We start from the raw sequence: 144,179 nt of genomic DNA, 5'->3' as shown, positions 1-144,179 counted from the left end.
AAAACATAATAATAAGCCAATTGATTTATACTTAATTATTTCAGTAAAGTTTAGAAACAGTTAAGGTTCCAGGGTAGATTTTCTTAATTCCATTGCAAATTTGATAAATCTTACAGTATTAAGTAACTTACTAGTTGATTTGTTTAGTAAAACAGATTTTAACATATTTATAGAAGGCCAGGTGTTGCCTAAGTAAGTTTGTCTCAATCTATTGTATAGTGAACAACATAACATAAAATGATACTCGTCTTCTATCATATTTGAAGAACAACATTTACATTTTCTGTCAGCTCTGGCAGTACCAATATATCTACCAGTTTCAATTTCAAGATTATTTGCTGATAATCTAAAACACGTCATATATTTTCTTAGTCTATCATTTTTAATTTGTACAAGATAATTTTCAAAAGAAAAGTTTTCTTTAAGTTTACAATACAATGAAAGTTTTGGCATACTATTTATAGAAGCATTCCATTCTTGAATAAACTGATCACGAATTCTACATTTAAGTAAAGGAAGATAATTTATGTTTACATCGAAGTTTATCCATATAACCAAGATGATCAATAATGGAATATATTCTCTTTGCCCAAGAAGAATTATTTATATTAGCATTCAAATCATTATATACCATATGTATTCGTGAATTTACATTTTTCTTTACTTTTAACCAAAATTTAACAGATCGTTCCTTGCATAAAATGGATAAAGGAAATCTGCCAAGCTCACCATATACAGCAGCGTTAGGGGTTTGTTGCTTTACACCTAAAATATACTTAAGAAATCTAATGTGTAGCTTGTCAACTTCCTTAAAGTTATATACCCCCATACCTCTGAACCGTACAGTAAAATTGGAACAACCATAGCGTCAAACAAAGACAATTTGGTTTTAACATCGAGATGAATTTTGTCAAACAATGACAAGAGACTATGGTAGGCCTTTAGCGATTGATCATTTAGCATTTTTACTGCATGTGACATATTGCTTGTATAATGAAAGTTAACACCTAAATAAGTTAAGTTATCTACTATATTTACCAATTCATTGTTCATATAGAACGGTACATTTCTAGCTTGCTTCCGTTTTTCAAAAACACAAATTTTAGTTTTATTTACATTGATTTTTAAACCCCATTTAACAGAATAATGGTAATTAGCATCCATCTGGGCTTGTAAACTTGCTGAATCTGTGGTAAATAATACAATATCATCAGCGAATAAAATCATATACATTGATAAAAGTTCTAAATCCTTAGTAGTAAATGCTTGAAAATTTAAATTCTCAAAGATATCATTTATAAACAATATAAATAAAAGAGGAGAAAGAGGTTCTCCTTGTTTCAGACAGACTGTTACGTCGAAAAATTGGGAAAATTCCAAATCGCCAGCAGAGCATAGTTTAACACATGACTGTACGTCATTATAAATACAGTTGATCATTTTACAGCTAATTCCTGTTTGAATTAACTTGATCCATAACGCATCTCTATTTATCGTATCAAAGGCTCTCTGGTAATCAATAAATACACACCAAAGCTTTGACTTGTTGTTTAATACGTTTTGGATAATAGCGTGTAAAAGAAAAATGGCATCAGCTGTAGAATGCTTATCACGAAAACCAAACTGGCAATCACTAAACTTATTGTTCAGTTCACACCAACTATTTATTCTATTCCTCAAAATTAAAGAAAATATTTTAGAAGTAACATTAACTAATGTAATACCTCTGTAATTAGCAGGATCCGATTTATCCCCCTTCTTTAGTATTGGGACAATAGCTCCCTTAGACCAAGATATAGGGTAAACACAATTGTCATATATATAATAAAAGATATTGCATAAATATGGTGAAATAAAATCATTCGCATCTATGAAAAAGTCCGCTACATTATTATCGTAGTCACATGACTTGTAACGGGACATCAGTTGTATAGTTTTACTAATCTCCTCAATGGTAATAGCGCAGTCGAGTTGATCAATATTCAGAGTATCGTTTCTAACGTAATTGTGATCATCCCTATTAAATGGCCCTTCGGTACAATTTGATACTTTAGAAAAATGTTTTAAAAGTCATCAGCATCAACAGAATTATTGCTGCTTGAGGTACTTCTGAATTTTTTAATATATTTCCAAAATTTGCGTGGAGAAGATTTACTCATTTGAGACAACTTTGATTTTTCCTGGCTATAAAACAATCCTTTTTATTTTTGATTTTCTCTAAGCTGCAGCAAAATTACGTCGTGCAGTAAGAAATGCAATCTTATTTATATCACTGTTATTTAAAGACAATACTCGCTTGGCTTTTAAAAATAAATCCTTGCTCTTTTTACAATTTTCATCAAACCAATGACATTTGTATGGGGATTTTGAAACCTTCGTAACATATGTTTTACCAAAGCATTTAAACGATATATCGTAAACAGTATTTGAAAATGTTTCCATACATTCATCAAGAGACATATAACAATGTCAGAAAATCTCGAAATGCCTGAATATGACACCCAAGCAGGAGTTCATTCCCATCAAATGACTGTGAGAATAACCGACCGCTGAATTAAGATATTATTTGTTTTCAATCATGGATTTAATAAAGTTTGTCAAACAGGAATGACCTTTGTTCTGTTGCTGTCTGGCTAAATTGTTGAATTAAGAACACTAATTGGTTATGTTCCATTAAAAATTACTGACGCTATTCCGAATACTACCTGGGTCAAGGTCCAACAGATAAATTAAAGAGCGTCATTCATTTTATGTTATACATGTTTTTTTAGAATACAATGATGTTCTTCTTCAAATAATTTGATATCAAAAGGTGTACACAGTCTCCGTGTTTACATTGGTCAAATAAAATAACTGACTTATGCTTTGCAGTATCCGCTGAAGGGCCCTTAAAATAAAAGGATCGGAGGTAGCATATTTTGGTTAATCTTAAAGGACTTCAGTAAGACATAACTGTCACAACGTCCAAGCAAAGACGTTTTGAAATATTGATGTCGTGTCTTGATATTCCAGACAGACTCATAAGTCACAATTATGAATAGCGCAAATGTCGGTTACATCGTAGTTAACTTGGAGGTAAATCACGGTAACCGCTCGCTGATTTCGAAATGGCTGCATATACTGTAAGCTGTTATCCTCTCAACAAGAACTACGTAATTTAACTCTATATGTATAAGTTCAAGTGGTTTCTTATTTGGACCAAGGCACAAATCCAGAACTAACAATGGTCCAATTTGCTCTTTAACGACTATACTGTATCAGTTAAATTTCACTGGTATACAGTGCTCTGATCTCGTATTCTCCACTCGAAGCGAAAAACCTTTGATAATTAACCGGATTTTCAAAACGAAATTCTTTAAAATTATTGGACTGGGGTTAAAACAGTTTATTCCTGGAAAACACATGGCACTTAAAATGTAGAAGTTCTTGTTTTTTCTTCTTTTAATTTTCGCGAAGCATTCATTTGTTAAGAGTTTATTCTAAACAATTAAGTGTTATTGCCTAAGCTCTACCGATTTCCTCAGAAACATTAGTCCTTGAACATTGTTTTATGTTTTAACAATACATGCCATGATTATTGCTGAGGCGCATTGCGTTATTATCACTGAAGAGATGGATGTCAAAACATGTTATCAAAGGACTCCATGGGAATTATTTGATACAATATTTTGAAAGTTTGTTGATTATGAATGAGAAATTCAAAATAATTTGTAACGATGTAAACGAAAAGATCACGGTAATGGCAAATTATACCAAAATATTTATTTAACTATACCGATAACAATAGCATATATGTTTTATTTATTCAATAGCATTTCGTGTCGCATTTCCCATCTATAGTAACGGAACCTTTGTAACAGTATATCAAAAGACATGACACGCTGTACAACGAGTCCATACTTTGGTTATTTGATACATTGTACGTTCTTGTCAGTTTTAAAAGGCCAGTAAAGATTCTGTGGATTTAAACGTTATTTAATTTGTAGATATTTTGAAGCCAAATGTTATGTTTATGGGTCAAATTTACCCATCAAATTACAGGGCAAGTTTTAAATCGTTTTGTAAAATTTGACTTAACTGTTTAGTAAAACATGTCGTGTCCCTTTGTCAACTCTAATATCAATGATTTTTAATTCAATTTTAGACCCGAAAAATTTCGAACATTTTCATATGTTTGAATAAAAACATAGACCGAAACCACAATAAAACATACTTAAGCACTGCCATTGTTGAGCAATAGCTTCTAATAGTTTGGTTGACATTGGTTAACAAATTGAAATACAGAAGCCTGTTGTGATTCACTGGGTCCCTTGTGCCATTATTGAATTTATTCTGATACAAAATTTAAAACAATTTGACTGATTTACAGTTATGCTTGATTACCTGAATTATTAATGTACAGGGAAAACAAATCAAGTGTGTAACATTTTAATTGCTGCCGAAGCAAGTCGCTGTCAAATACCTTTTTAATTTAAACTACCGCCCTGTTTGAATGAAATGAAAGAGCATAACGTTTCAGACATTTTACAAACGTCATCGCTTGTTTGCATTTTACATTTTTTTAATGTAGTTGCAATAAATTTAATACCATCAAGGTAAATTGTTCCGTTCACAATCTATTGTTTGACTCTTACAGAATGACTGCATTTCATCCTTCAACGGTATCAACATTTGAGGCCCTGATAGTTGATTTATACAGATATGTTTTCACAATCCATGGTACAATTGTAATGCCAAATAGAGGTACAATTTCATTTCTAAGAAAGCATTAAAGTTAAATGCAAACTATTTGTTGTTTTTGAAGAGCAGCACTATTTTTACTGCTTTATACAGCAGGATTCCGCCCAAATTATTCAACCTGCGACCATATTCTTACATTGTACTTCGTTATATTTAAATCTAGAGCCCAGAAAAAGAATTATTTTGCTAATGTTTAGACTTTTCGGCCGCATTAGATCTGTTTGGCGAGCTCGTTTGTGGCATAAGGTAAAACAATCTGGTTAACAGGGTTAAATTCTTACAGTCATAAAACATGTACAATGATATTAAACCATGCGTTTCTTTCAATGGGCAACTGTCTCCCATGTTTTTATGGGGTCCACTAGGGAGAAATTTTTATCCGATTTAATTTTCCATTTACCTTTAGACGAATTCTTTAAAAGAACATGTTCAGGTGTTAGAAATAAATGCAAATGGGATAATGCATGATGTACATTCATTTACTAATTCTCCTGTACGCTGACGACACTGTACTCTTTGCATACAATGAACATGGTTTTCAACAAAGTTTAATTTGTTTTCAAAATGACAGTTTGCAATAAAAATTAAATATTAACCTCTCAAAGACTAAACTAATTATTTTTGGTGCCAGAAATCTGAAGAAATTAAATTTTTGCGTTGACAACCAGGTTATATAGATAGTTAAGTGGATACAACTATCTAGACGTCCACTGGTGGCTTTTTAAACTGCCGACACTATTTAATTAGCCAAGATAACAACGCAATGTATGCTGTTTTTCTTAGATTTAATAACATAGACCTGCCTTTGTATTACAATTAAAGCTTTTTGATGCTTGTATTGTTCATAATTTAACGTGCGGAAGTTTGGGGCTTTGAAAACCTTGATCTGTGGGAGCACTGAAAACAATAAAAAAAATCGAACAGCATGGGCTTTTACTCTAAGTTACCCAGTTTTTTCATAGTTTGCCAACGATCCTAAGTTACTCAGTTTTGGCAATTAATTTAAACCGGAAAACATTGTTTGGTATATTATAAAATTGTTGTTAATCTTATTGGGAGTAAATGTGCATCTTTAATTTTGCCACCACACATATATCGAATGATGGCAATGAAAATATTCATAACAGTTCTTTTTCGAGTACTTTTTTATTGATACCGTAATTGAAGAAAACGCGGAAATCTAAAGTTCTGTTGACAGTTTTACTGCAAAAACTAAGCATATAGCAACATTCGAGGAGCACGACACTACATTTAAGGAGCAAAGCTAGTATGTTCAGAGTTACCAGGGTATGCCCCTTTGTGAGATATTGCTGACATGCAATCACATCGATTTGATGAACATCATTAATTTTTGTAAGTCGGTACATGGTAGACAAATTTTGCCTTAAATTCATTTTATTTGACGTAAAACAAGCATTGTCTTCATTAAACCGACGGAGCCTATTGCCGGCTGTCAAGTGCCGACCCTAAAATTGTTTGATTTTATAATTTTCTTTAAACATATTATAAAATTATTATATTGTATCTGGAACAAATTTTTAATACTGTTGAGAAGAATTTTCCAGAAAAAAAGATCAAATGCATGTCATAGTAGAAAACAAGTAAAGCTACCTTTAAATGAACAAAGGACATGTTAATCCCCAGTTGACTCCTGTTTCGCTGATGTTCCAAGGCGGGGACCCCACTACTTTTTGATACAGATATTTCAATGTATACACGCACTCTGTGTTTGTTCTATTATGACACCTTATATCTCGTTTAGTGACTGCTAGGCCTTAAGGCAGGATGATCCTTTCAGTGTTGGCTTGCTACTGGTCTTGACTCTTAAGTTGCAAGTAGTATTTTGTCAGTTATTTGCAGTGGCACGCCCATAACCAAATTATGCAGCACTATTATCTTGTTAATTAGCGCATGGTTGAAAATCACCTTTTTGTACTTTGATAGTATCAACAATGTGTTTTGTCACCTTTTATGTGCATTTTATTTGTACCATTCAGGCCTAATGAACAACAGTTGGTATTAACCCATATGTACAACATTTATGTCTGAACTTATTCTTCCTTTTCCAGGCTCGGAGATAAACATAGCATAGTTTGTCTTTCAATCGTTAAAGTCACCATGGACATTGATCAAAGAGTTAAAACCCTCGTGTTACAAATGAAGCACTTATTTTTTTATTGTGTTTTCACGCAAACTAGACAGAACTGTCGGAATCATGACCTCCTTCCCAATGATACAAACATGTTTTGCAAATTAAGTCGTTATTACATTGGAAAGCATCAAGTTCTTTTCCAGGATATTAAATAAATAGCGGCATTAAAACTCTCCGGAATCTATGACAAACAAAAGTGCCGTGACACGTTGCGTATACCTAATTACAATACTACAAACTACTGTATAATCTTGTCATAATGTTTATAACCTTGTAATAACCATGCATAGCATTCTCATGTTTTTCTAAATGAGTGAATGCTTTTAGAACAATTGAATAACTTTAAGCCAATTTCCCTTTCCTCTTTCTACAAAAATGCATCGGTCTCTTTCCATTAAGGTTCTGTGTTCTATTTAGTACATACTAGTTTATGACCCGAATCTCATCGCATAAAGAAGTGGATGTGACCCATGAATGCTGGTCATCGTATTTGTTCTGTGCTAGAATTGTGATTTTCTCAATTGCCATAGGGTGTAGCACCACAGACCAAGTATAATCACTCTGAGATTCTCACATGTTCACTGCTCAACAATTGTTACTGCAACGTAAGCAATAACTTTCTTTTCATTCGTAAACGTTTACTTCACATTTACTCTGTCTGTCTTTGACAAACTTTGATCGGACTTTTGAAGATACTGACTATTCAGTATAAGGCCCATTTATACATAATATTGTAAAACCAGTATTAAGTAAAACGATGTTGATTGTTTGTTGAACCGAATAGTAATGAGTTAAATGCAGAAAGGCTTAATGCAGTCATGCATACTACAGGAACGAGGCGGGCTCTTTTGCGTATTGCTTTCAAGCAAAGTTGGCAATTGTGTTTGAGTTCTGACGCTTAACCCGTTTTGAAAATGTGCTTAAAAATTTACATACTATAGATTGAATGGTTAATGTACAAAATTGAGTGGGGTTCTTTGCTATCAGATATTAACATATTTAAAAAAATCCGATTATTATAAAACTGTAGAGAAAGATGTAATTTAAACACATAGATGTGTATATTGTTTTATCATTTGCAATGGACATATTTTGAGACTGATATGGTCCTTCAAGCATTTTGAAGATACACGTAGTAGCACATAGAACAAAAAAAATAGATACCGTGTTTGGATATAAATGACGTATTTTAAATGCGTTTTATATATATAAAACTTTATTTTGAATTTTATTACATTGTAGACTGTATACACTTAAAAGAAACTTGTTATTTTGATAATTTTAATATGTAAGTATAAGCGCCCACTCCTACCTGCTACAAAATATCGAGATATAAGTCGGCGCAATATTGTTTGTTTCTCGAAAAACAATTGCTAGTTCATCACGCTTCCCTGCAATGATGTTAGCATAATGAACATAGCTTTCCTTCATGCGGTAACATTAGTAACATTTAATGTGTTGTATGGACGAACAAGCTCACCGCATAATCCCACGCGGTTTGTAATTCAATATATCGCGACATTAATATAATTCATAAAACATCCCTACGCGACGTAATTTGTTGACTGATGTGTTGGAAATAAAATCGTGTTCTTTATTATCACTAGACTTGTTTCTCCTAACTTGAGCGCCTGTCGCTTCATTGAACTATCGATGCACATGTGAGTTTGGTTTGTAGTCACCAAGCCGGACAAGTGAGTTTTCCCCGGTGTACTCCGGTTTCACCCACAACACAAGACCACACTCTCTCGTACAATGTGCCAAATGATTATTGTATTGTTTTAAAAACTTGTTTCACAATAAAATAGATCAGTTTGAACTAACTATCGATGCCCTTTTGAATTGAACAAAAATCTGATCAGCCAATTCTGTAAAAAATCATCCGCCTATGATCCACCCAAACGCAATACATAATTCATCTCGGAGGAGGTTCTTGTGAACTTAGTTCTCCCACGCCACAATATATGACAAGAGAGAAATAATTACATTGGATTGGAGTCTTTTTCTGGCGGAGAGAATTACATTATTTCGACGGATTAACAATTATGATTTTTTGTATCCGATGGCGACTAGACGACATGTCCATTATTACTCTTTGGTATACACGCAGTACAGCCACTGGCTACTTGGTTCTTACCATTCTATTAGTCATATTGTTAGATGTAAACGCATTGTGTAATACTTCTTTAACAGTTTGTTGGTAATCACACCATTCGAAGATTATACTGACCAATACAAAACCTTTAATTTGGCACCATTTTGAAGCCTGCTTTTGTGAAAAAAAACTGGGTGATGTCTACTTGGGGTTATTTGCTTAGCTTATATGATGTTTTGACTTATTTATTTTCAGGATAAAACATTATGGCTTTTAAACCCAAAGTGAACTCATGTTTCGCTGACCATTCTAAGGGAAGATAATTCTTATGGTCGTTTGGTCCGCCTGTGTAGGATCGTGTGGTCCGTCTGTGTTGTTTATTCGTATGAACGTGTGGTCCGTCTGTGTTGTTTATTCTGATGATCGTGTGGTCCGTCTGTGTTGTTTATTCTGATGCTCGTGTAGTCCGTCTGTGTTGTTTATTCTGATGATCGTGTGGTCCATCTGTGTTGTTTATTCTTATGATCGTGTGGTCCGTCTGTGTTGTTTATTCTTATGATTGTGTAGTCAGTCTGTGTTGTTTATTCTTATGATCGTGTGGTCCGTCTGTGTTGTTTATTCCTGCGATCGTGTGGTCCGTCTGTGTTGTTTCTTCTTATGATCGTGTGGTCCGTCTGTGTTGTTTATTCCTGCGATCGTGTCATCCGTCTGTGTTTTTTATTCTTATGATCATGTGGTCCGTCTGTGTTGTTTATTCCTATGATCGTGTGATCCGTCTGTGTTGTTTATTCTGATGATCGTATGGTCCGTCTGTGTTGTTTATTCTTATGATCGTATGGTCCGTCTGTGTTGTTTATTCTTATGATCGAGTAGTCCGTCTCTGTTGTTCATTCTTATGATCGTGTGGTCCGTGTGTGTTGTTTATTCTTATGATCGTGTGGTCCGTCTGTGTTGTTTATTCTGACGATCGTGTGGTCCGTCTGTGTTGTTTATTCTTATGATCGTGTGGTCCGTCTGTGTTGTTTATTCTGATGATCGTGTGGTACGTCTGTGTTGTTTATCCTGATGATCGTGTGATCCGTCTTTGTTGTTTATTCTTATGATCATCTGGTCCGTCTGTGTTGTTTATTCATGTGCTCGTGTGGTCCGTCTGTTGTGTTTATTCTTATGATCGTGTGATCCGTCTGTGTTGTTAATTCCTGTGATCATGCGGTCCGTCTGTGTTGTTTATTCTGATGACCGTGTGATCCGTCTGTGTTGTTTATTCTTATGATCGTGTGGTCCGTCTGTGTTGTTTATTCTGATGATCTTGTGGTCCGTCTATGTTGTTTATTCTTATGAAAGTGTGGTCCGTCTGTGTTGTTTTTTTCTTATGATCGTGTAGTCTGTCTATGTTGTTCATTCTTATGATCGTGTGGTCCGTCTCTGTTGTTTATTCTTATGATCGTGTGGTCCGTGTGTGTTGTTTATTCTGATGAACGTGTGGTCCCTCTGTGTTGTTTATCCTTATGATCGTGTGGTCCGTCTGTGTTGTTTATTCTTATGATCGTGTGGTCCGTCTGTCTTGTTTATTCTTATGATCGTGTGGTCCGTCTATGTTGTTTATTCTGATGATCGTGTGGTCCGTCTGTGTTGTTTATTCTTATGATCGTGTGGTCCGTCTGTCTTGTTTATTCTTATGATCGTGTGGTCCGTCTGTGTTGTTTATTCTGATGATCGTGTGGTCCGTCTGTGTTGTTTATTCTTATGATCGTGTGGTCCGTTTGTGTTGCTTATTCTTATGATCGTGTGATCCGTTTGTGTTGCTTATTCTTATGATCGTGTGGTCCGTCTGTGTTGTTTATTCCTGCGATCGTGTGGTCCGTCTGTGTTGTTTATTCTTATGATCGTGTGATCCGTCTGTGTTGTTTATTCCTATGATCGTGTGATCCGTCTGTGTTGTTTATTCTTATGATCGAGTAGTCCGTCTATGTTGTTCATTCTTATGATCGTGTGGTCCGTGTGTGTTGTTTATTCTTATGATCGTGTGGTCCGTCTGTGTTGTTTATTCTAAGGATCGTGTGGTCCGTCGGTGTTGTTTATTCTGATGATCGTGTGGTCCGTCTGTGTTGTTTATTCTTATGATCGTGTGGTCCGTCTGTTTTGTTTATTCCTGTGATCGTGTGATCCGTCTGTGTTGTTTATTCTTATGATCGTGTGATCCGTCTGTGTTTTTTATTCTTATGATCATGTGGTCCGTCTGTGTTGTTTATTCCTGTGCTCGTGTGGTCCGTCTGTGTTGTTTATTCTTATGATCGTGTGATCCGTCTGTGTTGTTTATTCCTGTGATCATGCGGTCCGTCTGTGTTGTTTATTCTGATGACCTTGTGATCCGTCTGTGTTGTTTATTCTTATGATCGTTTAGTCTGTCTATGTTGTTTATTCTTATGATCGTGTAGTCCGTGTGTGTTGTTTATTCTTATGAAAGTGTGGTCCGTCTGTGTTGTTTTTTCTTATAATCGTGTAGTCTGTCTATGTTGTTTATTCCTATGATCGTGTGGTCCGTGTGTGTTGTTTTTTCTTATGATCGTGTGGTCCGTGTGTGTTGTTTATTTTGATGAACGTGTGGTCCGTCTGTGTTGTTTATCCTTATGATAGTGTGGTCCGTCTTTGTTGTTTATTCCTGCGATCGTGTGGTCCGTCTGTGTTGTTTATTCTTATGATCGTGTGATCCGTCTGTGTTGTTTATTCCTATGATCGTGTGATCCGTCTGTGTTGTTTATTCTTATGATCGAGTAGTCCGTCTATGTTGTTCATTCTTATGATCGTGTAGTCCGTGTGTGTTGTTTATTCTTATGATCGTGTGGTCCGTCTGTGTTGTTTATTCTAAGGATCGTGTGGTCCGTCGGTGTTGTTTATTCTGATGATCGTGTGGTCCGTCTGTGTTGTTTACTCTTATGATCGTGTGGTCCGTCTGTCTTGTTTATTCCTGTGATCGTGTGATCCGTCTGTGTTGTTTATTCTTATGATCGTGTGATCCGTCTGTGTTTTTTATTTTTATGATCATGTGGTCCGTCTGTGTTGTTTATTCCTGTGCTCGTGTGGTCCGTCTGTGTTGTTTATTCTTATGATCGTGTGATCCGTCTGTGTTGTTTATTCCTGTGATCATGCGGTCCGTCTGTGTTGTTTATTCTGATGACCTTGTGATCCGTCTGTGTTGTTTATTCTTATGATCGTTTAGTCTGTCTATGTTGTTTATTCTTATGATCGTGTAGTCCGTGTGTGTTGTTTATTCTTATGAAAGTGTGGTCCGTCTGTGTTGTTTTTTCTTATAATCGTGTAGTCTGTCTATGTTGTTTATTCCTATGATCGTGTGGTCCGTGTGTGTTGTTTTTTCTTATGATCGTGTGGTCCGTGTGTGTTGTTTATTTTGATGAACGTGTGGTCCGTCTGTGTTGTTTATCCTTATGATAGTGTGGTCCGTCTTTGTTGTTTATTCTTATGATCGTGTGGTCCGTCTGTGTTGTTTATTGTGATGTTCGTCTGGTCCGTCTGTGTCGTTTATTCCAAGGATAGTGTGGTCCGTCTGTGTTGTTTATTCTGATGTTCGTGTGATCCGTCTGTGTTGTTTATTCTTATAATCGTGTGGTCAGTCTGTGTTGTTTTTACGTTATGTCTCTCCCGCTCAGTGCTTGTTGGCGTTTGTTGGTGTTTTTGTGTAAGCGATTAGGCATGCTCTTTTAAACAAAGGTCTTAGTTCAATGTTTGGTTTCTTGGCTTGTCCCTAAAGTTACATGTACCTTCGCCGATATTTTGATAATTATGTTTGACGCCTTAAAGCATCGTGTGTCACTTGTTCGATGTTGATTCGGCCTTGATCTATTGTACTTTTAGAGGATCTTGGTTATAATTTGCGTTACTGCACGCATACTAAACGACAGCTTTACCATTTGTCGGTATTACAAAGGAAATGAGTTGTTGACTCTTCCGTGGTACATCTGTGCCTATTGTTAATTTTGACAAACGTTAGTATGATTTATTGTTCATCTGATATTTTAATTACATTGACATATTTCGAAAATCGATTGGCTGCGATTTTGTTTCAATATAATACGGATTGCGGAGCCAGTCGCATTTCATTGGACTTGAGCATATTAAATGAGTTAGTTGAAATTCAATGATGCTTTTTTAAAACAAGAGGGCCATAATGGCCCTAAATCGCTCACCTGAGTAAAAGAGTTTATCCTTTGTTATCAATATAGCTTGATATTTGTTCTCAAAGAATATTGAAAAACATACTGGTCAAACATGTTGCCTGGATAATCACTGAGGACTTGGTGATTGACTGCACACTGACAGAATTTGAATCAAATTTGTCTTTATATACATTAAGGCTTAATAATAAGAATTATGTACATGAAGTTTACAATAATGTACATGAAGTTCAATGGAAAAGTCTGATTATTAAATTTAACATTAAGTGAAAATGAAATTTCTTCTGAATAATAAAGTGTATAATCATTATTTGAATCTATGAACCTAAAAAAGAACAATAATTACCTAAAAAGTGACCATGTTGAAGACTTAATAAAATTTAAAATCTATTCCCTTGTTACTGAAAATGGAAAGTAGTGGAATCTCCAACAAAAAGGGAGATCATATAGCAAGACTTGCTGCCCTTGCTTCAAGAGTAAACTTTACATAACGATCATATTTTAGCATTTTGTTGTTGTTGTTGTTGATCAATTATGACCCCTTGTTGTATTTTTGTAGAGGTCACCCAAGGAAGCTTTCTGTAAAGTTTAATTGAATTTGGACCGGTAGTTTTAGAGGAGATGTTTTTAAAGCAAAATAGGAAGCTGATCATTTTGTTCTTGTTGCTGTTGTTGTAATTGTTGATCAATCGTGACACCTTGTTGTATTTTTGTAGAGGGTCACTCAAGGAAGCTTCCGGTAAAGTTTCATTGAATTTGGAGCGGTAGTTTCAGAGAAGATGTTTTTTAAACCAAAACAGAAAGTCAGTCATTTTGTTGTTGTTGTTGTTGTTGATCAATCGTGATTTCTTGTTGTATTTTTGTAGAGGGTCACCCATTGAAGCTTCCTGTAAAGTTTCATTGAATTTGGATCGGTAGTTTCAGAGGAGATGTTATTTAAAGCAAAACAGGAAGTCGGCCATTTTGTTATTGTTGTTGTTGATCAATCGTGACCCCCTGTTGTATTTTTTCGTAGATGGTCACCCAAGGAAGCTTCCTGTGAAGTTTCATTTAATTTGGCCAGGTTGTTTCAGAGGAGAAGTTTTTTAAGCAATTGTTGACGGACGGACGGACAGACTGACTGACTGACTGACGGACGGACGGATTGACGGACGGACGCCGGACAAAAACCGATCACAATAGCTCACCTTGAGCACTTCGTGCTCTGGTGAGCTAAAAATCGACTATTTAAACGTATTCAAAACAGTCTTTTTTTCGATTTTCAAAAAGGTTTTCAGACAGTGCAGAATTCGGGATTAAAAGCGTAGATGTCATAGGAGGTTCCTGGCTATGCTAACAAAACTATTCTGGAAGCCTATCTAAAACTTTATTTTAAAGAAATCATAGGGTTTCAAACAAAATCATAGAAGCAACTGACATATGACAAAATAACGTTTTGAATACAAACACAAAAACCTGAACTATTCTAAACAACATGAAGGAATAAACCAAAACCGCTTATTCTGTTCTTATAAAAGCTACTTTTTAAACACCCGAATATTAATTTGTTTGAAAATATTTATATTTTTTTATTAATTTAATGTGTCAATTGTCAAAACCTCTCACTGCCTCAATATTATAAAGTAATTACGATATTCGTCACACCGAAATACACATCTAAAGAAGTTAAATCTAAACATAGCAAGCGCTTTTAATAAGAAAAACAAATATGAAAGTACATTTGAACGGAACATTGCTTTTAAAAATAGTACTTTTACTGAATTAAGATTCCAAAATTGTTTCTTTGAAGAGTGCCACAGTTAACGCTGGAAATTGGCCATAAAAAAACTGACGTTTAAATGATACGGACGCTAGCATAAATTATTAAACGTTTGCGTGTAGGAAATCTAGACAAGACCAGCGATACATTGCTCCACAGTGACGACTCTGACGTTGTATTGGCAGCAATGATTGGTACACCAAAACAGCACGTGACTACAACAGTATTCGCCGAAGCAGCCAGTTTGAATGACTGGATGGTCGAGACAGACTTCTAGGATGCCACCTCTGTTCTTGACAGCAGGTCCTGAATACAATAAGCCATATATAGTAGTATTTGAACATTATATATATCTGAAAAGAAAATGAATGGGGCCGTTATGTCTTCATTAATGCGCTTTTGTATTTTACCCACCTGAATCTCCAGTTTTAGTTGGGCAGGCTGAAGGCTTGAGGATGTAACGCTCACGTCCGCGACAAACCTCAGCCATGGCTTCGGGAAGATTGTCAGTCACGGGGGTTTGCAGATAGCACGTGCTGTCATCATCAGAGGACTAGAATTCAAATACAACGCTGACAGTAGTTTTTCAAAGTCAAAAGATAATTTCTCTCATAGCGAAACACTATTTTAATCGCGACCTAAATCTGCTTGACGCGGGTCATTCTTTTGTAGCTTAGTTGATTAACTCACATATAAGTAGATGCTATATTTATCCACCATCCACTCGGAGTCGTAAAATAGACGAACATTAAACATTTTGTTAAAGGCGACCGTCTAGACATACTAATACACACAAAGTCTCCTGGCATTGACATATCCGTATACTAGCATACAGAACTTTACAAAAAATGAACAAGCTTAGGCTTGGACTGCCTCATTAACTTAAAATGTTTTAAATGATCGTATTTATAAAACACTGTGTTTGTTTATTTTGTCTGAAAAAGTCATTGGTAGTTTTACCAGCACCATTTATTGCATGAACCTGCATGCAGACAGGAACTTTCATATGACACTACACAATTAAGCGTGTAATGTATCGGAATCATTTCTCCCTCTAAATACACACCTCTTCGATCAAGCACACGTTCTGGTTTTCCGGTTTAAAAACTAAATAACCCTGCAAATAAAGAAGATATACATTTACCTATTGCAATAAAGATAAAACGAACACTATTTTTGTAAATTTCAATGGTTCCTCTTAATCTAAGTGCTTAATAGTTTAAGTTACAAAGTTCTTTATATTTTGGATGTTTGAACGCATTCATAAATGAGTATAAACCAGTCAACAAGTAAGATTTTTATTTTAACATCTGAGAAATTTGGCGAATGTATTTCATTCGTTTGCAGGTCATGTTTGAATCCGGTCGTTTGCAGGGGATGTTTGTATCCGGTCGTTTGCAGGTGATGTTTGTATCCGGTCGTGACGTACGCGAAATGACTTTATAAATTTAAATTTAATATTTAACTGTATTCTTTATGGGTTTTATATTGAATCTGGCTCTGATGAGTATTTTCTAAGTTTTTAGTTATTGATTTATGTTGAGTCAAGTGTGAGGTTATGACTAAACAAAATAGTTTAAGCCCTCAGTGGACTGACGGATGAAGGCGGTAATCCCATCGTTTATCGGTAAACATATTTTAACGCGTGTGTAGTCTGTGGTGTTTATACGTTTGTATCTGTAGTTCGTTATCGTTTTTGGCCCTTGCCCTGTGCCCATTACAAGGGTTTAATTTGGATTATTAACCTTTTGACTCGTTCCTGTAGTTTTTGTTGTATTACTGAATTACCAAAATCATTGCATTTTACATTTTAATAAAAAAAAATAATTAGGTACCTGTGGAACCTAATTAAGAAGCAATATTGGTTGCAAGTAACTATCATACGATATTAAGACGGCAGAAAAGCAAAACAAAAACAATATTTTAGTAATTTGCTCACCTCAAGCTTGTAGTTATGGACGGAAGTAAGAATGTTTCCCTCACTGTCCTCAATCCGAACCTCCTCCTTGTTACCAGTCGGGGTGACCTTCAGATGATAAACCGTTCCATCTTCGCCGTTCACCACCTGGGTAGTGTTCGTGACCACATCGGTATTCTGAAATGTGGTCAATTAATTTTAAGTTTCAATCTTATATGTTCACTTCGTTAGTTCGGAACAGTTTTGATGATCTGCTGCAGCTCAGTTTATGCACGCATAAAATTCTATCTTACAACTCATTTTACACTCATTTGACTGTGTTTACTAATATTGTATAAAGTTATGACGGTAAATCAACGTATGACTTAAACTTGCTAGAATTATTTAACTAAAGTAGAGCAAAAAAAGCTTACATCAATAACAGTGCCTGCCACTACACCAAATATAACCAGGAACGCCCAAATGTAGATGGTATTCATCTTCGTGCAAAGAACTGCCAGGTATCAAAACACAAATATATTTCGCCGGTGTGTTGTTATATTATCTTATTCACCGTAACATTGTTTTTGGAAATTAGATACACCATCATTTGTATTTCTGTGCATTTGAAATATACCGATCATTATTGATTGCTTTTGGTTAAAATGAGATATATATTTTTGTGGAAACAAAAAGTTTGATTGGTATATGCTAGGCAGAAGTTGTATGCATATTTAACGTTTTCCAATATACCTTAAAGTTTGAACTTTACGTTGAGTTTTTCGTTCTTTAAAGATGCACTCTTACTCCCAAATCAGATTTTTCACAATTAATACAATTGTTTTAATATATAAAAATGATGAATAAATGTCGAAAACAACGGTTCTGATAAAGGATACCGAGTTTAATTTGAAAGAAAGGTGCAGTTAACACGGTATTTCTACCTTATGAGATGATAGTAAATCACAATAAATCTGTGAGCATTCATCAATCATTTTATATTTTTGCGTGTTCTGCTGTTGAATACACGGTTACAATCTTGTTATCAGTAATTAATATTTCCATAAATGCATTGATTAGTAAAATGTTAAAGATCACTCAAAATTGATGTTTGTTATACATGTGTATATATTGATTTTGAATAAGAGTGTCACTTAAATAATTTATCAAAGTGGATAAAGTTATTTAGAAATAACATATTAGTGTAAATACAATTTACGCATATCTTTATAATGAAATGTACGTACTCATAACGGACAAGTATTTCAAATCAAGAACTATCAAACTAAAAAACCTATCAAACTCTTAATTGAGTTTTTATTAGAATTTTTCTTTTTTTCATTTTGACTGCAGAATAAAACATAAACAGATATGAAAAGTCCCCTTAAAATCATGCTTTAGAATTTCTTATATGCAATTATATTTTTTCAAGTAATTCTTGTGTTCCATGTTCATGTATTGAAAGTAAAAGGGTTGTTCACTTTCTTGGCGCTTATCAAGAAAATGATGAAGCCTTACCTAGTAAAACTAACCTAGTAAAACGTTTATTATTCCTCCAAAATTTTATTCTAATAATGTTTTTATTAATATAAAATTTGAATTCCTCTTCCACAAGTATAATCCTATCTAGAAAGATACCTGATGTTAATATTATATCAACTACTAGTATAATGTTATCACTTTAACACCAAATGTCAACTTACTCTAGCAGATGCCTGATGTCTTGGACTGAGAGTCCTTGGAAAAGGTCTGGGTAGGCAATGAATCTGGTCCTTTTTATACATACTGGGAAAGAACAAAATTCATAAAAAAAGCTGATAAAGACATTCAGTCTCCTTAATCAAAACTATTTTTAAATCTACGGAATTATTAACAATACCCATATCTTGATAAAATGTTAATTGATACTCGGTAATATTCAAAAAGAAAAGCATGCTTAACATTTTGTATATAAATTTAAGACCAAAGAAGCTATAAATATAGAATTCCTTGTCTAATCTCTAAACAAATTACTTGTATCTGTCAACCACAACCTTTTCTTTTATTTGTGCCGTTGCCAGACCTCCTGGTGAACATCGAGGGTGTGAGGTTTTTGTTTAAGTATTGAGTTTATTGCAGACAGGCTTTGTACTCGGGTCCTCTTTGTCCTTCAGTTTCAAATGGGGACTGGTGATAAAGTTCCTTCACGAGTGTAAATTCGATAAGACCATGCATATCTATTAATTAATTATTTTTACAACTTACATTGGGTTGCCTCTCGCTGTTTGTACCATAAATGGACCCAGATAAAAATAAACTCAGCTGAAATTTTCTGTTAATTCAGTAAAAAAAAATTCTCAGTAGAATAGACATTTGAAGATAATGAGAGTGACTTATTGATATTTGTATTTATTTTGCAAGCATAAACAAGTAATCATTACTGGAAGAATTACGAATTAATACCATTATGGTATAATAACCCGCTGGAATATTAGGGAACAAGTTTTTTAATTCATATTCAATGATTGTAAAAGGGTTTCAACTTACATATAACGAGTAAACTATTTTGAAATCGATCTGTGAATATTAGCATTTTTTGAAATAGTTTTGGACGTACGATTGTCATTTATAACGCTTAGAAATAAACTATTGCAGAAACATTTTAAATAAGTATGTTAGATGACCACGATGAATCCTAACCACTATCGTTTATGTAATCTCAGGGCATTCAAAAACGCCACGTCTAGAGTCCTAATATTATTTTGTATTTTTAAATATTATGTTAACACACATGTTCTGTATTAACAGTGGAAGATGACAACATAAACAGACGTCAATTCGTTTCGGTTATAAAACTAATTTAGAATAATGTGAATTATGGCTTTAAAGAGAGACGAAGTCTGTATTTCAGTCAAAATAGATTTCGGCATTATCAACTATGAGGAGAGGCGAAGACGACACAACACCCTGTCTATGATTTAAAGGAATATCAAATCGAATGCTCGGAAAGAATATCCGACCGCTGAATCACGATTTTGTTGTCAGTCATGGATTTAATAAATATTGTCAAACAAGAGTGACCTTTGATACCCGCAAATCGAAAACTCGGAATGAAAAACAGACAGCTTAAACAGGATTTTGTTTTTTCAATCATGGAATTAATAAATATTTTAAGCAAGAATGACCTTTGGTACCAGAAAAGATAGACACGTGATTCCCAAACGACGCTTTAATAATACTACGAGAGAAACAGAATAATATTGTTAGAAGGATAAAAAAAATCTCAAAATTGATTGCAGTTTTGTTGCAGTCTGTTGAAGTGAGAAAATTAGTGGGTTATGATACCCTAAATATCACTGACGCTATTTCAAATTCTACATGGGTCAAGGTTCAACAGATAAAAGAAAGATCATCAGTCATTTATGCATGTTATCATAGATTACAATGCTCAGTATGTGTATACCACGTGATGAATTACGTCATATATGCGGAAAGCAACAGACTGCGCTATGTATCATTTTAAATGGTGAAGAAATAGTAAAGTTATCTTTGTTTAAAGTCTTCGTTCAAAGCAAAATATTGCCTTCCGATGTAGCATTGATCACGTAATTTATCACGTGGTATACATTCACTGCTAAAGTTCTTACTAAAATAATCTAATGTCACAAGAAAAACACAGTCTCCATGTTTACATTGGTCAAATGACTTATGCTTTGCAGTATCCGCTGAAACTCCCTTAAAATATTAGAATCGGAGGTAGCATATTTTGGTTAATCTTAAAGGACTTCAGTAAGACATAACTGTCACAACGTCCAAGCAAAGACGCTTTGAAATATTGATGTCTTGACTAAATATTCAAGACAGACTCATAAGTCACAAGTATGAATAGCGCAAATGTCGGTTACATCGCAGTTAACTTGGAGGTAAATTACGGTAACGTGAGCTTTTATCCGCTCGCCGAATTCGAAATGACCAAGCGGCAAATCCAGAACTTAAATGGTCCGATTTGCTCTTAACGACTTGATCAGTTAAATTTCACTGGTAAAGTGCTCTGGTCTCGTATTCTTCACTTTAAACGAAACCATTTATAAATAACCGGACTTTCAAAACGAATTATTCAAAATTATTGGACTGAGAATTATACAGTTTATTCCTGGAAAACACATGGCACTTAAAATGTAGAAGTGCTTGTTTTGTTTTCTTTTAATTTTCGTGAAGCATCCATTTGTTAAGAGTTTATTCTAAACAATTAAGTGTTATTGCCTAAGCTCTACCGATTTCGTCAGAAACATTAGTCCTTGAACATTGTTTTATGTCTTAACAATACATGCCATGATTATTGCTGAGGCGCAATGCGTTATTATCACTGAAGAGCTGGATGTCAAAACATGTTATCAAAGGACTCCATGGGATTTGCGTGATACCATATTTTGAAAGTTTGTTTATTATCAATGAGAAATTCAAAATAGCATGTAACGATGTATACGAGTAGAACGCGGTATTGGCAAACTATACCAGAATATTTATTGAACTATACCGATAACAATAACATATATGTTTTATTTATTCAAAAGCGTTTCGTGCCGCATTTTCCATCTATAGTAAGGGAACCTTTGTAACAGTATAGCCAAAGATAAGATACGCTGTAAAACGAGTCCATACTTTTGTTATTTGATAAGTTGTACTTTCTTGTCAGTTTTAAAAGGCCAGCAAAAATTCTGTTGATTTAAACGTTCTTTAATTCGTAGATATTTTGAAGTTATATGTTATGTTTATGGGTCAAATTTACCCATCCAGTTACAGGGCAAGTCTTAAATCGTTTTGTAAAATTTGACTTAACATGTCGTGTCCCTTTGTCAACTATAATATCAATGATTTTTAATTTCAATTTTGGACCCGAAAAATTTCGAACATTTTCATATGTATGAATAAAAACATAGACCCGAAACCACAATAAAAACATATATTAGCCCTGCCATTGTTGAGCAATAGCTTCTAAATAGTTTGGTTGACATTGATAAACGAATTGAAATACAGAAGCCTGTTGTGATTCACACGGTCCCTTGTGTGCCATTTTTGGATTTATTCTGACACAAAATTTAAAACAATTAGAATGATAGTAATTTTTGCTTGATTACCTGAATTATTAATGTACAGGGAAAACAAATCAAGTGTGTAACATTTTAATTGCAGCCGAAGCAAGTGGCTGTCAAATACCTTTTGAATTTAAAATACCGCCCTGTTTGAATAGAATGAATTTGCAAATGTCATCAGTTTTTTGCATTTTGAATTTTGCAACAAAATACTATCAAGATAAATGATTTCGTTCAAAAACTATTGTTTGACTCTTAAAGAATGACTGCATTTCATCTTTCACTGGTATCAACATTTGAGGCCCTGATAGTTGATTTATACAGATATGTTTTCATAAACCATGGTACACATGTTATGCCAAATGGAGGTACCATTTCATTTCTGAAGAAAGCATAAATCCTAACGTTTTGATGTGTTTGAAGAGCAGCACTATTTTTACCGCTTTAAACAGCAGGATTCCGCGCAAATTATTCAACCGGCGACCATATTCTTACATTACATTTCGTAATTAAACCTAGATAGATGGATGGATGGATGGATGGATGGATGGATGATGGATGGATGGATGGATGATGGATGGATGGATGGATGGATGGATGGATGGATAGATAGATTTATTCGTGCATATATATATATATGTCATAGTAACAAACCAAATATCTCATAAAGTTATAACACAGACTGATAAACAAAGTATTAGTGATGATATCTATACTAAAGCACAACATCATTAGAATACTTTGGATACATACGTGCGTTAATAAAGATTTAATTCAATGTGACAAATATATAACACAGGATAACCCATTAAAGTTATTTAACTTATTTCCAATGGGGTCCTTATGACAAATATAATTGTTTGCCAAGATCTCAGTTGTAAGCTGTTCAAATTAGGTTTTCTTATACAAAAATAACATGTACTCTTGACCAGTTAAAGAATGATTAAACGTTTGTGATCGAACTTCTTTTACAGTTATAATGCAACCGACTGTTAAAACCATATGACACTTAAGCATAATATGACAAAAATCTTAGAACTGATATGCAAGATTAAATGAATAACAATTAATAAAATAGGAAATCTTCCATTTCTGCACATTTCATACCAACAATGAGATGTGATTTCACTTCTTTTTTTAAAAGTATTCTTATTTTTCAATTCTTTTAACTTTATTAGAAGACTGTTCCAGTCCTGGATTGCTTGATAAAAGAAAGTATTTAATATAAATCTGTCAGCCTGTGGCACTTTGAAATTTACAGCACTATGTCTACTGTTGTAAGAATGTGTGGATGAGACTAAAGTAAAATGTTCATGTAAGTATGATGGGCATTTGCTATTAAAGATTTTATGTACATGGTTTAGTCGTAGTTGCTTTATCCTATTTTCTATATTAAGCTATCCAATGTCACTGAAAGCCGAGGCTTTCAGGGAAGTTCTACAATCATAGCCATGAATAAATCTGACAACTTTGTTCTGAGTGACCAGTAATCTGTTCTTGAATTGTTTAGATATACCACTGTACCAAGATGTTGATGCATAGTCAAAATGACATTGTATTAAGGAGTTACATAACAATCTTATAGATTCATATCTATAAAACGATTTTGTCTATATATTTTTTTAACCTAGTATTAACTTTACTGACAATATTGTTAACAATAGAATCACTGAGATCATTGTCCAGTGTACTTCCAAGATATTTAACAGATTGTTTAGGTTTTATTATATGGCCATTGCAGTTTACATTGAAGCTATCAACTTTTGTTAGTTTCCTTTTAGACCTAAATAAAATACATTATGTGTTTCCAAGATGCAAAGACAGTTTGTTTTCAACTAGCCACTTACTACAGTTTTCAAGTTCATTGCCGAGTACATTACTAATAACAGACGGATCTTTGTGTGAGAAAAGGATAGCACTATCATCTGCATATAATATTAATTTACATTTTTCACTTATGCTTATACTCATATCATTGACATAGCATAAAAACAGCAACGGTCCAAGTATGCTTCCTTGAGGAACACCACAAGAGATGTTCATGAATTCAGACGTTGTATTATTAACATTGACAACTTGTTTACGTCCAGATAAATATGATTGAAACCACTCAATTGATTCCACACCAAATCTTTTAACTTCTGACATAGAATTTTGTAATCTACGGTATCAAACGCCTTTTGAATATCCAGCATAATAATTCCTACCTTTGGAATTTTGTTGTTTTATATGGTCAGTCAAATGAATTAGGCAGGAGTCAGTCGAATAGTTACATCTAAAACCACTCTGAAGTTCGTATAATAATCCATGTTAAACAAAAAAAATTCTAGTTGGTTGTATACAACTCTTTCTAAGATTTTTGAAACTATACATAGTATGCTTACAGGTCGATAGTTTGAAACATCAGATCTGTTGTGTTTCTTAAACAATGGTTGAACTTTAGCATTTTTGAGTTCAGATGGTACAATGTTACTTGTGATAGAGCTGTTTATCAGAAATGTTACTGGTATCTTTAAAAATAGTGCAGCATCTTTTAAATATCTTGCAGGAATGTTATCTAACCTAGAGCCCAGAAAAAGAAATGTTTTGCTAATGTTTAGACTTTTCTGTTTCGCGAGCTCATTTGTGGCATAAGGTTATTCATCTGGTTTTCAGGGTAAAATTGTTAACAGTCATATAAACATGTACAATGAAAGAGTATATCATGCGTTTCTTGCAATGGGCAACATTTTCCTATGTGTTTGTAGAGTCCGTTTGGGAGAATTTCTTTAAACAATGTTTTCAGGTGTTTCTATACTAATAAATTCAAATGGGACAATGTTGTACCTTTAATTACTAATCCTCCTGTACGCTGACGACATGATTTTCAACAAAGTCTAAATTGTTTTCAAGATGACTGTTTGCAATGGAATTTAAAAATTAACCTCTCAAATACTAAAATAATTGTTTTGTGGACCAGAAATCTAACGAAATTAGATCTTTGCGTTGACAACCAAGTAAAAGAGATAGTTAAGGGGATACAACTACACATGTATATAGGCGTCTATTTCTCGTCCACTGGTGTCTTTTTAAACTGCCGACAATATTTAATTAGCAAGGATAACAACGCAATGTAAGGTCTATTTCTTAGTTTTAATAACATAGACCTGCAATTGTAATTCAACTTATCCAAATCAATATCATATGGCATTGGTTACGTTGCAGATATCAGCGTTGTACAAAGCCTTAAAGTGACTCTCCTATTCAAAATCAATGCATACACATGTATAACATACATAAATTTTGAGTCATAAACCTTTAACTACTTCCAAAACAATGCATTCATGGCAAATTTACTTACTGAAAACAAGATTGTTACCGTGTATCTAATACCCGAACTGATTGGCGAATGCTAAAAGATGTACAGCGATCTACTTTTGTCTCATAAGTTAGAGTTGCACCTTTCTTTCAAATTAAACTCGGTATCGTTCATGAAAACCATTGTTTTTGACATTTATTCATTTAAATCTTATCGGGGGTACGTGTGTATCTTTAATTTTGCCACCACACTAATACCGTTCCAGGCATTCAATTGGAATTTGCTATTCAGGCTGACGGTGACAATATGTCAATATCAAGCAAAACCCAAGACATTGGCTGTAATAATTGTTTAAGCATGACCCTTTTTCTGACTGAAAACAATAAAAAAAATGAACAGCATGAGCTTGCCAACGATCCTAAGTTACTCAGTTTGGGCAATTAATTTAAACCGGAAAACATTGTTTGGTATATTAAAACAATTGTTGTAAATCTTATTGGGAGTAAGAGTGCATCTTTAAACTCACTTATATCGAATGATGGCAGTGGAAAAATTAATAACAGTTCTTTTGTGAGTATTTATTTTTTTCTAGTGTAACCGTAATTGAAATAGAAATTTAAAGTTGTGTGGAATGTTTTAGTGCAAAAACTAAGCATGTTGCAACATTCGAGGAGCACGACACTACATTTAAGGAGCAAAGCTAGTATGTTCAGAGTTACCAGGGTATGCCCCTTTGTGAAATATTGCTGACATGCAATCACATCGAGTTGATGAAAATCATTCATTTTTGTAAGTCGGTACATGGTAGACAAACTTTGCCTTTAATTCTGTTGTTTTGGCGTACAACAAGCATTGTCTTCATTAAACCGACGAAGCCTATTGCCGGCTGTCAAGTGCCGATCCTTAAATTGTTTGATTTTATAATTGTCTTTAAAACATCCGTTTAAAGTTCTTTAAACATATTATAAAATTATTATATTGTATCTGGAACAAATTTTCAATGCTATTAGAAATAAAAAAAGAAGATCAAATGAATGTCATAGTAGAAAACAAGTAAAACTACCTACATACCCTAGACACGTTTGTGGTAAAATTAAAGTTGCATAAAGAAAGCACTTTTAACTTACAAGTCATATTTACGTGTATTGAAAAAAAACCCGTTCATTATAGCAAGGCTTATGTAAGGTCGAGAACTCGAAAACCAACCCTAGGCCTGTACCTGGTTTACAACATAATACTGAGATATAACAATCGTTGAAGCATGTTTTTTTTAAACATGAATACGTTCTAATTATCAATGATCACTACGACTTTTTCCGAGAATATTTCGTGCAAGGTTTGCATTTATACTAGGAAACGTGATTAAAATAAAAGCATTATTTAACTCATTATGTCAAATGACACCTTAATTATAGTCATGTCATTTCTACCAGTTTGGAATGAATATCGGAAATGATTGAAACCTATATTCGTGTAACAGGATATCACTCTGTTCACCCACCTCGGTAGGCCATATAAAGAATCAGCCACATTTTCACACAATTAACACAGATGTTAATGTTTTAATGCATGTTTAATGCATACCACGATTACATACACGTATCTTGAGGTAAATCTTCGCAAAAGAATATCTATGTTGTCACTTTCAACAATTAACGTCGATAATTAAAGTGTCAGAATTATATCTTAAAATACTTATCACTTGCCACGTCTGCGTGGTAATTTAGCTTTATATCAGTTTTTATTTTTTTATTTGTCTGAACAAATACATAGTACTTGTCTTTGCTGTTTAGATGTTTGGTAAAAAAGTTATGTTAGACTAGATTAAGTTTTTATCACAGTCAATTGATAGTAATAAATTGATTTTAAATTTAATTGGAAATTATTAAAAGTTGATGGTTGATTTGAATGTAACTATGATTCTGGTAATGAACTCTTTTTAATAATTCGATGTGTTGATAGCATTATTTCGACTGAATTGAAACAACACAATATACGAGGGCATAGCCAGAAGTTCGTGGAAAAGCTTGATAAAATGAAAACAAACTACGGAGAGTGACGTCGACGTAACCCATGACAATATCTTGTTTTGTTGACCACTCACATTGAAACCATTAAAACGGCGCGAAAGTTTGCACATTTGACGTGACGTCAATAACGTGTGATGACGTGAAGTTTTAAGTCAATGCGTTTGTTTGTTTATTTCAAAGGAAGCATTTTAGACAGAACGGTATAGTTAAATTTTGTTTAAAATGACGCCAGAAGACGGATTGAAAAAACGGGCAGTGATACAGTTCTGTGTGAACCTAAGAAAAACTCCATCACAAACACTTAAACTGATGAATGAAGCGTCGAGTGAAACTCCAGAGAAGCGAATGCTCGTGTACAAGTGGCACAAGCGGTTCAGAGCAAAAGAGTACGGGAATCACGCTGATTCTTAGCTCGGTACGAAAAGGAAGGAAACCGTTTTCTTGAGAAGATAGTCACTTGCGATGAAACCTGGCTGTTTTATTACGACCCTGAGACAAAACAGCAAAGCAGTCAATGGAAGACTACCGGTTCCCCGCCTCCGAAGAAGGCACGATCATCCCGCTCGATAGGAAAGCATATGTCCATTGTCTTCTTTGGTGTGCACGCTGTTATTCTACTCCATGCAGTTCCGCAGGGCCAATATATGACGGGTGCTTACTATTCTAAGGTAAAGTGATAAATAACAAAATGCATTTTAATCAATATTAAGTTCTTGATCAAATTTGTTTAAAACAATGTTTAAAAGTTTATGATTAAAAATATGGGATTGAATAAGTGTTAGTTTTAATTATGATATTTGATGAAGTACGCAAAACGCGACAAATGCATTATGTTATAAGCCTCAGTTATGTTCTCCATTTAAGGTTTTGATGCGTGACTGGTACAGGGCGATGGCATTAAAGTGATCACAGGCTTTGCATGATGGGTGGATTCTTCACCAGGATAATGCACCAGCGCATAGATTGGAGGAGGCCCAGACTACCGCCACAATCCAGCTTGAAGCCCCACCCCCTTATTCACCGGACCTAGCACCATGCGATTTTGCCCTATTTCCGAAACTTAAATGTGAACTGAAAGGTAAACGCTTCAATGACTTTCAGGAACTACAGAATGAAGCTCAGACACGCCTGTCAGAGTGGTTCAGTGACATTTACCGGCAGTGGGTAGCGAGACATCGACGTTGTATTGCGGCAACGGCTCTTACTTTGAGAAGTTATGACGTTGACGTCGGATTCTGACGTTTGAACTTCGGGGGCTATACTGACCTCATGTTAATGAAAAAGCTGAAGTTTCCTTTATATCTTATGTATCAGTTTGAAATTTTATATGTCATTTACAGCTGAAATAAATTTTATAGCGAGCTGACGTTCGTTGAAAAATGTTAAAATGTGTTGATTTTATTAAGCAATTCCACGAACTTCTGGCTATACCCTCGTGCATGTACAATAATGATTTTGAGATATATTCAAGTGAATTAGAGAGGTCTTTGATTGACTTGGAAATAACTCAAATGCAATAGAACAGTTATCAGTTAAGGTATAAGCCATGGAACACAACTCGGGAAACATCGGGTAACATCGACATATATCGCAACTCGCCTTAACAGATCGCGACGAACATCGGGCGTATTCGGCCTGTACCGGATGTTGCTATTTTAAGAAAACAGGTATTTCCCCGCATATGATTGATTTCCTGTCATGTACAGCGATAATCAAAGCAGAAATCGTCGTATCGGGAAGTTTTTAATCCTCAACTTACGTAATTTCCGGTAAGGGGCGCAACTCTTATGTGTCAATTTGATTGTGCGGTTAATAACGTACTTTTCATTCAGATTGGTAGTATCTTGAAAAATACCATTTACATCAACCAATTGGTCTTGAATACTAGTATGCTGATGGAAAATTTTGTAGTTGTGGTGCAAGTCTAACTAAAAATATTTCACAAATAGTGCCAAAAATGTTCCGATTTAGGTACTCGCCCAGTATAAGTGCAAGCTGACAGTTGATAACGATACATATACAAATTTGAGTCAGTTCAGTAAAACATGGATTATAAGTGAATAATACGCATAAGAGAAGATTTCCTGTCGAAAAAAAGAAATGTCAACAATCAGCATGTAACTGGGATATTCAGATATTCGTATCAAAGGGCTATGAATGTAAGTACCCTTGAGCAGTTTAGTACGTTGATGTGTTCAAAAACGTTTGTTTTTTTAATTTATCTTTGGAATTCTTAAATCATTTTCATTAGCTAAATGTTAAGACAGCATATTCATATTTTTACATGTACTTATGTACATGTTACATATTTTACATGTACTTATGTACATGTTACATATTTTTATATATACTTATGTACATACTTTATGTATATGATATGAGTATGTAATCTTTAATTTGGTTGTTTTATCTTAGAAAAATATTAGACTTAAAATTCTGTTTAAAATTTATGTGTTTTGGTACGTGACCTATTTCTAACATACCATAATACATGTACATACCCGTTATTGTTTACAAAATGCATATTTTCAAAATTTACATGTGAGGAAAAGTTGTACGTGGTTTGGGGCTTGAAGCCATGACTGCTTGGACACTAGCGACATTCATTTGCTTGGTGTAGGTTACGTTAAAACCCCAGACTGTTGTGAATCATTATCAACCATATGCACAACAACTACACATTTGTGCCTACCACACCTTACTCTTGGCTAAAACGGATATTAATGCAGAATGTATAATACTTGTGCATTTGTATTTTACGGTGGTAGTTTCTGCTGGCTGATGATCCGAAGTTTAATTTGCAGGTAAATGACTAAATATTACTAAGGCAACAACACCGGATTATGAAGCCTGCATTTACTACTATGTTGGGTCCTTGAGAGCGGATTTGATAGCCATGTCTATCCACAAGGCAGTCGCATCTGATAGAGATGTTGTGAGTATTTCATATAAAACATATTTGACTTGGTTTTTGTTTTTGTAAACACACTGGTGGTGGTGGTGGTGATCAAGTGGTGGTGGTGGTGGTGGTGATGATGATGATGATGATGATGATGATGATGATGATGATGATGATGATGATTATGATGATGATGATGATTATGATGATGAATTTTATTGAAAAATTTTCTTTATTTATGCATGTATGTATCAGCTTGTTGTTGATTTTTCAAAATAATGTCGAGAAATATTAAACTGTGTATATTTTATTTTGTATATGTATTGCAGTATAATTATCTATACTAATTAGTTAGAAAGGCTTTCAAGCACAACTTTTTTCCTTTAGAGCACTAAACATTCTAGATGGGTAAAGTACCTGAAGGGGCATGAAAACCAAATCAGCATTGACTCAGCATCGAGTAGTTATCATCTGTGCACACACTACAAGTACAAACGCATGGGAACAGACCAAACTTCAAATGTTGAAGACTGAAGAATTATTGTGAAAAAATCTGTTAGAATATCAATGACAAAATAAAACAGATAGACATCAAATTACCCACAGAGATTGTTTACATGTTATAATATTTAAAAAAAAACATTAGTTGAGAACTTTCACTCTGACATTTTAGAGGGGCATTACCGTCCACTTAGTGTTCTTGTTTCTTCACATATTTTAGTTTAAAAGTACACTCATTTTTTTTAAACTCTGTATTCTGAGTTGGTATCATAAGTAAAATTCATTTATTTGAAAGAGTACGTTTTATGAATAAGTCCAATTAAGCTTTATAATTTTTTATAAGTAAAAGGTTTATTTTTAAGCTTTTTATTAGCTATAAAAAGTTATGGTTATATGACATTATGTATATTTTCTTCAAAACTGGACGGTAAACTATCATAAATTGTCTTTTAAATTGTTCAATAGACATTTGTTCAATAATATTTAAAATGATTTCAGCAGCTTGCCTTATATTGAACTATTTTTATGAATTTTATAAAACTGCTATATATTTTCAAACATCGAAATACTGCTCTGTCCCGAAGACCCACAAGATCAATCAAAATGATTTTTTTCCATGTGTATCAATAATGTGTTCGTTTGAACTTTAGTTTTCTGTTAACTGAAGTTTATTTTACCAGAAACTGTTCTATTTATTTCATAATCTCTGATATTGCGAAAAGTTGGGAGTTTTGGAGTGAGTGTAATGAAACATAAATAACTTTATTAATTCATGGCAAAAATCATCTTAAAAATTTGGATAAAAGTCCCATAGTGTACCATGATTATAACTATGTTGTCGGTTAAAGTTTTATTTAGTAAAGTGTGTATTACGCGGCTAATACCTTAATTTGATTTGGAGATATCTTCAATTGAATTGTAAAGCTCTCCGAATGATTTGGCGAGATTTGTTATTCACTTATACAATACGATACGATATGTTTATTGCATAAAACACTGAACAATGTTAACAGCAGCAAATAAATCAATGAATGGAAAATGTACGGAAACGCATTGATGCTTTCATAAATGCTTTCTTTAGTTGATTTGAAGAGGTCCATGACGATTTGCAGAGCTCTTGAAATATCTAAGTTAATGTAGATTTGGCGTTCAATAGTTATCATGATGCATATCATTATCCTCACAGTACTGTTGCTTTTAGCCTTGAATAAAATGTCACGCAAATATTCCATCAAAGCGTACCGACATAATGAATACGATGTTTCTAAATGTATCCAAGGAACAGAGGCGATATTTTTTATATGCCTTAAATGGATATATAACGACATTTTATTGTTGTCGAAAATGACGTCGTTGTATTTGTTTCAGAGCGCTGTGTGTGTTTTACGTCATCGGCGATTGAAACTGTAAGCAAGGGGCGTTCCACGGGTAGTAAAGGGGTATTCAAAAAAGGTGGTATTTAGAAACATAATTTAAAGAAAACACTCCGAAAATAAGCCAAAAAAACACATAAAAAGATGTTGATTTCATGGTAAAATCGCATTTTATTTCACTCATGATCATGGACATCTTTAGTGTCACTCGTAACTTCACCACTCGTTGATTTTCTATGACACTCGTGAAATAACATACGATCATGCACTGAATTCAACTGATTAACAAAAAATAATAAAATGATCACTTTTAGCGATGGATAACTCATGTGATAAAATAATCCTACTTGTATGTTCGTTGCCATTTAATACAAACTTTTGTGAAACTCATTGCTGAAGGCTTGCTTTTTTCATTTTTCCAATACTAGAAAATCAACACTTGTAGATGTTTTAATGACAACTAATGTATGGTACAATATGTTTTATCTCGTTAACATAAAAAATCCCCCATTAAGCTCGTAGGAAAGCCACGGTTAAATAAGGCTTTAAGGACTCACTCGATTAAATGTATTGTTGTCTTTTATTGAAACAAACAAGTATCCACTAAATATCTGAGCGTTAAAATCAAATACAGCTACGATATAGCTTTAAAAAAAACCCAGACTCTACAACCTACTGTTAAAAGACCAAACTCTACTTCACTTCACTACAAATCACTTCAATGACTACACACACTGGCTTCTGGTTCACGGGTTACACATACAGTGGCTACCACTTCAGTGACTACACACACTGGCTTCTGGTTCACGGGTTACACATACAGTGGCTACCACTTCAATGACTACACACACTGGCTTCTGGTTCACGGGTTACACATACAGAGGCTACCACTTCAATGACTACACATACTGGCTTCTGGTTCACGGGTTACACATACAGTGGCTACCACTTCAGTGACTACACACACTGGCTTCTGGTTCACGGGTTACACATACAGAGGCTACCACTTCAATGACTACACATACTGGCTTCTGGTTCACGGGTTACACATACAGTGGCTACCACTTCAATGACTACAGGCACAATTGATACTCCTTCAATGGTTACACATACTATGGCTATTCCTTTAATGATAACATATACAATGGCTACTTCTTCGATGGCAAAACATAACATGGCTACATGTGCCATTACTACACGTACATTTGATAAACATTTAATGGATACACATGTATACAAATCCATTTTTTTAAATTTCTTTTGCTGCATTTAACTATATTTTAGTCTTAGCTAGTTGTTTCTTTTCTGTTTTCGATATTGTTTGGTTAACAAAATGTTAACGCCGTGGGTAAATGGCATACTGATTTTCAACCACGCTACATCTATTACCTTACAACCATTGTTATTGCTAACGTACAATATAAGTTCGCCCTTTGTATGGTGTTCTTACGTCAATGTTTCATAAACACGTGGACTGATAATACTTTATTTGTATCGATTTTACTTTCAAAGCTGTAAGCGATTCGTTTACTTATACAAAAACGCTACTGACAAATATAGAGAAATTTAGCAAAAGCCGGGATGGTCTGATACGTGATATAGACGTGTTTGTCAGTGATGGACCATTGTTGGACATTGTAAGAGGCTAACACATTCTTCCACATGTCCAAATTAGTTTTCACTTCTTTTCTTCCCTTCGAGCATTCAAGCTATTTGTGAATGGAAAAGGTTTTTCTCACATTTTCCAAGTATCGTTTACATTATGTTTACTTCCCATTATATCGCTGTCATTGTGCCTATCAACGATAATGGTGATTAGAGTGGGCTATATGGCGGAAATGGCTCTTGAAAGTATAATGGCATTCCCGCAATTCATAGTCCAATTAATTTGGTCTCAGAAATATCCTTCACAAACCCCTTACCTGAAAATCAAGCTATATGATAAGGTTGGATAAATTTTCTAAAATGTGAGTTACGTATTTATCAATCGCAAATCCATTCGATCCTATATATGCCAACTTAAACTCGACTGTTTTGTTTGTACTATACTAGTAGATATAAAATAATAATGAAATATGCTTTAAAAATATGAAATTTTATAACATATTATATAGACCATTATTACAAATAAATATATTGAATACTGTAACGTTTGTCACACTTTACCCCTGTCCCTAGGTCTCTTGTTTTATATTCATTTACACTGAACTATTCTTTGTGTCCGTAACCGCAATTTTAAGATCAGCGTTATGCACCAGTCAATTGTAACCACGGCCCTCCCAGGTCTGGGGAATAGCGGGGACTTTGACTTTCGGTCCAGCAAGCCCGGGCAAGATCCCCGCCCCGCAGGGACGAACTGCTGGTTAAATCCCCGCTAAAATGCCCCCGCACCTCAGGGACCCTAGATAAGGCCCATTCCCCGCTAATTTTGGCGTGAAGACAAAACCACGGCATTCACCCAGCACTGCAGGGCCACCTGGAAAGTAAAAACACGGCCCATTTCCCCGGCTATCCCCGGTATACCCCCGGACCTGGAAGGGCCGTGGTGACAATTGACTGGTGCATTAATTAGAACAACAAACTCTTAGTCTTTTTCGAGGAGTATTTTTATCGTGCTCCTTGGATTACAAATGGCTGTTTTCTATTAGAGAGGGAACATTACGAAAGAGTATATAAAACACACTAAAGGTTTGAACCAATTTTTGGTTCGACATTTTGACCAGTGATGCTTTATCAGTTGTGCCCCATGAGTCAGTCTTAATCCATAGTTGGCAGAGTATACACTTAAAAGGACAAGTAACTATGATGAGAAACACTTATAATTCTTTTCTTCATCGGACTTTGGTAATATATCAAAGAATGATGATATCATTATCAGTTTCAAAACCCGTGGTGACATTGCAACGATTTCACGAATTCACGATTTCAACTTCACGAATTCTTGAAATAGTTCCACTTCCCGAATCATGAGTTCAAGATTTTAACATCATGAATTCACTATTTCAACTTTATATATACGTCACGAGTTCACGATTTCAGCACTCTTTTGACTGAAACTGCCGCCCATATTCCAGGGTGAAGAATCACGTGACTTCAAAGGGGTTCTCACATCAGTCACCCAAGGTCACGACCGTTGTAAAGACATACATTATTTCGAAATTAACGTCACTTATTGTTTGTTTTCATCGGTTGTGACCCTTGGTGGCCCATGTGAGAACCCCTTTGAAGTCACGCGATTCCCCACCTTTAGTTCGTCATTAGTTTATTGCAACATTCTTTTCAGAGTTGTCATAAAGGGTGAGACAGCATCGCGGTATATCGGTTTACACAATCTCCAAAATGCGTCGTAACCAGACTTATGTGGAAGTTGCTAAAACTAATGTGCAATTTGTAACCGAGGGCCTAACAGAAAAACCTTGCAGTCAATAATTTATGCAATTGTTACAACGATGTATATTTTATGTAGTAGACATACTTCCCACAAATACAACAGCTATTGACGTATGAGTCTCTAGACATGAAAACTGAAGTATGTATCACAAGGATGCTTTGCATAAACCATTTAAGATGGGTGCTAGTTATGCCGTGGTTAAGAAGGCGCATTTTAAAAATGCTTTTCATGATATGCTAGGATTATAAAATTTTGGTGTAAAACTATTTCTACCGACAACATTATCACAAAAGAATTATATAATGACATGTTAGGGAACCTTGATTATGATAACAACTGGGCCAATAAGGTAAAATCGTTGTTAGATATGTATGGTTTTTCATATGTGTGGTTAAATCCAAACTCAGTTAATTTGAAAAACTTTCATATTATGTTTAAAAATAGAGTGCTCGATGTGTTTAAGCTATCATGGTATGAAGGGAAAAACAATAGTGGTACTTTATGCACATATAGACTAATTAAGGAACATTTTGAAATTGAACTTTACCTAGAGTATTTACCAAAGAAACTAAGAATGTCTTTGTCTTAGCTAAGATTGTCATCTCATAAACTGCATATAGAAACCGGCCGATATGGCCGAAATAGAACAGATAGAGCCCAACGTTATTGTACTGTGTGTAACTCTAATGATTTAGAAGATGAATATCATTTCATCATAATATGTCCGGTATATAATGACTTCAGAAAAAAATTGATTAAAAGATATTATATTAGAAACCCAAGTATGTACAAGTTTATCGAACTAATGTTATCAAAAAACGTAAGCATACTAAGTAGCGTAAGTAAATTTATAAAACAAGCATTTCTGTTAAGAAATTCCTTAATTAATAACACCGTTTAGATCTTTTAAGTATTATGACATTTGTGAATAGCCTCCCATAATACTTCATTACTGTATTTAATATATACCCCACAGTTTGATTTTGATATGTATCTTGTTTCCCTTTTTTGATACCTTATTTTTATTATATTTGTTCGCTCTTTAATTTAACTCACTTATAGTATTCTCTTTTCTTTGTATTTAGGCCATGAATCGTTGTGCCATACTGAATATTTATATGTGTGTTTATATTTTCTATATTTTTGTCAAGAAACTGTTACCTAACATGTTTACGACAATAAACATTTCTGTCTGTCTGTCTGTCATGATCCAGACGGTTGAAATGGCATTAATATATCAATCATGTTTTTTTTCCGGTCCGGATCGAAAAATCCGACCCTCGGGCACGCTGCGTGACCGGTAACTCGGCAAGCCTCGTTACCTGCTAACGCGCGTGCCCTCGGGTCGGAGTTTTCTATCCGTACCGGAAACACATGATAGATACTTATATTCTACAAGAAATTTAATGAAAAAATAAATTTAAATAATTTCTAAAAAAAAACATTTAAGAGAAACTATTTGACGTCAACATTGAACTAAAAGTAGTACGCGTTATGACGCTAGTAAACAATGTCGCACTCGCTACTGGTGAAATGTCCGAACGTCCGTTTGTCTTTGTCATTTTGTGTGGAAACAAATCCTCCAAATTCTTATGTAAGTTCATCACAATTGCAATACCCCTTCCACAACTAACTTTCATACACTGGACCTTTAGAAGTGATGTAACCCGTACAGATCTATTGCTAATGCCAGTTGCATTCTTTGAAACCAAGTCGCTGTCCATTCGTATTCGGAGTATTTGCTTTCTTTGCAGAGGCGAAAATACTAATAACATTTTTCTTCTCTTCTTATCACCCATGTCTGAATGAGATGGATGCAGTGACAAGAACAAGCGATTCAATAATTATGTAACAATACGGATAAAAAACAATACATATTTGTGAAACTCTGTATTAGTAACATTGCGTATATGAAATAGTAAAAGCATTATAGTGATATTATCGAAGTGTTATATTGAACATAATTATCGGAGTGTTATATTAAAAATAACTCGTGGTTGAAGATTTTTATTTCTGTTATTTGAACGCACAATGATAACGACATATCTGCCATATATCCTGAGGATTTGATAAAGGAAAATACCACCCAACATACATGCTGATATACAAATTTAGACGTCTAATGTCAGGGCTTGATATAAAGTCATACAGTAGATGCAACAGAACTATATTTTTTAAGGCCCGATCGATACCAAATATGTTAAGATTCTCATCTCGCCTGCAACGACCCCCCCCCCCCTTCCGCCGAATATTTGACCAACTCATACATCTCAGCGAGAAGTGCTCGGAAATCGAGGAAACGCTGCTTATATTTAAACGTTCTGGTGAGCCTTCGTCCGGAAATAATTATAGGATGTTATACGGCAATTCTCGTATCCTGCTGGTATCATTCCCGAGCCTCTACATCCGCACCAAGGCTCAATGGGGGTGGGGGTGGGGGTGGGGATGATTTAAGGACGGTATGATATCTGACATATAAATTTATTATTATATTTATATTTTATATTTATTTTCTAAAAACTCATTACCTTTCAGCATTTAAGTTTTATGCGACGTCTTTATTTTCACATTACTCTTAAAGTGCTTATTGTTCAATAATTTAAATGTATTTACATTAAATTTTGAGATTTGTTGACATTTCCAATTCCTTTAAGCAGCCAATAGTTTTCCTGGTTTGTTTAATAACGACCTCAAGGAACTGATATTGTAATAAAACATGAGCTCGTATAATTTTACAGAGGAGGAAATGAAAAGAGATCATTTATATCAGTACGAACAAAACGGATGTATCTTTAGAAATTATGTGATGATAATAATAACACACCCACAATAATTATTATTTTTTCATTACTCGGATGAGAATCTAAGCATATTTTTTTTTATCTGAGAGTCACTGGAGTACAAGTTCATATTGAAAGTATTCCAACAGTTGTTGTTGATGGTTTATTGTGAGCCAAAGGAAGTCGATCGCTTAGCAACCGAGGCTGTCAAGTCTGTTACCGGTCTAGTAACACGATATCACAGACCAGTAGCACTGTCGCTGTCGTTTCACTTCTCGACTTTGTGATGCGAGAAATTTTATGAGATGAGCCTTCTCCGGAAACAGAATCCGTAGCATGCTTTGGTCCCCGGCTGGTTGTCCGTACGGTATGAACTCCTTAAAAATAAAGAGTTATATTGCAGTATCATAAAGATATACTTGTACGCATCTGGAGCCCGTTTTAATAAAGATTTTTGTCGATCTTTGTCTTAAACTGAAATCTTCTTAGTGCCAAAGCTTCGTTATTTTAGTACATATTTGAGTGAAACATATACATATATTTAAAATGAACACAAAGTTGAAGAAAAAATGTGTTACCATTTGTAACGTTTCTACAGATTTTATATTATTTAAGCTACATTTTAAAAATCCACTACTGAAACGATCTCCTGATGTTATAGCATGCCCATGTTGTGTAGAAAAAGTCGTCTAAGATCAAGCGTTTTCTTAAAATATTGTACAATTATTCATAATAGATAGTTGTCTGCAACGACAAATTTGTCCAACGCCTTAACTAATTCTAAACCTTTACTCGAGCAAATATATCTTTTCAAATAGGCACACCTCTATAACCCGAAGCAAAGTTAACAAACACCGTTCACAGCAATAGCTACAACAAGTAAACAATAATACATGCTGGTATGTACTGATTGGACATCCAACAGGTATTAAACAATTATTGTTTTACTTTATTTGCCATTCCCTATAACGTTTTCATTCAATAAGAGACACCATCGCAAAATATTAAACCCAGCAATACGGCGAAGCTATTTGTGGTTTTATCATTTTAATAATTGTGTATAACACCTAATAACACTATGAATCTGATGGACACGTAGTAATACAAACGGAACAAGTCACTGAAAATTAATAATTCGCGATAGTTATATTTGATTTAACTTTAGATTTGTTTACGACTCAAGCAATATTGTTAATAAAAAACATAACAAAATGAAAAATAGTATGATATAGTTAGCCATGTATAATTTTAACTTCTCGAAGAATACATATATAATCCTACTGTGATGTTTCATAAAATTCGCCCAGACTATGTTACTGAATATTATATTATAAATGATATCTTGATAGTAGTTATTTTTTCAATCCTTTAAAAATACACGTATTGGAGGCTAAATATTAGCTTTTACTCCACATTAGTGAATTACAGTTTTAATTATTTATTTGGAAACAGAGGAAAGGTAACCCCGAACGCCCGGTTCTCGTAAGGTTGTTTGATATGCGCTACAAAACATTTTTCAAAGAGTAAAATCTTAATTCAACGATCACATGTACAATTGGTCGGCATATTGCACGTATATAACTATTCGTCACAGTGCACGAGTACAACTGTTCGACATATTGCACGTTTATAACTGTTCGTCACAGTGCACGAGTACAACTGTTCGACATATTGCACGTTTATAACCGTTCGTCACAGTGCACGAGTACAACTGTTCGACATATTGCACGTTTAAAAAAACAGCGTTCAAGATTACAGTAATTATAAACAGGAACGTCAACGCGAAAGTCAACTTTCATTGTACATAATGAAATATCGAGTTCATAGCACTAGACATATAACCGGACAAAACATGTCCGTTTATACAACAGTCCCATCTCCTTTCTAAGTAAGTCATCATCTAGCTAGCACTTTGCTTTAGAAGTGCTGAAAAAGCAAACATTATGTATCAACTACGGTATACAGAGTTCACGAGCTATTATATAAACTTACTCAGTAAGTCAATATTTTGCTTTTTTGCACTTAGCTATTGTATCACATAAGAGTCGAATCCAGATGTAGCTAACAGTATATTGTAGCTGACAATAGCTAATTCAGTTATTACTTCGCGATGCTAAACACGATACTGGTATCTTGCTTGACATTGTTTGTAAGGAAGTGATGATTAAAATTTTATAGTCGGTGATGATTAAACATCAAATGTTTTTCATTAAATCAGCGAAAATTTAGGATTAACGCACTAACTATGTCGCTGTGCGTTTATAAACTTCCTGAGATGAATGCTTTTGATCTTGAGAAAACTACGCAATGCATACCAGTAGTTAAGCCACCGTAATCAACATTGAAACCGATTTCAAATTTAGTGTGAGCATCTTCAGTATTGCCACTTGACATTATAGCTATAAGAGTCCATTTTAACAGGATCCATAAAATGTAAAATAAACTAGTTTTTACCGTTTACAGTATTGCTTACGGTCTATATTCTAGGCCTTTGTCCGGCTTGAGACGGATGGTAAATTAGGTCCTGGTTGAAAATGAGTAACAGTTATGTAATCGATTTCATACCTTTTCCTCCTCTATTGTGCCGAAAGTCATACAATACATGAAGCCAAGAGGGAACGAAAACAAATGATAGTAAAAGGTTCATGACAAGGGTGTTATCGTGTTAACCTTCTGTGAGCATTCAATAGTAGTCGCATTTATTATTTAGTTGACGTTGTCTTTTCGATCGTTTTGCGATTCGTTAGTTGGTTATGTTGTCTTGTAAAATGATACATCGAAGTGAAAATGGAAATTGCTAGTACCTAGTAGAATAGCGCACTTTTCGAGATATAAACACGTTCCTTACATATCACAATAAAAAGCCGTTAATGTTCACAACTATGCTTTGAGCATTGATGTTAATTGAGTTGTTGCTTTTATGTACTTGTATCGTGGAGTGACAGTGTTCACAAGTTTTGCAATTAACACATTTTTATGTGGCTTTTGTAGTTAATCAAACAAGAGTCATCTTGGACAAAGCGTAGTGAAAAAAGGCGCACGGAAGCCACAGTGCTTTGTCTGTTCGAACAACAATAATATGCTTTCAATATCACATTACGTATCGACATCTTTGACCTTTGAATTCATTAACGTTTTCAGTTAATTTTAATATGGCAACTTTGAAAGCTATGATGGTTAATGTACTGTAAAGGTTACAAATAACACGATTCCCATTATTTACACATGTTCTTAAGAAAAAGAATCATATTATCCTACTTTGTTACTTTTAAGAATTTGTATGCCTGTTATGAAGCTCAAATTTAGACTCCATGTATAGATATGTAGAGATATCTCTATATATTTCGACACATTTCTCCCAAATGTTTATAGTGTATTACTTACTCAAAATCACCTAACTTATACCAGCATCGTGACTTAGGAAATACATCGCCACAACTTGTTTTCGGCATAAAACAACCAAAATATTTGTTTGTTATTATCTATATAATAAATTGATATATGTTTAAATATGTTAAATATCTATATATTATCATATTATTATTTTTTCTTTGACTTTTTGGGTGGCATTAACAAAAGACCTAGTTAAAAACACAATAAAATATTCATTCACTTATAAACGTTTTAAATAAAGAAATAATAGTTGTTATTTTAATTTACTGTTCTGAGAGCTTATGTCATATATAAAAGAAGATTGTGACTTCCGATTAGATTTGTATTGATCTAACGTTAGTAAACGGGACATTTCGACTTAAACAGCGGCGTAAAACTGATCTTAAATCAGTAATATTTTATCTGATAAAATAATTTTACATAATCACTCAATGAAATACGAAACGGTTCAAAAATGTGAAAAATTGTATACTAAGAAGGTATTTTATTTCATGCTTTTGCACAAAGGGAATTAAGGACAATTATATGTCCATGTAGTGCTCTTTCATACTTGAAAAATTTCCAGAATTTGTAAAAAAATGCAAAATAAGGCCAATTCAAATATATAACAGCAACAAAACACCAACTGACTTATTTTATATATGTAGTTTACTGTGTGAGAGAGTTGTTCTTTTGTGGAGAGCTTGTTGCTTTGTTGTTTCTTTTTAAAGATGCACTATTACTCGAAAATAAGATTTAACACATATAATACAATACTTGTTTTAATATAATAAAAAAGATTAACAAATGTCAAAAACAATAGATTTTATGGAGGATATGGAGTTTTTTTTAAAGAAATGTGCAGAAAAACACGGTATTGCTACCGTACGAGACCATAGTAGATCGCACTTAATCTTTAAGCATTCACCAATCATTTAATATTTTTGCATTTTCAGTTATTAAATACACGGTGTTAATATTAATTAATATTTTCCATAAGTGCATTATTTAGAAAGTATTTAAGGGTGTATCACTCAAAAATTATGTTTGTTTTCCATGTGTATGTATTGATTTTGAATAAAAGTGTCACTTTAAGCAATATCGATGGATTGTGTGGGTTGTATTCATTAAGAATCTTCCAACTAAGTGAATAATTCATTTTTTTAAGTTGAATTTAAAGAAAAACTAACAATGCTTCGATAAAAATATGTAAACAAGCAGGAACAGGGCCCAAATAATAAAGACATATGAATAAAGTTAATGAAAAATAGAGGGTGGTTAAAATATTCGTTCCTGATTTTTTTAAACATTTTACTTTGTTAAAAAATCATTAAGAACCAATTTGAGATCCTGATTACAAGTATGATAAGGTTAGTAATAAATGCATATTTTTAGAGCGAACATACTGGCTAAAATGGAAGTGCACACTGCCAATAATTAACCAACTTGAGGAAATTGTATTTAAAGAAAAATCCTACTTTAAATTCATTTTTGACCAAAAAAAGAATTCTTTGTAATTTCTATGAAATTTTGCTCTGATTTTGCTACGTAAAGTGGAAGTTCCATCGTATTAATACCTTCCCTAGTTTTATTTTTATTTTTAGATTTATTGTTTAAAACACGAATTTTGGTTGATTCTTTCCTATTCTATATGTTTACAAATTAATTTAAAGAGAAAAAGACATAAAATATAAGAGCGATAAATTAAAAAATAAATAGGTAAATTGTGGACTATTAATGTGAACTAAAACAAGACGTGATATGTATTCATTATATTTAAAGTAAAAAAATGACAATAAAAGCTATAAAATTAAAACCTTTTTCTGTGAGTGTAATTTATTATATTGTCTCAAAATCAAAGCTTATATATTCATTATTTTGACCAAAATAAATAATAATAAAAAAAATAAAAAATAAAAATAATAATGTACTACTGTATCCAGGCAATGTGACGAGCACCTTTGTATTCGACATTTAATAATCCTTTTTGGAATATTAAAACACTATTATCAATTGTGGTAAATCTTATTTGGGAGTAAGAGTGCATCTTTATGGTTTGACACGGCGTTGGGTAGCGTTGGATACGTAACTAGGAAGTATGTTCTTTACTTGGATCTTGGATGGGGGGGGGGGGCGGGATGACGTCCTATCTACAGTTTGATCATTTGTTTTAATAATTGCTCTAGTATTCGGAATGCCGCTAAATTGAACTGGATTGAGGATAATATGGTCACGTTTCAGTGGAAGCTGAAGTCTCAACAACATATTGTCTTCTGTAATCCCTCGCTGAACATAACAATGACACCAACAACGAATGCACTGCGTGTCTGATATTTTAATATCAGTTTGTGTTGCTAGTACATATAACCCGTTCAGAAACACAATATAAGAGGCAACGTTTGGCTATTACAAAACATTCAGTAAAATAGCTTTTCTTGCGGAATAACCATATTTATGTTGCTCTCTTAAATAACAAAACCAATAGAACAATGCTTTCTAGGACTATCAAAATAAAGTTCGTACTGTCAAAGCTTAACAAACGGTATCTAAGTTGTGATAGTTTTTCCCTGTTGACATGAAGGGCATTACTTCCAGTAGCTAGTATTGAGTTATGAATAACACATCAACGTACCAGGGAGATACATTTACAACAACATTTACAAGACCATTAGTTATATTTCTTGCGCTGTTCCCAATTGAACATTTTCATTTTTACATGTTAAACATTCAATTAATTCATTGGACAGTTTTCGAGTAATACCCTGGACAAATAGGCTATACAAATAAACAAGAGGAGATAACTATGCACCAAAGTGCCCCTGAGTGAGCAACGCGCAAACGCACACGAGAAGCATTATAATCGCTCGGAACTGAACAGTTCTATGTCCCTTCATAAAATGAGGACAATGGACATGCATTGGCAATCCGTATCTGTCATAATATGTCGTTTGAAATAGTTTATACGCGTTTATTGTGTCACTTGAGGGGTAACAGAAACATTATATATGGCTAAGGTTGTCGTAAATATTTCAACACTTTGTTTTATCTTTTATAAATTAATCAATGGACCGAAACAATAAAAAAATATAATAACAAGTTTTCCATAAAGTAAATTTATATACACACACTTATACGATAACTTAGTTTGACTGTACGCGCGTTTAACACAAAATAAAGCAACAACAAATAATAAATCGAACCAAAAAGCACACACTATGACTTGAATGAGTCATTTTTAATTATTCAACGAATGACCAATTGTCGTTTTTAAACACAATTTACCACCCATATCAACATCAATCATATACAATATCTCTGACAAATCTTTCTTTTACAAATATGTTTTTCAAAGCTGGACACGGACTTCCGTTCAATTGCCTTATAGAATAAAAATCTTTCTCCGAGCCGGACCTCGATTTCGGTCAATTGACTCATAAAAATAAAACTGATCTCTGACACGGATCTGAAATTTAGGTCAAAACCCAATATTTTAAATGCGCTATTTCATATCAAACAATGTTGTGCGGCAGGTTTCTATTGACAATCCCGATGGACCTTATTAGGTTTCTACAGTTGTTTTATTAGTATTTATCTTCCAGCACCATAGTTGTACTCAAATTTGTTACAATATTTTTTTACTTTCCTAAACTCTTGTAAAGTGATATCTTTCAATGAAAGTATCCTTACATTTTGCATGAAGACTGTGATATTAATCGTTTGTTATGTAGAAACAATGCTCATCTGAATTATTATTTTGTATTTTTTTTAAATGCGTTGCTTTGTTACCAGTTTAATATAACTATTTATCATGTAACCTATGATATATATCCTCACGCAATACTCATCACAAAACATGGTAGTCCGTATCCTTATCCACTGAGATACGACCATTTTAAATTCTGCTTACGTCACGTCTTAAAACAAAGAAAGCTTTATAATTGTGCATCTTATATTATAAAAATGTGTCTTTAAAGTGATATTAACCATAAATGTGTGTAATAAAAGTTATTGGTAGTGCGTTTTCTCTCGCGGATTTTACCGGTTTTTATTTCACTCCGAATCTGCAAAAATCCGCTGAAGTAGCATGCCTCCCCCCAAATCAAAACGCAATATGACTTCGCATGCTTGAAAACGATTTATTTAGAAACAATAATTGCTAATTTTCTTTCATTTAAAGGTACTCGCTCATATTTTTGGACCAACAATGAGTTTCCTCATAAGCGCATCTGAAAATACCTATTTTATAATTAATTTACGCTATGACATCGAAATTGCAGAGAAAAAACAACTGACCACCAGGACCTATACATACTGATGGATATTTTCACGGTTATTTCAACAATACATTGGTAACATCACGTAATAATGTCAATCAGACAGCAAAGAATCGCTTGAAGGCAATGAAAATTGTGGTAAAATAGTTGTCTTCAAAGGCGATATTTGAGCAAATATCAACATTTATTAAAGGGTTCCAGCTCCTGGTTCCTTAGTGTTAACACTCCAAATGATTTGGCACTCTTTATATCATTATAAAAAAAGTGCATTTTGTCAAACCTGAGCGAGCCTTAAATCTTTAGAGGGAGACGTGATAATTCTGATTTTATGGCAAACATTATTAAAACGTTCGTCACTTTTTTAAATCGGAAATAACGTCATGAACATAATACAAAATGACGACTTGGTGTGAATTCACTTTTAAAAATAAAGCAAATATCGTTAAAACTATTATGTTTGTGCAGTAATTCTTAACCGGAGATCATCTCAGTATTCATTCTATTTACAAACGGAATTAAAACGACCGAATATACGCGGATACTTCTCGTATATTAAACTATAAAATATTCCGGGAGCTACATATCTGCAATGCATGTAGTGCGAGAAATGGCATTGCGCTGTCAGTTTGTGGTATTCGTCTTAATATCAGCGCAGGTGAAACAGGAATGTCTTGTTTGTTATTTTTTACCGTAAAAGGCACATGATAAAAAAGTCTGGCACTCGTCATAATATGATTCAGCACAGTACACAATTTTATTAAAACCGTCAAGGAAAAACTGTGACTTAAATGCAAACACCATTAGAACGTAGATTTCTCGCTTAATAACAAATTCCCTGAATTAGTTAAAATAATATTGTGCGATATGTGACGACTCTTTGCGAATCATATTTGAAAACAACCAAATCCATGTAACAATGGTTACATTGTTAATCATTGGTTAACAACCAAATCCATGTAACAATGACTTTAATAATAAAAACGGTAATAATCAACAAAACAACACTGACAACTACAACAAAAACAAAAATACACAAGCATTCAACTTCTAATTAACACAAAACTTACTGCCAAGTCCCTTTTCTGCCTAGACAAAATCCTTTTTAAAGACACTTCCCCGTTTTGTGTAACGGGCAATGGTGTTACAATACTTGCTGCAAACACCACAATTATCAGCTGGACAGTCACCCGCAATATCAATGACATATTTTTCGTTTGTTTTAGTAGTTTAAAAATTCGTATTCAAAGTCTATTTTATTTTTCGCTTTCCCGTTTCCGTTCGAAATATCACACGTATTTCATAAACTTAATAAATAAATACAAACGAACTGCAGATTCACAGAATGTCTTGAGGACAAGCAGTGTTTATTTTCTTGTTACACATGTATAAATAAATATTGTTTTTACAAAAATTCCTACTTATTCACAAACTTTGTCAATTTAAAACAAATGAAACATCACCGTCAAGAAGCAAAATAGATTACTAGCATTTTGCTGTCAACGTCTGCCAGATACCATATTTTTCGATAACTGTTCAACTATTTCAGTTCGTGCTCGTTTTATTTCTTAACAGTATGCCACAATCCCACGTTTGAAAAACGGTTGTGTTGATGCGTACAATAGTATAGTACTAAACGTTTGAATCCATTACTTCAAGTGATGTGTCGAGCAAATTGACAAGCTAGGTTTCATCAGATTCCAATCTTGAAACGAAACAGCATTGAAGCCACATGGTTCTCGAAATAACTATGAAAGGAGAAATGGGTGGGACCTGATATGAATATGTAAATTTGGTATCGACAAGCAATGCGGAAATTTAAATGACAACCCACGAAATATAAAGTGGGCCCCAAAGGTATGCTTTTATACTTCAATCATCTGCTTTTGTGGACCTGTCACTATTTCCAGTCTTAATATTCGTACATTTGTTTCTGAGATAGATTACGAGGTATGGCGGGTTACCATGGAGCATTTTTAATGCATCCTATTATTTGTATAAAGATGTTTTAGAAACGTTAAAATTGTCAATTCATATATTTTACTAGAAAACATGGAGTATAGAAATATTTTAGGAATACTCCGATTGTCCAAAATTTAATTATTGAACCAAGCAGAGATAAAATATCCATTGTTTAGACAAGAAATGAACTTAATGTTATTCAAACAATATTGATGAATTGCAATCTGTTTTAATTTGTTTAATGTATAATGATATGGGACAGTCTTATAATCCAAGATATTGTGTTAGAAATCAAAGGATGATAATATATATATAATGATTTAATTGTGATAATTAGCCTCGGTTAATTAGATAAGCTTTTTTTCTGTATCGAGGCTTTAATGTTGCGCGGGTTGACCGTTCTGACAACTTTATTTATTTTTGTTTTGTCTTGGAATGGCCTTGCGTTACTATCATGGAACCAGTGAAATAAGACTGTTGATAAAAGATCAGATCGCGGTTTTTCATATTTACGCTCGCAACGATGGTTTACGGCTAAAAGCAATACTAGAGCTTTAAGAAAAATGCAAAAAAACACGCTTAACATAAAAATGAAAACCTGCGATCTGATTTTTTGTCAGCAGTCTGCTATTACTGGTGTCCATGCATTTCCGCCAAAAAATGTCAAAACGGTCTATCTGATCGAGTGCAGCTTTATTAACGTAAACTATTTTAATATTTTTATTTTATAGACATCCTTACAGACATTACTTTTAAAAGAATATTTAGATTGATAAACTCGTTTTTAAATAATATAATAATATATTGCAAAAGGAATCATATTTTCTTTCATACAAGTATTCTATGTTTTGTGTTTGTAACGATGCGCTAGTCCCTGGTCATATATTCTTTATTTAAAATAAACATTTTGTGCTGCTGATAATGTCATTTACATCACACAGACGTCTTCATGATATAATCATATATTACTGATGATCGTTGAAAACTCGTTTAATAAAATTGTCCAAAAGAAATAAAAAATGTCATAATGAAAAAAATGATTTATGAAAGAAATCACCCCGGATGTATTAGCTATTAGCTATTAAATATAAAGTAATACATATAGATAAATGCAAACATCACAAACTATATATTAAAATGTAGGGACACGCATCCCACAACATTTTAACTTGGCAAAAGGTTTTTAAAATATAAACAAAAAAAATAATATCATGCATCATGGACAAGCAAGGTGACGACATAAGTCATGCAGTTTGATTCCATCTAAATATTCAAAACATAATTACCTTTCGAGTAAGGACATAGAGAAATTTGCCGAATCAATAGAAAACGTTCAGTAGTTGTCAAGGCAAAGGTTCATTGCAAGAGGATGTGGAATAGAAACATTTAGTGCTATTTATTTTACAATTATACAGAGAGTTACACGGGTTCTATAACTTTTTTTTCCAGAGATAACATTCATTTGAATAAATTGCAAGCGGCCGCATGCGCGCCCGATGGACCAAAACGTATCATATCACAACTGAAATCAAGTTTTGTAGGATCGCCCGTTAATGGGACTTGACAAGTATCCATGGCGATCTCAAAGTTCCTAATTGATGCTCAAACGCTTAAATAATGGTCATAGAAACGGGTAAAACGTTCCTTTTAAGAATATAATTGAATGTATAAATAACTCTTTTGATAACATGGCAATATGACATGTAACAATGGAGTGTCCACAGTATAACATTGATGAACTACAGGGACGACTGACATACTATGTAAAAATATACAGACAAGATATGGGGGTCATTAAGTATTGCAATCAAATAGACGTATAAAATATGTTGGTTATCATAAACTATATAACAACATAAAAAGTGTTAATATCCTATTTTCGAGAGCTCAAACGAAGTTTATTTCGTTCAATAAAACGCATTAAAGAAAGTGAAAAAGGCATTTCTGATGACGTGCTGATCCAATGTGTACTTGATTATTGTACAATTTTATGATTGCCTGATAGGATGTCTTTTTTCTTACACAACTTTTATTTTTGACTTGCTGCTCAAAGGAGTCATGAATGTTTATTTATGGAACACATGTTGTTTTAGCACACTCTTTAATTTTGTTTGTTCGAAATTAATCATCAAAATCGAATTGTTTTATAGTAAGTCATTTTTTGGTAAAGTAATTTTCCTCACAGAATAATTAATGTGTCCAATAACATTCATGGGAATTACCCAAATATTCTTGTAATACGATTAGTTCCTATAAAATGGCTTCAATTGCAACAAATTAAAGAACTGTCGCTTACTTGAAACCTGACATAGTCCTCTTAAACTGTATTTTCATTATTACGCGACACCTATTTCCAACAATACCTAGAGTCGCTGTGGAAAGTTGAGGATTCAAATTTCTGGTCCAACTCTTTGATCCAAATTCATATCATTCGTTTAGTCATATGCAGTGGGTTGTGAAATGCAAGGCTCAAACCCTCGACATTGAGTATTGGGATGCGCGGTTAAAACATTGTTTCGGTACGACTCATTCATCAATATAAACCTGTTTCAGTGAGTCATCCCTGATAGACACTAACCACCATCTGGTTCTGAGGTTTTACTTGAGATGCGAGTTTTCCGTTGCTTGATGTGTGCGTGCCGCGATGAATAAATATTTTGTCAGTTTTCAATTATTTTTGCTTTGTGTTAACACTGAAAACTTGTAAGTCTATTCAGAATACTAAACATTTGTCTGCTTACAACAAAGTGGAATTGTATTTAACTTATAACGAAGAAATCGCAATACTTAGCGTATTGGGCTCGCTTACTTTTAAAACGAGATCTGCACGTCGCCATTGATGATAAGAAGTTGCGGATGGACGGTAGGTCGGACAGACAATCTAGCGTATTTAATAAGTTCCCTTCCATTTATACCAGAATAAAAGATAGTGCTAGTATTACTGTTCTCTTGGGTTCTAATTGTATCTTAGTGTAGCATGCATGATGCCGGCTAGACTATTTGACCGAGTTTTACAGAATTAAATTAATGTCATTTGCAAGTTAAAAAAATATACGTGTCAGATTCACTTTTTGGCTTAAAGACCCAACATCCGATCAGACTATCGGATGTAAATGAGCTATAGAAGAGGAGTGGCTTATCAGTTAGGGTCAGTACCTGTGAAGTATTTATAGCCCAAGAATGTAAGCAAACATAACCCATATCTGAGTGAGTAGCTACTTTATTGGAATGCTTTCAGATGTTGTAAGATTATTGATATATAGTGGCTCAATTAACAGATTATTTATATAAGAAAGTGTTAACAACTTTTGCCTAGAACTGTTCCAAAATGCGAATTAAGTCTTTAGCCCTGACCAACTGACCCATGCCAATTGGAATAGTTCATATATTGAATGGGTGTTATTCTTTTGAAGTAAAATTGCATTTTAATATTAAGTGTTTTTATTGCTTTAAAACGTAACACTCAAATCTACAATCTATGTTCTTGAACATTTTCAAAGAATGGTTAATTTATATTGACACATTTTTTCATAATTACTATAAAAATAATTTGTGTATAAGCGACCTACCCTATTATATTTCAATAGGAAAGTTTATTTCTGGAGGGGATGATTTTGGCTCCATTTTATTGCTCTCACAGTCATTCTTTTGGATATCATCACATTGAATATGGATGGAAATAAGCAGTTTGATCTGTCAATTTTATTAAACGAGGAGCAAAAATTAGCCATTGAAGCATTATTCAATCACAATAATTGGGATTTTGTTAAAATTTACAAATAAATGGATGTGAATGAACAGTCAAAACAACAGGATGTGTTACATAATAATTTAGAATATGAACATCAGCTGAGATTGCCTTCGACATCAGAAGGAGCATTTTGGAAAATAATATTATAATATACAGGAAAATGAGAAACTGATGAAAATGATGTTTAAGATGAAACATGTACAGAGTGTTTATGTTCAATATGTGTGACAACACATGAACAGGCAAGGCTCGGTGTAGAGTCAACACATGAACAAAATAGAACAGTTGGCATGCAGAGTGAGATATAAAAGTTATGGTCAATGTTAGATCATAGTGCATGAAGCAATCAAAAGTATTTAAAACAGAAAGCTTGACTAATGCAAGGGACAATGTTGATGTGACAGTATTCAGAATGCAAAGAGAAATAATGCCAAGATGTGTACTTGAATTGGTCTGATCAAAATACCCAAATACAGCTGGCATTACCATAATGATATCACTGTGTTATACTCACTGGAATTTTATTGTCCCTGTTGTGAGAAAAAAATACAGCTGAACTCAGTAAGTTAATATGCATGCCATTTACATTATTGAAAATCTGATTCTAGATAGACCTGTCTAACATGTGCTCATGTTTACAAACAGAAGATCCCATGATCAAAGCCAGTTTGTTAGCTCCTCCTACAATATTCAAATTTTGAAATTGAAGATATGCATTTCTTATTATCAAGACCATTTTTAACATAAAACTATGATATATGTATACATATTGATGGACACACTTTCAAACTTCATGCCTAAATTGTTATGGGTTGTAATAATTTGATTTAAGGATTAAATTTTGAAAAATGCTTCCCTGATTTGAAATGCTTTCAAAAAACAGGCGAAAACACCCACCCGCTATTACCTCCCTTTTATACCCCAGTTGGATCTTTAATATCAAGACCCTATTGTATCGATACTAGCTGATTGTTATTCCGATATATTCAAATGAGATCAGCTAAATGAGATTTGCGGTTCTAATATTTTTGTTGAAAACTGATAGAAAATGTTGATATATTAACCTTGAAAAAACGAAAGTATCTCTAAATAAAGTGGATATGCAAAGACAGAAATTTTTCATCTGGTAAATACAAATCATGACCAATATGACGTTATATATAATACGCGTTATTACTGTTTAGGTACTTCGCAGGCTAACAACGGCTGGCAATTAGAAACCTTATCACATTTATTTATGTGTGTGCCATTATTAGCAATTTGTGCTTTAACACATCTCTCGTGAACCAATAGCTCCTCAGGGGAGCGTTAACGAGGGACATTTTGACGGAATGCCTTGTAAAGCCTATCTATACACAACAGGACAGTCAAATTAGTCGCCAAAGGCTTTAATTCTGCGGAATTATTGTTCAATACTCAGCGGCTAGTAGCCTTACAAATACGAGAGATTAGCATTATCAATTAATGTTCGTTTATTCCTTGTCAACAATTTTCTAGACGTTCAATGACGAATAGCTTTAAACTGAATAGTATAAAATGGTTAAATGGCAAAATATGGGGGTATGTCAGAAACAAGTTGATCTCTATTGAACAATCTTGAATTTGTCTTCAATTTTGCTAGGCTTCCCCGTAGCGTTACAACCAGTGTATCATCTGAGCTGATATGTGAAATTTAGGTGCAATGCATTGTTTCTTGCGTTACTTAGTCTGACACTCTTCCATTTGCGGAGGGCAAAACTGGCAAGTTCAGTTGACTATCGTAAACAAGCAAAGTTGAAGTAAAGTAATATAAGATTACTCAGTGCTAGATATGTAAATATATAACACATACATGATACTGTAAATGTCGAGAGCTGCAAATGACAAAGAGCTTTGTTGACGTTATCTATGACGCATCTTATCCATAAGACGCTATTTTGACAATTTATTTACATCCGCCATGCTAAATCAATTTATATTAAAAATTCTCCAGATACCGCTTGTGCCATTGTTAATGTTAAAAACATAAGTTTTATGACTGTTAATTTCCAAGGGGACATTATACTGAAACATATGAAAAGATGCAGGTTTAAAAAATATAGTATAGGATGACGAAGGTATTGCTGAATGCATTGTATAAGGCTCAAGACCACAGTTAGCTGCCATCCCGTTGACCCCCCCCCCCGGAGATCCGGATGTGTATACAGAAAAGAGTGCTTGTGTTCAAGTATCAATAGTTTATTAAAAGTGAATGAAAGAGAAGAAACAGGTGGCCTTTTTGCATAGAGCTTAACATAATTGGACACTGTATTGCAAAAACTGTGGTCTCACGCCATAACTCAATGAAATGCCTCAATTTACTCGTATTTAAGTATGCACTGAAATGGTATAAATGTATTACGATGAATCTACTAAGTTTTGTCTTCTTATTGCTTTGTTGAATTACTAAAAAAATTAATATTGAATGTAAACTTCCCTCTAGTATTATTGATTGAGCACGCTAATGACAGAACCCTTATTAGCGAGGGAAGAAATGCAAATCGAATTTCAGAATACGTTTCAAAACTGGCGTTGAAGCTTTGTTTAATTGATGTTTAAGAATGTAAATTGCCATATTTAGATAAAACTTTTGATCAAGTTCTGTCGTGCTCTTACCACTTAATGTTGGTACTGCACATACTGACTGGATATTGCCAAGACGATAACCGTAGCAACTACCATTTACCAATGACGATTTTTTGACAGTTGTGTTATGTGTGTTGTCATTTTGGTCCTAAAGTGTATCTTGTTTGGCATCGATCTGTATGCCTTCAAACATAGCCATATTGGTTGAAATATATACTAATGGCCAAAAGTCTTGTCCGGTATGGGTTTCATTTGTGCCTTGCAAATCCTCAATGCCAATTTTCAACACATCACTGTACCGGCAGTACTGGCTCAAATTCCAAAATTCTTTTTTCATTGAATGCATAATAATGTCCTGTTTCCATCGATACCAAATTTATGAGTGTGCGATATAAAACAAAACAGATATTGTAGCTTTTGTAGACCGGACAAAACTTTTGGATATTATAGTCTTTGTAGACCGGACAAGACTTTTGGACATACGTATATTATACTAGCTTGTCCCTGTAGTTTTCATCGTCTTATTACTTCCTATGGCAGCACAACATCATGCTGTTCATGAAAAGTATGTGTATATTTTTTTATTAATTAGGGAAAAGTCACGGGAAGGAGAGATTGCTAACATACTGAGGAGTCGTCTTATATGATATGATATTGCGAACGAACCATTTGAAGATAGATATCCAATACCTACTGCAAAGCATTAACTTTAAAGACACTACAACCGGACCAAGCTAAGACGCCCAAAACCGACTTTAATGTCGTCCTACTACGAGTTTAAGACTAAATATCGAACCTAATTAGGTCACATCTAACCTCTCTTACCTTTAAAACGAGTATGAACTAGAAGCGCCGCAATGCGACGAAACCAGGTTTTTGTTATGGGCAATCAGAAATTAAAGCCAATTAAACACAAAACTATCAGAAATTCCTTCCAATGAGAAGTTGAAATTTAAATCCACTCATGTCTTTGCTATGAAATTCATACACTGATATAAAGGAAATATATATCAATATATAAGCAGTCATTTAATATAGATTTATAAGTTTTTTGCTTTTTTATGTTTTTGTCTTTATAAAATTTATATTTTGTATTGCCAAATTTTGACAAAATCACATAGATTTATCTGAGAAAAATGAGAGTGATACCAATAAACTAAAATATTGGAAATGTCATTTGCTAATTAATAAAAATTATAAATTCTACATGCTACACTTGAAAGCATATATGTAGTTTAGTTTCCAGCACCCGCCTATTGGAGGCAGAGTCTTATTTCCAGCATTGATGATACACAGATCCTGCAGAGATTGTTGAATAAAATGTTTTCTTGAATGTTAGAATAAAATTAAGAAAAGATCTTACAAGATGTCAATCAAATTTCTAATCAATACTGCATCACCAATGCTGCAAGAGTGTCACTTCTGCTAAAGCTACCATAAGCTGGATTAAGGCATAAACTTGTTACCCAATAAAGTAAGAAAGTTTTGTTTTTCTATAAATCAACAGAAAAATTAACTTACCTTGTAAAATACATGTATTCTCAAAAATCAGTTGTCTGCTTTTTGAAAAAAAACTTAAGTTTTTAACTTACACTCAACAAATCAAGTACCTTGACCTTCTTCCCCACCCTCAAAAGCAAGTTCAATCTGCAGCTTCATATAAGCTATATTCACACTAAAATTCATCACTATCCATCAATTCTAACTAAGTTGTTGGGCAGAAAAACATTTTTCTATTTTTAGGAACAGTGACCTTGACCCCACCTCCCAAGCTAGCTCTTCACATAAGCTACCTTCACATCAAGTTTCATCAATATCTGTCAATGCTAACTAAAGTTATTGGGCAGAAACCATTTTTCTATTTTAAGTAACAGTGACCTTGACCATTTTTCTATTTTAAATAATAGTGACCTTGACCTAAGCCCCTCCCCACTCAAAAGCAAACCCAAGCTAGCTCTTCACATAAGCAACTTACACACTAAGTTTTGTCAATATCTATCAATGCTAACTAAAGTTATTGGGCAGAAACCATTTTTCTATTTTTAGTAACAGTGACCTTGACCTTAGCCCCACCCCCCTCAAAAGCAATCCCAAGCTAGCTCTTCCCATAAGCTACCTACACACCAAGTTTCATCAATATCTATCAAAGCTAACTTAAGTTATTGAACAGAAACCAATGTTTGACGCCCGCCCGCACGTCCGCCCGCCGGCCCAACGACCTCATTCTTATAACCCGGTTTTCGTTGAAAACCTGGTTAAAAATAAGAGATGTTAACGTGATCGATTCAAGATGTTTTCAGTTACAGAAAAAAAGATCTGGCAAATGACAAGATATGACACTGTCGTTTTTTAACATATGTGAAATCATACCACAGGAATGAATCCTGTTTCAACTCGGATCACTTGAGAGTAAATTGCGGTCAAATTAAAGGCAATAAAATTCAAATGATAAAAACATTAACATGGGAAATGCTGATTGCAAATCGTTATCTGAAGGAAACAGAGAACGCTAATGAAATCGCCTATTTGCCAACTCTCATAATTTACAAGTCCCTTGTTAGATCACATACGCATTTACATTGATAGGAGCAATTAATTACACGAAAAGGTTGATTTTTCTGTGTGACGTCGTCAGTTGTTTTTGTTATTTCCTTATAGGACGGTTGCATGGTTCTAGCTCAGTATAAGATGCCACTATTTCAAGGTGAAATATATGGTTTCAAACAATTTTTTTGGGGTTAAAACAATTCAACATAAAAGAGAAATTTGTTATTTCCAAGTTAATTCCATAAACAACAATAAATGTGTATAACAATATTAATGTCAAGTGAAGTTAAGCAGAACTAAATAACAAGTTAATATATCCAGGATTAGAACATCAGTTTACATGAACATCAGTATGTTTCGAAGCAATTCATATGCACCAAAGTAACAATATGAATAAATGATCAACCGAAGTTAAAGCGGAAGACCGGGGAAGCCGCTTTTTTGGACGATTCATCATTGTTTTCCAAATTAAAATTAAAACCAGTATCATTAGTTTCCTTATCGCTGCCAAACATCGAAAAAAAATCCGACCCATCCTTACTGTTGTTATCAGATCCGAAGTTGAATCTGAACGCAGAATCCTTTTCAGGTTCCTCGTTACAAGCAGCGTCTTCAAAATTGAAATTAAAGTTAAATCCGGTGTTGCCTTTGTCATCATTTTTATCTGTACTTTGGTTAAACATCTGCATGACACTGCCACCACCATCCGTGGGACTTCTATCGTTTTTGCCCGGTGATGAAAACTGGAAAAACGACGCTGGTGTCTTGCCTAAAGAAAGAGCGATTGTGAATTGACTCTTGTATTAAAGTGATGTATAGAAGAGGATCTACGTTATACATGAACGATACTGATGGAGCAATGGAAAAAATGGCATTTTTTTCTATTGCCAAAAAAATGGATGCTATTTCGTCAAAATAACATTCAACATACATCATACACCATGTTTATATCCTTTGAAAAAGCAACTCTAATGAGTTTTTGTGGTACACATATTTTAAATTTTATTTCGATGCTTTTTCTAAATAAACTAGAACTTATAACTGAAGAACATCATTTCAAGTTATACGACAAGCATAGACAACACGCCATTTATAAATCACCAAAAAAATTCAAACCTTCTTCCGAGTTAAAACTTGCGAAGAAGTTTTCAAATGCAGACTCCTGCTCTTTCCTGAGAATGTTATCGGCGTCTCCTGTGGCTAAAAACGGTGACAGAATGCTACGGTAAGAATAAACCAAGTTTTGACTTGATTTAAATGCAATGTTATCACAAACCAGCTTTATTCAAGCAATAGCACAATATACTAAATTTGATAGGGTGTTTATAGTGTTACCAGCTTTTTGTTGAAAAATAATGACATGAGGTTGTCCAGTGTGCACAATAGTTACGCACTCGATCCTCATTAAGGCTACCCGGGATCGATTCTCGGCCTATATGAGTTTGGTTGGTGGTCACCAAGTCGGACAAGTGGACTCCTCCGAAATCTCCACTTTTCCCCAAAACACAAGGCCACACTCTCGCGCGACATCGTGTCAAGGAGATTGATTTATCAGTAGTTAATATTACTTTCTTCAAAATAGTTTTAAGCATACTTTCACTGAAAATAATAAATGGTTACAAAACGGCAAGTCTGCACAATGTTACACACCACTGTTCTTGTTCGACTTTATCCAAAGCCGTATGGAACGCACGGTTTTGAGTATAAGGTGGAAATATCGTGTTTTATTTTACAAATCCACAGTTAGTAGCTAGTCATAGACAATTTGACCTACAATATGTACGAGAAAAGATATTTGACTCATTATTTGAGATATATAAGAATGCTTATATAGTCTTTAAAACGATTAAAGTTATGCAACAACAGCGCTAAAATAAATTTAGCAATTCTAAACCTGTAATGTTCGTGTTGTTCTCGTTGCCAAGATCAGTATCAGCTGTGTTTGTATTTTGGTCTCCTGCACCAATGAATGGATATAAACAAGAGTCCTGAAAAAAGGTTACAGACCATGGTAAAAATGAAACAGCTTGTAAAAAAAACAATGTTTTATAAATATAAACGCCTGTTAGGGTCAATTATTTGCAAAAAGAGCGTCTATTTACGCAAGTTTGTCTTTGAGTATACAAACAAGTAAGTTAACCTGCATTCAGGAACATAATGAGCGACGGTATATGTGCATTAACATTAATCATACCTGAGAAAATGTAGTTTGCATCAGTTTTCGCTTATCTTCAGAGGATGGGTTCTGGAGAATAAACTCAACTGTTTCAACTTCCATGTAATTGCAAAATTTAGTAACGGCCTAACAACAAGGACATATAAACGTTATGGCGCTTAGAGTTTTTTTTAAAAAAATACTAATTGTTGTACATTTAAGATTGACCATTTTACATGTATAATATATGTTAAAGTTACATTCTACTTAAAAATATTATTTTTATGGAAAAATACAGAACAAATCTAATGTTCTTCAATTTTTAAACATTTAGAAAAGTCATGTTTGCTCATGTACAAAATTGTTTGCGCAAAAAAACACACAATTAAATCTATCAATGCATAAACAATGCTATTTCCAGTGTATATTTTTTTATTAGACTGATTAAACGTTAAGTATAAATTACATTATCTGAATTACACGAAATGTTAATGTTATAATTCAGATTAACCTTAAGTTAAAGAAAGTTGCTACTAAAAGAATCAGTGGTATTGTCTCCAAACCTAACAAGTTGCAGTATTTCTTGTACTCAGAAAATTGAACACAATAATGAATATTGATAGTTCACTTTTGTTCATATTTGTTTATTAAGATTAATTAGTTATTGTTACAATTACAACAAACCTGTCCAACAAACATTCTGCGTTCAGTATGGAGACTTGGGTGACCTGGAGATTTCTTCAACTCTGCAATGCGCTGTTTGTGTTTTTCAATATTAAACGGGCTATTCTTTTTGTTCATCTCAGTTTGTAAATGTTCTAAAATAAAAAAAAAATGAAACAAATAAAAACTAAAAACAAATGTTTCATTGACCAAAAGGGTTTGGTGACATTTGACAAAACTAGCCTAGGATGTTTCATTGTTAGAACATATTATGTGATATTGAATGTCACTTTATCAAGTGTCTCTTTTTCAAATACGTGTTAGGGTACCGTTTTGTATTTCATTTACCTGGACTTTTCCGAGTGTCTGAATCTTTTGCCATCAAGTCCACACTGTCTTTGTCTTTCAAGGGCATATAATCTAAAATATATAACTGACATGGCTGAAGACAATAGTGGAAAATAATAAATTGCAAACATGTCATAGGAATTACATATATCATCATATGAGAATCAATGTGCGTCCCGTTATTATCATGATGAAATGCATATAACTTTTAATTATAATAAAAGTGTCAATTAATAAAACAATAACGTTATTCGAAAATCAATGACGTTATTGTTGTTTTTTAAAATTCACAATGTAAAAACCAGGTTAATGCTTACAACTATCACTCTGTTCATGGCATTCACCGGCTGATGGCTGAAATCATTTACAGGAAAATGAAAAATAATGTCATACCATGCCATATCAAAGCCGTAATATATCAGTATTTTTTTTTTAAATTAATGAATGAAGAAATAAATATAAAGAGCAGATAATTGCACCAATATTATCGCCAACAGATGAGCATTGTTAGTATATGAGTAATGAATTAACGTTTTAAAAATGTCTCAAATTTGATAAAGGTATACCATGTACAATGTTTTGGACGGTTAGCAACCCAATATAATTATGGTATTTTGAAAGGGTTCTAAAAGTACATGTACGTGACAAAATTATACCGAAAAAAATCTCTTTCCATAGCGTGATGAGTTATTTTTAATCGCGTTAACAAGCGTCAACCTCTGCGGGAAATCACTTAACCGAACAGTAAGTCCAACATTTTGCAATGTTCTGTGAGAACGTTGCAAAGAAATTTTCTTTGTCTTGATTACAAGAGGCGAGCTGCGAAAAAAGACAGTCAACATCTTAACTGTCAACTGGAGTTGATCCGTGTTGCATGAACACATTGAGTCTGATTGGATATGTAATATTTGATTAAATGATGATACATCTAAAACATGATGGACAGCTAAAAGTTTGGGGAAAGCCAAAACGTGGCTCCCTGAGTGTCCAATGGATATGGCTGACCGTGTGAACACCAACCTGGTGATATTGGTCATGCTGGCCTTATTGATGGAACTAACACCCAGATGTAAATTCAGAAAGTAGACGATTATTTATGGCCATTAGTGGTTAAACAGTGGGATGATAAATCACGGATATTCCATGAAAACAATGGTCCCGCCTACAACTCACATATTTAACAGGATGGAAAGAAACCACTGACATTCACTACACAATCCCCAGTTTTAAGCCCCATTAAAACCTTCTGGTTCCTGAAGAAAACAAAAGTAAAATCCCAGCTCTCAAACATGCATGCCCTCAATGAACTGAAATCTGCTATTCGATCCCCAATACAAGCGTTCCTGAACTTTAACCGAACATTGCCGAAATAAACTAGGGCAGCCATTTTGAACCACAAAGAACTAGCTCCCATAAGACATAAGATCTATGAAGATTACTCATTCAATAAAGTAAATGCATAGTATCTTAAGAGCAGTTCATTTTTTTCTGTATAATCAGCCATTGAAAAATTCACTCACGTATGGCACGGCGCTGTTAATTCGAAACAAGCCTTTTTGGCATGGGAACATTACAATATAGACCATTTCACGTTCAATTTTAATTAAAATTAAGAACAAACAAAACTAGAGATCGCTTTTTTGAAAAAGCGCTTGTCTCCCCTTTTGTGTGGTAGTAGCTGAGAAACATGAGGGCCATGATGGCCCTAAATCGCTCACCTGAGTAAAAGAGTTTAACCTTTGTTATCAATATAGCTTGTTCTCAAAGAATATTGAACAAGAGCTGTCACAGTATGAGACGAATGCCCCCGAATGTGTCATTGACCTATGAACAAGTACATGAAAAGTTGATCTTGCCTTTACGTGTCAAATTGTTATGGCAAGTTATTATAAATTGCCTCTGAAATACGACCCATACTTGACAGCCTACACTCTTATGTCCTCATATTCAGCATTCCATTGTGAATAAACACTTAGTGTATCTTTCACCTTAGAGGTAGGGACATGGGTCTTGCACACGACATGTCGTCTTGGTATGTCGAAAATATGTGGCTAGTCATTTTAAAATCTGTCCATTCAAGAGAAAGTTACAGCCCGGTTACGACAGCCTAACCTCCATGTACTTATATGCAGCATACCATTGTGAATAAACACTAAGTGTGACCTTCAACTTAGAGGTAACCGCCCTCAAAAAAGGGGCTCGCTGGAGCACTGTACTAAGGTTTTAGATTATTTTAGGAACAGTTTGTTGTTCTTCTTGATACTAGAGCATTGTGTTAACAATAAATTGTGAAATTCAAGACATGAAAAAAAGAGTATCAGTGATTTGTAAAGAACAAATTCCTGGATTATTCATTCAAAGAATGGAAATGATGAAAAAACAAATTTGCAGCATATGTTGTTTTCTTTTTTTTTGACTTGGCTGAAAGGTACCGTATTATATCATGTATAGGACGCTAGCATAGATAGGACACAGACAAAAAAATAGTTGAAAAAACAGGGTAAAAACCCTTGATAAATAAGATAGGACACAGCGGAAAAATGTAAAAATCGGAGCCGAAAAATTGAGGTTGGTAAAGTATTGACTAGTGATGTTCCGATGATCGAGTATAATCGAAAATTGATTGGTTGGGTCTGAAATCGGCGACAATCGATAGTATTTAGTTATAATCGATTATCGAAAAAAAATTTTTTAGTAAGTGTTAAGATGTTATCTTTAACAAAATGGCTGATGAAAGCCACAATGAGCAAGGAAATGAACTATTTTTTATACAACAACACTTAATAACTTCAATCATAGACATAAGGTATATGCATATAATGATTAAGAGTTTAATACTCTACATGAATAAAACTACAACTCAGGTACTATCTAGTATTTTAAAAACCGATTGTACTATCGATAATCGGTTACTTGAGTGGAACCGATCATCGATAGTAAAATTGCAACCGATTCCCAACACTAGTATTTACAACATATATTGAAGTAAAAATCAAACAAAAAATTGTATATAAGGCATAATTCGATAACTATCTTGTGTATTTCGATAATTATCGTCGTATTTCAGTAATTTAGCGTACACAACAATGATTTAAGTCTTGACATTTTGAGAACATTCATGCATATTATAAGAAATATGAAAATAAAAGAGACCAAACAAAATTATTTTAATACATTTGAGAGAAGTCTATGCAAGGGTGCTTAAGACCAAATTTGGTAAATATCCATCAAGAGGTTCACAAGAATAATCATTTTTTACTCTATTTTTAGCTAAAAGGGGCCAAACAAAATTATGTGAACAAATTTAAGAGAGGTCCATGCAAGGACACTTCAAACCAAATTTGCTGAAGATCTATCAAGGGGTTCATGCGAAGAAAATGTTATGTTTTTTTTTTCTAATTTTAGCTCTGGTGGCCCTTAAAAGGGGCCAAACAAAATTATTTGAAAAGACCTGACAGAGGCCCATGCTAGGATGCTTCAGACTTGAAGATCCATCAAGCAGTTAATAAGATCAAGTTGTTAAAAGGTTTTTCTATTTTTTGCTCTGGTGACCCCTAAAAGGGGCCAAACAAAACCATTTGAACAAAGTTGAGAGAGGACCTTGTAAGGATGCTACATATCAAGTATGGAGTCATTCTGACCTTTACTTTCAGAGGAAAAGATGTTTAAGTGACAAGACAATGTAAAAACAAATGACCCCTGAGCAAGGCCAATTTGACCCCGGGACAATAATTTGAATACCTTTGGTGTAGGTCCACTAGGTAACACTATATACCAAATATGAAAGCTCTAGGTCTTATATTTTGGAGAAGAGGATTTTTAAAGTTTTATTATATAAGACTATATAAAAACAAATAACTTTCAGGGCGGGGCCAATTTTGACCCTGTGGCAATAATTTGAACAACTTTGATAGAGGTCCACAAGATGATGTTGTATACCAAATATCTAAGCTCCTGGCCTTACGGTTCTGGAGAAGAATATTTTTAAAGATTTACTATATAACACTACGTAAAAACAAGGACCCCCTAGGCGGGGTCAATTTTAACTCTGTGGCAATAATTTGAACAAATCTGGTAGAGGTCCACTAGATGATGCTGTATACCAAATATCTAAGCACTGGGCCTTACAGTTTCGGAGAAGAAATTTTTTAAAGATTTACTATATAACACTATGTAATAAAACTAGTGACCCCTGGGGCGGGCCATTTTTGACCCCAGGAGAATAATTTGAACAATTTTTGTAGAGGACCACTACATGATGACACATACCAATTTTCAAGGTTCTAGGCCTTGTGGTTTTTGTGAAGAAGATTTTTAAAGTTTTCCCTATATAAGTCTATGTAAAACAAGTGACCCCCGGGGCGGGGCCATTTTTGACCCCAGGGGGATAGTTTTAACAATTTTGGTAGAGGACCACTAGATGATGCTATATACCAAATATTAAGGCTCTAGGCCTTGTGGTTTTGGAGAAGATTTTTAAAGTTTTTCCTTTCCGTTGCCATGGCAACCAGAGTTCTGCATGGAATTCAATTCTTTGAACAATTTTCAAAGGGGACCACCCAAGGAACATTCCTGTGAAGTTTGGATGAAATTGGCTAAGCGGTTTATGAGGAGATGTCGTTTAAAGTAAAAGTTTACGGACGGCCGGACGCCGGACAAATTGTGATCACAAAAGCTCACCTTGTCACTATGTGACAGGTGAGCTAAAAATAAATGATGGACATGAAATTTGTAGTTTTGGACTAGAGACGTACCAACAGTGAAGTATAACAAAGTTTGTATTGTATGAAGTTCCTGGGCGCAAGCATTATTCATTTATTGTTTGGAAACCAGTTTTTAGCTCAAGGTCATCGTGACCATGACCTTTGACCTATTGATCACAAAATCATTAGGGATCATCTACATGACCAACTTGCATACCAAGTATTAAGTTCTTATTGTAAAAACAATATGTCTCCCCATGAATGGGGGAGACATAATTAAACTATAAACACTTTATTATAATTATGTCATCAGTTTGCAATATCATCTCAAATTAATTAAAAATTATATGCATCCAGGCATCAAATTAAACATAATTAGTATTGGTGCAATAAAATCCAAAGCTTATTAGTGCATCGGACACCTTTATGCTACTACATTTATCAGTCTTGTTTACCTGCAGCGTTGATGCAGTTTTCACCGGGGAGGGCCTTTCATCAGAATTCTTGCCTGTTTGGCAGGACACTGGTACTAATGGTGTTTTTGGCCTGTTAATAAGTCATTATGACGCAATATAATCAATGTTCTTCAAAATGTGGAAAAAAAACATGTACTTTAAAGTAAAATGAATAATAATATGAAGAAACACACTAATATGGAACTATTTAAAAAAAAACAAGAGGGCTATAATGGCCCTAAAACGCTCACCTAAGGAAAGGGCCACAACTCGATGATAAAGGATTAATAAAAATGTTCCAATTTAAACATATATTTAATGATGTCGATGTTGCCTTGTTTTATATTTGTTAAGGGCCATGTAATGAAGCTACCTGTAAATTTTCATTGAATTTGGCCTGGTTGTTTCAGAGATTTATCTTAAAGCAAAACAGTTGGCCAGTTTGTGATCGTTATTGATCAATTGTGACACCTTGTATTTTTGTAGAAGGTTACCTAAGCTAGGAAGCTTCCTGTAAAGTTAAATTGAATTTGGACTGGTAGTTTTAGGTTTTAGAGGAGATGTTTTTTAAAACAAAACAGGAAGTAAGCCATTTTGTTGTTGTTGATCAATCGTGACCCCTTCTTGTATTTTTTCAGAGGGTAACCCAAGGAAAATTCCTGTAAAGTTTCATTGAATCTGCCCAGGTAGTTTCAGAGAAGATGTTTTTTTGCAATTGTTGACAGACGGACTGACGGACGGATGGACGCTGGACAAAGACCAATCACAATAGCTCACCTTGAGCATTTCATGCTCTGGTGAGCTAATAACAGCCGAAAACGGCTTACATCTGAAAAACGACATTTACAAGGTTAAATTTAAGACCAATTGCTTAGAAATGGATGGTTATATAATATTTATTTTCTTCACAATCATGGGGGCGACATATCTAGTTATTGAACCTGGCTGAAATATTTTGCCTTTACACAGTTTGGTTAAGACATCGAGTTACATCGTGGACAACGTAAGAAAGAGAAATTAAGGCAATCCAAGGGCCAAAGGACTGAAGGGACTGGGGAAACTTGGATGGTATCGAACATGACCAAGATACTCTGCCCATAAATAGTTTGTTCATATTTGGTGACGATTGGTCAAAAGCTCTTTGAGTAACAGCCCGGACAAAATAACAGTTAAATCAATTCAAGAGCCATGCATCTGAAGTGACTGAGGCAACATATTTTGGTTGGTTATCAAACTTCTCAGATATTTTCTGCCCATACACATTTTGTTCAAGTTAAGTGATGGCGCGATGTCGGATGACCGAATATAATGGATCAAAAGCTATCAAAGGCATGTTACAAATGCATTCAATTGTCGGGTGGATAGCCATTATTTCAACACACAACATAATCAAAAATGATTGCTCTCCTAATGGCAGACAATCAGTCATTTTGTTTTAAATGTCGGTGTGGTAATTTAAAGTCATAACCAACCCCCATCCATCGGTCCGAGCTTTTACTTTATATTGAACATACAAGGATTTGGTGTTCAAGGTCACTGTGATCCTGAAATTTGACCTCCTGACCAGAACATCAATAGGTGACATCTGCAAGTCAAGACCAACCCCCATACATAGTTTGAGGACTGAATGGCTAAGCATACTATATTTATCAATTGGACAAGCTTTTTGTGCTCAAGGTCACCAAAACCTTGACCTTTGACCTAAAAATCTATAGGGCCAAATGAAGATCACGATCAACCTCCCTAAAGGTGTGAAACGGTAGAACTAATCATATTCCAGTTTATGTTATCAATCAGTCAAGCTTTTTTGTCCAATGTCACTGTGACCCTGACCTTTGACATACAGACTTCACACACAATAGCGGCCATCTGCTAACAATGACCAAACTCCCTTCCGAGTTCGAGGCCGTAAACATAAACATGCTCTACTTATCGTTTGGACAAGCCTTTTGTGTTCAAAGTCACCGCGACCATGACTTTAAAATCAAAAGGAGTCATCTTGTTATGAACAGCCACCCTACCAAGATTTGAGGACCAGAGACTTTAGCATTGTCAATATATCAAAACGGTCAAACTGTTTGTTCAAAGTCAATGAGACCATTTTGTTCTACCTCAAATCCTCTGACCTCGATTGGGGTCATCTGCTGATCATGACCAACCTCCCTACCAAGTTTGTAGACCGTAGGCCTAAGTATACTCAATTCATTGATTAGGTACTTTTGGATGTTCAATGTCACCACGACACTGGCTTATAACCAAATGTCCTAAAAATAAAATGGGATCAATTGCAGTTCATGACCAACCACCCTATCAAGCATGAGGCCCATAGGACTTATCATACTATATGTTATCAACCAGACATGCAATTTGTGTCCAAGGCAACCGTGACCGTAACCTTTGATGTAAAACCAATAGAGGCCATCTTATGTCAATAACAAACCGCAGTACCAAGTTTGAAGACTGAAGGCATAAGTATACTCTAGTTATCAATCGGATTAGCTTTCCGCGTCCAACGTCATTGCGACCCTGACCTTTGACATGTCATCAAAATAAATAGGGTCATCTGCATGTCATGACAAGCATATTTACAAAGTGTAAGGACCCTAGGGCCAATCATACTCTAGTTATCAATCAGATAAGCTCTTCATGTCAAAGGTCACCCTGACCATGACCTTTGACCTAAAATCGATATGGGTCAGGACCCACGACCTAAGTTAAGTGATGGGCAGACAAAAGCCCATGGAGTTGCTGCGCAGCCAAACTAAGTGGAAGCCAATACACTGCCTGCCACAGCCCCCGCAGGTAAATCTATAATACATCCCACCTCATCAAACGAGCGTACAGATATAAAGTTGCCAGAAATAACACAAACCAATAATTTTCTTTGGTTCTGTTTCGATATTGTAGACGAAGAGGAAATAGCATTTACCTGTTGTGTTGGACTAGAGATACTCTAGAAGATACTGAATGTGGTGCAGGGACTGTAAGTGGCTTTTTATTCTGACCAACAGCGGGGACAGACAGCCTTGGCGGCACAGTCAACCTCGGAATGAACGTCTGTGGACGTGGCATTGACGAATGCATGCCTGGACTTTGTTTGCATTGATGACAAAAACAAGTCAAATTAATGTAATTTAATTATACAATTCAAAGATAATGTCGCATTAAAATTGCATCTGATTTCTAAATAACTGTAAAGTTTGCTTTGATGGTAGTTTTTTTAGAAAATGATAGATGCTGCATTTCATTTATCCCTTTATCTTTATCATGTATTTCCTGAGTTCAGTACAACATTAAACACGAATTAGGAATCAAGTCATACAAAATATATGAAGATCTAATGTACCTCTTGGTGACGAGAAGTGGTGATGATGACTTTGCCGGCATTTTACCTTTCATAATCTTTGTTCTTATGTTCTCAGGCACTACAAAGGTTGATTCAATTGTACTTTCCTTACTAACTAAAGGGGCAGTTTCGTCTGTTCCTACAAACAAGTCAGATTTTATTTTGCTTTAAGACATGTTTGACTCCAAGAACAAACAAGAGACAATCAGTGTGTACTTGGCAAAGCATTTATACCGGCAAACATTCTTGGTAAAGATTTTATAGCTACAAACATTTTCAGCAAGTTTGGTGAAGGTCAGATGAGAATTGTTCAAGTTAGAGAGTAGACAAAGCTTAAATGGCAAGGGCAGTAATCCTGAAGCGCTTCGGGGCATTTGGCTGATTATCATACTTGACCGATTTATTTTACCAACAAATATTTTCAGCAAGTTTGGTGAAGATCAGACTGTTCAAATTAGACAGTGGACAAAGCAAAAATGGCAAATTTTGACCAATTCAAGGGCCATAATCCTGAAGAGCCTGGCTGGTTATAGAACTTTGCCAAGAATATATACCAACAAACATTTATAGTAGCAAGTTTGGTGAAATTCGGATAAAAACTGTTCAAGTTTGAGAGTAGACAAAGCTAAAATGGCCAATTTTGATAAATTCAGGGGGCCATAACTCTGGAGTGCCTAAAGCGATACGGCTGGTTATCGAACTTGACCTAGATATTTCACCAACAAACACTTTCATGAAGTTTGGTGGAAATTGGATAAGAAATGTTCAAGTTAGAGAGCGGACAAAGCTAAAATGGGCAATTTTGACAAATTCAGGGGGCCATAACTCTGGAGTGCCTAAAGCGATTTGGCTGGTTATTGAACTTGACCGAGATATTTCACCAACAAACACTTTCATGACGTTTGGTGGAAATTGGATGAGAAATGATCAAGTTAGAGAGCGGACAAAGCTAAAATGGCCAATTTTGACAAATTCAGGGGGCCATAACTCTGGAGTGCCTAAAGCGATTTGGCTGGTTATCGAACTTGACCTAGATATTTCACCAACAAACACTTTCATGAAGTTTGGTGGAAATTGGATGAGAAATGTTCAAGTTAGAGAGCGGACAAAGCTAAAATGGACAATTTTGACAAATTCAGGGGGCCATAACTCTGGAGTGCCTAAAGCGATTCGGCTGGTTATTGAACTTGACCGAGATATTTCACCAACAAACACTTTCATGACGTTTGGTGGAAATTGGATGAGAAATGATCAAGTTAGAGAGCGGACAAAGCTAAAATGGCCAATTTTGATAAATTCAGGGGGCCATAACTCTGGAGTGCCTAAAGCGATTTGGCTGGTTATCGAACTTGACCTAGATATTTCACCAACAAACACTTTCATGAAGTTTGGTGGAAATTGGATGAGAAATGTTCAAGTTAGAGAGCGGACAACATTGTGGAGCCGCCCGCCCGCCGCCCGCCCGCCATGGGTGTTCCCATAATACGGCCATCGTAAGATGGGCGTATAAAAACCAAGACAAGTTAAACAAATGTCTATGATATTTTTGCCCGTAAAAGTATGAGTATATATAAATATGACGATAAAGTAGTATTTGTTAGCTGCAGCTCCTGGTTTAAATTTCAAATTGTTAATGTAGACCTCTGATTACATACATGTAGTCCTTATGATATTATATGAAACTGGGAACAATAAGTTCATAAAGGTAAGAGTTCCCACTGATTATTAGGAACATAAATAACTCTATAAATAGGATTCTCAGAATATATTGAATGACTTTCATGCTGCTTGTCCCTAGAACATTCATCAAAAACATACACTAGGTGTAAATAGGATTATTACCATTAGATGTATTCATAACTGTCTTCCTAGGGTTCAACACCACCTGAGGAGTCTTGATTGCACAACGTGATCCAAAGTTCACCTGGGGCACTTGCAGTCTTGGTCGACTGGCAGATGTTATAGATGTACTGGCTTGATGATTTGGTGATAACAAGGGAGACCATGACTGATGAACTGTTGCTTTTGTGCAAGGAGATTGAGGCATTTTGGGAACAAAGAAATGTTTGGCAGCCATAGTGTGATGCGGTTCTGAGGCTAATAGCCCAGATTCACAATGAACATTTCGCTGTGAAGAAACGTTGATCGGAAAGCACGAAGGAACCATCGATGGAGCATCGATTGAAGGACATGTTGTTGAATAAGTCATATTTTGTCTGTCAGCAGTGTGTGGCATATCTTCTCTTGCAAGTTGAATCTCAACAGATTCTGAAAAAGAAATGTATGATTATATATAATAATAATAATAATAATAATAATAGTGATAATAATAATAATAATAATAATAATAATAATAATAATAATAATAATAATAATAATAATGTATATATATATAATTAGAGATTGCTTTTTTTTTAAAAGCGCTAGTCTCCCCTATAGTGTGGTCGTAGCTGAGAAAAAATAAATGATGGACATGAAATTTGTAATTTTGGACTGGAGACGAACCAACAGTGAAGTTTGGTTTATTCACCCGTATTAAATAGTGAAGAGAAGAAAGTGTTGTTGATTAATCTTGGAAAATGTAAACGAAGTTTACTGCGACCTCGACCTTTGACCTACTGATCACAAAATCAATAGGGGTCATCTACTAGTCATGACCAACCAGCATACCAAGTATGAAGTTCCTGGGTCTAAGCCTTCTATAGTTATTGAGCGGAAACAAAGTGTGACATACGGACTGACGGACAGGGCAAAAACAATATGTCTCCTCATGAATGGGGGAGACATAATAAATCAAGTGAAAGAATAAGAAACTCGCATTGTAGGGTTCTAACAGCTGATTAAGCGTGAATCTTGTAAAATAACTGGGGGTCTGTTTGAGTATATATGAGGGTTGATACAAATGAGCAAACAAAATCTTCACAACTGTTAAACAGTCTAATGTTGAAAGCTTTTTATTTTGATTTCAGGATTATTTCTGACTTTAGAACCCCTGAATTTTGTGTTTTATTCAATGTTCATTTTTTAGCAAATACATGTAAGATCATAATCATTGATGTATATAGTTTGCATTTTTGTTACGTTTGTTTATGCTTTACATCAGATGTTTTTAAAAACAGACAAACCCATTACGAACAACCTTAATTTTTCAATTAATATGAGCACACTGTTGCATATTTCATACATCTTTAAAAGGACATGGTTTAAAGGAAATAACTTATCACTCATTTATGAAATAAAACACAAACCTACACTTATTGAATCATAAATGTCATGAAAGTGCCCAAAAGTGAGATTTAGGATCCACTCTGGTTTATAAAACATACTAAACTTCATATTTTATCATGCAACGTGGAAACTATTGAAAGCATTGTTCTGCAATTTATGAACTAGTCCCTTAGTTGGAATATTTCTAAAGTAATATCAAATATAGTCTCATAGTCTATAAACTAATAATACTCTATATGTGTGCAAATATTAGTCTAAAATAATAGACGTGTTATACAGGATTCTTCCAATCCCTAATTAATTGATCACATTGACACAAATTGCTGATGTTAACCTATAACCAATATGTGCCAATAATTGATATCTCCATAAATGTAGTAAACAGTGTTTACCTGTGGATTTGTTAAAGATGACAACTGTTTTATTTGGCTGCTGCTCAGGTTGCACTTCTTCAACTTGCATTGTTTGTTCATTATCATTGGTTTGACCTTCAGTATGACCAGTTTGTGGAGGTTCGGCTGCTGCAACATGTCCTACCTGCAACATAGAATAGAAGCCACAGTTATGGTTAAAACCGTTTCAAATCTAACCTAAGGAACTTGAACACAGACTGCTAACATTGGTGTTTAATTATTTTAATTTCATTTTAATAGGAAACAAGAGCTTTCACAGGACAGGACAAATGTGCGCAAGAATGTAACATGTATTTTCATGATGACCTACCCAACCTTCCAATGAAAATTGGATAAATTGAATTGAAATACTATTAAAGAACAAAGTATGTAAATGGAAATGGTAAGTCAATACAAGATGGAATTGATGCCAACTTCCCAGCAAGCAAGGCTAAATGGGTCCCATATGGGCTGAATCTGGGCAAAAAGCCCATATGGGGCCCATATAGCTGCTCATCTGTATTAATTGGATACACAAAGCGAAACGAAGATCATTGTTATATGAAAATATGTAAACATCGATACAAAGTGAAAAATGTTCATTATTTCATGCATCGGCTTCATATCTTTAGCCATGATATGTCCCAGATAGGTCCCATATGGGTCCCATATACTCGGCATTATCATCATACATGTAGTAGGGCAGTGTTAGATGGTAAGGCACGATGTTGTGGTGATGATACATAAATACACCAAGGAACAGACATTTTTCAGTAATTTCATTTTTTTATAACTTCTTAAATATAAAACTTTTGCAAATGTGTTTTTAGTAGCAATTTAGTCACAATTAAAAAAAAATATGCGGAAAATATGTCACATGATATTTTATTGACGCGCGAATGATGTGAAAAAACAAATGTAGGCATCATTAAAAAAAAGGTAAAGGTTCTTATTATACTTTCAAAGCAAGTTGTATTTATATGTATAGTATTTTGATTGACTTCAAACAAGTGAATTACTGATGACTTTCATATAAATTATAAAGGCATTCAGGATGGCAGATGGCAAAACTAAACAACCACACATTCTTTGTTCATGCAGCTCTGGGGAACCTATTTACATATAGACCTCCAAAGAGACTATATTCTTTTCTCTTGAATGGATTCTGACAATCATTAATCTTTTATCCAATTTAAAAGTGCACCAAGGGCAAGGAGGCTGTACGAGGATGTGAGCGAGGGTGAACAGCCTGCCACTGCTGCTAATGGTGATGATGAGAATGATGGCCCTGTTACAACCAAGGCCAACAGCCCCCAACATTCCAGCTACCCATTCATTATTCGATGCTCTACAAAGCAGAATCCAAGAAGGTAAATAGGAAATTTTGATGGAGTTTTGATGGAATGTAAAATGATTTTCATAAATGAACCTTGCATCCTTTTATTATTATAAACATTAACAAACAGCCAATCACATAATTGGTTTAATAGTTCACTGTATGATACCTGAAGTGTCTTGTTTCAATTTTTATTTTCGACAGAATGTTATTTGTTCCAGCTCGGGACACCCTGATCTTTGGCACAAGATGTAGTTCCAAGTGAGTTGCTAGAGGGATTATCTTTCTCCCTCAAAACTGGAGGATTTGACAGCCTTCAACGAGTGAATGTCACAAGCGAAATCTGCAACATCCGTTGTAAGTTTCCAAAACATCGTTGGCGGATTAAATTTTGATGAGGTGTCTTTAAATTTAAAATGCATAATTTGTGCTTTAAAATTACATTTTGAAGTGACATTATTCATTCAGATTTGTTTTTAAAACGCGATCTGATCGATATAAGGGCAGACACACAAACCAAGCCAGTACTAGGGGGCGCTGACAGTGCTTCAAATTTTATTTTTCTATTGTACCACATTGCGTATGATACTATGGCTCTGCTTAAAAGTGTTTACTGTTTTGCATTTATATGTGGATTTACAGGCATTTTCATGCACAACTTTTTGTTCAAGGTGAAATACTTGGCAGAATATGGTGGGAGTGACACAGTGGACACGGTTTCCTGGATAATGAAGACGGTGTTGACAACAAATCTGATCCGCCAATTTAAACTATCGGGAACCAAACAAAAAAAGAAACTGAATGGACTCCACTTGATAAACATCTTTTTCAGTAGATGGTTTTGTTGTTGTATATATATAAAGGTGTGCTAAATTAAACTACCTATGCTGTGCACATACATCAATGGATTTTTTTAAAAATATAATAAAGTATTAGTATTAAAAAATGACAAACTTTTTAAGATACCTATGTAAATTTATCTGCCTAGCTTAAATTATCATACGATAGAATACTGCTTATTTATAACTAAACATTTGATAATCACTGATGAAATAACTGTCTCGGATATTCATCTATCCACTAACACTATTTTCAGGATGTCTACAATTGAACCCAGCAACACGCTCTTGTAATCGCATGGAAATGGAGGGGGGGGGATCCAGAAGTGGCTTTCCGGGTCTCGAGGTCGTCAGCAAAGACCGAGCAATGGTCACCTCGATGCTTACCGAGTAGAATTTTGACTTATTTACTTACCAACAAAAATTCGGATTTATGACTAAACAATTGTCAGAATATTTATCACCGCTTTTCAAATTGATTATATACAATTTGTATGCATCGATTGTTTTTTTATCATATAGACATCAGCATCGTGTGTGACATAATATGTTGTTCGTATGCAAAATGTATCACAATAATGTAATAATGAGATATTTTCAACTTTTGCCATAAATGTTCATATCGTGTAAGGGTTACAAGAGCATTTCTTATCTATATTTATAGGCAAACCCATGTTGTTTTTACATTTTTGTATAAACATAAGACAAATGTCCATAACAAATAAGAGACCCATCAACAAGACAAATATGTTTAGTTCACATTTGGACGATTGCTCAAAAGAAGACTCTTAATATTCAATCTATCCCTTTTATAAACTGCATAACACTGATGTTTCAGGTAGGTTATCTAAGGAAATATATTTTATTAACATTTTTAATCCAATTCTAAACAAAACGTGACGATGTCAGATTTCATTTACCAACATGTGAACTCCCAAGTTACGTTGTTAATATTGTCATATTTTACTTCGATTATTGTTTCCCTGATGAAAGCAAAACCTGTTGGCATTCAATAATAATCATTATATCTCAGAATGATGTCGGTTTTTATTTTACTATAATATTTTTTTATCCAGGGTACACCATTTTAAACTTCGATACACTCACGATAACCTTATTTTGATGTATTTAAGTATCAAGATGAAGTAAGGAATTTGGCTGAATTATATCAGCTACTTAAGGGTGTTACGCTTTATAACTTTTAAGAAATTGGGGCCACGTGACTTTAATAAATTATTTCAACACTATTTATTTTCCTGGCCATAACAATGATCCCTGATTTGTTCATATTAGATACATTTTTTTTAACCTATGGAGTGAGTGTGTATACATTAATTAATCCTTTTTGGTAGACAACAATGAAGTGGTTCTAAATGAGGTAATCTTAAGTTATTATGTAAATATTTGTTATATGCTGTTGCTCTACTTTTGTTTCATATGTATTTTGTTATGTAACTTATGTAACTTTTCATACATGGAGGAAATAAGGATATATATATGTTTTAACATTCAGTGATGTCAGTTCACTAGTCATTCTTTCAAGGTGCATTAATTGTGTTAGTCAATAGATCTTGTTTGTGTTTAGTTTTTCTCCTTTTAAATTCTTCTTTATTTTACATGCATGATTTTGTGACAATTAACTTGAAACTGTTAGTTCATTTCTGGATTGAAATGCTGCTTTATGTCTAAGCAATATTGTTATATTTGAATGTGTAGATTCTCTTGTTCTGTTTATTAGAATTGTTAAAGCATTCGGAGCTCCTCTGCCATTTTTATTAAAAACCACCTTGGATGTATGCTGGTACATCCGTTGAAATAGTTTGTAAATTTTTGAATTTTATCATTAATTAAATGTAGGGTTTTAGAGTTGTATTTATTGATCTAAGTTTAAATTGATTGCCAGTGAATTGAATTATTGCAAATACATAATTAAGATTCCCTTGAGTTAAGTCATGAAGTTGAACTGCTAAATAAAATAACTACGTGATCTACTTTAAGCGGACTTAAACATACCGCTTTTTGAGTATGTAAACCATCCAAATACATCCGAAGTTTTCGATAAAAATAGCCGAGGACCTCCGAATGTCGTTAAAGCCTTTAAAATGTGTGTTCTATTACATGTAATTTTTGACAGGCTTTTTCAGTCTGACAGCTTTAAGTGACAGATACAATCAATAAAACGAAGTTTAGACTTATTATTAAGTTATTAATCAAATTCCAATATAGATGTACTAGATTTTTTTAGCTTGGTGTTGTCAAGTCAAACCAAACTGAAAAAAAATGTGTCAAAATTTCAGTCACATTTTTTTCTCGTGTGCCACTTTTATATTGCCAGTATTACACAAAATCCTGTCAGTATTTAATTTTTGTTGACTTTATTTAGTTTGTACATCTTGTTTTACATTTCTGATGTTTTCATGTTAATAAACTTAATAAGATTATTGCTATTTTTGTTGTGTAATGTAATATTATGTTGAAATTATGTCATTTGTACTTCACAACATAGCTGTCGGTCTAGATAAGGAATGAAAGGATAGTTATGCAATAGATGAACACTCGAGATCAATTTTTTTTAGGTAATTGAAATCAATATATAATAACATGTAATAACAAAAGTAACGGTTTACCCCAAATTTATTGCTTAGATATGGCCCATATACAGCCCATATACACCATGTGGGACCCATATTGGTCCCATATCAAACCCTGTTCAAAAACCCATGTGGGGCCCATATGGGCCCTAAATCAAGCCCTGTTCCAAAACCCATGTGGGGCCCATATGAGTCCCACATTCAACCCATATGGGACCCACATGGACCCCTGTTGCAAAACCCATGTGTGGCCCACATTGGTAGCCCACATGGGACCCATATGGTAACCCATGTGGGACCCTGGGTTGGCCCTTGGCAGAGTGTTCTTCAAATTTTGATTGGAAACATATTTTCAGTTTACGGTTACAACAATCTTGCCCTTTGACCCACTGACCTAACTATCAATAGGGTTCATCTGATGGTCATTGTGAACCAGCCTGTGGGGATGGATGGACAAACAAACAGCCTTTGAAGGGCATAAAAATAAAATAATGATATGATGAATACAACTGTTCTTTTTTCTGGTTCCTTTTGTTTTATCTACATTGATCTTGTAAGTATTTTTAAATAATCATGTTCATTTTTTAAAGTTTGTCAAAATAAGATATGTATTCTTTTAAACAAACAGTCTGAAAGATCAATACATTTTTATAATACAGCTCACCAATTCTGGACTTGGCATTTCAGCATCACATCTTTCAGGTTCTCTGCTCACAACAGAATCTTCGGTCACCATCTGATCTCCATCATCTTTCTCACTGAAGAAACTGCAGAAAATAAAGGGTCAGGCAAGGCCCCTCAAAAGGTTTTGTACATGTTTAACAAGCTACTTGATATTTTCTTCTTTTTTTCATTCATTTATTATACCCTGAATCAGATTCTTTAATGATTAAATATGTTTGCTCAGTGGTCCATTCTGAAATTATTCCTTAATTACAAACAATTAAAGCAATTTAACTGACAAATTATCATTTAAATGCAGCCTGCTATAGTCAACCTTATCATAGGAGATACCATCTCCATTGACATTGCGTCTGGTTCCATCTGGGAGCTGTCCATTTGTTCATGCACTATCCAATCATTAAGCTGAATGGCTGTTAACTAAAGAAACAAAACATTGTTGCTCCATTATTACAATTATATTGTTTTAAAATATTTCGAAACAACATTATGCATTTTTTTTTAAATTAGTGCAGAAATCAATTCTTGTGAATGCCCGTGTTTGCTCCAATCCCATAGATATTAACTATGGGAGTTCAGGGTTAAAGGAACCCAATTAAGCAGACTTGAAAATTATCGCATTTGTTGCATGAATTAAACTTCGAATGTTTGTAAATGACATTTGTATGTTAAGATATAAAATACTCTAGTATTTCTAAAAAATAATACCATTGCACTGCAAGCCCTTTATATGTGCTTAGCAGTTTTGTCGCTGTACAAAAATTAATAACATTACAATTTATCATATTGAAATTAATAAGTAAGTGCATACCTAACCAATCTATTATTAACTGAATTAAAACACCTTAAGCAGTTTTATTTCATCTTTTTAGGGGGGTTATTGAGAAAAAAAGGTGCATAATAATAAGATAAACTGAAAATTTAACGATCAAATTTCACCGCCAATCACATCATTATCCATCATAAATTAGAAAAATTGCCAGTGGTAAAGTTTCATATAAAAGTTACCAAATGTTAAATTTGATATTATTCACTGAGAGCTTTATTGATATAGGCATTATGTAAAATAATTGACATTGCTATATAATCATAGAGATATTTTTGGTTAATTATCTCCCTTTAATATCATATTATAATAGCAGTGCCAATAGGGTGTATTTCAAAAATGTAATCCATGAAAAAATAAGTTGGTTAATAAATATCAATTAAATACAGAAATAATCTTGATGGTCATATCTTAAATGCACTTAAATGCACTTAAACACCTTTAACTAAACTTGGCATGGAAAGGTTTCCATAACCTCATAAACTCTTCCTCATACCAAGTTTGGTTATAATATGTCAACACAAAATAGATATATTCAGTTTCAACCACTTCTTTATTTTTAGTAACAATTATCCTGACCTTCACCCTTGGGGCACACTATGTCAACCATTTCTAAACATATTCAGTTTCCATCTTTTTTTATTTTAGTTTCAAACAGTGACCTTGACCATGACTCTAGGAGCCCCTATAAACTCTTCATATATACAAAGTTAATTAGGTCACAAAATGTCAACCTAAACTAGAAATATTCAATTTCATCTGTTTTGTCTGATTTTTTATTAATAGTAACCTTGACCCTTGGGGCCCAAAACACAAACCCTTAATGGTATCCATTAACTCTTTCTTATTACCAAGTTTGGTAATATATTACATTTTTTTCTATTTTAAGTAACAGAGACCTTGATCTTAGGGGTTCAAAGGCAATTTCATGAAGGGTCTCTATAAACTTTTCCTATATACCAAGTTTGGGCACAATATATCAATCCTTTCTAAACATATTCAGTTCAATCATTTTTTCTATTTTTAGTAACAGTGACCTTGACCTTGACTCTAGAGGCCCCAAACACAATCCCATAAAAGTTCTCCATAAATAATTCAGTTTCATACATGTAGGCAAGTTTGATTCTGTCCACCCGCCTGAACGCCCAAACAACAACGTACATAACATACATTACATTCAGATCACCAGGCCCCAATTTCTCGAAACTTCTTCAATCTCTTATAACAGGATTAAGCTAAGCTCACTTTTTTTCTCAATACTCATTAATTAAAATCCAATTTAAGTAAGTACTTTGCCTTTTTGAAATAAGCTACTTAAGCCTGTAAAGATTAAGAAGTTTCGAGAAATTGGAGAAACAGGTTTCACTTTGTAAACAACACCTGGTTAAAAAATATAAAATAACAAAATATTTAAAACAATGTTTGTTTGTGCAAGGTAGCTCTTGAAATATATTTGTTGGTGCTCACTCAGTGATAAATACTGCTTTATCAAATGCTACTATATTCCAGATTAGTCACATATTTGTCTGTATTGCACATGTGTAGTATAGCAATATTACACTCCACATGTCAGTAAACAGTTCAATTGTGGATTATGGGTTATGTCCAACCAAGCATACTTTATTTCTTATTTTGTTTTCATTAAATGGTGTAGTTAATTTTACATCTTAATCCAGTATTTCCTCTAAATATCATAAAAAAAAAACAGTTGAAAAACAATTTCTGCATTTATATAATATTATAAGAATATCATTTAACTTGTAGTGAAATCACAATTTAAAAGAAAGAAAAAATCATTAAAAGTATAGTGCTTGATATGTTGTGATATCATCTCAGTATTCTTTCTACTTATTTAGTTTTAAATAATTCTGGGTACCTCATATCTGAAATGCATGCTTGAAATGGCATTGCTTTGTCAGTTGTTGGTATAGTCAGCTCATCATCATAGCAGGTGAAACAGGTAATGTTTTTTTTTGTCTTTTTGCTGGAACAAGAGCACTCACAGACTGCAAATGTTCCACGCCTATTAAAAAAGGTATCAACTTTACCTTAAAGGATAACAATGAATTTAATTAACAAACGGCAATTACTAAAAAAACTGCAGCCAGAGTTATGGTTTTGGTGCACTAAAGTTTAAAATACCATAAATATAATTCTATGCCGACATAAAATATTTAATGGATCTGCGGGTTGAACTGAATCACCCCGAGCTAATTCTGCGGGTTGAACCGGTTACATCTTAAGCATCACCAGGCTTATCAGCATTCCACGCCGTGACCAGTGGTCAGGAAGTGTGTGCGTGGCTTATCAGCGGTCCAAGCCGTGACCAGTGGTCACGTGGTGTGTATCGGCCTATCCCTAGCCTCTCGGTTCAGCCATTCTAGAAAAAATCTTCAGAGATACGTGCTTGCAAATTTTGAGCAAAATATTTTGCATAATTTTACCGATATTATTGGGTGTGAAGGTCTATACTTTATGCATTTAGGAATTGCTTAGTCTAAATTCTGGAATGAAATATAGTGGCGGTATCCTACCGATGCCTTTCAACTTTGTGATATATTGTACGGTTTGCTTTATTTAGAAACGGATTACTCAGACAGTGGCTGTAAGCGTCGTTGAACTACATGTGTGTCGCAAGGACATAACGGATTCAATATGGCTGCGCCCATGAAAGTTAAACTTTTTGGACATTCTTTTGTATCTAGACTTCAAACATATATTCGAGAGGAGGATTCGCTTAACTTTCATTTCGGTTTACACGGTCGGCTTATGGCGGATGGCTTTCCTGGGACCTCAGCAGCCGTTCTCAAAACTAAAATTGAAACAGTTGGCGACTTTTCGCCATATTTGCACTAATGACGTGTGATATAGTTGACAGTGCACTTAATATTTTGAACATTGCACAGGTTGTAGTATGCCAAGTGTTACATCGATGTCCAGCATCTGTGTAAACCCATGAACCAGGTGACATTGATTGGTTCAATGATCGAGTGGATGCTTTGAATATACAACATAACATCAATCTTCATATCCGTTTTCCTGGTCGTGCATATCTATGGCGCTTCCAAGGGATTTTGGTCAGCAGAGGCGAAGGCAAAACACTTCAGTTCATATGGTTGCCACCTTTCCAGAGACGGGCTGTTCAAACTTCTGTCAAATCTTTCGGCAGCCATGGTTGCAGCCTTCAGTACCATAACCAAATGATACGCAAGTTACGTTTCCATGTTTAAATAATTTAAACTGGCTTAAAAAATTACGCAAAAGTTTGAGAAAAGCTTTGCAATTCTTTTATTTACTAAGAATATTAAACTTAGACAAGTATATTCAATTACGACAAGCTTTAAGTATGTCTGTTCAGTTTGATTAATTAAAAATTATACCTTCAAAGTTTTAAAAATTGTATATTTTGTTTGTCGTTCGTGTGGCGCACATCTTAACTGTGACCACAATGCAGCATGGTCTCACTGTTTTAAGTGGGATCTATTTTTATTAAGTACTATGAGCACATTTTTACTTTTGACTTTGTGCGGTGCACATTGCAACCACGGTGTGGCGCAGGTCATTTTTATTTAGTGCAGTGTGCACATTTTATGACTTTGTGAGGTGCACATTGCGACCACGGTGTGGCACGGGTCAACCTCATTTAGTGCGGTGGGCACATTTTTCTGTTACTTTGTATGGTGCACAATGCCATCACATTTTCTTTGCGTATTGTGTACCATTATACGCTTAACATGAACAGATGTTGCACATTCAAAGGTCTTTCGATACTTCATGGTTTTGATATTTTTTTAGATGCGGCGTCAATAACGCATGTCAACCACAGTATCTAGTTGTCCTTGCTGTCTTGACACAGACACTTACAAAGAAGCCCCAATTACACTAGAGGGACCCAATTGGGACAACTCGCGTCAAGTCCTGTCTGCAGGGTGAAATAAGAGGGTGGTGACTGAGGGGCAGACTGGAGGGCCTAAAACTAAGAAAACAGTCAACACAACAGCTCTTACAGGTACCTCTCCAAATATGCTCTAAGATTTCATTTTTTTTATGACATCGGAAAATATTTCCTAAGATTTGACCTAGTGACCTAGTTTTTGATCTGAGGTGACCCATTTTCACAAATGTTTAAGACAACATGTAGACAAATATTCTGACCATGCTTCATACTGATTTGACGAAAAATGTTGAATTTATGATGTGGAAAGATTTTACCTAGTGACCTAGAATTTGACCCCAGATGACCGATATAAAGAATAAGCAAGATATTATGCAGACAATTATTCTGACCAAGTTTCATCAAGATATGAAAACAAATGTTGAATTGATGACGTGGAAATACTTTTCCTAAGATTTGACCTAGTGACCTAGATTTTGACCCGGGTTGACCCATATTAAAACATATGAAAGATATAATTAAAGCATATGCAAGATATAATGCAGACAAGCATTCTGACCATGTTTCATCAAGATTTGATAAAAATTGTTGAATTTATTACTGTGAAATATTTCTTCTAAGATTTCTTCTAAACATTTTTCTAAGAAATGAGCCTGTGACCTAGTTTTTAACTCTGTGTGACCCACTTTCACATGTGACTGAAAATTGATCAAGAGGATTATTCGGTCCAAGTTTGATCATAATTTAACAATTACTTCCAAGATATTGTTTCAGACAAAACATTTCAAAATTTACCTAGAGACCAGATATTTGATGACAAGTGACCAAGTTATGAATTAGCCCAATAGTTCATCAAGTAAAAATTTTTGATCAAGTTTTAGGAATATTGGACCAAATATGATATCTCTAGTGTGTCTAGGATTTTTTCTAAAATTTGACCTCCTGACCTAGTTTTTAAACCCATGTGCAGGGTTAGACACTAACATTTTTCACAAGGTAGTCCCTCAGACTACTAGATCTGAAATCTGGGTAGTCCAGCAAAAATTCTGGTATTCCAAAAAAATGCAAGCCTGTAACGGATTCCTTCAGTGTTTTGTAAAACTTTCCCTTCTCCTTTGATTATTGTCAGTAAAACCCTTTGATTGGTTGTGTTTTTATCTGTCTCAATCTTAAATTTTAATACATTCTTCAAAACAGCTTTTGGCCTCTAAATTTAAATCTTAAAACCTAAAAAATCTAAAAACCATGTTAAAATACCCCAGATTAAAAATCTAAAAACCATGCTTAATTACCCCAAAATCTGTCACTTTCAGAAAAATGTTGCAAAAAATCACTTGACACCTGGACCGAGATCGTTGCTAAGTGGCACAAATGACAGACATCTTACTGTTTAGAAATTTTTGATAATTGGCATCCTACTTTTCAGTATTTGTTAATCTAAACGACATACCAAAATGCTTAAAAACGTAATAAAATAATATTCCACAGGGTTATAAAACATTTTTTTATATGGGAGTAAGATAAAAAATTGCTATTGGCCCTAGTTTCAATGTATAAAATGTTTCGACATTTTGCGCGAAAAATAACGCACACAACTCTACTGTCATCTGCACTTAACAGACCTGTTTTGGCAGTATGATTAATTTATGAGCTGCTCTTCTAAAAGCCAGTTAAAAGATTTCACAAGCCAGACATAATGTTCCTTCTGTTTGCTAAATATATAAACACCGACATTTGGCAATACCCTGAACCATATTAATAAACCATGACAAATTGTCAGAAAATCTAAAAATAGTAACAACCATCAAGTTTTTGTTTACATTGTATCTTTCATTGTTTCTGACTGAAAATTAACGATATAATCTGATAGCTAACTACAAGCAATATCATTAAAATACTAGACAGCTTTTGAACAATAAATGTACAACATATTAAAAAATATGAAACACAATAAAATGAAATGTGGTATTTAACTGGTCTTCTGTATTAAAAACAATAAATATCAATATCATACGATAAAAAAATAGTCTAGCGAAACTTTGAAAAAAATTAAAAATGATATTAATATAATTTACGCCTGACATCTAAATTTCATTTATATATTGTATCAATAGGCTAAAACAGTTTACATAGGTTATGTAATTGTACTAAAAGATCATGGTAGAATTAAAACAGGTTGTAAAATTATGTTTAAAATCACATTATGGTCACACAGTCTTCGTGAATCACTGTCACAGATCATTCCTGGTAAAAATGCTACTCATACGCCTGTTTGAAATAGTGTGCTTTAAGTGCACGTTTGAAAGAACACAATGAACTTGAGTCTCTCACACCGGATGGTAGGTCGTTCCACAGTTTCGGAGCTGCATATTCAAAACGTCGGTCGCCGTAGGTTACAGTTTTACTTTTTAGTATCACTAAAGTAAGTGCTTTGTTTTGAGATCGCAGATTTCTTCCTGGTTTGTAAACACATAGCATTTCTTCCAAATATTCTGGTGATTTTCCGTTTAAAGCTTTGTAGGTATGCGTTAAAATTTTAAACTGAATTCTGTATTGCACTGGAAGCCAATGTAGTTCTTTAAGTACAGGTGTGATATGATCGTACCGCAAGGTTCTGGTGATGGGATTTAGAAATTCTACCACTTTTGGACCACATCTACCTCGCTGACATTGGCAAATGTGCACATGTCTGACAATTTAAACACACCATACAGTTCGAAGACATTCTTACAGACTGGTTTAAATATTGATCGAAAGACTATAAGAAATGCGCGCGCAATTCAGTTAACAGTCCACATTGGCCAGAACTGCTTGGCCATCTTCAGCAAGCTTTAGAATAAGCCGGTGATATTTGGCTTTTTGACATCACGTTTGACGCAAGTTTAAGCGTAATGAAGATTTTATGCTCAATTAACTGATGTGATATTTACTTTTTCTAGTAGTCCAACGGACTATAGTTGACTTAAAATTTCTTTTAGTCCGACCAAAAAACTGGTATGTAGTCTCAGACTACTGGACTACCATTAGTGTCGAACCCTGATGTGACATTTACAAGGAGTCGAAAATTGATCAAGGAAACATTCTGACTAAGTTTGATAATTATCTGACATTTAAATCCCTACAAAGATGTGGTAAAAAAGTGTGTTAGATGGACGGAGGCCCTAATGTTTCCATATAATGTGTTTTTTCCTTCTAAAGTGTTTAGTGTTTTACTTCATAGAAAAAAAATAACCAAATAGCTTCTAACCCTAATGGACACACCCTCTTACCCCCCCAAATCCCACCCAGATAGACGGGGGATATGCCCAAACTCTATGAAGGCATTAGTAACCACTATATACCCATTCAAATATGTGGAAGGACAATTTAGAAACAATATCCCTCTTCCAAAACTGGGTGATAAAAAGGCTTGTGATGAAAAGAATCTGACACTTGTCATCATATGATACAAAAAGTTATTTAACTTGTCTGGGAAATATGCCACTAAGTGTTCTCCCTAAAGGTTTGCTTACTTTTCCTGAACTTGTTATAATATATGAATAAAACAATAGTAAAAGTGCAAAAAATAATGCAACATTTAAGTCATTATAAGCAAATGAATGAATTGATTATTCTCACCTTCTCTGTGTTGTTTTCAACCTCAATATTGGTTTGTCTTTCCATCCGTGTTTGAATCTCCGCTTTCATCTCCACCATTTGTGTTAACAGTTTCTGATTCTCAATCCTATTTTCTGCACTTTACTTGTTAAGGAGTTAAATCCATTTTACCAGATAGTCTTCAATATGGAAATTAAAAAAATCAGATAAAAACTTATTAAAAAACATTGTGTATTGGAACTAATTTAGATGTATTTATTTTAGATTTACTGTCATGACAGCTGCTTATATGAAGAGATAACTCCCTGAGCATTGAATCCTTAGTAGACAAGAGATATTTTCATAACCCTTTTTGCCTGGACCTAGTCTGACCTAAATATACTGGTGAAAGGTACTAACATTTAATGGTCTTAGGCCTAACAGCTTAAGTTATAGGCAAGGTTTTTTTTTCCATGTCAACGGTGACATTTGACAGAACTGAACTCTTAAACTATATTGGTCATTTACTGGTCAGTTGCAAACTTACACTGCATTTTCATGGTGCTAGGTCAATGTTATCATGCTGAAAATTTTGGCTGTGCCCTTGACCTACTGACCTCTAAAACAGTAGGTTTCATCTACTTGTTAAACTGCGTTCTACAGAAGCTGCAGGGTTATATGTCAAGCGGCTGTTTAGTTAATGTTGAGACAAAGATTTCATAAGACTTCTGGCCGTGACATTATCATTAGACCTTCTGACATCAAAAAACAATATTAAGGGTTCAAACAGCTGATTTTGTCAGTCCTGAGGAGTCACCAGGGGTCAGAGAGTATGAGGGATACATGCCCGAGCAAAGTAAAGGGGCTTAGACCTCCTTTGAAAATGTTTCAAAATTCCTTTATACTCATTTCAAGGTACATCCTTCTGTTTTTTATGCAAAAGTCTAAACTAAAAATATTTTTACAACTGTACAATAGTCTACAGATAATGTTTTCAATCTCGGTGTCCGAACTAATCCTGAACGTTTGAACCACTCATAAAAAATGACAAGAAGGAGAAAATAGATTTTGCTTTGCCTTATTTTATGGTAGAGAACCCATTATAAAAGTCAAGTTACAAGCTATAAGTTAGAATTAATAAAAAGAAAATTGAAACATTAAAACGGCAAAATTACCAGTTTATTAATGCAAAATATGCTCATTCCAGATAAATGTCTAATAAGGAAAGAATTCCAAACCTACTTGAAAAACAATTTAATCAAAGACTTCCAATTGAAAAACTAAGTACCCAATAGATTTGAAATACTGTGAAATCATTAATGTTCGTGGGGCATTAATGTTCGTGGTTTTCGTGGGTTGGGTGATCCACGAATTCAAGATCCCACGAAATATAAACCCTTTATTCACTTTTTCAATTGCCTTGTTACGTACATACTCTAGTATATTCTTTACAGAGGTCGCAGTATACAGTGTTAAAACCTGTCTCACTGTATAACTTACGATCATTATTCTGTTAATATATTATAACTGCCTTTAACAAATAATGAACCAAATCAATTAAATGTGTTTTATGCAACAAATGACAGTTATAAGCACGTGTTTAAACGTGTGCTGTTAATGAAAATCTCCAAGTTTACAAGATGTGCGTGATGAGTGTCCATACTCGATTTTTTTTATTTAATAAAATAATTAATCGATTACTAATAAATTGAAGGTTACTAAGCACCGAACGTGACAATATATGCACCTTTTCGGTGTTTTCACAGTTTGCAAATTTTTTAATTGGCATTTAATGGCTTCCCCTATCTGTATTTATGATCAGGGTACATCTTCTTTTATTACCTTTATTCCCAATTAAATCGATAAGTGACATGGGTATATGCACTAATTGGCATGTCGTACCACATTAGCGAGTGTCATAAACCGAGTGACGTAGAGACGGAAATCTCTGGCCAGCGCGTGGATATTATGCAGACGATCTAGGACGATCGCATCTTCGATTTTTATTTTTTTTTAAAAATGAAAATCCACGAATTCAAGTACCCACGAAATTGTTTTTTTTTGGCAAACCACGAAATTTCATACCCACGAACATTAATGATTTCACAGTAAGAGTTTCTATAGTTTTACTTTCTATTTAATTAAATCCTTAAAATTACACATAAATATCAAATTCAAAGTGTATGATGTAGGCTATAGCAGTTTTTAGCAGTCAGTATTATCATCTGCTACTCTGATGAACAGAAGCTTAGGCAATTTAATAACAGGATTACCAGCATCAAACACTAGATTGTTACAGACATAAACACCTAGAGGACATTTAAGTCAAAGCTGAACAACTAGAATTAGGTTCCACATCTATACACACAACTACGTCCCACCCCTGAAAAAGTATTTTTTTCTAAAACAATATATCATGTACAGTAAAACTGCGGTCATTCAAACAGGTGGTCATTAGCGAATCAGCACCCTTGAGGTCACTTGAGGTCGAGGCTTGGTTCCGAACATTTTTCCTTCTATTTTCATATAAAATATACTGATGCTGCATCAAAACCTAAATAAGTCGAGGAGTCGAGCACTATAGCCGGTCCCAAATACACAAATCATGCACAAAACCTTATGGCTCCCTCGAAGTCATAATTTCACACTTTATCCTGAACATGTGTTCCAAAGTAAACAAACAATTGCTAGGTGTTTTTACAAGTTGTAAAAATTGCAATGGCAGTTAAAAGGAAATTTGATAAGGTGTGAAAAAATGTTTATCACTGTTTATGCATGACAAATGATAGTTGATAAGGGCATTTGAGAAGATAATAATGAGTTTGAACAGTTTCGCGAGACAGACAAAATGCGCCAATCATTAATCCTTCATTTTTCGAAACTTAAATCTTACTAATGCCATAATATGTACTGTCATATTTAAATGTTGCTTGTTTAGAAAATATGCTTTTTGTAAAAATAAACATAACTATTTACTCATTTATAATTGTTTTTTTCTTTTTCATTTCGCATACCACAGCCTTTGAACAAATGAGCAATTTCCAAAAACGCAACACAAAACGCAACACATAATCAGTGTTGTTACGTAAACAGTCATTTTGACGACTTCAAACTTAAAATACACTGAAAGATATTTCATAAAAGACTGGAAAATTGAAACTCTGGTCGTTCGAAACATCGGTTCCCTCGAGGTTTCAGCTCCCTTCAAGTGATTGCAGTTTTACTTTATCACTGAATTTGATTGGTATCCCCGAATGCCGCCCTGATAGAAAAAAAACAATGAAATATTTAGAAATCCCAAATAAAAATTACAATGTTGAAAGGCGGTTACTTCTTTTGTCCATTGAAGTTATAAATTAAATCATTCAAATTTAAAAAAAAGGTATTTTAATATTTTAATCTTCTGCAGTTCACAAGCTTACATGGCAATTTATAAATGCTAAATGTTTTCGATTTATGCTGAGGGACAAAATTTTGATTGAATGGAAATAACCAAAAGAGCACTAGAAATGTTGGTAAAATACAATCAGACCTTTGCTTGAACTCCATCTATTCAACATTAACTTTTTTTAAACAGCTATCACTCTGTAATTAGTCAAGATATAGTGAAGGTTCTTGAACACTGCATTTCAACTTATCATGCTGATTTATGCTGCGGGTAAGAAATAGTAACAAAGTAATTAGTAAAAGCAGAGTTATAGTTCTCATACAGTGCACTTCCTTTCATTGTGCTTTACTACTGTATAAAGTTTTATAAAATTCCATCTAATAGTTTTAAAGAAATGCACCAGACGTGGAAATTTTTCAAAGGGCAATGACTTTGTGACTAGCTAGAATAGTTAGTTTTTAAAAACTGCATTCCTGTCATTGTACTTTAACATTAAATGAAGTCAATAAATACTATCCAGTTGTTAGCAAATTATTGTCCAGACAAAGGTTTGACAAAATGGGCATGAACTCTGCAATTTACTATTAACAGAGTTATAGTTCTTCAACACAGCACTTCCTTTTATTGTACCGACTGACCGACCTACCAACTGAACAAACACAGTGTGACTCCAATATATCCCCTTCAAACTTTGTTTGTCAGGGTATAAAACCAGAAGGTGAATAATTCATTTCGAGAAGAAGACACTGGAAAGGATACATCTTTACAATATACTGTGACCCATTCATCTGACAGATGTCTTGGCTACCTGAAGGACAGATAACAGAGTAATTTATTTTTACAATTGAACACAAAAAACCAGTGTTTTCTAAACGATCTTATTCACTGGGCTAATACCGATGAATTGAAGCTTTGCATGTAAATAAAACTAGAGTGTGCAAAGCATTGCTTGTCTGTTAATGTTGTTTTTTCAGTCAAATAAACTCTAGGACAAAAGAAACGCCTCATGTATATATTGTAATAAAACCATTATGTCACAAAACAATCGTGGAAATTGAAAACATATCCCCATAACATATCCTTGTATAAACATACAGGTGTTGTTTTTTTCATTTTGTAACCGCTTCATTGGTTATTTGTGCATGTGCACATTGGGGTTCGCGCCCATGATACTCGAAAACTTGTTTATGAATGATTTACAGTCGAATACACAACAAAATTATCAAAAGTTAGCGAAATTATAAATTCCACGTTTAAATTTTGAAAATCGGAAGAGGATTTTAGGCCTTTTTGATGCTCGTGTTTCTCAGTCTATTGTCACAACTTGGTTTAATGTGAGTAGATCCACTATTGTGCGTCTTTAGGGATACTAGGACTGTAAATGACTGACCTTGCTAAGGGGCACCTAAGTTAACCACTTCCTGTCAAGACATATACATACGTCAACGTCATTTGCACAAACTCTTTTTAACAACACAAGTAACCACTGTCGAGATCGTCAGAACTTGTAGTAGGCTAATACATTGAAGGACTGTGTCTCAGAGTCTATCAAATTGGCTGCCATCACCCTTATTGAGCACCCATTGTTTCCAAACGTCATCGAAGAGCAAGGCACCACTGGGCTCAGAATCACCTTCAAAGGCGTGATGGGAACAATTTTGTGTTCAGTGATGAATCACGCTTTAACTTGTTCCACACTGATGGCCGACCGCGAGTGTATGGTCGACGTTGGGAACGATTCAACAGGAATGTCATTCTTGAAACTGATCAATATGGAGGGGGGAGAGTAATGGTGTGGAGTGCCATAAACCATAGTTTTCGGTCAGAACTCATCGTACTTGAGGAAAATGTGACCGCCAGACGATATATTGACAAAGCATTGCGGCCTGTTGTTATTCTTATGATGCGACGTCAACATCTCACTTTTCAGCACGACAACGCACGTCCGCATACGGCAAGTATCACAATGGACTTCTTACGTAAAAATAACATTAATATGCAAGAATGACCCTCAAAGTCACCGGATTTAAACCCTATTGAAGACGTCGTTTACAACGACGTCACCCTGCCCCACAGACATGTAATGAGCTTGCCCGTGCATTGAGAGAGGAATGGCCTCTTATTCCGCAGCTAGTGGTGCAACGTTTGTATTGATTGTGTTGATCGATACCATCCAGAGTAAGAGAATGTCTCCAAAGAGGGATGGGCATACTCATTATTAAAGTTCATGCGAAAACTCAACCCTGCCTCTGTTCCAACATATTTTATCAACCAAAGTTCATGTTTAAGTTTAACCAAATCGAATAAATTGTGTTTGTACTCGTTGGTATTTTTTTGTTCGTATGAAATTGTATTTATTAAAATGCACAACTTAGAAAGTTTCAGTTTTCACTTTGTACTAAGTGCAGGCGTTTCTTTTGTCCTCGAGTTTAGTAGAGTAACTACACAACTATTCAAGCTTCAGTTATCAGCCTTATTTTACATGTATTTATTTTTCCTGAAAAGTTTATCAAGGTCCATTTAAATATATTAAAAAACAAGAGCTGTCACAGTATGTGACGAATGCCCCCGAATGTGACATTGACCTATGAACAAGGTCAGTACATGAAAAGTTAAAGATCAAACAAATACACCAGTTATTTTAAATTGCCTCTGAACATAAATAAATACCACCCATACTTGACAACCTACATTCTTATGTCCTTATAATCAGCATTCCATTGTGAATAAACACTAAGTGAATCTTTCACCTTAGAGGTAGGGACATGGGTCTTGCATGCGACACGTCATTTTGGTATGTCGAACACATGTGGCAAGTTTTTTTAAGATCTGTCCATACAAGGGAAAGTTACAGCCCGGACACGAGTTATTGAGCCGACACACGGACGGACGGATGGACAGACGGTGCGATTTTAATATGCCCACCTTCGGGGGGCATAAAAAATGATGGCCAAGGGCATTTTTAAGACAATGACATTATTATTATTTTGGGAAAAACAGGACAATCTCAAAGATTTAAATATTGTCTGTTATTTTGGTCTATCGGTGTGATCAGATTTACCATGAAGTGTTTTGGCTGTAAGTGAAAAATGTACTTGTTGTAAATCTTACTATTGTATTACATTTTAATTTAAATTAGTTATGCTTTTCATAAAGCATAAACATCAATACCTTCTAATCTGGATATTTCTTGTTTAGTGGTTACAATCTTTTCTTGATCCTCTTCAATCTTTTTGGCTAAGTCATCTTTCATTGTTGTTATTCTCTGAAAACAACAACAAACCTAGACAATTGATGTATTATTTTCTCATGTTTTTTTTTTATTTAGCTAACATGATGTGTGACACAGCAAACCACAAAACCTTGGTATCACCAATCCATTCTCTTTAAGGAATAGTGTGGTGAAACTTGTCTAGCCCATTATCATTTAAAGCAATCAGATGACAAATTCAATGATAAATTATTCAATTATTTTATTGCCTCTGCACAAAAAGTATAAGAGTGACTGTCCATGTTTATCATTATGCGTTATTTTAGTACAATTGCCATTGAAAAGCATATGAATTTATAACTTTAATTAACATTTTACTCCCTTTCCTTTACAATTTATAATCAATCAAGAAAAACACAAGAGAGCTTAATCAGAAATATATTTTTTTAAATCGACTCGAGCCATCACTGGAAGTGATTAATATCCCCACCACACCACCCACTGGGAGTGATGTATGCTTCTAATATGCCCTATGTCGGTGATGTTGGCATCAATTAAGTTAATGGTCCTTACATTCTACTATAAAAGCATACAACAGTTTTTAATTCAGGTTAGGTTGACCGTTGCTGTAATAATAGCAGAATAATTATGGGGCATGTATATTGACTATTAAGTATAACTTTCAATAGTATTGGTTCATCAGTGTAAGGAAAATGAAGGAAAATATGAATAATAAAGTATTAAATGATAAAAAAATAATATATATATAATAAACAATGGGCAATAACTCTAAAATTACCATTCACAAAATAATGTGAATGGAGAAAAATAGACTTGTCCAATTGTCCCAGGACAGATGGACAGGACAAGTTGATTCCTATATAGCCAACACCACCAAGTGGTGTGGTTATGATAGAAGAGTTTAATTTCAGAAACCACTTGTTAGGTATAAATTTTCTGTATCATTTTCTTTAGCTCAAGAAAGATTTTGAAGAATAGTCCAATTATTTAAAAATCAATTACAAATGATAGTCTTATATGATTTTTTAACTACTGGCTATCAGCTAAGTCTGGTATTTTAATATGTTTAAGATACTTTAAAACAAAATGCTTTAATAAAACACCTTTTTTAAATCCCGAAAATTTGCTAAAAGGATACAGAACTACGTCAGTCACATTGGTGTTCAACTAAAGCAACAGAACTTATCACTTTGCAAAAGCTGTGTTTATTTTTTCAAAGCTGCGCTTGAAAAATTAAAAAGCTTCACAAAAGCTTCAGTTGTTTTTGCCAATACCACTTCATTTTGTGAAGTTTTTAGCATTACTTTAGCGAAGCTCTTAGAACAGCTTCAAAGACGCTGTATCAAAGCTTTTTTGGCACGGGACAGAAGCGCAAATAATTGTCAACACCAATTTGAAATATACCTGGAGTTCTGGGACTAGAGGAAATCTTTCATACACTGTTTGATACCTCTGCCAAATGTCCTGGTAATGCTTAAGCTGCTTTTCATGGCCTAACCTATCAAGAAATCATGGATCCTAACCACAAGTTATGCATAACTGTTTATTTCTAAGAATATATTTAATTTATTACATTTACAATGCTAATGCAAGCAGTAACTTATTAGTTTTATATTCAACTATACTAGGTAATATAAGATGTTTGTAAAATAAAAAAAATTCTTTACAATAACCTATTTAGTAAAATGATGTTGATATTGTGGAAGAGACTTTACGTTGGAAAATAGCTCATTCAGCTAATGTTTATTGTTAGCATATACCCGCTTATACCCTCCTTTAAATAAAGATTCTTCTATCATGTATCTTGAAATAACAGGGGAGCTTACTGCATGCAAGCAGATAAAAAGAGGTAAACCTTTGCTGCTCCCTTTTTTCTTTGGTCATTTTCAGCTTTGTGTTCATTGCAGCCACATGTTCAGTCAGCACATGGTTTGTTGTCTTCAAACTGAAATGTTGAAAACGTCTCAAGTTAGTTAAATATAAGGCGTTTTAATTTAATTGGCCAGTTGATTTAAAAAAAAAATGCAAATAGTACATGTATGTATCCTTTGCAAGTGTTTGAACCCGCCTCTTAGATGTAAGTTCTACATTGCTACATAATTTGTTTATTTTAAGCTCAATTACGAAATGACTTGTGGGATTGATGTTATTATCAGGCTATGAATGAAGCTGGGTTGGTTAAAGTGTATGGAGTTCGAAGGACTCTAGGCATACTTTAACCAGCCCAACTGCGTTCATATCCCCATTAATGACATCAATCACGCAATTCATTACTTATATTTATACCAGTATTTCATTATCTATTTCTAGAATTGTTAAAAGAATACTTCATTTCATTGAAGAAAACCTTTCAGTAATTTGTTCTCACCATTCTGTAAATAAAATGACCCGACTGTAACCGGACACAGTTTGTCGTATGAACTTAATAGTTGATTTAAAACATAAAATTAAAATGACAAGTGACATGAATATTTTAACAATTCATTAATTAACTTCAACATGTTAATTTAATTTTTCATGGCCTGCTGACACAATAAAACAATAACAAGATAAATAATTTTCAATGTACATGTGTATTCATTTGCCATAATTGGCGATCCGAGCTTATCCCCAGATGTGGCGTGCATCGGATGATAATTGCTATTGCCCAAAAGCTGTTAGTTTTAGGAATAGACGTTAAGGTGTAAATATTTGTTGATAGTTGAAGTTGACTTTCATTGATGAGTGAAGTCAATTAGGCAATAGATATTGAACTTGATTCAAAATTCACTTAGGGCCGAGCAAAATCCACAATCATTCAACGCTCCTTAACCTTCAAATGTTCATATGCAAACAGAAGTATATTTACCTTTCATGTTAAACTACCACTAAATGGTTACATTACCTTTCAATATTGTCTTTGTTTATGTGAAACTGTCTATTACAAGTCTGGACATCCTGCTCGAACTGATCTATTGCAGACTGAAGTCTCTCACATTCTTTTACATTCAATTCTGTGTCCTTTCTATATGCTAAAATACAAAAGATGTATTTCTAAATGATTAGAGGTCATGGAATCTGACATGGTATAAAATAAACATATTATTAAGAACAATCTTTCTTATACTAGTTGCTAAACATTAATTCATTGGGAATTTTAAGACGTTTAATAAACATATACCAGTAATTGAAAAAAAAAGAAGGAAAGAAAGCTTACTGAGAATTCAAACAGCATTTTTCTTAATTGTTTGTTGAAGCCACTTTATGTGGGCTAGTCTCAGATAGTTGTCACAATGGCAGTTCCATGTGTGCATGTGTGTCTGTCCTTCCAAGAACACTGAGCCTTATCCGGGCTGAATCTTGACCATGCATTATAGGATTTTCAGAAAACTTGCCAATTAATTAGTCTCACCATGATGAGTATGTCACGCACAGGACCCAGGTCTGTACTTCAAATGTCAAGGTCACCCTTAGAGGTTGAAAGTTGAAGTGATCCTTTTCAGGGCTGTATCTTGACCATGCATTAAAGGATTTCTCAAAAAACTTGCCATGAAGGCTCACCATGATGAGGAGGCATGTCGTGCATGTAGAAGACCCACTTGTATACCTCAAATGTGTCAAGGTCACACTTGGAGATCAAAGGTTGGAATGAGTACTCTTGATGTGACTGTACCTTGTCGGGGCTGCCTCTTAACAAAGCATTACTACAAGATTTCCAAGATACTTAACATTAATCAGTCATCGAAATTTGACTTTTGGATGAACAAGCCCAAATTCTTATACTATTTTTTAGCATCAGATTTTTGAACAAGCCCTGCTCTATAAAATTCAGAATTTGAGCAAGCCCGGAAGGCATTTTACCAGTCCAGGGCTTGCGGGCTTGTGTTAATTTCGACCACTGATTAATGTTTATGTCCATAAGTGGCGTTTCACAAACATGTACTAATCCCAGGTCTGTACCTAAAAGGTCAAAGCCACACTTAGAGGTTAAAGCTGCACTCTCACAGATTTACCATTTTTACAACTTTTTTATTTTTTGTCTTGGAAAGAGCAAATTTTGGCGTTAATATCTGCAAACCAATGATATAAGATTTCTGACAAAATATCAGAACGTAGATTTTCATATTTCCATTCGATAATTAATGTTTTATGGCTTAAACCGTTACTAACGGTTTAAGGAAAAATGCATAAAACATCAATAGTTGAACTTAAATATAAAAACCTGCGATCTAAGTTTTTGTCAGCAGTCTTATATAACTGGTTTCCATGGATTTCAGCAAAAATTGGCTCGTTCCAAGACAAAAAGTAAAAAAGTTGTCAAAACGTTCAATCTGTGAGAGTGCAGCTTTAAATGTCAAAATGAGTTTTGTTAATAGGACTTGTCTGTCCTGAACCTGGTCAAGGATGTATCTTTTCCATGCTTTATAGGATTCTCAAATAAATTGCCATGTAGGTTCACCACAAAGAGGTGTAGTGTGGACAGTACCATGTTTTGTTCAACTACATGTTATTCTGTTTTGCAATTGCTTAAAGAGAAGTATGTCTGTGTGAAAGGCTCATTCAAAGGGCTCGATATGTCGCCATTTTGCATCTAGTTTTCACAGCCTGTGCCTTCTTATATTGTAACCACAGTTTGAAAAATGATGGCAAAAAAAATAAATAAAAATAGCGAATGTTTATCAAATATATATTTTATTTACTACTCTTTTCTTGCACAATACACAGTGTTTTACAGCAGGACTGCAATTCTTGTGAACACATTCTTAATTTATTGATTTTATTATTATTATTTTTTTTTTAAAGGAATAAGTATCAAACATATTGGGAAAGTATGCATTTTGTAATTCAATATTATCTACTCAGTTCTGCTTTAAATAAATTTTTGAGAAAGATTGATAATTTATTGAGACTGTTTGTGGATTGAATGGACTTAATACTTACTGTCGATGAGTTGCTTTTCGTGGTCTATCAGCTTCAAATACTGCTGGTTTTCATACTCTGCAAGCCAAAAAGATAGAAAAATGAAACTTGATAAATATATGACATATTATTCAAAATTACTGTGTGTGTGAACATTTTAAAGGGAAGAAAAAGTAATCATTTTTCTTCATGTATTTTTTTTTGTATTTTACAAAAAAAAAATCTCTACAAATGATGCATTTCTTACCACAGTTATGAATAAGTTTATCCAGTTCTGAATAGGCGTCATCCATTTTTGACGCTTAAAACCTGAAAATATTAAATCTAAAATTGTATTTACAGTCTGTAATCAAGTTTGTGTCCGATTCAATAGATTACATTAAATAAGACAGACAAATGGTTGGATGAACAACTTGAAGCTACCTAAAGAGGCAAAGAAGAAAAAAACATTTTTTATCTGTGTTCAGTCGGACCGCAAAACAAGTTGCAAATGATTAGGATGACATTTTGGTATGTTGTATTGAACTAAATCTGCTACTTTTAAATCGTAATCTTTGAGTGCAGGCGTGTAAAATTGACTTTGGATCTATTCAAATTTCTAACTTTCATTATTTATCAATTATTACCGTATAACCTATATTACTAAAATCCATGCTTTTTTATATATGCATGCTAATTTTTTTTTTCCTGAGTTTGTACACTTTTTTTTATACAAGTACATTTAACATAAAACTCATTTTCTGCTCATTTGGCATGAAATGGTCTTTTAGCGAAAATTATGAAGTAATGAAGTTGTCCAAATACAAATTGTATTACCCATTGCTAGGGCATGAAGTCAATTTCTAAAATAGTGCAGTTGTGGTTCAAATATTGAATGACTTCAAGATAGAGGAAAAGATAAAAAATGAGTGAAATTTAAGGGGCTAATATTTTTTTTATTCGTTTCAGATAACCCCACCCTAGCTAATAAAATCCACCAACCCTATCCTTTTTGAGGGCATTTAAGAACACATTTTCCCTGAATACCATTCTATAACCTCCTATAGAAAACAACAAAATCAATACTTTTCAATGGTATTATTTTAGAAGTCACAGTGAGTGAAGCACTTAGGAAACCGATTAACACATACAGCATGAACTAGCAACATGAGCAAAATATTTTTTGGTAACAACATGCCTGACAAAAATGGAGCTTACAGACGTGGTCGACTGGCCAAGGAAAAACTGAGATAAAACCCTCCTTCTGGGGAAAACTCAGAAACCTCTGCCCGTTTGTCATCCAGATTTACAGGATTTGTCTCGTACCACTAGATGTCGGGCCTTAATTTTGCATTAATCAAATATATATGGCTTACTGGTGTTCTTTGTTTCACTATTGTTTCAAGTGAAAAAAAAATTACCACTGGAATTTCCATTTATCTTTACATGAAATTTTCTGACGGTTCTGCTGTTATGGTAAACATTCAGCGCATGTTTTCCTGGAAGCATATGACATGTTTTTGGGGGCTGGTCGACATAAGTTGTGGTCAAAAATAGTTTTTTTTCCGGATAAGATAAATACAACTGTCATCCAAATTTTTTGTCAAGGCATATTGATTAACCAAAAATCACAAGAATTAGGTTATGATAAAAAAAAAATTACCCATTAAAACCATGGCAAATTTATTTGTATAAAAAAATCTGCATAACTCACAGGGCTCACATTTAACACTTGTACAATCACTACTTGCAAGTTAACCATTGGAATATATGAGCTGATTTTTTTGGAATAAATTTGAACTCTATTTCAACAAGTTTCGTACTTGTTTAATGGTGTTTTATAGGCAGGGGCGTGCCTGGGCCTTAATGAAGACTACGCACCTTTTTTTTTTTTTTTAGAATGGCTGAGGTGCAATCTGGAGGGTATTTAGACAAAAAGATAGAAAACATTTGACTCATTTTTAACTTGATTTCAACACATGTAACATAAATTCATGTTTGCTTTCTTATGTCAGTACAGGAAGAAAACGTGGATAAACTACAATGACAGAACGAGCGATTTTAGTTATTTTAGTTATCCATGTTATGTTTATAATCTCTAAACTTGAAAAGGAGATCTAGTCGTCTGTCTTTCTTCTGCGTCAAGTGCTGGAAGATCTGACTGAAATGTATGGTATAAGGCCTCTACTTTGTCATCAGTTAGGTGTTCAAGATTGCTTGGAATTAGGAACTGGGCATTCAGACGATCTTCAGCATTCAGAAGCCTGTCAGAGAGTTCAGTTGTAAGGTGGTCGAGAAACGTAAGAAACATGTTGCGCCTCCAGTAGTCTGAGAATGATTCAGCAGGTGCATTTTGGCGATGCTGTTGTCGCGCCGCAGTTCTTGGCTTCGTAGGTTGAACATCTACCGCTGCAGCCATTATCACCGCTTTCCCATATAACTCGTTAAATACAGCTTCGTTGTTTCGTTGCTGGGATACCAGCTGACATACGATTTTCGCTTCCTTTGCTGCCTCCACCAAGTCACATTTTTTGTTTTGAAGCATCTGTGAGAGTGGAACTAACTGTGCCAGGATATATTCAAACAAACAAGACTTACAATAAACCCAAACTGGGTTATTGCAAGTTTGAATGGTCCGGCCTTTGTATCAGCATAAATCAAACTGAGATCTTCGAGTGTATTGACGACAGTTGTGAAGGAGCACCTGAATGTGTGTAGTGCATCAGATCGTGCCGCCCACCTCGTTTCGCACAATGACTGAAGTTTTGTCCTACGTTCCATTGCCTCGCGATTTTCGGCGTCGTTTTCAAGAGCATTCTTGTATCGAAGTAGCCGCTTTGCAGAGTAATTGAGGCAAAATGCTACTTCTTGAACCGTCTTCATCATATTGCGAACGATTGGTTCTTCGGACGCATGACATATGGCTAAGTTCAAACAATGAGCTCTACAGTGTGTATATAATGCTTGGGGATGATTATCTTTAATTCGGGCCTGCACACCCCGGAATTTCCCGGACATATTGGATGCACCATCGTAGCCTTGGCCTCGAAGCTTGTCCATGTTAACACCGGAGTGTCTCAAATGGAACAGGAAGGCCTCAGACAATGATTCCCCTGTAGTCGACGTGCATTCGGCAAAACCAATGAAATTCTCGGTCACAGATCTTGAGCTTGTCTTGAAATGAACGATGGGATATATGAATTAATAACTAGGAGACCTTACCCGGGTAAGGCATCAGTTTTTAAAACGTTTTTGGGGTTTTTAATTTTTCGATTTTTCAAACCAAGTGTACGCACGTGCGTACGAGCGTATGCCTAGGCACGCGCTTGATAGGCACATGCGTTGATTGGATGATGTCATAGCGGCATAATGCATTTTTAGTTTGGAAAATTCAGTGAAATTAACAGGTAGTTGGTTCGTTGAATGGCACATTTTATGAACCTCAATTTTAAAATGGCATTTATCTTCTGTAAATGTGTACATTTTCTTAAAGGGTGAAAGTTACTCTTCAAGTTAAAGCTGCACTCTCCATATTGAACGTTTTGACAACTTTTTTATTTTTCTGTCCTGGAACAAGCCAATTTTTGCAAAAATCCATGGAAACCAGTTATATAAGACTGCTGACAAAAAATATGATCACAGATTTTTATGTTTAAATTCAACAATTGATGTTTTATGGAATTTTCTTAATCCATTAGTAACGGTTTTAGCCATAAAACATTAATTTTCAAACGGAAATATGAAAATCTGCAACCTGATCTTTTGTCAGCATCTTTTTTCATTGGCATTTTGACAACTTTTTTATTTTTCTGTCATGGAACGAGCCAATTTTTGCGAAAATCCATTGAAACCAGTTATATAAGACTATGAAAATCTGCAATCTGATCTTTTGTCAGCATCTTTTTTCATTGGCATTTTGACAACTTTTTTATTTTTCTGTCATGGAACGAGCCAATTTTTGCGAAAATCCATTGAAACCAGTTATATAAGACTGCTGACTAAAAAAAGGTTGCAGATTTTTATGTTTTAGTTCAAAAATTGATGTTTTATGCAGTTTTCTTAATCCGTTAGTAACGGTTTAAGCCATAAAACATTAATTTCCGAACAGAAATATGAAAACCTGCGATCTGATCTTTTGTCAGCATCTTTTTTTATTGGCAGTGGTCGAAATTAGCACAAGCCCACAAGCCCTGCACTGGTAAAATGCTTTTCGGGCTTGCTAAAAATCTGGGTTTCATACAGCATTCTTTCATTACCCAAATTTATAGTTATATTTATACAGTAAAACTGCGATCGCTCGAGGTCGCAGGGGACCGAGCCAAAACCTTGAGGGAACCGATGTTTCGAACGACCCAATTTTTAATTCTCCAGTCTGTTATGAAATATATTGCAGTGTATTTCAAGTATAAAGTAGTCTGTTTACTAAGAGTCACCAATTATGTGTTGCATTGGGAAATCGCTCATATGTTCAAAAGTTGTCGTTTACTACATGTATACTATATATAAAATGTAATTTTTTTACAAAATGGCCATATTGCAAAGCAGTGACAAAAAGGATTTATTTTCAGAGATTCCGATGTTGGATCGATATGGTAGTGTTTATTCATATTTTTATTACTCATTTACATTTCTCACAATTAACTTCTCGTCATTTACTTCTCATAATTATCTTCTAAAATACTCATATCAACTAATATTGGTCGTGCATTAACAGTGTTAGATGGTTTTTCACACCTTATCAATTGACTTTCAACTGTCATTGCAATTTTTACAATTTGAGACAATTTTTATACCTAGCAATTGTTTGTTTATTTTGGAACACGCGTACGGGTAAAAGTGTGAAATTATGACCTCGAGGGAGCCATAAGGTTTTGTGCATGCTTTGTGTACCGAGAATATTGCTCGACTCCTCGACATAATTAGGTTTCTATGCAGCGTAGGTATAGTTTATATGAAAATAAAAGGAATAAAGTTCGGGACCAAGCTCAGACCTCGAGGGAACACAGGTTCTCGAACGACCACTTGTTCGAACCCCCGCAGTTTTACTGTAGTAATATTTCTTTGCCTTTGACCATTACTACAAATAAAGTAATCACTCCTTGTAAAGGGTTCCTTTTGGCATTTGTCAAATCTTTTTTTAAATATTTATTGTAATTTATATATTCCCTTGTGGAGTTGTTTGTTTACATTCAGTGTCACTCACATACTGTGGTTTCACTTTGTTATTATTGCCTGTTGAAAAATTGTTATTTATTTATTTTTTTAAAATTCCGGGGGATTTTATCTCCAACCAGGAGACCGGGGAAACCAAAAGGATAAAAATTCTGGGCGAATTTTCCCTCGCCAGGGGATATGGCATGTATGAGTTAGGTTAAGTAATGATCTCTTGTCTTGAACATGGTCTGTTTTGGAAAATATAGGGATACCTGAGGCAGTATTAAGATTATGACCATTCAAAGTGTGAGGATATAAGGTACAGTTTTTAATCATGTTTAGATGATGACTGATATTTGCAGATAAAAATGCATCCTCTTTGCAGCAGGGAATAAGTAAGTATAACAAAATTTTAATGATGAATATGAGTTATGACCATGACCTTTGACCTCAAAATCCATAGGAGTCATCAACTGGTCACCCAAAACTTAAATGTCAAGTTTGAGGGTCATGAGTGCAGGCATTGTCAAGCTATCACAGATGAGCTTTTTGCGTTCAAGGTCACTGTGACCCCAAGTCAAGTTTGAGGGCCATGGGTGAAGGGATTGTCGAGTTATCACTCGAAGAACATTAACTGGTCAGGTCCAGCCTCCAGGTCAAGTTTGATGATCATTGGTTCAGGCACTGTTGAGATATCACTGGGAGAAGCTTTGTTAACTTTTTTGCTTTAAAGGTCACTGTGATCTTGAACTTGATGACCCTATAATCAATAGGGGTCATCTACTGGTCATGCCCAACCTTCATGTCAAGCCTGATGACCATAAGTCAATGAATTGTTAAGTTTGCCTTCAAGGTCACTGTGACCTTGACTTTTGGCCCAATGACCTCCAAGACAATTTAGAGGGCCATTGGTGCAGGCGTTGTCGAGTAATCTTAACAATCTTTAATCATTCACGATTACTGTGACCTTAACCATTGGCCCGATGAACCCTAAAATATATCGGGGTCATCTACTGGTCAGGCCCAACCTCCAAGTCAAATTTGAGGGCCATGGGTGCAGGCATGGATGAGTTTTCACTCGGACAACCCTTTATCATTCAAGGTCACTGTGACCTTGACCTTTGACCCTATGACTCCTAAAGTAAATAGGGGTCATCAATTGGTCAGGCCCAGCCTCCATGTCAAGTTTGATGACCATTGGTCTAAGCATTGACATGTTTGATCATTGTTGATCACTCGGACAAGCTAAAATCATTTTACCATTAAAGGCCACTGTGGCCTTGACCTTTGACCCCTATAATCAATCTGGTGACCATATGTCCAGGAATTGTTAACTGACCAACATGTGCAAAGCAATATAGCCTTCTTCTTCGAAGGGGGGCATAATAAAAGTAATGAAAACTATAATTCTTGAGATTTCATACTAGTATCAGTTCCCCTTCATCATTTATAAGCCTGGGATTATTTTTGCCTTTTTGGTGGTGGTGTTGGGGGGTGGATGGAGGGGGGGGGGGTAGTATTAGTCCGCCTAAATGGCCGTCAACGAGTCTTTTGATGTTTTTTTTACTATGGCAGACACCGTGACGTCCACCATCCCAGCAAAAAATAGCGAACTGTCCTTGCGCAGAGAATCCTCGCAGCCACAATTTTGAAATTATCTCCGTTATAAATTCAAATTTCTATGAATTTATTATTGCCTACTATTAAACACATATATTTATTTATGTCATTATGCCAAAACACATATTCAGATATCATAAAACACTTACATGTGTTGATTATCAGTTTATCAAGTATTCCGATATCTGTAAATCTGGGACAATCTGTACATGTATAAAAGGGTATTCATGACCCAGAATATTTTTATGTGAAAATATGACTCTAATGACAAATTCAATCCAGTTTAGATCACTGTCGGGTATATATTGAACAATTTTGTCATTATTATTCAACATCAATGCATAATATTATTATATATCAGGGCTTTTTCTATAGTACCCACAGGTCCGACTATCGGACCCATTCCCAAAGCAAAATATAAGATATTTTTCCCAATTTTCATAAAAAAATCCCAATCAAATTTTTAGAAAGTCTTTTTACATGTACTGGATCATTTTCAACATCATATCAATTATGTGATGTTAAGTTTTTTTGATAATTGAATTCGGAAATCATTGATTTTCATCACATTCAGATATCTGTATGAAATATTATCTGTCATGATCGATTTATTGCAATAGATATTTACACCCAAGGATTGATATTTCAGCCATTTTGGGTCTTTTAAAGGGAAATAAACTAATATAAACCCTTTCCTAATTCGCTGGAGACTAGACAGATTTTTCTTTTAACTGTAAAATTTCCCAATTTCGGCATTTTCACGACGCAAAATTTCCCAAAAAGTCTAGGATCTTTTTCCCAAATTGGGCAGAAAAAGCCCTGTATAATAATATATTATTTCGCCCAGTACCCAATAGTAGAGAGTTGTAGCGTTACAGGGATACATAAGAATAGTCCATATAAACAGCCGCTTCAGAGTCTTTGACAATTTTTTATTTGGCAACTCTACTATCCCACTTGTTGTTTTCCGCCCCAAGAATGACAGATCCCAGCGCCAAGTATATTAAGCAGAAAGATAACGGGCACCTGCTAGATAGATTCAAAATGGTGATGCTTTGTTGACAAGTCTATCTGAATTAGACTTATTATTTGTGTTTTATTAAACACTTATGTGTAATATGAGAAAGGTGTTGGCTAAAAATAATTAATGTGTAACTTTTGTGTTCTTATTTAACAGTGAAGGGTTAAGGATTGTGGAGCAACAGTTAAAGAATATATTTGACATTGGTATAGATCAGTCGACTTGTGACGTTTAGGGAACAAAATGAATATCCAAATGTTAAAAATAGTTCCCTAAACGCGCATTATTTTGGCTAACATAAGAAATTTCAAAATAATAAAAAAAAAGTAGCCCAGAGGGGGGGGGGGGGGGTGGCATCACAACATAGCCTGTCCCTGTGCTGGTACACAGAGAGGAAACCTGTTCAATGATTTGGTGTACTTACAGTTTCAATAATTAAAAAACGGTCCCAATGACAGATAAGTTTTAAAGAAAGTGATTGTAAATTGATCACAGCGTGGGATCGTAAACACAACGTAAATGACTAGAAAGCCTTACTAATATGTCATATATGTTTTTGTAAAATGAATCACTAAATCAATAAATACAGTACCATATATTAACAATAAGAAACCGAATAGAACAAAATCAGCAATCAATTCTTGATTTTTGTCGTCTGCACTTTCATGGACGCTTGCTTGTTATTGTCAACAAGGTAATTGTTGAATTACCGGATTGCCTGTTTTAGCAGGGAACTTTACCGGTATCCCATATTGGAAATGATGGCTGAGGGTGTGTTAGCTAAAGAACTTCAGCGAACACGTTATATATTACCTGTAGTAAACATAAAAAAAGCATATATCTATATTGATGCCAGAACTAGGGGTGTGTGTGTTTGTGTGTGTGTGTGTGTGTGTGTGTGTGTTAAGCCGGAGAGGGATGGGAATTGCCGGGCTTTTCGTCGGGAAAAATATATACTTTATTGATGTTCTTACGTAAACAAGATACAGGCACTTTAAATAGCCAATCTCAATGTACACTAAACTATCATCTAAACAATTGTTCAAAGTTTGTGGTTTTAATTGCTCAATTTCGAATGCCTAGTAAATAAAATTACACAACTAGTTTACCCCCTTTCCCCCACCCCTTTTTTATCCCAGTGTTCACCGACCGTTCCAAGGTGGTAACTCAAACACTAAATTATTGATAATTTAACATGTGCGCTCGGGTGTGTGCGTACGCTTGTGTGTGTGTGTGTGTGTGTGTGTGTGTGTGTGTGTGTGCGTGCGTGCCTGCGTGCGCGCGCGCGCGCGTGTGCGTGTGATCGTGCATGCTTGGGTGTCTGCGTGCGCACGTGTGTGTGTGTACGTGCGTGCTTTGGTGTGAACGTGTGCGTGTGTGTGCACGCGCCTGTGTTTTTTTTCGCGAGTTTTTGTAGTTAGTGAGTTTATCTTCCTCTTCATTATATATATATATATATATATATATGATTTGTTCAAAGCAATACTGTCTCCGTAGTTTTTGCTGCGTCTCTTCCATTCCGCTGTATTTAGTATCTGTTACACAGAAATGATAATTTTTGATCGCAAGAATGGTATTTTTCCAATGTATAGATGGGGATCACTTTGAAAAGAAATATATTTGACTAAGCAAACTATATAATGTGGGTAATTAATTGGTAAATACAAAAAAGGTGATTATCATCAATCTTTCTAACTGTACTTACCAATAAATTTTCTAACGAAAAAACAACTAAATGATACTCATTCAATTAATCGTTCCACCACTACATAAGTAAGTCTTAAATTGCATTCAATAAGTAGACTTGTGTTTACGACTAGACAACATTCTGAAATATGTTCTTGAAGGTGATTTTCGTTCTACTGTTGGTGTTTGTTGCCGTGAAATCTCAAATGCCTCCATGTATGTATATTTTCAAGATATAATTTATATTTTCAAATGCGATTTAACTAGTATTTTAACACATATAATAAAAAGTTCCGTTGTTAAAAAATAGTCTAGCTACAGTGTACACTTAATTATGATAAGAGACAAGTGCGAGGCTCAAATTAATGAACATGTTCAAGTACATGTGGCTGTGGGTAAGGGAATATGTGGATGATATTTTTTATTTTATAAAATGTCTAAATTATACCTAATTCCATTATTAATACAATAATGAGTTAGACACAATGCTTCGATTATTTCACTAAACATCGAACACTACCACTGACATATTATACTATAAACTCGTGTATGACCGTACTGGGTATGGTTCTAGCTCTGAATAGTTCGCCAATAAGATCGCCATACATATTTCCATTTGGTTATTTAGAAAGCTTCTGACAACAAATTTCGAATTAATTGGATTTTTTATGTGGGTAATTAAGCGGTTCCCGCATGCGCGTTGTCTAATGAAGAGGCATTTCCGCGAACACTAAGTAAGTTTCTTTTTTTCAGTACTTATCAATTAACCCGGAAGCCGGGCTGTTTAGTAATGCGAAATTGTGCGATAACTATTACTTAGAAGCCAACCAATAGGCATGAAAACAAAACATTCATTGTTTCATTCTCAATGTGTGCTCTTTATATGGTTTGCAAGACTGGGATACATACGAATAAGAAAAAAAAATATCTATTTCATATAACATTCTGTAATAAAAGTGTTTGGTTTATATCGCAGATATTATTTTTCTTCAACGTTTTGGATGGATCAGTGTTGGCATCCGCGGAAGGTTGTTCTTGGGGATAAAAAGATTAATCATTAGACCGTTTTCAAAACAACAACCCATGCCAGCCAGTACTGCCGCATACAAACGAGATAGTTCTTAAATAGTTCGTTTTCTTTCATGCTTTTCAATGAAATATGGTGTTTTATCATTGAAATTACAGCAGTGAAATTTGATATTTTCACTGTAAACTAAGGAGTGAAAATATCAAATTTTAAAACTACTTTTAAAATCAATTGTAGATATTTCCCTTTGTAATGCCACACCTTTGAACCAGTTAAAACAACCATTTGAGCTTAAAAAGAGTGCATATGTTTGAATAAAGACTTTTAGGAAGTAAACACAACTTACCGTAAATAAGGGAACGAAATCCCATTTCCAAACGTTTTTAGAAGCTGAAAGCATTCTTCAAACAAGTGATATAACATAAATTCGATGTATTACCATATATTTAATACTTTTCAAACTGTCTGACTTTGTAATACGAGTTTCCCGAAAGATTCATGCAACGATTAACTGATAAACTAAAATACCCCAACACGTCAAATCATATGCCAACAAAGAAGTGTGGTATTAGCTCCATCTTGAAAACGGCCCATCCAAAAGAGAGTAAGACCTCTGATCTCTGACAGTGAGGTTTGTTTTTATATCGACCTTTTATAAAATCATGTATCATGACACACGCTCTAAAAACTAGGTAAATTGTTTTTAATCGAATCAGGGGATCCAACGTGTTTTGTGTTTGCCGAATTTTAAGTGTGGGAAATGTGTAAGGCGGAATAAAATGGCGATGTTCGAAGTGACTTTGGTGTTTTGAGAGCATATTTTCACCTGGTAAGTAAGTTATATTTCTCTCATCGCAATACAAAGACACCTACCCGGAGGCCACACGTGTAAGCTTCTCTAAATGTTTTAACAAAAACGTGATATAACCTACTTATCAGGTGGAAATTGGCAATCAAAACTGTGCGTGAGGGGCAAACGCGAATGTCCGACTAGCATAGGGGCATTTTAAAAAGGGGGTAATTAGAAAATAAATTAAAATACCAATAAATCTCCGAAAAAAGCATAAAAGAAACACATTTTTTTATTGTAGTGTAAGATCGTTTTTCACTTGTGATCATAGAAAAACTAAACATTTTCACTCGTTGTTTCGGCATTCGTGAAAATATGTTTTTTCCCTGACACAATAAAATACGATCTTACAATGAAATCAACAAACATTCTCCATTTTTTTCGTTTTGGTATCTCGACGATTGTTTGACAGCATACAATTTTATTTTTGTTTTATTCCATTTTCATTTTGTTTATCCGCAGTTTTTAGTGATGCATTCGTATTAAGCAATATAAAGACATTTGGATTTGATAAGCTGGCTGTATTTGAATGACTGCAGCTCATTTTAAGACTTGATTCGGTTGCTCCGGTGTCGTTCGTTTGTAGATTATGTATGTAGCCGGTCGCTGAGTACTTGATCAGTTTATATGTTAACCTTACTTCTTTCGTCATCGTTCAAAGCCGATGCTGGCTCTGATAACGCTCATTTTTTTCTTATTATTATTATTGATAGATGTTGGGACAGTCGAGTGGTCATGCGCGTATGAACTAGTTTAGACCCCAGTAAATTCGTGTTCCAGTGAACTCGTGTTTCACTGACCGTTCCATTGCGGTTATCTCATCATTTATTGATAAATTATATTTTTATGGAAATGTGGTCTGTTTGTGGTGTTTGTACGTTTGTGTCGTTTGTGACCCAGACACGATTCATAATCTAAGTCCCTTTAGTTTTATTGTTTCTTTTGGAAGGTACAGGTTGAAAATCACCAAATGAAAAATCAGGACTCGCTTGTTAACCATTATAATAACAATCGCAATTTAAACGTTATGGCATGCTGCATGTATTAATCAAATAAATCTTATTGATATTGAACAGATCGTTATTGATTTTATTTTTGATAAAAAAGACATGCTTTATTCGTGAATACGAATATTAACACAGCTTTATCCAAATAAATGAAATACAAATCGAATAATTTTTTGAGTGGCCTCAAACTGTAACCAATAAGGTACTGTCAATACCTAAGATAAAGTAATGTAAATTGATGATTTTTTAATACAAGTAGCGAGTTTTATAACAGTTACTGATAACCCTTTATGTACTTATATATATGAACATTGCTTTCATAAAGTTTATTGCTAGCGTACAGTTAATTAAATGAAACCCAATATTAGCTTAGGACTTGTTTTCCTGTTTGTAATAGAAAAAGTAAGGCAGGGTTTATAAGTCAACACATTTCCATTTTCTGCGTAATTATCTATAATTATCTATTCCCTCGGTTCCTCAACAAGACTTATTGAAGATTCTTCGGCTGGCTTTCAAATTTACATTAACGTTGCAAGTTCATGAACGTTTTTAAGTGGTACATTTTAAACCACAGTACACCATACGTCCCATTTTGTAATCTATGTGCGTTAATTATTTCAACATGTTATGTTAAAAAGTAGATCTCACGATACCTGATTTCGATTTGTGGTACTATAGATTGTAAGCCCGATTCATACAGTCTATGATGATAACATATAAAAAGGAATTATCTTAATCTATACTTCATGAACGGGTAAGTATAGCATAACCAATAGGGAAAACATAAGGTATGTACGCAGAATATTGTTGTTTGAACTTCTCAGAAGTAAGTATTTTGTCAGCTCTGCCTGTCGAATACTTGTAAACATTAATCCTCTAATGTCTGGTAAAAATAGGATGACTGTGCCAATGCCTGCAACCTAAGAAAAGTATAGTTAAATATTTTAGCTGTAAGTTAGATAAATAGGTATGTAAAATAACAATATACGGTGTGTTTCATTCACATGCTCTTGCATACTTTTATTTAATTTCATTGTTCCCTATATATGTTAGAATGAACTATTCACGATATGTAAGATGAGGAAATGGAGAACTCATCTAAAGCATTCAATTATCACACATTTCATTATAATATTAATTTCCATGTTACATATGTGTTTCTAGTTATATGTGATATGTGTTGACCAACATAAATTATTGATTGTAAATGGCCAAAGTCTAATACTGCCGATTGCCAATAAAATTCGATGCAGCACACGACTTTATTGCCAATCAATTTATGTAAAATCTGAATTCCATACATGCAGAACAGAGACTCACAGTTCAGGAATGTATTGTTATGCCCACACGTCTTATTTCAGGTTCAGGTCAGTGTCAGGTCTGCCTTTACCGTGGGGTACAATTAAGACTTACTGGCAGGAACAAATAACAGTTGGTATAATGTGCAACTTGTGTTTTCTTTGTAAAAATACCCTTAGGTAAATATTTTGTGGTATCATTGCAGGGTTCTGGCCAGGCTTTAACATCTCTGACACTTCCTCGGCACAAATGTGGCAAGCCCAAATGTGGCCGTACTGGACCATGCGGATGTTTGGAGGGGACGATGATGGATGGGGAGACTAAGTCAGATGATCATCGTGTAAGTTCACCTAGAAAACCATATTAAAATACGGGGACGTGATTTATCAACCCTTTGAATGGCTAGCACTGTTGCACCGGCTTGATACATTCGTTTGCATCTGATATCTGTATCCGGTCGTTCATCATTTTAAAGTTGATGCTGACTCTGATGAGGCTTTCATCATGATGCTTACATCTTTAATTTTGTAATTATTGAAATATCTTGGGACGAGTGTGAGGATACGGCAATACAGGTACAGCGTAAGTTAAGGCGCCAGTATATTTCTGTTCCAGTGAATTTGTGTTTCACTGAAACGGCATTAATCATAGCATGTATCGGTTAAGCTATTTGAATGCGTTTGTGGTCTGTTTGTGGAGTTTGTAGTTGTGTTTGTGGTATTTGTATCCATTTCATTGTCGTTTGAGCCATTTCCTTTTGCCTAACATTTTTAATTTTCGGTTACTGGTCTTGCCTCGGTAGTTCTTATATTATTATGATACATAAAATAAAAGTACCTTAATCTAATTTGATGTCACCAATGCCACGCCACCACAAGAGTGTGATATTTGATTTAATTTAGACATGCGAATAGTTAATCAACAAGAGGCACACGAGAAGGCAAACACGCTCTACAAAATTTAAATAATTACTATTTGTCTTTTATTTCAAAACTTCTCACAATCGTAAGACAATTCGCATACTTTTATGACTCCATCCTATCTTTCTTGTTCAATGCCTTCATCAGTTTCATCAGTTAAAAAGGCAAAGTATTCTTATTGTAATGCATGATTTTGTCTTACATTAACTTCAAGTACTCAATGATAAGGAACGTTCAGCGACAGAGAATCTAGTCTTAAAGTCCCATCTTGCCATGTTAAACAAGAAAACACACAGCAAATGAATGAATCCTGCCGAAAATCTGCGATGCCTCACAATTAGGTCAGTTGCTAAAAATGGCGTGTGTTTTTAAACGCCCATTCTGTTGATGCCTTTTCTGTTATTGATAGGCTCTTTTACCACAACACAGGAACGACCAGTAGAGAAATATGCTACATTTTACATTCAAATGTTTCAACCAATTCCTCAACTTTGAGAATTGTATAGTGTTCTGCTGGGGACATTAACCTCGTATTTATAGTTATAGTGTTCTGATGGGGACATTAACCACGTATTTATAGTTATAGTGTTCTGCTGGGGACATTAACCTCGTATTTATAGTTATAGTGTTGTGGTGGGGACATTAACCTCGTATCAATAGTTATAGTGTTCTGCTGGGGACATTAACCTCGTATTTATAGTTATAGTGTTCTGCTGGGAACATTAACCTCGTATTTATAGTTATAGTGTTCTGCCTCGTATTTATAGTTATATTGTTCTGCTGGGGACATTCACCTCGTATTTATAGTGTTCTGCTGAGGACATTAACCACGTATTTATAGTTATAGTGTTCTGCTGGAGACATTTTTAGTTATAGTGTTCTGCTGGGGACATTAACCACGTATTTATAGTTATAGTGTGATAGTGTTTTGCTGGGGACATTAACCGCGTATTTATAGTTATAGTGTTCTTTTGGGGACATTGACCACGTATTCATAGTTATAGTGTTCTGCTGGGGACATTAACCTCGTATTTATAGTATAGTGTTCTGCTGGGGACATTAACCTCGTATTTATAGTATAGTGTTCTGATGGGGACATTAACCACGTATTTATAGTATAGTGTATTGCTGGGGACATTAACCACGTATTTATAGTATAGTGTTCTGCTGGGGACATTAACCACGTATTTATAGTATAGTGTTCTGATGGGGACATTAACCATGTATTTATAGTATAGTGTTTTGCTGGGGACATTAACCTCGTATTTATAGTATAGTGTTCTGATGGGGACATTAACCACGTATTTATAGTTATAGTGTATTGCTGGGGACATTAACCACGTATTTATAGTTATAGTGTTCTGCTGGGGACATTCACCACGTATTCATAGTTATAGTGTTCTGCTGGGGACATTAACCACGTATTTATAGTATAGTGTTCTGCTGGGGACATTAACCTCGTATCAATAGTTATAGTGTTCTGCTGGAGACATTAACCTCGTATCAATAGTTATAGTTTTCTGCTGGGGACATTAACCACGTATTTATAGTATAGTGTATTGCTGGGGACATTAACCACGTATTTATAGTATAGTGTTCTGATGAGGACATTAACCACGTATTTATAGTATAGTGTTTTGCTGGGGACATTTACCTCGTATTTATAGTATAGTGTTCTGATGGGGACATTAACCACGTATTTATAGTTATAGTGTATTGTTGGGGACATTAACCACGTATTTATAGTTATAGTGTTCTGATGGGGACATTCACCACGTATTCATAGTTATAGTGTTCTGCTGGGGACATTAACCACGTATTTATAGTTATAGTGTTCTGCTGGGGACATTAACCTCGTATTTATAGTTATAGTGTTCTGCTGGGGACATTAACCTCGTATCAATAGTTATAGTGTTCTGCTGGGGACATTAACCTCGTATCAATAGTTATAGTGTTCTGATGGGGACATTAACCTCGTATTTATAGTTATAGTGTATTGCTGGGGACATTAACCTCGTTTCAATGGTTATAGTGTATTGCTGGGGACATTAACCACGTATTTATAGTTATAGTGTTCTGCTGGGGACATTAACCTCGTATTTATAGTTATATTGTTCTGATGGGGACATTAACCTCGTATTTGTAGTAAAATTGTTCTGCTGGGGACATTAACCTCGTATTTATAGTTATAGTGTTCTGCTGGGGACATTAACCTCGTATTCATAGTTATAGTGTTCTGCTGGGGACATTAACCTCGTATTTATAGTTATAGTGTATTGCTGGGGACATTAACCTCGTATCAATAGTTATAGTGTTCTGCTGGGGACATTAACCTCGTATTCATAGTTATAGTGTTCTGCTGGTGACATTAACCACGTATTTATAGTTATAGTGTTCTGCTGGGGACATTAACCTCGTATTTATAGTTATATTGTTCTGCTGGGGACATTAACCTCGTATTTATAGTTATAGTGTTCTGCTGGGGACATTAACCACGTATTTATAGTTATAGTGTTATAGTGTTCTGCTTGGGACATTCACCACGTAATTATAGTTATAGTGTTATAGTGTTCTGCCTCGTATTTATAGTTATTATTATAAATACGTGGTTAATGTCCCCAGCAGAACACTATAACTATGAATACGAGGTTAATGTCCCCAGCAGAACACTATAACTTATAGTGTTCTGCTGGAGACATTAACCTCGTATTCATAGTTATAGTGTTCTGCTGGGGACATTAACCACGTAGTTATAGTTATAGTGTTCTGCTGGGGACATTAACCTCGTATTCATAGTTATAGTGTTCTGTTGGGGACATTAACCTCGTATTTATAGTTATAGTGTTCTGCTGGGGACATTAACCTCGTATTTATAGTTATAGTGTTCTGCTGGGGACATTAACCTCGTATTCATAGTTATATTGTTCAGCTGGGGACATTAACCTCGTATTTGTAGTTACAGTGTTCTGCTGGGGACATTAACCTCGTATTCATAGTAACAGTGTTCTGCTGGGGACATAAACCACGTATTTATAGTTATAGTGTTCTGCTGGGGACATTAACCTCGTATTCATAGTTATAGTGTTCTGCTGGGGACATTAACCTCGTATTCATAGTTATAGTGTTCTGCTGGGGACATTAACCTCGTATTCATAGTTATAGTGTTCTGCTGGGGACATTAACCTCGTATTCATAGTTATAGTGTTCTGCTGGGGACATTAACCTCGTATTCATAGTTATAGTGTTCTGCTGTTGACATTAACCTCGTATTCATAGTTATAGTGTTCTGCTGGGGACATTAACCTCGTATTCATAGTTATAGTGTTCTGCTGTTGACATTAACCTCGTATTCATAGTTATAGTGTTCTGCTGGGGACATTAACCTCGTATTTATAGTTATAGTGTTCTGCTGGGGACATTCACCTCGTATTCATAGTTATAGTGTTCTGCTGTTGACATTAACCTCGTATTCATAGTTATAGTGTTCTGCTGGGGACATTAACCTCGTATCAATAGTTATAGTGTTCTGCTGGGGACATTAACCTCGTATTTATAGTTGTAGTGTTCTGCTGGGGACATTAACCTCGTACTTATAGTGTTCTGCTGCTGGGGACATTAATCTCGTATTTATAGTTATATAACGCCTCAGCATAAATGACCCATTGTTCCAGGACTGGGCACGCGGTGACCCGATATCTTTCCATATAGGGTCACCAAATTTAAATCCAAAATGGCGTCTATTTTCAAATTTCGATGAATCAATGAAACATTTTAACGTGTAAACAGGTTGTGGACGTGACCATGACCAGTCCTGGGCCAATGGCGTTGCGTTGCGTCATTTATGTCAGAGGCATGATATATATCAATCTTTCAAAATTGCAAGAATCGTTTAATGTTGTTATCGACCAGAACAATCACATAATTTTTATGTCGGTATAGACAAAATTCAGGGCATCAATACATTTGAGTAAGTGTGTTGTCAAATGTAAGTGAATTTGACTGATTGAGCGATTGAAATAAGTTATTCTAAATAAAATACTTTTCGCGATGACGTGCACTGAGTTGATACCAAATAATCAAGTTGCCAATGCTATCAATAATAACGCAATAGAAAAACAAGCAATCATTATATACTTTAATAATGGATAAAACAGCAGCAAAATTCCCCTTCATCTTGTTGAATTACACACAGATCAAAGTCCAAAGCCAAGCATAGCATCAACAACAGACACACTCGTGAGCTGCATTACAAATAAGGCACAATAGTGTTCTCAGTTTTGCAATAACTCCGTCTGCACAACAGTGATGTTTTCCGATATAGCCAGATTTTTAGGATCCAGATTTAGGTTTATCAAGAACTGTAGTAGAACTAATAATCCGACATATCTTAAATGATCCTGAATTTGATGAAATAAAACATGACATGATATTTATGTTTTTATTTTATCCGACCATTATTCTTAAAAAAAGTATAAATTAATGTTCAATACAAAAAAGACCCCAACCTTTAAATGGTTCTTCATATGAAATGAAATTACAGGTACATGTTACTATTTAATACTACTGACTGTTTATGTACTGTTTGCCCTTTTTGGTAACACAATTTTGTAAATAATTTAATTATTCAGATTCCAATTAACACTCTTAAAAAAATACTTTACTTTTTTTCAAAAGTAAAAAATGCATGTTTAAGTTATGCATTTTGTTTATCACATTAAAACTATTTTAAATGAATTACCAACAACCAATAAAATAAGCTTAATTGAATGTTAATATGTAAATGTACGATGCACACAGCTATCTGGATCTCGAAGTTTCCAAATATTCTGCCACAACCCACATTCTTTCAAGACGTCTTCTTTAGTGAGGCTGTTGTAGATGTAACATAATAATAATATGGAGGTATATCGACCTTGCAGGAATCATGATTTAATAATAACTTAATCCTATTGGGTTTCCGCAATAAAAATCTTTACTCATTGTATTCATAAATACGTACAACGAAATAAGGATACTTCTTTTTAATGGGTCAACCAAAAATGACTTTAACACAGTATATTTAGAATGGCATATTTAAGTCGAATGGCAAAGGAACGTGGCGATCAACACAGAAAATGCACGATCCTAAGTGACTGAAATAGTAGCTAGATACCGCAAATGTTTTAAAAATAAAACTGAAACTACAAAATCCAGAACGGTTTGCGTTGCGCATATACGTTCATCATTTTAACGATAGAATGTCGATGTGGCATCAGAGTCAATGAACTGCATAGTAACAGATGTATCTCAAGTGCTAGTAGAAATGACAGAATATGAATGAATTATGTTGACACAGTACGGTGCAATTGATTTACAGCCGCAACACACACTTAATGACACTTGTGGGAAACGTGGCTACATAGCTGTCACACTCTTGTATGTTGTATTCGTGCATAGTTCCTTGATGTCCTACACATTGTTTCTTGTCATTTATAAGGGGACCTATCGTTCGAAGAAGGGATGTAAAATAAATACTCCACCTTTCAATTTTTGTTGTTGTTATTATCTTTTATATTTGTGTTGAGCGTGGTATGTAATACTAAAATAAGAAGTAAAAACGGTCTCTTTTTTCATTTTTGTTTTGTTGGTTTGATAATATTGTGATATTATTTTCCACAAGTATGCACGAATAAAGCATGCATGAGTGTTACATCTAGGTAGCCACGTTTCACCACAAGTGTATAAAAGACCTGTGGTGACATTTCAAATTCAATATTTCATGATTTCCTTGTCACAAATTCACGCTTTTAGATTCAAGAATTCATAAGTTCGCGATTCCAACATAACAGTTTCACGAGTTCATAATCTCACAAATTCACGATTTGAACTTCATGATGTTAAAATCGTAAAATCTTGAAATTAAGAAAGGGCAATCATATTTTTTTTTCAATTTGAAATGTTTCTACCTGCCGTTCGTAGTTTAAAAAACGCTGCTTTGTTCAGTCCTAGTCGGGTTCTAATCGATCTAAATATTCCTATGTATTGATCACCCTTATGTTGATTGATAGGTCACCATTTATCAACTAATCGTTTTGACCTTGTTGTGACAAACTACCTGACATGTGAACTCACCGTGTGTTTTGGTTGTTGTGTGCTATATGATATGAGCTGTGAGTGAACGTTTATATATTAGTATCTTAAGAGTAAGTGAGACCTGTTGTTTTATAGGTAAACGCCTCGTAATTAAGCAATGTATCATTCAATTTGTTATAATAGTTTTGCTTTCTTTTTCAGGAAACGATGACCTATCTGTCAAAAAGGGGACATAAAAGAAATACTCCACCATTCAACCGTTTGTGTTGTTTTTTTCTTTAATATTTTTGTTGAGCGTGGTATGTAATACTAAAATAAGAAGTAAAAACGTCCTCCTCTTTCATCTTTGTTGTGCTGGTTTTATAATATTGTGATATTATTTCCCACAAATATGCATGATGAAACGCTTTTAAACTTAATGGATATCTTTGTTTATCTACGCACGTGAGCTATTGAACATTTAAAATGAACCTTTTTGTATTCAATTTGTCATTTTCAAGATGTAATGGCTAGTTGAAAATGGATATAAAGTGACGTGTTAGACGCAGTAAATCAAGATTAATATGAACAGCAAAACATGAGACATTGAGTGCCATTATTTCGGGAACTGTTGTTTTGTAATCATGACCGTTCTTGCAAAATACGTGACTTAATAGTTTCTGATTTAGAGTTGCTCGTTTATATAAAGTTCAGCAATAATTCACCTGATCAGTGTCGATTACCAACCATTCTCTTACACCAGAGCGATGATGATATGCGTGTACACCGTTAGATTAATCACTATCAAACCTCTTGATGAATGAGAATGATACCCACTTACTACACCCAAATTGGGTACCACAATGATTTATTATTTACATAAATAATTGCTACGATGGGTTTTAAACCTCTATCTGCATGAACGTTTTTTATATTTAGTTTTTTCGCCATAATGCTTCGGATTTTTATCAAACTTTGTGCTGTTTGTATTTATATATAGCTATTCCACGGTTTGAAGTAAAAAACAATTACAAATGAATTGATAAAAATGAAAATAAAAGTGTTCCTGTATATAACTATATAAAAAGACATATGTTTTACACGTAGAAGATCGGTTTTTGCCGCTGAATGGTAGTGAAGAAGTGCAAGAAACTACACCCTTTGGTGTTTACGTTTTAATTCAAATTTCGTCTTAATTCGCGTTTGTTCACACGTATTGACTGCTACTTTGAGAGACTCTTTGTATTTTTACATCTTCCATTATAATTGTGGTAACGCCATGAATAATTTAAATACATAATCAATATGCATAACGCATAAGCAAATAAAGAACCGTCACGGACGCACTTCAGTCGTATATATAACGTCCAACATCAATCAGCATATAATTAATACGCAACTTCATAAGCTGGAAAAGCTTTATACCTACAAATATGTGTTCTGCCACTGCTAGAGCATGTGTTGCTATTGCGTTTCTTGCCGTCTTGATAAACGTTGTGACGGCGCAATCTGCATCACGAACTTCACAAGGAACTACAACAAGTAAGCTTTAATTTCATGTATTTTTTAATCTAACGACAACGACGGGGACGGCGATGATGATGATGCTGACGACGACGATGATGATGATGATGATGATGATGGTGATCAATATAATGATGAAATTTAAAACACTTAAAGCATGTTCAGACTGGATTACCTTCGTTCAGCCCGAGAGTTATACTACAAATACAACAAGAGAGTCTGTATTAAAGTATGTTTAACTACATGTGATCGAAAGTGCCAGAAATATTTCTGTATTTTAATAACTTTTGGAATAATTGCATGACTTTAAAATCGCTTTAATAGCATATTTTCCTATCTTCCAGCCGGTCCAAATTTCTTCAAAACTATTTGGCTTATTGTCATTATATTTTCTTTTCAACATCGGACCAGCCGTATTAAAACAATATTTCGTTTCAAAATCGGACATCAAAAGTAATTAGAATGTTTTTCACCGAATAACATTATTTCTATATTGTGTCGTTTTATGTGAAAGAAATTGTCAATACTACGGCATTGTAAGAGCGAGAAATCCATTAATGTTTTCGTTTTGAAAAATGTTTTAAAAGGATGAAATCAACATTATTCCTATTGTGTCCCACTACTGTGACAAGACTACATTCTGAAGGAGCTATCATACCGAATAAATCATATTTAAATACTTGGTTTGATTGAGGCTGCTCATTGACCGGTATGATAAGTGCAACACTGTCACACTCAAGTGTTATTATACTTTGAAATATCAACAAGAACATTTGTTAACATAACATTTTAATGTTCGATTTTGAAATTTAAGGCCGAATAAATTCGCATATTTGTAATTAGATAGAGGTTAAGCAATGGTATACGCTAAAATGGTGTGTGTACGGTACGAATTAGTGATAAGTCATATGTTACATAATATGAAATAACTTTGTCCAAAATAAAGACTTGAAGTATTCCAATGGTCAATGGGAATATCCGACCATTAGTTTAATTCGTATTATAAAGAATCATTGGACGGATAAGTTTGCTGAGCAAAAATATATATTAAATAGACCTTGCCAAGGCATCATCATTAACAAATAACTTCATGTTTTGGATAATTGCGTCATGAGTGTTGCCTTGTGACGTTGCCTGTCTGTCCTCTTTTTGCTCATTCATTTGCCTTTAAATAGGATCTTGGTTAAATTCAAGGCTACTGAGCTTGTCCCTGTAGTTTCAGGTGTTGCATTTGTCCCAGAAAACTTCATTAGTCAAATTACATAACCCACCATTGGTTTGATTTTTATAAAGAGCCATTGGTCAACAATCTTGGCAATCAGTGCACCGAACACTACATGTTCCGAGGACAATTACTCTTATGCAAACATTTGCCAATAACTTTGTATAAAACAGACATCAAGTCGAGGTGGTCCTCATGTCTACGGTAAACATCAATGCTCTAACCATGAACATTCGTTCAGGGGGTGTCTATCCGACTTAGACCACGTTAACTAAAGCGCTGAGTTTGGATTTTGCTCTCAACTTTAAGAATGAAATATAATGCAAATATCATATAACTAAGTATACAGCTTATCGTATATATTCAGTGCAAGAATTTTAACATGTTCACTAACTTAATAGGCGTATTTTCATTCAGTTATTATTGATATTGATATCTACATGAAACATATCAAAATTAACTTGTTGATGTTTTCATTTTATTTTATTTTATAAGGATTTCTGGTTTTCGGAAAACGAAAAATGATTTGGTCTGGCCTAACGAGTAAATTCGCTTTCAATTTGATTTGTTAAGTTCAGGGATTAGATGAAGTATTTATCTTAGTTATCAATTTGTGGTTATGATAAAACCACGCCATTGGAGCCGTTTCCAACGCTAGTGTCTGCTTATACAGGTTAGTTTAGACTTTTGAAAAGGATAATGGTCTAATGCACAAGTCCGTTTTTTTCCTATATCCGAAACAGAGGTGGAAGCGGAGGTGGGTCTTGGTATATTGATTAAATGGACAATACCCAGCAGTCTGGTTTATTGCAGGCCATTCTTGGCCTTTATCATTTTAATGCCTAGAGATCTATACGCAACGTTGGTGTCGAAACATCCCTTAACTGCCAGCCAAAAAAATCCATGCCCCGACGCGCAAGGCAATACGTCGATAGGTGCATTACATAAACTAAATAATATACACTAAATAATATTTTTTGCCATGTACGACTCGAGGAAGGGTTTTGCAAACTACACTAGTGTCATAATGCTTTTCATACGACAATAATTGAAATAAAAATAATCATTTTGCAACTGGCATTCGATCGTTTTTACATTGTTGGCGCCTAGTTGAAACGAGGGGTCTTTATGAAACGCTCGTTTTTAAATTGTTTATGGAAGGCAGGGGTATTAAAATATTAAATTAATCGTTCGATGTTTTTGTCAAAGTTTAGTGATGAAATGTATATATAGAAAGACAGCAAAAACATTGTTAAGAAAACGATTTTGTTTGCTATTTTTACCACGCTGACAGATAGCACAACAACTCTGACCAGCATGTTTAACAGTTTGTCCCCTTGTTGTGAATTTGTGTTTAAATAACGGCTTTACTTTTATTAATTTTTAAATCTAAAAGCGTAGCAAACAGCATATTAATAACGGGTTAAGCATTTAATATGCACTTAAATATCCAAAGTCTTAAACCTAAAATTGACATTCTTGAGATAGAAGCCCAACCATATGATGTATTGATTTTCACGGAAACATAGTTATCTGATCGAGTTTCTGACAACGATTTAATAATTCCAAATTTATCCCTACCATTTCGTTGCGATCGTGTTGGTAGAATTGGGGGCGGTTTAGCCATATATATTAGACAAGGAATCCATGCTTTAATTCGACAAGACCCGAGCATAAATGGTCTGGAAGCTCTATGGCTTGAACTCAAAGTCAATAATCGTAAATTACTTGTTGGTGGTTTTTACAGACCACCAGATGCTAACAATAACTATTGGCTTCTGCTCGAGCAGAGTATAGACCAGGCTTTTAATGAAAATTGTGCAAACATCGTAGTAGCCGGTGACTTTAATATAGATGTACAATTGTCTGTCTCAAACAAAATATCTCGGCTTATAACGTCATACAACGCTCACCAACTGATTGACTCACCAACTCACTTCACCGAAAGGTCATGCTCACTTATTGATCTTATATTTGTAAAAACACCAACTAATATTATTACAAGTTTTGTTGCTGACCCATTTATTCCTGATCTTACAAGATATCATTGTCCTGTTGTTTGTGTTTTAAAATTCGACAAACCTAAAGTGACCTGTTATAAACGTCGTTTTTGGTTATATGATAATGGTAAGTATGATGACTACAGAGACAAAATGGCGATGAAAGACTGGAGTTTTATACACAATGATGATTTTGACTATGTTGCCGATGAAATTGCTCAAACTATTTTATCGTGTGATTCAGAGACTGTCCCAAATAAAATAGCAACAATTAGGCCACACGGTATTCCATGGATGAACAATAATATCAGAAAGCTTATCAGAAAACGTGCCAAATTACACAAACATGCAAAACGCCTCAATACCAATGAAGCCTGGAGTAATTTCTAAAAAGCAAGAAATGATGTGACCAAAATTATTCGAAAATCAAAAGCAGACCATAATACCAAATTAGTAGATAAATTAAAATCAACAAACGTCTCAACAAAGGTATAGTTTAAAACTGCCAAGCAAATCACTAATAGAAACACGTCAAACCACATTCCCACCTTGTCTGATAACAACATTGAAGCTTCAACAGATGTCGAAAAAGCAACATTTTTAAATAACTTCTTTTGTTCACAATCCCCTCTTGACGATTCACAGAATCCACTTCCTGATATTATTAATGTGACTGGAAGCTCTCTTGAGAACATTAATGTTTCTGAACAGGATGTGAAGGATGCTATTACTTGTATGGATCCTTCAAAGGCTAGTGGCCCAGATCTGATAAATCCTAGACTCATTTGTGAGGGTGCATGTGTTCTGGCGGCTCCATTGTCTACTTTTTTCTCCAAACTCATTGATTCCTGTACATTTCCAGCGCCATGGAAACTTGCAAATATTACTCCTATATTCAAAAAGTCTGATCCTTCCAAACACTCAAACTAGCGTCCTGTTCTCTCCTTAGCTGTCTAGGCAAGCTCATGGAACGCTGTATTCACAAAAAGCTTTACAATTACGTTGTCAGCAACAATCTCATTACTCCACATCAGTCTGGCTTCATCAAAGGGGATTCTACAGTTAATCAACTTACTTTCCTTTATAATGAAATATGTCAAGCTCTTGACGAGGGGAAGGTGAGGGCAGTTTTTTTGCGATATATCTAAGCATTTTGATCGAGTCTGGCATAGAGGCCTAATTCACAAACTGTCTTCTTTTGGCATCAGAGGGAATCTACTCAATTGGTTTACATCGTATCTTTCCGGTAGGAAACAAAGAGTCGTTGTCTCAAATTCTTCCTCATCTTGGTCAGACGTGCTTGCGGGAGTGCCTCAAGGCTCTATTCTCGGTCCTCTTCTTTTTCTCATTTATATAAACGACATCGTTAATGATATTGAAGCTAACGTTCGTTTATTTGCAGATGATACTAGCCTGTACATTGTGGTCGAGACACCTGAAGTTGCAGCTGCTGTAATCAATGCTGATCTTCAGAAACTATCTATTTGGTCAACTAAATGGCTTGTCACTTTCAATCCTTCCAAAACAGATTCAATTATTTTCTCTAGGAAACGTGATAGAGGGATTCAACCTCCCTTGTTTATGCACAATACTCCAATTCAAAGTGTTCGTTCTCACAAACATCTTAGTCTCTGCCTTTCTGATGATGCGAAATGAAAAGATCATATCACTTCGGTTCTCGACAAAACTTGGAAGAGATTGGGTATCATGCGTTCCCTTAAATTCATGCTTTCTCGTAACTGCCTAAAAATGCACATAAGCTTTATTAGACCCCTTTTGTAGTAGGGGGACGTTGTCTGGGACATCTGTAGTGCTAACTTACAGAGTGAACTCGAGGCAATTCAGACCGAAGCAGCGAGGATAGTTACCGGTGCCACTAAATTGTGTAATATACAGGGTCTTATGGCTGATTTGAAGTGGGACACCCTTGCAATTAGAAGGAAAAAAACATAGGCTTGTTCTTTTTTATAAGATGAGTAAAGGTATGACACCCGAATATCTATCGTCATTGATTCCCGCCCAGTCTCAGGTCAGTTATCCACTTAGAAACTCCGAAAATGTTCCACTACCAGTTTGTCGCACCCAGTCAAATGCGTCATCATTCCTTCCTGCTACAGTCCGAGATTGGAACTCCCTTCCAGTAGCAACAAGACACTCGGAAACAGTCCAATCTTTTAAAAACAAACCTCAAACACACTCCACAAAATCATCTTTACTTTACAATGTCGGTTCGCGCCGCAACCAAATCATGCATTGTCGTCTAAGACTTGGGTGTAGTTCGCTTAACCATGATCTTCACAGAACAAATATCATTGACTCCCTTCATGTACATGCACCGCAATTGAAGATGCGTCCCATTTCCTCATGATATGCCCTTTACACTCCACCCAGCGACAGCGATGTTTCAATGGCCTTCCTTGTGCACCAACTATTCATAATCTACTTTTCGGTGACGATAACGGAATTTACATAAGTTTTAAGTAACTTGTTTTCCAATCATTATTATTTGTATTGTTGTTAAATACCTTGTATATTTAAATTTGAAATAAATACTGTTTAAACTAAAATGGGTTAAGTTCCATTTGTTACTTTTGTAAAATATATTAATATTTACAAATTTTGCTTAATAGATACTGTGGTTTCCGTAGTAGTTTCATCTTTCTTAGTCACATCATTTGCAAATGGAATGTTCCAAGAGCTCAAACCCTTTTTAAGATATATGATAATAAACATTTCCCACCGAAATGTGTCATGATAGTCTTAATTTGATGACATACATTTTCAGTTTTATGAAAAAGTATTATACAACGCATACACGCCAGAAAACAAGAACTTCTTAATACCCATTAGTTCTTAATAATTATGACTTTATTGACTTTCTTGCAGATCCTTGGTTGGATTTAATGAACGCGTACAGGACGTACATGATGCAATATGGAATGTTTGGCAGAGGATATTACGGAATGTTTGGGTTCTTTGATGACTAGAGGTAGACAACAGTTACTAATAAATAGTTTGAACAAAATAAAACTATAAAATATTTAAAGTTGGATCGTTGATAGGCTGTCAGTGCTGGACATCTGAAGTCTGAGTTAGAGATTCGTACATGATTTTTTCCAAATTTATAACTAATTCATTGTTTATCGTTATTTTGGTTAAAAAATGTGTAATTTATTGTAAAAAATGTTTTGCCACTTATTCAGCAGATTTTCACTATGAATGCTTTAGAAGTAATGATATAAAGGTATCACTTATACAACATAAAGTCTTCAGTCTGAAACTCAGGCACTGGATGTTAGTTAGATGTACCGAACTTTTTCAATGGAATTCATGTAAACATGATTTAAAGATTATACCTGTTTATTCGCGTTGTGACATTTAAAAACGGTATGATTCATATATCCGTTGCAACATGAAAAGCTATAATTAGGAGTTGAACAATTTTTACGAAAGAATATTTTATCAGATTTCCAATCAAAAGGCATTTACGTTTTCCCGGAAATGTCTTAATACAAAATTATGTTTATTAGTCAAATTTATTGGAACTGCCCAATCTACATGTCTTTGGGTTTTGTGTTGAGCCGCTATTCTAAAAAAAAGTAATATGCATTTTTCTAACCCGGAAATCAATTTCATCCACTATTTTTCTGAATAACTAAAATTTCTTATTTGACAAGATATCATCAAGAACTCCCAATATACTGTTGAATAGGTAGTCTAGGGCATTTTGACATAAAAACAAAGTGATGATATCAACAGACTTTTCCGAAATAACGTGAATGCTATTTGATCCAAAATCTGATAAAATCTTCTTTTGTAAAAATTTGTTTAACTCCTTACTACCCCAAAACATGTCACCAGAATTATATGTTTAACTCCCCAAAAGGATCGTTCCTCAAAACTAAATAAAACATGAACTTTTTAAACGTGTCAGGTTTTGACCTTCCCCACCAACTTTTGCAATGGGGCCGGCCCTTAAACAAGCGTGTTATAGATTTAAGATCCTTTCTGAATAACATATTTTAATTTAAAACGAACGATCCGTTTCAACTCAAAACATGCCTTTGTAATGAAATTCGTTTACGATTTCTAAATTATTTATATTGCCATTAAAACAATGACCTTTTTGACATTGTTCACGTGTAGTCCCCATTTTTCACACTATTCAGTGAATTCAAGTGTCCTAATAGTCTTCTGGAGATGCATGTCGTCAGCATACATAAGTAGGAGTAAAGCTACTTCCTTATCAATAATCCACTTCTGGGGGTTTTGCAATAAAGAGTTCAATGCATTCTTCGGACAGAGAGTGGAAAATCGGTGAGCACACGTCCCCTACTTCAAGCTGACTACTATTTCAATACAATCGGATAGTTAATTACTATATTTGACTTTGCATCTAACTACCACCCACATTTACTGTACCATTTCCCAGATGAACATAGTGCATATAATTTAGACCATGAGGCAGAAGGATTAATGGAGTAAACAAGTCGTTTCATGTCAACCATAGCTACATACAAACGTTTACCGTTGTTTAACATGTGGTCAATCAAGCAACTTAGATTCAACCGTGCGTCAGCTGTAGAATAGCCCTTTCTGAAACCAAAGTGGCCATCCGGTAACGTTTCACATTTATCACCTCAAGTCATAAGCCGATTGTTTATCATACTGGTAAAGCGTGTTGCCATTGAACTTATGAGATTATTCCCGTTAAGTTTGGCTGCCTTTCTTGTTCAACGGTACTACTATGGATTCAACAATGCTGTCAAGAAAATGTCAACTACCAAAAAATAGGGTTAAATTGTGCGGTTAGATGGCTCAGTACTATGTTCCTGCCTCAATGAAATCTTCATTTATTAGCCTGTCTTGTGATTTCATATTAAATATTTATTCGCTTTGGTAACTGCTACAGGAGAATTGCATTATCATGTTCATCATTGATAGGGTCATTAGGATCCAGCGATCTTTCTGAAAAATGTTCAGCACAAGGATTGAACAATCCATTGAAATCGTTGGACAACTTACTCGTGAAAATCGTGTACCGGTATGTTTACTCCGAGTTTTGCTTTACGTTTTGTGAAATATTTCCAGTAGGCGTTCGGTCTTTTCTTTTTTAACTCTGTCTTTCCTTTTATTTTTAGTGTATGGCCGCTTTTTAAACATGGTCAGCAATTTGTACGTTTGGCTTCAAATAAGTGTTGTCGATTTCAAACGCGTGTTAATGCGTTGAAACTGTGGACGTCGTCATTATGTTATGATGTGTATTAATTATAGATGTCCTTGATTTATACTTGGTATGGTTTGTTTGTTATTAATGCCTTAACCCATCCTATATGATAAGGATTTGAAATATGTAGTCCACTGACATTAAACTGCTGAAAGATCTTAGCAAATTGACATTGTTCTTCCTGTATGTCTACTGTAGGCTCGATGGAGTCTTACAAGAAATTACTTTTACTTTCTTTTATTTTTTTAAAGTAACGTACTCAACGTCTTTCATGATTGTATCGAGTTGGGATTACAGAGCTTTTTAATGGTTTGCTATAGTTAAATGGGGACTTCTCGTAAAAACTCGTATGTAATTTATGTTGATACGAAGCACATTGTAAAATAGATACATCCCATGTTTATATACGTTTGAGTGTTACACTAGATCAGTTTACCTTAAGACTCTTGTAGTAACCTTGCAATCTTTGGCACTATGTAATGTTTTTTGGCGTTTTCAAACAATCTGAAAGCGTTGCAATTAAAACTCATTTGAAATGAAAGAAAATACAATTTACAATTCTGTCAGTCGTATGTGACACAAAATTAAAATTAAATAGAGAAAAAGTCAAATGTGGATGCATTCTTCGTACTTTGACTTTGAAATAACCTCAAACCTGACAATGAAGTGGTCAAAATTATATGTCAATTTGATAAACATTGTATTATCCATGTGAGAATGTATATGGCAGACAACTATTGGATGTATATATCGCTTCGCTCGGTTATATATTTCATAGATACGTCCACGAAGTGGCTAGCCGACTTTGACCACGTGAACTTAAGCGAGGAAGTTGTGGTTCTAGTTCTTAATGCAAAGACCACATAACTAAGTATAGCGCAATCAAAGCGTATTTTGTTTGACATTACCATAACTGGCATTTTGAAACGGGTGGTCGAACAAAAAAAAGATGACCATACTTTATTATGCCGACAGGTGTATGTACACCCTACTATTTCCAATCAGTAATAATTGATTTGGAGATCAACATGAAAAGAATCAGCATTTGAATTGGTATGCTGATTCAAACAAGAAGGCTGTAATTGTCAACAAAAATGCTTGATTTTTACGTATCTTTTCAGTAATTAAAACATGTGGGTAAACGCCCCGTAATTAAGCTTTGCATCATTCAAATGTTGATACATCTTTACTTTTTCAGGGAAGAAGACCTATCTTTCAAATATGGGATGACGAAATACTTCACATATCCAAGGCTATTTCGTTGTAATTGTCTTTAATCTACTTTGTTGAACGTGTTATGTAATACTAAGATATCAATTAAAACGTTCTTTTTTTCATCTTTGTTGTCCTGTTTACTAATGAAAATACACACGAAATATAAATAATCTGTATTAATGTGAATAACAAAAACATATTAGAAATTCAAAGTCTTTTTTTCCAGGAAAATGAAATTTGATAATCAGTTAGGTTCATGCGAAAACATCATTTATCAATTGCTGGAAAGGGAAATTAGCTATTTGTTTGTTGTTTTGTTCTGTTTTGTTCTTTGTATTGACTGTCATGTGTATGTGCGACATTCAGCATTCAGCGACAAAGATGTTCGTTCTCTAAAACGTGAAATTCCGACGACAGACGAAAAGCGGTTGGCGAAATAGCATCAATCACAAATGTGAGCCATGAAACAGTTCATAAAATTCTTAAAAAGGTCCTACTTCAGCCCGCAGTCCCATCTGGCCAGACAGTAAACAAGGCTTACTACCAGAAGGTAAAATGTTATTTCTTAATACTAAAATGATATTTGGATGTAACATACATGTTGTTATTAGCATATTAAATGTAATGTTTATGCGATATCACCATAAATTCTAACCTGTGATAAAGTGTAAAAGACAAACATGTTAAATGGATTTTTAATTAAACTATTGCAGATAATTCGCCGGGATCTGACTAATGCCATACGGAATTAGCGTCGAGGTGCCATTTAGAGAGTTTGATATTTCACCAGGACAACGCGCCAAGTTATCAGGCCGAGGATACGCTAATGACAATTGACTTCCTTGGATATGAGCGTCTGCAGCATTCACTCCAGACCTGGCTCCAATGGATTTTGCGTTGTTCCCGAGGTTAAACCGTGAGCTTTGAGGCCCCAAGTTCGAATCGCTACAGGAACTAGCGATTGCTGCACGGACGCATATCCGGGAATACAACCCCGTGTGGTTCAGATATGTTTTTGATAAGTGGGTAGAGAGACACCGAAAATGTTTCCGTGAGTGCGCCAAATGTTTTGAAAAGGCGTAATGTTAAACGTGACGTCGAGTTATTTTTGCTGTGCAAAGTGCTCTGTGTTGCTCATGGTTATGAGTATAAGGGTGTTGCTATTTTATTGTACGTTGTTTGTTTCCTGTAAAATTTGCAACACAACTTCCAGATACATTTATCTACCGAACCGTTGTATTATTTTGGTGTAAAAGCAAACAGTTTCGATATTATAAACAGAGCCCAGGAACGTTACGAGTAACCCTCGTATTAGTTTATAATAGCTTTTCGTCCTGGTGTCTCATATCTTTCAAGAACACAGTTACTTAAATTGATGACGTTGCTCTTTATAAAGTTTATCATATTTTTAATTGCCTTATCAGTGTCCGCTAACACTTAGTAATAACTTATCACAATTGGGTTCCTACGATAATTTGCTATTGTCATAAACTATAACAACGGAATTAACATTCGAATTCATTTTAAAGGTTAGTCATTGTTTCTAAAACCTTAACGTTGAGCGATCGAAGGCGCAGAAGGCATTGTCATATTGTTGTCATACAAATGGTTAAAAGTTTGAAATCGTTTCATCTTTAGTGATTCTTAACTAGCTTTTAAATTGACAAATAATGGCATTGGTACTAATACGCCTGTTCGCATGAAAAGTGTTAAGAATTAAAGAAATCAATTTATACTTAACACGTACCCAATCGGGTTCTGGCGTCTGGCTGGTAGTGCAGGACTGTAAAACTCTGGTTCTGGCTTCTGGCTGGTAGTGCAAAACTCGGCTTCTAGCGTCTGGCTGGTAGTGCAGGAGTGCAAAACTCGGATTCTGGCTTCTGGCTGGTAGTGCGGGAGAGCAGAACTCGAGTTCCGGTTTCTGGCTGGTTGTGCAGGAGTGCAAACCTCAGGTTTCTGGCGCATGACTGGTATTGCAGGAGTGCAAAACTCGGGTTCTGGCTTCTGGCTGGTAGTGCAAGGGTGCAAAACTCGGGTTCTGACTTTTGGCTGGTAGTGCAAGGGTGCAAAACTCGGGTTCTGACTTTTGGCTGGTAGTGCAGGAGTGCAAAACTCGGGTTCTGGCTACTGGCTGGTAGTGCGGGAGAGCAGAACTCGAGTTCCGGTTTCTGGCTGGTTGTGCAGGAGTGCAAACCTCAGGTTTCTGGCGCATGACTGGTATTGCAGGAGTGCAGACCTCGGGTTCTGGCTTCTGGCTGGTAGTGCAAGGGTGCAAAACTCGGGTTCTGACTTTTGGCTGGTAGTGCAGGTGTACAAACCTCGGATTCTGGCCCATGCTGGTATTGCAGGAGTGCAAAATTCGGGTTATGTCTTCTGGCTGGTAGTGCAGGGGTACAAAACTCGGGTTCTGGCTTCTGGCTGGTATTGCAGGGGTGCAAAACTCGGGTTCTGGCTTCTGGCTGGTAGTGCGGGAGTGCAAAACTCGGGTTCTGGCTTCTGGATGGTAGTGCGGGGGTGCAAAACTCGGGCTCTGGCTTCTGGCTGGTAGTGCAGGGGGCAAAACTTTGGTTCTGGCTTCTGGCTGGTGGTGCGGGAGTGCAAAACTCGGGTTCTGGCTTCTGACTGGTAGTGCGGGAGTGCAAAACTCGGGTTCTGGCGTCTGGCTGGAAGTGCAGGAGTGCAAAACTCGGGTTCTGGCTTCTGGCTGGTAGTGCGGGTGTGCAGAACTCGAGTTCCGGTTTCTGGCTGGTTGTGCAGGAGTGCAAACCTCAGGTTCTGGCGCATGACTGGTATTGCAGGAGTGGAAATTTCGGGTTCTGGCTTTTGGCTGGTAGTGCAAGGGTGCAAAACTCGGGATCTGGCTTCTGGCTGGTATTGAAGGAGTGCAAAACTCGGGTTCTGACTTTTGGCTGGTAGTGCGGGAGTTCAAACCTCGGATTCTGGCCCATGCTGGTATTGCAGGGGTGCAAAACTCGGGTTTTGTCTTCTGGCTGGTAGTGCAGGGGTACAAAATTCGGGTTCTGGCTTCTGGCTAGTATTGCAGGAGTGCAAAACTCGGGTTTTGTCTTCTGGCTGGTAGTGCAGGGGTACAAAACTCGGGTTCTGGCTTCTGGCTAGTATTGCACGGGGGCGAAACTCAGGTTCTGGCTTCTGGCTGGTGTTGCAGGGGTGCAAAACTCTGGTTCTGGCTTCTGGCTGTTAGTGCAGGGGTGAAAACCTCGGGTTCAGGCTTCTGGCTGGTAGTGCAGGGGTGCAGAACTCGGGTTCTGGCTTCTGGCTTGTAGTGCAGGAGTGCAAACCTCAGGTTCTGGCTTCTGGCTGGAAGTGCAAGGGTGCAAACCTCGGGTTCTGACTTCTGGCTGATAATGCGTAAGTGCAAACCCCAGGTACTGGCTTTTTGCTGGTAGTGCACTGGTGCAAACCTCGTGTTCTGACTTCTGGCTGGTAGTGCGGGAGTGCAAACCTCAGGTTCTGGCTTCTGGCTGGTAGTGCAGGGGTGCAAAACGTTACACCATCTATTTTTTACGACTTGATGGATAAGGCATTTCATAAAAGCTGCTTCATTCAAAATCTTAATTCGCGATTGCAAACACTTATTGGCTACTACCTTTGAAGCCTTATTGCATTATAACTTATTCCATTTTTATTATTACGGTAACGCAGAAAATATTTTTATATTTGTGATCATTATGCATTAGTCCAGCATCAAACAACATTTATTTAGGTTAAGACCTAATAGGCAGATACTGAACGCTCTTCAGAACAAATACAAATATGTGTTCTGCCACTGCTCGAGCATGTGTTGCTATTGCGTTTCTTGCCGTCTTGATAAACGTTGTGACGGCGCAATCTGCATCAAGAACTTCACAAGGAACTACAACAAGTAAGCTTTCCTTTCATGTATCATTTAATCTGACGACAACGACGGGGACGGCGATGATGATGATGATGATGATGATGATGATGATGATTGCACTGTTTGTGTTTCTTTGTTGTTATCATCATCATATACTGTGTAAATGTATCGTCATGCAATAAAATATGTTTAAACTAAAAAGATGACGGCGATGAATGAGAAAAGACGCCTTACCTTAAATTTGAGTGTGACATTATATTGCAAACATAAAATTATGATTAATCTACTTAACTAAATTCTTTTTAAGATGAATTAATTATACTCCCTAAATTAATGTTTACAAGTTATTTATGGATTTATTTCCTTGTGGATAGCGTTCATAAAAATTGTCAGCAATTCTATAATACAGATGTACTATGAGATTTGTTATCTAAACTATTTACTAACTTCCATTCATCTTTTAGAGATAATATTTCTAATTTCTTTCTTGAATTAATGTTTGTAATTTACCGCACCAGTTTGATTATTTGCATATATGTTTTGCTTGCATCTATCAGTGTTACAAAACTGATATATGTTTTACTTCTTTGAAATTCTTTGCATTATTTCAATAATTTGCATTAACATTTATTCCGAATATTTCTTCACATATTACTTTACATATTTGTCATAAGTTTCATAAGTAGTTAATGCAGATGCCGTACAATCTTGTCCTATTTCAGAATCCTAATCAAATACAGGTTCACTACTGTTAAGAACAATTGCACGAATCATTTATTTTCTGCATATCTCAATTTGTTTAAAATGCATGGCAGTTGTAATTTTGCCATTCAATTTCTTATTCTTTCTGAGTTACATCCCAAAAGTTAAGTGATCAGGCCACATTTTGAACATGTTATGCAAGATAAAACTCGGCGCCGTAAGTAGGTTTTAGATGATAGGAACAGCTTTATAAACAATAGAAGTTTGCCATGCTAATCAATCACATGAAATACTTTAAGTTGGCTGTGATCAGTATTTATTGCAAGATATTTCATGAAAACAGTAATTCGCTTCGTTAAGGTTAATCGTTAATAATGATATGGACACTAAACAACAGTTTATTTACTTCAATACCTAATATTGAAAAAGAACATCTTGGCTGTTAAAGTTACTTGTCAAAATGGGTTCAATGTTCCAATGCCTACAGTTGCATAACGGTTTCATATTCCATGAATTGTGCTAAATTGATAGTGTGATTCCCTTAGTAAGTTCATCTTTATTAATCACATAAAATTATATAGTTTGTTCAAAGAGCTCAAATCATTTTGTAAACACCTGTGTAAAAGAATGAATGATAATGAACATTACTAATGGAAATGTGTAATGATAGCTTTAATTTCATGATAAACATTCCCTGTTTGGTGCGGAAGTATTATATTACGCCTAAAAAGCCAGAAAAAAACTTACATTACATCAAGTTTATACTAATGGAGTTTTAATAACGACTTTATTGGCTTCATTGCAGATCCTTGGGTGATTTTAATGAACGCGTACAGGGACTACGTGATGCGATATGGAATGTAAGGCGGAGGAGATAACGGATTCTTTATGACTAAAGAGAGATAACTCAGAAAACGTTTCAACGAAAAAAGAAAAACAGTTCTATATTCGAAAGGCTTTGAGTGCTAAAGCTTGAATCGAAGTTTAAAAAATGCATTTTTTTTTTCAAATGTTTAAAACAAAAACAACTTATAAATTTATTGTAAAACCTGCTTATGCCATGTATGCAGCACATTTTACCAAACATACTTTCACAATTTTCATTTTTAAGTTTTGAGTTTGAAACTCAGACCCTTGATGTCAGAGGGTCCCTGAAGTTCAACTCAACTATTTCAATGGAATCCATATAAATATATTTAATAAACCTTAATGTCAATTGATGTAAATGATACGTAAGATTTGGAGTCAGAGCGTGCATGGCTTCAAATACGATTCAAAACAAATGTACAATGTGGTACTGTCCTTTACCAACATTGCGGGATACCATGCATAGCTTGCCATACAAGACAAAGCACATGTACAATGTAATGCTTTCCTTACCAACATTTGGGGACAAACCGTAAATAGCAAGCCATACACGACAAAATACATGTCCAATGTTGCACTGACCATTACCATCAATTTGGGGCATACCGTACATAGCTACACATTCATAACAAAAAATATGTACAATGTCACTTTCATTAACCAAAAATGGGGAAAACACTGTACATCTGTACACTGTACATCTATCCAAAAACAAAACGCAGATACACTAAGTAAATGTTCTTTATGAGCACTGGGGAATATACCGTACATGGGTGCCATACAAAAGATAATATATGTTCACGGTGACACTGACCCTTACAATGTACAATGTGGCCGTTCGCAACATTGAGTTACGTACTGTGCATAGCTAGCTTTAGAAGAGAAACATACGTGTACACTAATATAAGACATAGTGTACATAGCAAGTAATGCAATACAAAATACATGTACGATGTGGCACTGGCCTTTCACCAACATTGGAAAAAGATACCGTACAAAACTAGCCATAAAAAACAAAATGCAAATACAATGTGGCACTTTCCTTTACCAACATTGAGAGACATGCCGTACATAGCTAGCCATACAAGACAAAATATATGTACTATGTGACACTGGCCATTCGCTACATTGAGGTACATACTGTACATAGATAGCTAAACACAAAAAAAATACCTGTACACCGTGACACTATTCATAGCAACATTGGGAGTCATACCCTTCGTAGCCAGCTTTGAAAGACAAACTTCATGTACAATGTGGCACTGACCTCTATCAAAATTTGGAATATACCGTAAATAACTAGACATACACGACATAATGCATGTACAATGTGGCCGTTCGCAACATTGAGTTACATACTGTACATAGCTAGCAATACACGAGAGAATACGTGTACACTGAGACACTATTTTTACAACATTGGGAGACCTACCGTACATAGCCAGCCATAACAGTCAAAATATATGTACATGAACAATTTGGCACTTCCTTTTACCAACATTGCGGGGCATACCGTACATAGCTAGCAATACACGACAAAACACATGCATTATATAGTACTTTCTTTACCAACATTGGGGGGCATACCGTACATAGCTAGCTATACAAGACAAAACACATGCATTATGTGGTACTTTCCTTTACCAACATTGCGGGATATACCTTACATAGCTAGCGCTATACAAGACAAAACACATGCATTATGTGGTACTTTCCTTTACCAACATTGCGGGGCATACCGTACATAGCTAGCTATACAAGACAAAACACATGCATTATGTGGTACTTTCCTTTACCAACATTGCGGGACATACCTTACATAGCTAGCTATACAAGACAAAACACATGCATTATGTGGTACTTTCCTTTACCAACATTGCGGGGCATACCGTACATAGCTAGCAATACACGACAAAACACATGCATTATGTGGTACTTTCCTTTACTAACATTGCGGGGCATACCGTACATAGCTAGCTTTACAAGACAAAACACATGCATTATGTGGTGCTTTCCTTTACCAACATTGGGGGGCATACCGTACATAGCTAGCTATACAAGACAAAACACATGCATTATGTGGTACTTTCCTTTACCAACATTGGGGGGCATACCGTACATAGCCAGCCATAACAGTCAAAATATATGTACATGTACAATATGGCACTTTCCTTTACCAACATTGCGGGACATACCGTACATAGCTAGCAATACACGACAAAACACATGCATTATGTAAAACTTTCCTTTACCAACATTGGGGGGCATACCGTACATAGCTAGCTATACAAGACAAAACACATGCATAATATGGCCCTTTTCTTTACCAACATTGGGGGAGGGGGGCATACCGTACATAGCTAGCAATACACGACAAAACACATGCATTATGTGGTACTTTCCTTTACCAACATTGCGGGGCATACCGTACATAGCTAGCTATACAAGGCAAAACACATGCATTATGTGGTACTTTCCTTTACCAACATTGCGGGGCATACCGTACATAGCTAGCTATACAAGACAAAACACATGCATTATGTGGTACTTTCCTTTACCAACATTGGGGGACATACCGTACATAGCTAGCAATACACGACAAAACACATGCATTATGTGGTACTTTCCTTTACCAACATTGCCGGGCATACCGTACATAGCTAGCTATACAAGAAAAAACACATGCATTATGTGGTACTTTCCTTTACCAACATTGCGGGGCATACCGTACATAGCTAGCTATACAAGACAAAACACATGCATTATGTGGTACTTTCCTTTACCAACATTGGGGGACATACCGTACATAGCTAGCTATACAAGACAAAACACATGCATTATGTGGTACTTTCCTTTACCAACATTGCGGGGCATACCGTACATAGCTAGCTATACAAGACAAAACACATGCATTATGTGGTACTTTCCTTTACCAACAATGCGGGACATACCGTACATAGCTAGCTATACAAGACAAAACACATGCATTATGTGGTACTTTCCTTTACCAACATTGCGGGATATACCTTACATAGCTAGCTATTCAAGACAAAACACATGCATTATGTGGTACTTTCCTTTACCAACATTGCGGGGCATACCGTACATAGCTAGCTATACAAGACAAAACACATGCATTATGTGGTACTTTCCTTTACCAACATTGGGGGACATACCATACATAGCTAGCTATACAAGGCAAAACACATGCATTATGTGGTACTTTCCTTTACCAACATTGCGGGGCATACCGTACATAGCTAGCTATACAAGACAAAACACATGCATTATGTGGTACTTTCCTTTACCAACAATGCGGGACATACCGTACATAGCTAGCTATACAAGACAAAACACATGCATTATGTGGTACTTTCCTTTACCAACAATGCGGGACATACCGTACATAGCTAGCTATACAAGACAAAACACATGCATTATGTGGTACTTTCCTTTACCAACATTGGGGGACATACCATACATAGCTAGCTATACAAGACAAAACACATGCATTATGTGGTACTTTCCTTTACCAACATTGCGGGGCATACCGTACATAGCTAGCTATACAAGACAAAACACATGCATTATGTGGTACTTTCCTTTACCAACAATGCGGGACATACCATACATAGCTAGCTATACAAGACAAAAAAATGCATTATGTGGTACTTTCTTTACCAACATTGCGGGGCATACCGTACATAGCTAGCTATACAAGACAAAACACATGCATTATGTGGTACTTTCCTTTACCAACATTGCGGGGCATACCGTACATAGCTAGCTATACAAGGCAAAACACATGCATTATGTGGTACTTTCCTTTACCAACATTGCGGGGCATACCGTACATAGCTAGCTATACAAGACAAAACACATGCATTATGTGGTACTTTCCTTTACCAACATTGGGGGACATACCGTACATAGCTAGCAATACACGACAAAACACATGCATTATGTGGTACTTTCCTTTACCAACATTGCGGGGCATACCGTACATAGCTAGCTATACAAGACAAAACACATGCATTATGTGGTACTTTCCTTTACCAACATTGCGGGGCATACCGTACATAGCTAGCTATACAAGACAAAACACATGCATTATGTGGTACTTTCCTTTACCAACATTGGGGGACATACCGTACATAGCTAGCTATACAAGACAAAACACATGCATTATGTGGTACTTTCCTTTACCAACATTGCGGGGCATACCGTACATAGCTAGCTATACAAGACAAAACACATGCATTATGTGGTACTTTCCTTTACCAACAATGCGGGACATACCGTACATAGCTAGCTTTACAAGACAAAACACATGCATTATGTGGTACTTTCCTTTACCAACATTGGGGGACATACCGTACATAGCTAGCTATACAAGACAAAACACATGCATTATGTGGCACTTTCTTTACCAACAATGCGGGACATACCATACATAGCTAGCTATACAAGACAAAAAAATGCATTATGTGGTACTTTCTTTACCAACATTGCGGGGCATACCGTACATAGATAGCCATACACGACAAAACACACGCATTATGTGGCACTTTCATTACCAACATTGGTAATTCCGTACATAGCTAGCCATACAAATTAAAATATATGTACGATGTGGCGCGATTCTTTACGAATATTTTTAATCATAGCGTACAAAGCTAACCATACAGATCAAAATATATGTACATGTGGCGCGATCCTTTACGAATATTTCTAATCATAGCGTACAAAGCTAGCCATACAAATCAAAATATATGTACGATGTGGTACGATCCTTTACGAATATTTCTAATCATAGCATACACAGCTAGCCATACAAATCAAAATATATGTACGATGTGGCGCGATCCTTTACGAATATTTCTAATCATAGCATACAAAGCTAGCCATACAAATCAAAATATATGTACGATGTGGCACGATCCTTTACGAATATTTCTAATCATAGCATACAAAGCTAGCCATACAAATCAAAATATATGTACGATGTGGCGCGATCCTTTACGAATATTTCTAATCATGGCGTACAAAGCTAGCCATATGAATCAAAATATATTTACGGTGTGGCGCGATCCTTTACGAATATTTTAAATCATAGCGAACAAAGCAAGGCATACAGCACACGTTCAAGTACAATGTAGCAGTGGTCTTTACCGACAATGGAATACATAATGTACATAGCAAGTCATACACAACAAAATGCATGTATAATGTAACACCGGCCTTTTACCAACATTGGAAACAAATACCGTATAAAACCAGACATAAAGACAAAATGCAAGTACAATGTGGCACTTTCCTTTACCAACATTGCGGGACATACCGTACATAGCTAGCCATTCGTGGCAAATGAGTCTTGCAAAACATAAATCTTACAATTGAACTTTAAGAAGTGTCCAGATGATTATTATTTGGACTAAATGTGGGAATAGACTGCATGTCAAGATGCGGCTGATCTTGCATTGCTCTCACTCACTTGAAATAATTAATTCATGGTGCTAATTCACCAACTTTAATCGAAAAAAAAATCTGCCAACAAGTATCAACTATAAACCAATATTTAAAACTGATAAACCACAGAAAAAAGCAGTTACTGAACTACTGAATGCATACAACAACAACAGGCTTGACATTTCAATGTAAATCATCCATGGTAATCTTAAAATGAAGAGAATCAAATTCCAAAATTCTAATCACGTTCCATCGGACATGATTCATATTGAATTACCACATTGCAATTAAGAAAACGCTGATGAAGTTCAGAGCTAGGCTGATGAGATTGCCTCCTTGCTAAATTGCACTGTGTCAAAAAGCTAATGTGTCGTTGATGATACTGTACGATCTGAGGGATGCATTTGTGGGAGTTGACATTTACATTCTTGTATTGTATTGTGGTACATTGACATTTCATGACGTAAGCATTATACTATTTAATAAGTATGTTTCTTTGTATTTAGTGTTTTTTCCAATCTGCCATGTGTATGTTACACCACTTAATATAATAAATAAGACACTTCAATAGTACGTTTTGTCACGTAGATTCATTAGGAAGAGTGATACACACCAACGATATTAATGCAGCAGACTCGGTTTGATGAATACTTTTGGAAAACGCGCCACTGCCAACGACCATGGCATCTATTTATAGTCGGTTTTCATTTTTCAAGAATTTGTTAGTATACCAGTAACAAATGAGATAAGCACATATTTGCATATAAAGAATGAGGATGGAGTGTTAAAACTCGCCCTTAATCGTCAATAATGGTAGAGAATTATACGTAATGGCTTCGTGAACACGCCTGTCTCGACATAACAACGGAAAATAATGAGATTGCAATGGATTTTTACGCTTAAGTTCGAGTTTCTACAGTTGTATACGGGTTTACGAGAGCAATATGCATCCATAAATAAAAGACATATGTTTATACATTACGTCGGTAAAATACGAATTAGAACGGTATCATTGCGACTAGGATATAATACGGGTTCTGTACGAGTTGGTTAGCTTTTGCACAATACTGGGCTGATATGAATAAGTACTTATATGAACAATACATTTAAATACCTTGATAATGAGGGATGATACCATTGTAATGAAACAGTTCAATGTACGCGGACGACAACATATATTCATTCACCTGTTTTATCATGGAAGTATAAAAACGCTTTACAGTTAAATATTGATCTACTGTAGCATTGGTAAATATATATATATATATATATGTTTATACATTACGTCGGTAAAATACGAATTAGAACGGTATCATTGCGACTAGGATATAATACGGGTTCTGTACGAGTTGGTTAGCTTTTGCACAATACTGGGCTGATATGAATAAGTACTTATATGAACAATACATTTAAATACCTTGATAATGAGGGATGATACCATTGTAATGAAACAGTTCAATGTACGCGGACGACAACATATATTCATTCACCTGTTTTATCATGGAAGTATAAAAACGCTTTACAGTTAAATATTGATCTACTGTAGCATTGGTATATATATATATATATATATATATATATATATATATATATATATATATATATATATATATATATATATATATATATATGTATGTATATTTTCCGCATAAAATGTATACTTCACAAGGAGATGGCTTCTTACGGGTGGCGTAACACACGAACGTGTATTGTTTTCACGAGATATTTTAATACAGACATAATTTTCATCTAAAACAAGCGTCATCGTAAACAAGCAATTGCTCTTTGTTCGGTTTCTAAAAAATATCGTTGAAACATATAGAAACCTGTATTAATAGTCACCGAATCGAGGACGTTTTTCACCCCAAACAATGAACCAGGAAACCTGGACGCACATGACATTAGGTACTGCCCTTGCTAACGTTGCCTGTGAAAAAACACTCCCATTGCCACACAGTTGTATTAAGTACTCAAAGTAATGTCGTACTATATCCGTTATAACTGGGGCACCACTATGTCCCAGCATGTCGTGCTTCACCTCGAATACATCGTTTGGGGCAGTCATGGTGGCCATAGACGGCGAGAATATGCCATTTAATACAAAAAGGAGCTGTAATGTACAAGTAATGTTTACGAGCGGTATAACACATTTGTGCGAGAAAGCTTTGAATAGTGGTACTATTTAAGAGTTAAAATTTATCGCTGGCCGTTCTCGACATAATGCCAGCAATTTTAACGACATTACCTCGACTAAATATGACAAATGGGGACATATGTTCGACATAATGTTTATTCCATTTTAATTGTTAATAATTTTACTCTGTGTTATTATCTTCCTTTTGTGATATTTTTGTGGTATGTTTTATGCAATCAATCTTAAATGACTATACATTTTATAGATGTTAAATTTTAATTGTTAAATTGTTTTATTACTCTCTTATATAATAACTTGTATATGACATATTTTGTACAAATAAAATGAAATGAAATATAGCGAGTCAATCGGATCCCCTCTGCCATTTTCCAACAGGTACGACCAATAAATATAAAGCTCATTGTGAACTTTCCAGTGACATCAGTGTAAAAATGTGTATTTCATCAGATGAAAAACATATTTTGTACTTGTATATATGTTTCAGTTAGTTTTGTTATTGTGTTTTCTTGATGCATGTTTGGTGGGGCGCTATACACCCCACCCTCATGTTTGTTTTATATGAATAAATTTTATGAAACTTAAGAAAAAAAAACAGGTACGACATCGGAAAGGTAACGGGTCTCTAAGAAGAGTCGATCATGGCGGCGGCCATTATGAAACGTGTTTTATGTGTTTCGTTCTGTCAATAGACTTATTTAATTTTTAAACGAAAGAACAAACTTTTTTCCTTTTAATTTGAATCTTTTTTTTCAAATTTCTTCAAAGCGTATCAAAATAAGAAATAAATCATTTCAGCACATTGTTGACGTTATAGAATGGGTCTACTTAGCGTTATGATAATTGAGGCAATCGCCGGCGGCCTCATCACATTTTCGTATATCTCAAAGCCTATTTCCGAGGTCTACTGAAAAGCTTGCCGGAGATGGCCGAATCGTTACGGTGGACTGCGAGTTTTCGATTTAAAGTTGAAGCAAATCATATTTAGACACACAGCATTCGGAATACCATTTTTTTCAGAAACCAGCAAAAAATTCCTAAGAAAGTCTTGAAGTTTAATATCTTGGCGGACCATGAAAGCATTTTTACATGTATTTAAAACCTTTTATTTTCTAACTAACTCTTACACATTTTGATGCAATACGAGCCTACTGCCGAAAACGACAACCCGGGTTTAGATTAATTACCTTTTCATTCAGTCAATTGAACATACTGTCAACATATCTGGACCCTCTGTAACGTAGAGAACCCCAGTTCGTTATTGTGTGGGAAAACTTGACGCACATCATTAAAAGATTCTGTAGTTTGGGGGAACTATATAAACGGGCTTCACAGAGCCTTCCACAGTGCGAGCGAAAACTGGTTTTGAGGGCGTTGGTTGGTGTGCGAATAATTGCTATGTGTAAACAACAAATGTCTGCCGTCCTCACATGGATGTGGCTGGCAACCTTTGTTTTCGGAAGACCTGTTGGCGAAAAAAAGGTAAACGTTTGAAATAAATAAATAAATAAATAACTAATAACAATAAGGAAAAAAAAAACACTAAAAATACTAATACTAACTTTAATAATAATAATAATAATAATAATAATAATAATAATAATAACAATAACAATTATAGTAATAATAATTGATGATGATCATTATAATTGTTATACAGTTTGTTTCTACTCGGTTCATGACTTTTTGTTTATAAAGAGGACGTGATGAGAATACAGAACGGTTTTGTCTTGTTTTGTTTTTCTAAACGATCTACGTGCATTGTAGTTAATTACATTAAAAACATCAAACACTTGTAGTAATGTCTCGTACGATGCATATTTGGTCTGCTAATGTAGGACTTCGACGTAATTTGTGATGTTATCATCTCTATAATGAATTATAAAATTTATAACGAAACCACAAAAGCGTGACAAACAGTTTTGTGAAATTCAGATTTATTTCATCTTAATATAAAAAGGTTAGAATCATTAAAATATACCGCTGTCGACTTGTGCGTTGCAATTAAATTAGTTTTACTGTGATGTAAATTGTATTACATGTGTAGATACATTGAATCCAAATGAGTACATGTTTGTAGTAATATTCGAA

The 144,179-nt window shown here is 34.8% G+C and overlaps 4 protein-coding genes and 2 long non-coding RNA genes across 8 annotated transcripts in view; 3 read left to right on the top strand and 3 right to left on the bottom strand.

The window, feature by feature from the left end:
• Window positions 1-14,530: 14,530 nt before the first annotated feature.
• On the bottom strand, window positions 14,531-18,606 carry LOC128203613 (uncharacterized). The gene is made up of 6 exons (XM_052905100.1): window positions 18,540-18,606; window positions 17,271-17,350; window positions 16,879-17,034; window positions 16,006-16,056; window positions 15,354-15,492; window positions 14,531-15,245 (listed from the first exon to the last, which is right to left on the bottom strand). The coding sequence occupies exons 2-6, from the start codon at window positions 17,334-17,336 to the stop codon at window positions 15,067-15,069; spliced, it is 591 nt and encodes a 196-aa protein (XP_052761060.1). The 5' UTR covers window positions 17,337-17,350; window positions 18,540-18,606; the 3' UTR covers window positions 14,531-15,066.
• A 38,367-nt stretch (window positions 18,607-56,973) lies between these two features.
• On the bottom strand, window positions 56,974-108,309 carry LOC128246507 (uncharacterized). 3 transcript variants are annotated; one of them, XM_052964734.1, is made up of 23 exons: window positions 108,074-108,309; window positions 97,488-97,549; window positions 97,262-97,318; window positions 95,226-95,352; window positions 94,197-94,286; window positions 93,746-93,839; window positions 92,281-92,374; window positions 89,869-89,917; window positions 85,764-85,881; window positions 77,741-77,844; window positions 77,408-77,510; window positions 71,978-72,122; window positions 70,200-70,625; window positions 68,358-68,496; window positions 67,941-68,102; window positions 65,012-65,102; window positions 60,171-60,207; window positions 59,854-59,925; window positions 59,527-59,660; window positions 58,882-58,932; window positions 58,582-58,675; window positions 57,804-57,887; window positions 56,974-57,456 (listed from the first exon to the last, which is right to left on the bottom strand). In XM_052964734.1, the coding sequence occupies exons 2-23, from the start codon at window positions 97,531-97,533 to the stop codon at window positions 57,089-57,091; spliced, it is 2,685 nt and encodes an 894-aa protein (XP_052820694.1). In that variant the 5' UTR covers window positions 97,534-97,549; window positions 108,074-108,309; the 3' UTR covers window positions 56,974-57,088. The 3 variants fall into 3 exon arrangements, with proteins under 3 accessions (XP_052820694.1, XP_052820695.1, XP_052820696.1); XM_052964735.1 differs by having other exon boundaries at window positions 77,408-77,501; XM_052964736.1 differs by lacking the exons at window positions 97,262-97,318; window positions 97,488-97,549; window positions 108,074-108,309 and adding an exon at window positions 95,538-95,599.
• On the top strand, window positions 106,773-118,216 carry LOC128246508 (uncharacterized). Its single transcript, XR_008263267.1, has 3 exons — window positions 106,773-106,916; window positions 111,089-111,223; window positions 118,077-118,216. It is a non-coding gene; the product is annotated as an uncharacterized LOC128246508 (long non-coding RNA).
• A 1,001-nt stretch (window positions 118,217-119,217) lies between these two features.
• LOC128203606 (uncharacterized) lies at window positions 119,218-129,162 on the top strand. The gene is made up of 3 exons (XR_008255987.1): window positions 119,218-119,396; window positions 125,487-125,589; window positions 129,026-129,162. It is a non-coding gene; the product is annotated as an uncharacterized LOC128203606 (long non-coding RNA).
• A 1,828-nt stretch (window positions 129,163-130,990) lies between these two features.
• On the bottom strand, window positions 130,991-133,152 carry LOC128245928 (proteoglycan 4-like). Its single transcript, XM_052964148.1, has 3 exons — window positions 133,133-133,152; window positions 132,342-132,524; window positions 130,991-132,032 (listed from the first exon to the last, which is right to left on the bottom strand). The coding sequence occupies exons 1-3, from the start codon at window positions 133,150-133,152 to the stop codon at window positions 130,991-130,993; spliced, it is 1,245 nt and encodes a 414-aa protein (XP_052820108.1).
• A 10,166-nt stretch (window positions 133,153-143,318) lies between these two features.
• The window catches only part of LOC128245350 (uncharacterized), an 11,651-nt gene continuing 10,790 nt past the window's right edge, over window positions 143,319-144,179 (top strand). Inside the window, exon 1 of the mRNA XM_052963486.1 lies at window positions 143,319-143,570. Within this exon, the coding sequence (XP_052819446.1) occupies window positions 143,487-143,570 (84 nt within the window). The 5' untranslated portion in view covers window positions 143,319-143,486. The remainder of the gene's footprint in view (window positions 143,571-144,179) is intronic.

Source organism: Mya arenaria, chromosome 9 (genome assembly GCF_026914265.1).
Source record: "Mya arenaria isolate MELC-2E11 chromosome 9, ASM2691426v1".
Classification (NCBI taxonomy): Eukaryota; Metazoa; Mollusca; class Bivalvia; order Myida; family Myidae; genus Mya; species Mya arenaria.
The sequence above is the reverse complement of the archived record's forward strand: the minus strand, read 5'-3'. Positions and strand labels throughout refer to the sequence as shown.

Bases quoted from the DNA above. Each gene is read 5' to 3' on its own strand.
- LOC128203613 (XM_052905100.1), bottom strand. From the start codon at position 17,336: ATGAATACCATCTACATTTGGGCGTTCCTGGTTATATTTGGTGTAGTG. The intron at 16,057-16,878 runs GTGAGCAAATTA...CTTTATTTGCAG, and splicing joins TCCATAACTACAAGCTTGAG to GGTTATTTAGTTTTTAAACC. The intron at 15,493-16,005 runs GTGTGTATTTAG...TTTGAATTCTAG, and splicing joins ACGTGTGCTTGATCGAAGAG to TCCTCTGATGATGACAGCAC.
- LOC128246507 (XM_052964734.1), bottom strand. From the start codon at position 97,533: ATGGATGACGCCTATTCAGAACTGGATAAACTTATTCATAACTGTG. The intron at 97,319-97,487 runs GTAAGAAATGCA...TTTGGCTTGCAG, and splicing joins TAAACTTATTCATAACTGTG to AGTATGAAAACCAGCAGTAT. The intron at 58,676-58,881 runs GTATGATTAATG...ACCTTTTTTCAG, and splicing joins TGCAAACTACATTTTCTCAG to GACTCTTGTTTATATCCATT.
- LOC128245928 (XM_052964148.1), bottom strand. From the start codon at position 133,152: ATGTCACACTCAAATTTAAG. The intron at 132,525-133,132 runs GTAAGGCGTCTT...CTGCACTACCAG, and splicing joins ATGTCACACTCAAATTTAAG to CCAGAAGCCAGAACCTGAGG. The intron at 132,033-132,341 runs GTTTGCACTCCT...CTGCACTACCAG, and splicing joins GCCAGAAGCCAGAACCTGAG to CCAGAAGACAAAACCCGAGT.